This window comes from Dermacentor silvarum, chromosome 7 (assembly GCF_013339745.2).
Source record: "Dermacentor silvarum isolate Dsil-2018 chromosome 7, BIME_Dsil_1.4, whole genome shotgun sequence".
Taxonomy (NCBI): Eukaryota; Metazoa; Arthropoda; class Arachnida; order Ixodida; family Ixodidae; genus Dermacentor; species Dermacentor silvarum.
In genome coordinates, this window is record NC_051160.1 from 126,039,034 (window position 1) to 126,158,780 (window position 119,747).

At 48.6% G+C, this 119,747-nt stretch overlaps 2 protein-coding genes across 2 annotated transcripts; both read left to right on the forward strand.

The window, feature by feature from the left end:
* Positions 1-41,652: 41,652 nt before the first annotated feature.
* Positions 41,653-76,365, forward strand: LOC119459151 (BTB/POZ domain-containing protein 6-like). Its single transcript, XM_049671184.1, has 4 exons — positions 41,653-41,737; positions 54,768-54,826; positions 57,825-58,048; positions 75,664-76,365. The coding sequence occupies exons 1-4, from the start codon at positions 41,731-41,733 to the stop codon at positions 76,247-76,249; spliced, it is 876 nt and encodes a 291-aa protein (XP_049527141.1). The 5' UTR covers positions 41,653-41,730; the 3' UTR covers positions 76,250-76,365.
* Positions 76,366-83,861: 7,496 nt separating this feature from the next.
* Positions 83,862-97,206, forward strand: LOC119459152 (BTB/POZ domain-containing protein 6-like). The gene is made up of 4 exons (XM_037720981.1): positions 83,862-83,916; positions 90,249-90,298; positions 92,906-93,129; positions 96,615-97,206. The coding sequence occupies exons 1-4, from the start codon at positions 83,862-83,864 to the stop codon at positions 97,204-97,206; spliced, it is 921 nt and encodes a 306-aa protein (XP_037576909.1).
* The last annotated feature ends 22,541 nt before the right edge of the window (positions 97,207-119,747 follow it).

A 119,747-nucleotide genomic window follows, 5' to 3' on the forward strand; every position in this document is an offset into this window, starting at 1 on the left:
ATAGGAAGCAAGTACGACGAAGGAAACTGCTTATATAGTTCGGTACTGACCTTACCGACTTGAAGTGAACCACTCTTTAGCGTAGTACGATACACACGCAGAGAGTTGGAAGCGGCGACACGGCGCAGTGTTAATACCGCGGTACAGGCACCGTTCTTGAACGAAGGCTGTCGGTCGCCGGCGCTTCCATGAACGAAGTGCAACTACGGAGAGTGTATTTTTATGCTGCCAGATTTAGTAGTTACCGAAAACACAGTTTGCCTCTTATGCTAAACAGGCAACAAGTGATGGCCCTTTCGATACTGCATCGTAAGCAACAACACCGCTCGTTGCCACGCGAGCACGGCGGGCATCGGCATTTTCGCGTGCCAGTGCGGCTATAGGTGGTGGTTGTTGCCGTTTTCGATGTGCCCGGGACGTTCATGCCTTCTAGTCTCTGTGTGATCGCTTCTGATATGTGCATGAGAAGTGTTCATATATATTTTGAACATTTCCTCATTATTTCGTTTGAGCGGTGCATGGTTTCTACTGTACTTGAAGCGAACAGCGAGCGGTGGCCGTACGCGTGCCGATGTAAACAAATGCGCCGTTCCTGCGTTGCATAAATACTCTGGGCGCAGTGTCGCCCCTTCAAAGAGCTATGGCCACTGCGGTCAAGACTCAGCTATAAAAGCAATTTTTATCATTCTATTTGCGTACGTTCAGTGCAGGTCTAACACTGGCAAATGCATGAAATCTGCTGCTATATACGATACGGCTAACCTCCGCTGAGCGGAATCGACCACAGCTTAAACTTGATGTGGGCGGCTGGCGAGTGCTCACGTTCGTGCATTTCAACTTCCGAAGCATGTTTGGACTCATATTCGGTACGAATAAATTGAATAACAGGAATACAAGCGTAGGCGGTGTGTCAATTGCGTTACGGTGCGATGTATTCGTTCAGAGGCACATCGCACGGTGACTGGTTTTGTCGGCGTAGCTGCACGAAATCCCGTCATCATATTTCGACGACTTGCGGTTGTAAGTCGCACCAGAGTCATTGCCGGCCTAGGCATCCTCTCCAACAAGCGGCCACTCGCACAAAACGAAAATTACGACTGACAAATGCACAAACCCATTTCAGCTCGCTTCTTGCAGCGTCCCTCTGCGTCCCGCGGGGCCCCGACGCTGTTCATATTGTTTCTCGCGGAGCCCGATAAGGTGGTGCCACAGCGCGATGCAAAGGGCCGATTGCTATCGCAATAAAAAGAAAAAGCTATTGCGCGGCGTTGCGCACGCGCACAAAAGAAAAATAAAAAACGCGCCGTTCCCAGGCGAAAGCAAAATTTAAAAAAAGAAATTAAAAAAAAAAAACTCAAAAAAAATTAAAAAAAAAAAGCGGTGTGTCCGACAAAATGGGGGGGATCGGGCGAGCCAGACTAGTCGGTTTAAAGTAATAATGAAAAAAAGCTGCTATCGAGAGGAGGGGTCGCGCGGCTGCTGTTGCTGTTGTCATGACGACGTAACCAACCATGTTCGCCGCCATTTTCATAAGGTATCGCCCGTCTGTAAGGGCCGTAACTGAAGGGCGCCTTGAAGCTAGCGTCGAAAAGAGCGGCTTCATTAACTCGACCAATAATAGCCGCGTTTACATGAACGCGACAGCAGCGCATCGCATTTCCAAGCGCACTTGGGAAAGGCGATGCGACGCCGTTTACATGTAGTGCATTAACTGTACCAAGAAGGTAGCGCCACGTGCGTGAGTCGATTTCTATTTGCGCCCAAGCCCAGTGCTCGACCGCTGGCGCCGCCATGCACCGCTCGCGCGTACCATGTTTCTAGCCGCCGCCGTTGGAACGCAGAACACGCTGGGATGGTGGTGACTAGGCCCGACTGTGGCTGCTGCTAAGGGATCGATGCCATTCCTAAATAAACGCATCACTGTTTTTATGATCTCACTATCATAATCTCACTATCTTTGATAATCTCACTATCAGGGAGGGAGCAGTCTACCTGACTGGAGCAGTATCTTTTTATTTGGGGTGTTGCTACGCTGCGCTCCGCAACACCCCAACGACCGCCGCTTCGCGTTGGCGCCCGGCACCGGGTTCAACCGACCGCGCTGCGAAACAGAGAGGAAAAAAAAAAAAGAAAAGCGTGATACAAAGAAAATGAAATAATGTTCCTAGCCAAAGCGGAATTCGAACCCGCGTACGCCTGGTCCCGAGGCGAGCGTCGTAACCACAAGGGTTTTTTTTTTTTTTTTGAGCCACGCAAGCACGCTGCATTCCTTGGCGAACTTCTTCCTTAGAGGCACACATAAGCGTAAGGTCGTCGGCATAGGCGAGGACTTTCAGAGAGGAATCTGCATAACTGAAGCCTGTTATGTCGCCGTCGTTCAGAATTGTTCGGCACAGAGGTTCCAAGTACAGAGCGAAAAGAACTGGTGACGTGGGACATCCTTGCCTCACGGACCTGTTGAGCTGTATTGTTGGTGTTGTTTGGCCGTTGATCACTAGTCGCGTCGATACTTGTCGGTAGCAGATACTTATGTATTTAAGAAGGCGGTCCCCAATGTCGCAGGCCTTAAGCAAGGTGAAGAGAAAGTCATGTGCTACTCTGTCAAAAGCCTTGCTCAGATCAACTTGCAAAACCGCTACCCTGGATCCATCCACGGAAGTGGCTTCGCACATTATTCGCATGACATGCAGATTATCACTGATGCGACGTCCTTTGATACCGTATGATTGATGGTTCGGTTTTACACATTGGCAAGGCGACTGTCACTCAAGGCTTGATCGGCTTTACGTGTCTAGCAACCTCTCATTGTACAACGTGCGTTACAAGGTGAAGCCTGTAGCATTCTCAGATTATGCATTTGTCACAGCCATATTCGAAGAAAAGGAAAGAACAACAAGGACGCGCAAGGAATGGCAGTTGTGGAAGCTGAATGACAGTTTGCTGGATGACAAAGAGATATGCGACAGCATTAGGAATCTAATCAAGAAAAAAACGAATGGAGGACACGTAGATGCCATATTGTGGGAAGACTTAAAAGAATAATGTAAGATGTTTCTACTTACAAAAGGTCAGGAAAAAGCAGCTCTCAAGGAGAGCGAAAAGCTGAGCTTGATGCGAACTCTGGAAAATCTAATCGAAGCCGAAAACGGTCACCCGGGAATCTTCACAGAAGATATCAGAGAGTGCAAAGGGCAGCTGCTATCTATCCTGGAGAAGGAGTACAAAGGTGCTATGATCTGGTCTAGGATGGAATCGCAGCTAAGAGATGAGGAACCGCTAAAAATATTCAAGACGAAAGAAAGACAGCGGGGCAGGAAAAACAGAATAGAAGCACTACAAAGCGGCGACAGCATTCTCACATCACAAAACGACATCGAGGCGGCTTTTACTGAAGCATACAAGGACCTCTTCGAATATGGAAGTAACGCGTGGGACCGTGAACTATTGCACAAATATGCCTCAACGTTAAATTGCAGAAATGACGAGACAAAACAGCAAACGGATGAGTGCATATCAGAGAGTGAAATAGAATGGGCCATTCGTACGTTAAAACCAAGGAAATCGCCGGGAGTTGATGGTCTCAGCACTGATTTTTACAATAAGTTTTCATCGGAATTAGTGCCAATACTACGAGAAGTGTACGATGATATTGCGAAACGAGGATTGCTGCACCATCTATGCGACGAGGTCTTACTGTCTTACTGCCGAAGAAGCAAAGACAAGTGCCGACAGTGAGCGATTTCCGCCCCATTAGTCTTTTAACGACCGATTACAAAATTCTAGCTAAAATTATAGCAAGACGTCTTGACTTTGCCCTCGGACATGTCATCGAGAGCGTCTTAACCACTAGGCCATACAGCCACAAGCTTGCATTCGTGCAAACTATATGATTGCGTTCAAGCGCCCTCGGCGAAAGAAACCACCTAGAAACATGGTACGCGCGAGCGGCGCATGGCGGCGCCAGCGGTCGAGCACTGGGCTTGGGCGCAAATAGAAACACGCAACCCGGAGCTGCGCGAAGTTTGCAAAATCGAACGCCGGGACAGCGCTGGTCGCGAGAGAAATGTAAACATGCTACCAGCATGGCAGCGATAGGCGCGGGCGGCGCGCGCGCGGCGTAGTCGGCCCATGTCTGCGTTGCCACCTTGGAAATATATAGGCTCCGTACAGTCAACAGGCGGAGCTGCTGCGCAGCAGCGGTGGCGCGATGCTCAGCGTCGCATGTGGCGGGCGGCGCGAAACTGGGAAGGGGGGAAGACAGCGAGATTTCGGAACTACGTATACACGCCTCCGAAAGCCGCACGTATATCCGCGATCCGCCTTCTTTTTTTTTGTGCGTGTGTGTACGTGAAAATACAAGCGTGGCCCTTTGTGATCTCACAAATAGTTTTTGCGGGGTTCAGGCCTATTAAAGGAATAGACGATTACTTTCACGGTGCAGCGTTAACCAGCGGAGACAAGCTCTACGCTGCTTTGCATGTTGCTTGTGTGAAAGAAGTGGACGGCGTGGACGTTCACGCGAAGTGCCGTTCGCAACAGGGAAAGCAAGTATACGACGTCATCCTTCACGTGAGTAAAGCTTACTGTTATACTAAAATTGAAGTCACTAAACTGGCACCCTGAAAACGTTGTAGTTGACCGATTTTTAATCGACGCCTCACTGTTGGCAATGCATGCCTCATTTCGCTCCGGCGCGTTGTACGCCGCGGCCTATCATTTGATGCCCCTGTCATACTCTTACTTTAGATTGTCATACAGCTCGATCTGGACCGCGTGCAGCTACACGCTCACTCGTAGGCTGTCGTCAGCACAGTCATGTCGAGTGAGCTAAACGATTCGGATTGTTGGATCGTGTGGCAGTGACCATGCTATCCTCGTTGACTCGTTTGGGACCCAGTCGGAGCCACCTGCTGCGCTGATAAACGAGATTTATTAAGTAGGCGATCTTAATTTACATGACGCGAATGTTCGTTTTTCATCATGTACAATGATCGAGGCTCATTAGGCCCCTTTCACAAGATACGATTTCGCTTGCGAATTCCTTTCCTTGCATACGCACTTTGCTTTTACAATGATACATCGCAAATGTATATCACAAGAAAAATCGCACCATGTGAAACCGCGCCTCTCAAGCGCCAGCGGCCAAAACGAGGATCGTCGAATTAGTGCTCGCCAGCACAAAATAGGCTTCCTTGGCATAAATTATTGCTCATCGCACATGCCAGTGCTATGCTGATCATACCGAATGCTAAGACAACGGCAAGCAGTCGTCAAATCAGCAAAGTCGTGACAAATTTCTTTTAAATATTCAGTAGCTGGCCATGGCCGCTGGCGTCGCACAACGAGCTGTGAAACGCGCATGTGTAGCACGCTTTACAGAACGAAACCTTCTCACAAATATCAAAGGAGCTGACTTACTTTACTCTCCTCACAGCTGCGATCCATTTCTTTCGCCGTTCAATCTCATAAGACTTGCCAGGAAACCTGTACAACTTTATCCCGGGCTGGCCTTCGTGGTTGTGAGTTGTGACAGCCCTTTACGCAGCAGTATGGGCGTCTTGCGCTGGAGTTTGAGGTATAGTAGCGGCGCCTGGTGGCGGCGAAAAACGACATCTGGGTAGTACCAGCTTGGATATAGTATTGAGCCCTGGCTGTGGCGAAGCACGTTTCTAGCACGCGTTTTGCGTCGATTCGCACTTTTTTCCGCCCTGTTTCGAGTGCGAAAAGGCTCGTCACTTCTCACGGACCATGGCGACCAGGCTGCGAGCTGGCCGCAGCCTATAGGCTCCGTACAGTGAACAGGCGGCGCTGCTGCGCAGCAGCGGTGGCGCGATGCTCAGCGTCGCATGTGGCGGGCGGCGCGAACCTGGGAAGGTGGGAAGACAGCGAGATTTCGGAACTACGTATACACGCCTCCGAAAGCCGCTCGTATATCCGCGATCCGCTTTCTTTTTTTGTGCGTGTGTGTACGTGAAAGTACAAGCGTGGCCCTCTGTGATGGCACAAATAGTTTTTGCGGGTTTCAGGCCTATTAAAGGAATAGACGATTACTTTCACGGTGCAGCGTTAACCAGCGGAAACAAGCTCTACGCTGCTTCGCATGTTGCTTGTGTGAAAGACGGCGTGGACGTTCACGCGAAGTGCCATTCGCAACAGGGAAAGCAAGTATACGACGTCATCCTTCACGTGAATAAAGCTTACTGTTATACTAAAATTGAAGTCACTAAACTGGCACCCTGAAAACGTGACACCCTGAAACCGATTTTTAATCGACGCCTCACTGTTGGCAATGCATGCCTCATTTCGCTCCGGTGCGTTGTACGCCGCGGCCTATCATTTGATGCCCCTGTCACACTGTTACTTTAGAGTGTCATACAGCTCGATCTGGACCGCGTGCAGCTACACGCTCACTCGTAGGCTGTCGTCAGCACAGTCATGTCGAGTGAGCTAAACGATTCGGATTGTTGGATCGTGTGGCAGTGACCATGCTATCCTCGTTGACTCGTTTGGGACCCAGTCGGAGCCACTTGCTGCGCTGATAAACGAGATTTATTAAGTAGGCGATCTTAATTTACATGACGCGAATGTTCGTTTTTCAACATGTACAATGATCGAGGCTCATTAGGCCCCTTTCACGAGATACGATATCGCATGCGAATTCCTTTCCTTGCATACGCGCTTTGCTTTTACAATGATACATCGCAAATGTATATCACAAGAAAAATCGCACCATGTGAAACCGCGCCTCTCAAGCGCCAGCGGCCGAAACGAGGATCGTCGAGTTAGTGCTCGCCAGCTCAAAATAGGCTTCCTTGGCATAAAATATTGCTCATCGCACATGCCAGTGCTATGCTGATCATACCGAATGCTAAGACAACGGCAAGCAGTCGTCAAATCAGCAAAGTCGTGACAAATTTCTTTTAAATGTTCAGCAGCTGGCCATGGCCGCTGGCGTCGCACAACGAGCTGTGAAACGCACATGTGTAGCACGCTTTACAGAACAAAACCTTGTCACAAATATCAAAGAAGCTGACTTACTATACTCTCCTCACAGCTGCGACCCATTTCTTTAGCCGTTCGATCTCATAAGATTTGCCAGGAAACCTGTACAACTTTATCACCGGCTGGCCTTCGTGGTTGTGACAGCCCTTTACGCAGCAGTATCACCTGTTCCACTTGCCTTTTTTTTTTCACCTCCGACGCTTGCCGATGAAGCGCATGCCATTGCACCGTCGCAAGACGTATAAAAAAATAAGGAGGCTGGTGAACAAAGCAAAACGGCTTCAACCGTGGCCGAGACTAAATGTAGCGCGCGGGAAAGAACACTCATCGAGCCGGCCGAGCTGCGGCGCCCACACTGTTGCGTCGCTGCGCCAGATGACGCCAGAGCAGCCGCAAACTCGACTCTACGGAGCCTATAGTTTTACGAAAACGGACTCTCCGTGTGCCGTGGGACGTAATGCTGGAAGCAGAAGACATCGGCGACGCCGATCCGGAGAGTCCTAGCTCAGCCTCGAAAAAGCGTCACCGTCGTTACTGCTGCGTCGTGGGCTGCCATGAACAAGAAGGCCTGAATCCCAACATCAGATTCTACACCGTTTTCCTTCAAGGCCTCACGCTCCGGAGCGTCGGGCGCGCTGGATAACTGCAGTTCGTCGCGCTGGGTAAGCGAAATGGAGGACCGAAATAGCAGCAGGCATGGCTGGTGATTCACGATTCGAGACCCGGCCACAGCGACAATTAACACTTCGACTGGTGCAAAGTGGTGAAGTGACCAGGTGTGTGCAAATGACCACAAATGGTCGGGCTGATTCGGTGACAATTCACTACGCCACTACGAGAAGCACAGGTTAGAGAGTTGAATGTGCTCATCCTTGACCTCAAGCCAGCACGTTGAGGCAGGGCAGCAAGGTAGTATTGATTACAGCACATCGATGTTCGAGCGCTGTCATTAAAAGCTACATCAAGCGAGCAGTGCACGAGCGCGCGCTGCAGCGCGATTCGTACGTACGTACGTTACTGCGAGCTTATATATGCATTGCATCAGTTATTTATCAATTGCTAGACAGATGGCCGCTACTACAGCGCAGACATAAGCTACTTGTCTAGCGGCATGCCGTCAACAAAGATTGCAGGAGACCCGCCGTTTCGCGGCATGTCGAAAGACCTTTGCCGTCGCGGCGCGTACCGTCGTGCGCTCGAGCGGTTCCGTACACATGTCTGCTTATCGCTGCTGTGAATTCATTTATAGAAAGCATTTCTTCGCGTTTGTGCGCCTGAATCTAGCAGCGTGAAAACCTTACCTGAAGTTCAACTTCGCACGTGCGTGACTCGCTTCACTTGCTATTGACACTGCGCTAAAACTTCGCCGCTTATTTCTTGAACGGCGTACAGGTATTCGGCGTTGCATAATTTCTTGCCTTTACGCAGCATGCCACCCATGGAAAAATCTTCGGCGCCCGATATTCGCTGCAAGCCGTGGTACAACACAACCGAAAGTGGCGGGTCCATATTGTAAACGTGCTTCCCGAAGCAGACGACCGAGCTTGGTACTACCCGGTTTCGGATTGAGGGCGCTTTTTAGCACCATTTTTGCAGCGCCCCCTAGGCAACGCAAGAGCCCCATCGCCGGTTCCACTTGCCTTTTTTTTTTCACCTCCGACGCTTGCCGATGAAGCGCATGCCATTGCACCGTCGCAAGACGTATACAAAAATAATAATGAGGAGGCTGGTGAACAAAGCAAAACGGCTTCAACCGTGGCCGAGACGAAATGTAGCGCTCGGGAAAGAATACTCATCGAGCCGGCCGAGCTGCGGCGCCCACTTCCCAACACTGTTGCGTCGCTGCGCCAGATGGCGCCAGAGCAGCAGCAAACTCGACTGTACGGAGCCTATAGTTGCATGCATTCAGGACGATCACTTTTGCGAGATTTCGTGCGACTCGGCACAGGATGCGCACTGTGCAGCTCACTTAGCACAGCGCAACAAACGGCGTCCGACGCGTCCGATTCCAAGACGTCAAATCGCACCTAAGTGATCGCTCGCTCGAGGATACCTGCTCGTATAGCGATCACGTCGGCCACCGGCGACATTTGATATCATTTGACAAGACACGAAAAAGCAAGATATCGGGTACGTCTTATATGCATAAAATTTCGTACATGCTTGGATTCCATTTCAGAAAGTTTGTTTCGCCTGATGGTGCTCCTCTTAAATCTGCTCCTATGCTGAAGGAGCTGGGGCTGCGGCTGGCCGCGTGAAAATGCACGCCGCCTGTAACCCGCGAAAAGCTTCACACGAAAAATAGTATTGGCCGATCATGAGAGCAATAATAAAGCTAATGTACGTGTGGTCATTACTCATCTCAACCAGTGTATTCCTTTAACATAACGGCCTATATAGTTAGAACGCATCGGTTTCGAGCTGCCACCCGAGATACGACAGAAAGATGGAGCGAAGACGGGTTAGCTGCGATGCCTACGCTAACTGCAGAAAAAAAAAAGACATATCGAGCAATGCGAAAAGGGATGCCACCAGAAAATTACATGAACCGAAAAGGCACCGCAATGTGCGAGAATGAGCGTCGATCCAGTGCGCGGAACACGATGAAGATACCATGGCAAGCATGATCGAGAGCGCAGCGCGCTGTTCACCTCCGAGAAGCATTCACGGGACACAAACAAAAGAAAGCTTTAAATGGTTCGCCGCCGCTCGTATACGGCACCGCCTCGAAGGGCGGAACGGTGCGTTAGAATCCTAGTAAGATAACCCTATAAGTAATGCAATCAGCGATCCACGCACAGCGCCGACATCGGGAATCGCTCCGACAAGTACGCGAGTCCAAAAGCACGCCGGCCGGGGGCGGCGCGCGCGAGCCTTTGGCGCAAGCTGAGCGAGGTAAAACTCATCAAGCGCCCGCGTTGCAATCCGTCAAGTCCCCACAAAGATGGCGGCGAGCGCTCATCGCCTCTTTTTGTCGTCTGCTAGCCAGAGAACTTCCAGACAGCTGCGAGAAGTAGGGTTGCCAGATGGCCTCCACAAAAAATAGCCAAATGATCCCAAAATGTAGCCCAAAGATAGCCAGACCCTAAATTTTTGTGACCCAAAAGTAGCCAAAAACATAGCCAGAAATTTGATGATGTTCTGCAGGTGTCTTATAGATGGTGCAGATGGTTCACCGCGTATTTCTGGCTCAAAATTACTTCCGCCGCATGCAACCAGCCTAACAGTGACCTCAAGATCTGCGTAAAGAATTCTAGTGAGAGCTGCCACTCAGACGTGGATTTGGGCACCGCTTATTTTTACGAGCCGAATGATTTCGTTACCGATTGATTCATGACGCTATGAGTATTTACTGAGCCACGTTGTGAGCTAACTTTAGTGCACGCCTCTCTTACTCGAGGCATTTTTTTATAAATGTCGGGCAAAATACTGCCAGCTCCAGCCTCTAGGATCACCTGCGGCTCGTCACGATCGAATGCCCAAGAGGTGGCCCGAGCTCAATGCATTTTAGTTAAAACAGTGATGCGTTTCCTAAGCTTGATTCATAAAATAAGCATTTTATTTCTATCCCACTCTCTGTTTCTCTCTCTCTCAATTTTGTATTTTTTACTCGAAAGCAGCTTGACGCTGAGGTAGCAAATGCTGCCGCTTAGAGGCACACTGGACTCAGGAGAAAACTTGAAACCTTCTCGCATTTTCCTCGTGCGAACTGCAATTCGCCTTTGAGTGCAAATACGGAACGACCTGCTGGCACGTAGCAGCAGAGGTGAATTGAAGTTTACAGTTTCAATTGCCACCTGGATTACGGCGCTGGCAATAACCCAGGTGGTATTAGTATCGAAGCGTTGAACTGTGCAATTTTTTAAACGGGGATTCCCTGGCAAGACTCGTGCAATCTGAAAACTTGTGCGTAAGTTTCTTTGAATGCAGGCACGAATGCGTGTGTTGCCAAATTTACGAGGGGGGCTGTGTACCTTACCTTCAATGTGACTTGAAAAAAAGGAATAAATGTAATTCCACTCGGGAACACATATGCGCGCGGTGACGATGTTACCGCGTTTGAACTTTAGACGCAACCTCACAGCGACGACCACGACCACCGTAGAAATGCGCTTGTAGTCCCCATATAATTGACATCGCAATAAAAGGAAATAGCTCTTGCTCAGTTACCTGTTATTTTATCATAGACAACCGCTTTTGTTGACAATCATAAAATACTTATTTTACGAGTGGTCAGCCCGCCGGGACAGACAACAGTAAAGGAAACGAGCCTGCGCACTCGCGTTGCCCAGGGGGCGCTGCAAATATGGTGCTAAAAAGCGCCCTCAATCCGAAACTGGTTAGTACCAAGCTCGGTCGTCTGCTTCGGCAAGCACGTTTACAATATGGACCCACCACTTTCGGTTGTGTTGTACCACGGCTTGCAGCGAATATCGGGCGCCGAAGATTTTTCCATGGGTGGCATGCTGCGTAAAGGCAAGAAATTATGCAACCCGAATACGTGTACGCCGTTCAAGAAATAAGCGGCGAAGTTTTCGCGCGGTGTCAATCGCAAGTGAAGCGAGTCACGCTCCTGCGAAGTTTAACTTCAGGTATTAGGTAAGGTTTGCACGCTGCTAGATTCAGGCGCACAAACGCGAGGAAATGCTTTCTATAAATGAATTTACAGCAGCGATAAGCAGACATGTGTACGGAACTATTCGAGCGCACGATCGTACGCGCCGCGACGGCAACGGTCTTTCGACATGCCGCGAAACGGTAGGTCTCCTGTAATCTTTGGTGACTGCTTGCCGCTAGACAAGTAGTTATGCCTGCGCTGTAGTAGTGGCCATCTGTCTAGCAATTGATAAATAACTGATGCAATGCATATAAGCTCGCACTAACGTACGTACGTGCGAATCGCGCTGCCGCGCGCTCGTGCACTGCTCGCTTGATGTAGCCTTTAATGACAGCGCTCGAACATCGATGTGCTGTAATAAATACTACCTTGCTGTGCTGCCTCAACGTGCTGGCTTGAGGTCAAGGATGAGCACATTCAACTCTCTAACCTGTGCTGCTCGTAGTGGGGTCACCGAATCAGCCCGACCATTTGTGGTCATTTGCACACACTTGGTCACTTAACCACTTCGCACCGGTCGAATTGTTAATTGTCGCTGTGGCCGGGTCTCGGATCGTGAATCACCAGCCATGCCTGCTGCTATGTCGGTCTTCCATTTCGCTTACCCAGCGCGACGAACTGCAGATATCCAGCGCGCCCGACGCTCCGCAGCGTGAGGCCTTGAAGGAAAACGGTAGAATCTGATGTTGGGATTCAGGCCGTCTTGTTCATGGCAGCCCACGACGCAGCAATAACAACGTGACGCTTTCTCGAGGCTGAGCTAGGTCTCTCCGGATCGGCGTCGCCGATGTCTTCTGCTTCCAGCATTACGTCCCACGGCACACGGAGAGCCCGTTTTTGTGAAACTATAGGCTGCGGCCAGCTCGCAGCCTGGTCGCCATGGTCTGTGAGAAGTGACGAGCCTTTTCGCACTCGAAACAGGGCACAAAAAAGTGCGAATCGACGCAAAACGCGGGCTAGAAACGTGCTTCGCCACAGCCAGGGCTCAATACTATCCAAGCTGGTACTACCCAGATGACGTTTTTCGCCGCCACCAGGCGCCGCTACTATACCTCAAACTCCAGTGCAAGACGCCCGATCGGCTCGACCAGGCTGGCGCACCCTCCGTTACCGTCACTACGTCGCACTAACTGAAAATGGCGCACCTGCGTTCTTACATCTGGAAAAAGGAAACGCAATAAATATCCTATAGCGCATTCCATTATGCTTTCTTTAATAAAGCCGGTGGGCCGGCAATATCTGTGTGTTTCCAAAGAATAGAAGGGCAAGAGCGGACGGAACGGCAGCGGTCCTCCACGCGCAGCGTACCGTGGGTACCGATCTTGAGATAACGGCAGACGACGAGCTAGTACAAAGTACGTCCACCGCAAGTACGAAGTGCGACAGTGCCTGTGCCGAAGTTCGTGATCATGTGGGAGCCTCACGCAAGGCCTTCATGCTACCTTAAAGCATTCTCATTCTCAACTGCAATATTTTAAATCCTGAATGGCTTTATGCTTTGCACATGCAATAGTTGCCTTCGAATGCGGAATGAATTTCGGACATTTTGTAATATAGTAAGAAATTTGCCGAATTTCTTATTCGATTCCGAAACAACGCACCACCAGACGCTTTTAAAACCAAATATGCGCACAAACAACAATTTACCTTTGAAAGAGGGGTCCTTCTCCCATTCCTTCTTATATATGCACGGCTGTATTTCACCCACTTGCCGACGCTTAGTTTTGAGAACTGAACGACGTGTGAAGCGGCAGCAGGTGGCACCGAAACCAAAACGAAAAGAGAGCTTAGCCTGGAAAGACGTGTAAACACGGCAGCGATGACTTAACGTCATCCACTCAGCGCCGACATTGCCTAAAAACACGGCCTTCGCGATTGCCTACATAACTTCGTCGCATCAATGAGCTTTGGGTTTTCATAAACCGGCGTTCCCAAATTTTGCCAGTGCTGACGTCCTTAATTCTAAAATAGCCCAAATATAGCCATGTAGCCAACTCAGGAATTTCCGACGCCAAGCCGCGTAAAAAGTAGCCCAATTTGGCTATTAATAGCCCAATCTGGCAACCCTAGCGAGAACAAAATCGTCCTGGCTGGTTCTGGCAGCCCGCAGGTAGCCAGAAGCTTCCAGCCCGAGTAAAACGAACGCGCGGCGGGTAGCCAGAAGTAGAAAATTGAAGAAGCCCGGTCTGGTCCAATCAGGAACGCAGGCGCAAGATCAGACCATAAATGAGCACAACCGTGAACTGCAAACACCCGGCGCCAACCTGTCGCGTGCAGAGGGCGAGAAGGGGTGAGCGTCCCAAGAAAGAGTAGGCGCCGCTGGTACACGCACGCACGCACACACACATCTCGCCTACGTGACTTCCAACCGGCGCCTCTTCCAACGATCATGTCTCGCCGACTCGTCGGCGCCTACCTACAGCCGAGGAGTTAGCCTCCCGGCCCTTTGGCGCCCGCCGTCTGCAAAGGTCTTCGCGTACGTGATTTAGTCTCGGCGCTTTCCGCTCCCGCTAACGGTTTCGACACAAGCGAAGGGTAATATTAGCTATGGTGGAAATAAATGCACATGATGAGTAGTTTCTGTGAACAATTTTTTTTTAACTGTATCGCGATTTTGGTTGAATAATCCGATCGCATCATGGCGCGTCCTGTCATTGCATTTTTAGTGTTTTCTATTTTTTTACTCATATCAAGCTTATTGCTAGTAATAATTTCATGCTTTAATTCTGCTGGTGGTTTAGTGTCTTCTCTTCCATTGCATAAATTGATTGCAACTCCCTCCCTGCAACTATCTCCTCAGAGATCGGCAGTTTTCATGAAAAATAATAATAATCATCTAAGCGCTACCCGACTTCCGTTCGTCCGCTTGAGCGCGTTAATCCGCGCTCTTTTCGCTGGAGGAAATTAAATATTTTTTCACCCTTGGCCCGCCTAACAACGAGAACGATTCTGTGGAAGAACCATTCGCACAATAAATGCCGAGAACACGACACAACTCTATAAACTGAAAGCGACCTGGCTTCAAAACTCTTCTGACAGGCAGCAGACAGCCAACACAACGCGACAAAAGAAAAAACTCTGCTATTTTGCTGAAATGCACTAAAATCACTTGCTTCGGGCAGGTTAACAACGCTCTCTCATTGTTTCTAAAGTATTAAACAATATAAAGTACGGTGAAAACCCATGCGCAAGTAGCAGAAGTTATTATTTAATGTCTGAACTCGCCTAACTCTGGAAGAGGCTCCACGCCTCCCGAGCAAGCGCTGAAACTGGGACGGCGAGTGTCAAGTGACGAGAGGAAGCGGGGCCGCGAGGAGTTAAGGATGAGGAGATATGTCATTGTGCTTAGTTTTTTTTTCAGCCCTAAAGAAACTAGTGAATTGGAACATTTTGCAGATTTTATTTCACTTTGCTATCGCGAAGCAGTTTTGGGGAGGAAATATCACAAACATGGTGAACAGCCCAGAATACCTGTAATCTGAGAATTTACAACAGTAGACACGTTGTAATCCACTGGCTATTGGCTTTTGTGTTTGTGCTATCTTTTGAGACTATTCTTAAGGTTCTGCCAAGCGCCATTAGATATGAAAAGTAGCACTGCTAGGATCAAGTACACGGGTTCTATCCCCGGCCGTGGTGGCCACATTTCGATGGGGACCGAATGCCAGAACCCCAGGTGCTTTTAATCCGGAGTCCGCCACTGCGGCGTTCCTCTTAATCATATTGTAATTTTGGCAAGTAATACCCCGAAAATTATTATTATATTTGAGAAGTTTGCTGAATCATGTGTAATACATGCACCATAAATGGCAAAATTTTAAAATCCTTTTAAATGCCATTTTTTAAATCATTCTGGTTAATAAAGGTATAAGGCCGTGATCTCCAATTCTCCTTAAAAAGCATTCCATTATTTGATTACCTAACCGTTCTGATTTATTGAGCAGCGCAAAAACTGATTCAAATAGAAAAATATTTTAAAAATATAACCGCACCACCAAGCGATGCTGCCCTGTGTCGGTTACGAGTACTTTTACAGTGCAATTGGGCATGTTCGACAAAAATGTCGAGGAAGAAGGCTGACGGTACTGTTGCACGGGGTTACAGCCGACGAAGCTGCTCATCCGAAGTATGACTGTTCCCGACAAGTACAACTGCAGTTAAGTGTTAAGGGTCCACTTGCACTGCAACATAACTCACGACTTAATGCCAGCCATTCCAGGAACAACTCTTGCCTTCAACTTCTGGAAAGATTCAATAACTGTGTTTGGGCCATAAGTGAATGCTATGTTGCGTCACAACAGCTTTGCAGTCTCCGTCGAAGATATGTCAGTGTGCTTGAGTCCTGGGCGCCATGACGCCGCTTTCCTACACCCCGCGCCGCGGAGACCACCGTTTCGGTCGCTAGACGGGCGGTCCACCCAAGCACAGACCAAGCATTGCTGTTCCGGGCTTCCAGTGAATGTTTCCGAGACGCCAGAGGCGTTCGACTGTGATTTCGCCTGTTGCATTGGAACTGCGGTCGCTGCGTTCTGACAAGTTCGAAATATCGCTGCATCTGCCATCAAATCTGATTTCGAAATGGTGCACTCCAAAACTACCAAAGGTTAATGTTGGGGGTGTGTCGGAATGCGGTCACTATGAAGCGTATACAAGGTTCTTTATTTTAACACGCGACTCGGCATCTGGCCCCTTTATAAATGCAGCCGATTATCCCCAAGCAGCATCTCTCGTCGGCTGGACTACCAGAGGAAGAATATCCTCACTTCGATGACGCTGTCTCGGCCCCTAGGCGATAATGTGACCTGGCCGCAGCTTCCCAGAAGCGTGTTCTCGGGGTGGCAACATAGCCTCGGGCAGTTGGAATATGAGAAGCATGGTTATATGCGAACAGCTCTCACGTCTAGTAAAAAAAAATGTCACAGTTTCGCCCTAAGGGCGAAGCAAGGAGGCGCGTGTGAAACGAGGAGGCGCGTGTGAAACGGTGGTGTTGATGAGAAGCGCTTCCCGTGGGCAGCGCGTGCGAAGGGACACACCTGTAGCGCTGCACTGCCGACCCGGGCAGCATTGCATGTGTAGCGTGCATTGGAAAATGTGGCCCGACTATTACTAACTGATTGAACAAGCGTGGTGTGAGCGCGCACAAACAAACATGAATAGATCACACTGAATGACTGCAGACAACGACTGTCAAAACGCTGGCAGCAAGCGCATGTATACGCCGCAGCAGCGGGCGAAGGTACGTGCGGTCTATCGCTTCAACGGAAACTGAGCGGCGAATGCACGGCGAATAAAGGTCAGAGCTGTGTGGAGATAAGAGACGGTGCGGACGAGCGACGAGCGCGGTTGTTGGCAGCGTAGAAGTGCTCCCCCCCCTCCCCCCCCTGCTTCCTCCGGCGCTGGCTTTTCGCTTCCTTGCTTGCGCGTGGGAGATTGAGTGCGTTCGCTCTCCTAGCGCGCGTCCCCGCACGCTTCCGCCCGGGCATACGGCGGGCGGCGAAGATTTTATCTATAGGGAACCTCACGGCGACGACGACGGCGACGGCAGAAATCCGGTAGAAGGGTCCATATAATTGCTATCGCAATAAAATACACGGAAAGAGCCGTGCGTGAGCTGTTCATTATTTCAACGACAGAGGATGTTGTCTCCAGGGCGCGGAGTTTGGGAAAACGTCATGATGTCGCTCGGAGCTCCAGCTCACCGATATATCTTGGTCAGAGTCCATGAACATGTCATGTAGCACCCTCCTATACGAGTGTGTGTATGTCTGCATGTGTGCGTGAATATATATGCATACTAAGTAGTGCAAAACTTTTGGAATAGGTCGGGAGTTGAACCCCTCCTCCCTCCCCCCCCCCTCTCATGCTACGCCTACGATCACCGGCAAAGTGCTTGGTTGAGTTCCAGCGCGTGCACGTCAGCCCGAGTCGTCAAGATGGCTATTTGGTTTCGTTTCTCGTGGGGCCATAGTAATGACGAAGAGAGCAATAGTGGCGCTGCTGCAGCTGCGCGACTCAAGACCATGACCCAAATCTCGCTTTGCCGACGTTCAACGCGGGCCATTTTACTGTTTTTAATAAATACCGTTACAGCCCCAACCTCCCTCTGTCCATATCTCTCTGTCATTGACATTAGACGTGTTCATGCTTGCCGCCCATGCTCGCTAACCTCCCCTTCGGTCGGATTCAGCCAAGCGAGCGGGAAATAGAGGGAGAGATTGACTGTCCGTATACTTAGTCAACCACTTAACGCCGAAACAAACACACACAAAAGGGAGAACAAAGCGGTATCTATCATTGCATCTTCGCTTTTTCTTTTCATGTATGTGAGCGTGCGTGTCTGTTACTCTGTGCTAACTTGGCTAGTCCCTCTTCCGCTCTGCCTGTAGGTGTACGTTTAAGATGGACGGAGGAAAAAAATGAGGAGCCATTCCACCCTCTGAAGGCGAATGACGAGCGAAGCTGTAGCAAATCACACGGTTTTAAGCGTCTTCACTCAGTGGAAGTTATGGCAATAATTGCCGGTCATGATTTGGATATGTCTGCCATCAGCGCTCCAGCCCATACATATTCCCAGGCGTATTGAAGAAAATGTCGCAGTTTCGCCCAAAGGCGAAGCCTCGATTGCGATAGCAAATTAGTAGAGAGCTATACGAAGCAAGGATAGTAGTTTATTGGGCCTTATAAACTTGTAAACATTCGCCTACTAACTAAATAGACAAGCACGGTGTCACGCGCGCACAGGTAAACATGAACACATCTCGCTCGATGACCGCGGAAACTCGCTGTCAGAACGCTGGAATGAGGAGGCGCGCATTGACCTTCGTGCCGCCTCTCGCTTCAAAGCGAACTAAACGTCGAAAACACAGCGCATACGAAGTTACCGGCTCGTTCACGTCGCAAATCGCTTTGAAGAGGAGGCCCGCGCTAGAGTGACCTAGAATATCTCTACCCGCGCGGGTGCGCACTTTTTCCACGTCGGAGATCGCTTTCGAGATACGTAGCCCACGCGACCGCCGCCGGACTAAGACGACCCGACCCCCCCTCCAGCCTGGCACGCGACAGAAGCAGCGCGCTTCCATCCCCGCCTTTTCCGTCGCGCGCGCGAGATTGAGCAGCAAGCGTCGGCTGACTAGGGTTGCCAGATTGGGCTATTAATAGCCAAATTGGGCTACTTTTTACTCGGCTTGGCGTCGAAAATTCTGAGTTGGCTACATAGCTATATTTGGGCTATTTTTGAATTAAGGACGTCAGCACTGACAAAATTTGGGAACGCTGGTTTATGAAACCCCAAAGCTCATTGATGCGACAAAGTTATGTAGGCAATCGCGAAGGCCGTGTTTTAGGCAATGTCGGCGCTGAGTGGATGAGTTAAGTTTACACGTCTTTCCAGGCTAAGCTCTCTTTTTGTTTTGGTTTCGGTGCCACCTGCTGCCGCTTCACACGTGGTTCAGTAAGAAAACCGTTCTCAAAACTAAGCATGGGCAAGTGGGTGAAATACAGCAGTGCATATATAAGAAGGAATGGGAGAAGCACCTCTCTTTCAAAGGTAAATTGTACTTTGTGCGCATATTTGGTTTTAAAAGCGTCTGGTGGTGCGTTGTTTCGGAATCGAGTAAGAAACTCGGCAAATTTCTTACTTTATTACAAAATGTCCGAAATACATTCCGCATTCGAAGGCAACTATTGCATCTGCAAAGCATAAAGCCATTCAGGATTTAAAGTATTGCAGTTGAGAATGAGAATGTTTTAAGGTAGCATGAAGGCCTTGCGTGAGGCTCCCACATGATCACGAACTTCGGCACAGGCACTGACGCACTTCGTACTTGCGGTGGACGTACTTTGTACTAGCTCGTCGTCTGCCGTTATCTCAAGATCGGTACCCAGGCCACGTTGCGCGTGGAGGACCGCTGCCGTTCCGTCCCCTCTTGCCCTTCTAGTCTTCGGAAACACACAGATATTGCCGGCCCATGCACCGGCTTTATTAAAGGAAGGATAATCGAATGCGCTATAGGATATTTATTGCGTTTCCTTTTTGCAGAAGTAAGAACGCAGGTGCGCCATTTTCAGTTAGTGCGACGTAGTGACGGTAACGGAGGGTGCACCAGCCTGGTCGAGCCGAGTGTGTTCATGAGTAACGGGTTATCAGAGCACGCGGGCTCGTTTCCTTTACTGTTGTCTGTCCCGGCGGGCTGACCACCCGTAAAATAAGTATTTTATGGTTGTCAACAAAGTGGTTGTCTATGATAAAATAACAGGTAACTGAGCAAGAGGTATTTCCTTTTATTGCGATAGCAATTATATGGGGACTACAAGAGCATTTCTACGGTGGTCATGGTCGTCGCTGTGAGGTTGCGTCTAAAGTTCAAACACGATAACATCCTCACCGCGCGCGTATGTGTTCCCGAGTGGAATTACATTTATTTATTTTTTTCAAGTCACACTGAAGGTAAGGTACACAGCCCCCCTCGGAAATTTGGCAACACACGCATTCGTGCCTGCATTCAAAGAAACTAACGCACATGTTTTTAGATTGCACGAGTCTTGCCAGGGAATCCCTGTTTAAAAATTGCACAGTTCAACGCTTCGATACTAATACCACCTGGGTTATTGCCAGCGCCGTAATCCAGGTGGCAATTGAAACTGTAAACTTTAATTCACCTCTGCTACTACGTACCAGTAGGTCGTTCCGTTTTTGCACTCAAAGGCGAATTGCAGTTACAACTGTCCCTTCTTCGCACGAGGAAAATGCGAGAAGGTTTCAAGTTTTCTCCTGAGTCCAGTGTGCCTCTAAGCGGCAGCATTTGCTAACTCAGCGTCAAGCTGCTTTCGAGTAAAAAATACAAAATTGAGAGAGAAAGAGAGAGAGTGGGATAGAAATAACATGCTTATTTTATGAATCAAGCTTAGGAAAGGCACCACTATTTTAACTAAAATGCATTGAGCTCAGGCCGCCTCTTGGGCACTCGATCGTGACCAGCCGAAGGTGATCCTAGAGGCTGGAGCTGGCAGTATTTTGCCCGACACTTATAAAAAAAATGCCTCGAGTAGGGGTATTCGCCCAAATCCCCGAATAACTCGCCGGATTATAAATAAAGTTATCATTCATTCATTCGAGTAAGAGAGGCGTGAACTAAAGTTAGCTCACAACGTGGCTCAGTAAATACTGATAGCGTCATGAATCAATCGGAAACGAAATCCTTCGGCTCGTAAAAATAAGCGGTGTCCAAATCTACGTCTGAGTGGCAGCTCTCACTAGAATTCTTTACGCAGATCTTGAGGCCACTGTTGTGCTGGTTGCATGCGGCGGAAGTAATTTTGAGCCGGAAATACGCGGTGAACCATATGCTCCATCTATAAGACACCTGCAGAACAGCATCAAACTTCTGGCTATGTTTTTGGCTACTTTTGGGTCACAAAATTTAGGGTCTGGCTATCTTTGGGCTACATTTTGGGATCATTTGGCTATTTTTTGTTGAGGCCATCTGGCAACCCTACGGCTGACCCTCGCAAGCTTTCATCGCACACACAGCGTACCGCCGGCACGCGGCGACGATGTTACCGTGTTTGGACTTTACACGGAACCTCACAACAAAGTCCACAACCACGGCAGAAGTGCGCTTGGAGTTTCCATATAATTGCTATCGCAATATAATATATCCGCTCATTTCACTATACATTGTCTAACTCATGCCTAAACATTGGATTATTACGACCTTAGTGAGTGGTTTATATCTTGGTGTGCACAATGTGCTAGCGCGGTAAGTCATCACCGCGAGTGAGCTTGTACACACAACGTGCTTCAATTTTGTAGCGTTAGCTACACTGGCCTAGCCAAGCCCGTTTCGGGCGGCACATCAAGAGCCGTGCTGCGCATGCGCAAGGATCACTGATGTCACACGGCTTGCGCACCGGAGCCGGCACCTCTCGCGCACTCCGCCGCCGCGGCGCGCGACTCACCGCCGCCGGTCTGCGCATTCCAGAGGAGTGACGTCGTAGCCGTGGTAGACGCACTGGCGCCGGCGCGCGCTCGCTGTGCAGTCGCCGTCTGACACTGCGCTGGAGCCGCTGCGCTTCTGACTGGCGTTTGCCAGTGTGGTATAACCATGGAGAAAGAGAGCGCAAATGCTGCTCAACAGCGCAGAAGAACGGAGAAGCTTGACTCATCGGATCCCGAAGTAGTTGCCTGGCAATTAGCGGTTGAGCGTAGGAGGAATGAACAGAAGGCTAAACGTGCTGCGGAGACACTGGAGCAAAGGGACGAACGTCTAGCAAAGCGGCGTCGCCAAGAGGCTGAGCGACGTGCCCGACCACCCCTGCAGCAACAACAAAACGCCGTCGATGACGTAAAGGCTCGCCGATCGACTGAATATACTGTGAAACTCAGCGAAAGCGCCAGTGCGACTCGGACCTTCAGTTGAACCTTTGCTAACGCTACGTATATCCTGGCATAGCCGAGCTAAGCCACTGCAACTATTTCCGCAAGCCTGAACCGATATCACCTCTGCTTATCGTTCAAGCACTCACCACGTTCACACTCCCACTCACAAGCACTCACTCATGTTCACACTCTCCTGCACTCACACTCACGTTCACACTCAGTCACCTCTATACACCCAGAAGCACTCATCACGTTTACACTCACAGCACTCAGTCACGTTCACACTCAGCTCCACTCACACAGCACTCAGTAACCTTCACACTCATCTCCACTCACACTCACAGGCACTCACCACGTTCACACTCACTTTCACTCACAATCACTGGCACTCACTCGCACTCACCTCCACTCACACTCACTAGCACTCACCTGCACTCACAGTCACTGGCACTCACTCGCACTCACACTCACTGGCACTCACTTCCACTCACACTCATTGGCACTCACTCGCACTCACCTGCACTCATACTCGCACTCACCTGCACTCACACTCACTGGCACTCACTCGCACTCATCTCCACTCACACTCACTGGCACTCACTCGCACTCACCTGCACTCACACTCACTGGCACTCACTCGCACTCACTTCCACTCACACTCATTGGCACTCACCTGCACTCACTTCCACTCACACTCACTGGCACTCACTCACACTCGCACTCACCTGCACTCACACTCACTGGCACTCATCTCCACTCACACTCACTGGCACTCACTCGCACTCACCTGCACTCACACTCACTGGCACTCACTTCCACTCACACTCATTGGCACTCACTCGCACTCACCTGCACTCACACTCACTGGCACTCACTCGCACTCATTCCACTCACACTCACTGGCACTCACTCGCACTCACCTGCACTCACACTCACTGGCACTCACTCGCACTCATCTCCACTCACACTCACTGGCACTCACTCGCACTCACCTGCACTCACACTCACTGGCACTCACTCGCACTCATTCCACTCACACTCACTGGCACTCACTCGCACTCACCTGCACTCACACTCACTGGCACTCACTCGCACTCACCTGCACTCACACTCACTGGCACTCACTTCCACTCACACTCATTGGCACTCACTCGCACTCACCTGCACTCACACTCACTGGCACTCACTCGCACTCACCTGCACTCACACTCACTGGCACTCACTCGCACTCATTCCACTCACACTCACTGGCACTCACTCGCACTCACCTGCACTCACACTCACTGGCACTCACTCGCACTCACCTGCACTCACACTCACTGGCACTCACTTCCACTCACACTCACTGGCACTCACTCGCACTCACCTGCACTCACACTCACTGGCACTCACTCGCACTCACCTGCACTCACACTCACTGGCACTCACTTCCACTCACACTCATTGGCACTCACTCGCACTCACCTGCACTCACACTCACTGGCACTCACTCGCACTCACCTGCACTCACACTCACTGGCACTCATCTCCACTCACACTCACTGGCACTCACTCGCACTCACCTGCACTCACACTCACTGGCACTCACTTCCACTCACACTCATTGGCACTCACTCGCACTCACCTGCACTCACACTCACTGGCACTCATCTCCACTCACACTCACTGGCACTCACTCGCACTCACCTGCACTCACACTCACTGGCACTCACTCGCACTCACTTCCACTCACACTCATTGGCACTCACCTGCACTCACACTCACTCGCACTCACTTCCACTCACACTCACTGGCACTCACTCACACTCGCACTCACCTGCACTCACACTCACTGGCACACACTCGCACTCATCTCCACTCACACTCACTGGCACTCACTCGCACTCATCTCCACTCACACTCATTGGCACTCACTCGCACTCACCTGCACTCACACTCACTGGCACTCACTCGCACTCACCTGCACTCACACTCACTGGCACTCACTCGCACTCATCTCCACTCACACTCACTGGCACTCACTCGCACTCACTTCCACTCACACTCATTGGCACTCACTCGCACTCACCTGCACTCACACTCACTGGCACTCACCTGCACTCGCACTCACTCGCACTCATCTCCACTCACACTCACTGGCACTCACTGGCACTCACCTGCACTCACACTCACTGGCACTCACTCGCACTCATCTCCACTCACACTGGTTGGAGACGCTGTGCGGACGTGCTTCGCATGGGCTCCGGCCTTGCGACCGTTTTTCGGCGGAACGTGCTCTACTTTGGACTTGCTTTTGGTGCACTCATCTTCAGGAAGTTGCCCTGCACCTGCGGACACCAAAGGTCGGCAAGTTTACCCCCTTTTTAGGCGTCTTACCACGGTTTTTCCACTCAACCCCGCGGCTCCAAGATAGGCCGAGCCGACGCTATCTCTAGGCCGAGCCGACGCCGGCGACGCCGGGCTTCGGGGCCGTGCTTGGGGGTTGTGGGCCTTTGTGAGGCTGAAGATGTTGGAGTACTCGGTTGAGGGAGAGTCTATAACGCCCGAAGAGTTCGAGGCGGGAGAATGGACCTCGGTTTTGAAGGCACAAGACCGATTCAAGAAGTCTCTATACGGCGACAACGCCGAGAGTACGCCTCGCGAGACGCAGGCGGGCAGCGACGGACGCAAGGCGCTCGGAGCGGAGCAAGTCAAGCGGGGGAGAGCGCCGGTGCGGCAGAAACGACGACCGTTTCTGAAGATGCAGGCCAAGGATTTCAAGGTTGTGTGCAGACCCAAGAATTGGGACTTGAGTGTGGTGACACCGAGGGAACTCGGATCTCCAATGAGAGCGGCAGCGAAGCTGACGAGTGCGACTGCAGCGGAAGAGGACCTGGTTCGGGTCAACGAGACGAACAACACGATGACGGTGAGCACGCCGTGTATACATCGCAGTGGGGCATATGCGAGTGTAAAAACGCTTAAGCTGGGCGGTCGCGACCTTCCGGTTTCGGCGTACGTGGCGGCGATGGAGAACTCCGTGCGGGGAGTCATATACAATGCTTACGACGGATGCCCGGTGGAAGAAATTCGGGCAGGATTCCTGAAGAAGAATGAAGGCATGGAAATTCTGGATGCAAGACCTTTGGGCAAGTCGAAGGTGATTCAGATCACGTTTGGGGGGAAACGTGTTCCCTGGCAAGTCACTTACTGGAACTGTCTGTACGCTAGAGAATTAGTCGAGACCTGCTACAACTGCAGACGAGTGGGACATGAGCGGACGTTTGCTATCGTCCGCAGACTAATCTATGTCGCCGTTGCCAGAAGGACCATCCTGCACCGCCTGAAGGAGAGTCGCTGACGTGCACACCGGACTGCATTGTGTGCCATGGGGCGCACAACACGGGGAGTCGGAACTGCAAGTTTCGTCTAGCCCGCAAGCAGCCACCGGGTCGGCAGCAGAGCAGTGAAGACAAGAGCCAAGATGGCAAGGAGGAGCAGCGCTCCAGGCCCACGGAGCGGTCATCGAGCGGTGCGAGAGACGGAAACAAGAGCAGGGACCGGTCGGGTTCCTTCCCGCCACTGCCAGGAGCCGGGGCTGGCAAAGCAGGAGGACAAGGTTCCAGTCATGAAAGGAGTGCAAACAGTGCAAACGACACGACAAAAAAGGTGAGCTGGCCAAACACGGGCGCCCCGAATGAGACTGCTCGAGAGAGGGAGCTGAAAAGGCAGGTGCAGCAGCAGGGCGATACTATTAAAAAGATGGAAGCCAGAATGGCAGACATGGAACGCGCGCTTAAAGGCGGCAAAGGACAAGGGGTACTGGCACCGGTGATGCAGGCCCCACAAAAAGTGGCGCAGGCCGCGGGTTCTCGCGTGCAGGAGAGCTCAGCTATGGAAGTGGAGAATCGAGGGCCGGTCAAGAGGCCGCCGCCGGCGGATGAGGGAACTAATGCAAAGAGGGTGGCAGAGACGTCGACGGCGGACACGCCACAGCCGGCGTTTAAAGTGACTAGTCTTAAGGCGGATGTGAGTGCTCTTGTCGATAGAGTAGGGAAACTGGAGGACAGACAGGATAGGTTGGAGGCTCGGGTCGGGAAGATCGAAGCCAGACTAGACAAAATTGAGGAGCGTTTCGACGCCTTCACCAACGAATCTCGGACTTTCCAAACCCAGGTTATGGACATGTTTCGGCAGCTCCATACTTTATTGGAGGCACGACTTCCTGCCGTAGTCGGCCAAGCGCCGATGTTAGTCAACTTAGTGCCTCATCATGGCCCCTCGCCAACAAATTGAGGTTTGGCAGTGGAACTGCAGGGGCTTCCGTCGCAAGCGGGGGAACCTGCAGTTGCACATACAAAATCTGGATAGTAAACCGGACATTATAGCTTTACAAGAGGCTAGTGGCTCGGTGAAATTACCGGGATTTAAGGCATATACACCGCCAGGGATGGATCCAGGGGGTGTATCGAGCGTATTCACAGCCGTGCTAGTCCATCGCAACACCACGGCAATTCAGCATACCATAGATTGCAGCAGGGAAGACTACGTCCTGCTAGAGATTGTGCCCAAACGAAAGGATGATAAGAGTCTCTTTATACTTAATGTTTATAGTTCTCCAAAAGATAAGGGGTTCGGCTTGCCACAGCTCCTAATGAAGACCCAACGGCTAGCGGCTAGAGCTCAGCTTATAGTGGTGGGGGATTTCAATGCGCCGCATCCGGAGTGGGGTTACATCCGAGCCAGCCCAAAGGGCAATCGGCTTTGGCAGGTGGCCCAGGACCTGCGGTGGACGCTCTTGAACAACCCGCAAGATCATACGAGGATAGGCAATAGCGTGAGCATTGATACCTCTCCAGACCTCACATTTCTGAAGGGTATCCGGGCTGCAAAGTGGGTAAACACGGGACAGGCACTGGGGAGTGATCACTATATCCTGTCCACGGTGTTTAGTGCTGCGAAGCATAAAGACAAGGTAAATGGGCCTAGAGTGACGGATTGGGACAGATTTCGGAAAACCAGGGCAGACACCGCGATTGCGGAAATCGAGAACCTGGAAGCATGGGTTGAGGCGCTCAAGCAGGATGTAAAGGGTACCACGGAAGAGGTTCCGATGGAGGAGGAGGGCTATACGGCGGACTCTAGATTGTTACACATGTGGGAAGCGCACGCGAGTCTCTTGAGGAGGTGGAGGAAACAAAAACATAATGGAGTCCTCCGTAGGAGGATGGCCAAGCTAGAACGAGAAATCGAAACTTACACGTTGGACTTGCAGTGCAAGCAGTGGGGACAGATTTGTGATCGGATGAATGGTCAATTCGGATGCAAAAAGACATGGCAGTTGTTGAGGCACCTTTTAGATCCGGCGGTAACTAAGTCGGCGCAAAGGGGACAAATAGCTAGATTAGTGCATCAATATCAAGGCACGATTGCAGAATTTATGCAGGAACTCCGGGATCGTTACATAAACGGTGGGGCAGGCGGTTGCTTGCCGCACTACTCGGGAGAGGAAAATTCGGTACTAGATGAGTACTTTACGGTGGCGGAGGTGGAGTTTGCCCTGGGGCAGCTCCGTACTACGTCGGCCGCGGGTCCGGACGGGGTTACTAATAAAATGCTAAGAAACCTGGATTTCAAGTCGGTGGGAGCGCTCACCGACTTGATGAACAAGTATTGGGTGGCCGGGGAGATCCCGGCACAGTGGAAGCATGCTAGGATTATATTTATTCCTAAGCCAGGGAAGAAGCTCTGTATTGAAAATATGCGCCCCATCTCGCTCACATCCTGCGTGGGCAAATTGATGGAGCACGTGGTCCTCAACAGGCTTCAGGGGTATGCTGAGGACAAGGAGTTTCTGCCTGCAACGATGCTTGGCTTCAGGGCCAATTGGTCTACGCAGGACGTCATGATACAGCTGAAAACGGACGTGATTGATCCTGGGTACGGTACGGGCACCAAGGCTATCTTGGGGCTCGACCTAAATAAAGCTTTTGACAATGTTGCCCATGAGGCAATATTGAGGAACCTATCAGACATAGGACCAGGGGGTAGAACCTTCCGCTACATCAGATCATTTTTGGAGGGCAGGACTGCAGAGATTGTGGTCGGAGAAGTGAAATCGGATTCCTTCACGTTGGGGGCCAGAGGGACACCGCAGGGGTCAGTTCTTTCGCCGTTCCTGTTTAACCTCGCCTTAATTAAGATACCGCCGAAGCTGGAAGAGATATCGGGACTAAAACACACATTCTATGCGGACGATATTACTCTATGGGTTACCAGGGGCAGTGACGGACAACTGGAGGATACACTGCAACGAGCAGTGGATATTGTGGAAAAGCTAGCGGGGGAGGCGGGACTCACGTGCTCTCAGCCCAAGTCCGAGCTTTTTGTGGTTAGGGACAAACCACGAGGACTACATGCGAGGCACTGTGTTCCGCCACCCCCGCTAGAGGTGAAGGTGGGGGGTATGCCGGTCGCTGAGGCCCAAACGATTAGGATTCTAGGTCTGTATCTGCAGACTAACAGGAAGAATAGGGAGGCTTTGGCAAGGCTTAAAAATACGGTCAACGCCACCGTGAGACTAATCAGGAGAATCGCCAATCGCAAAAGAGGGGTGAAGGAAAAGGAATTGTGTAGGCTAGTACAGGCGTTTGTGCTCAGTAGGATAGTAGTAGACAAGAAGATGACTAAGGCGCAGGAATGCATATGGAGAAGGTTGCAGACTAGGTCTTTTCCCAATCCATACGTGTTGAGCAAAATATACCCGGAGGAGATTAAGTCGGAATGCAGATGGTGCCAGGAACTGGCAACCTATGACCACATGATATGGGAATGTAGCATATTGTCGCCACCGGTGGATATTATGCCTGATCCTTCTCTCGAGCAGTGGGAGGCCGTGTTGGCCAGCTCAGACCCGGTCGTACAGACCAGCGTCGTGGAGTGGGCCACCCAGGTCGCCGTCAACCATGGGTTGATGGCCATCTAACACGGAATCGTCCGCACATGCTTTTTGACGAAATAAAATTTTCTCCATCCATCCATCCACTCACACTCACTGGCACTCACTCGCACTCACCTCCACTCACACTCACTGGCACTCACTCGCACTCATCTCCACTCACACTCACTCGCACTCATCTCCACTCACACTCACTGGCACTCACTCGCACTCACTTCCACTCACACTCATTGGCACTCACTCGCACTCACCTGCACTCACTCACTGCACTCACCTGCACTCACACTCACTGGCACTCACTCGCACTCATCTCCACTCACACTCACTGGCACTCACTCGCACTCACTTCCACTCACACTCATTGGCACTCACTCGCACTCACCTGCACTCACACTCACTGGCACTCACCTGCACTCACACTCACTGGCACTCACTCGCACTCACCTCCACTCACACTCACTGGCACTCACTGGCACTCACCTGCACTCACACTCACTGGCACTCACTCGCACTCATCTCCACTCACACTCACTGGCACTCACTCGCACTCACCTGCACTCACACTCACTGGCACTCACTCGCACTAATCTCCACTCACACTCTTTGGCACTCACTCGCACTCACTTCCACTCACGCTCATTGGCACTCACTCGCGCTCACCTGCACTCACACTCACTGGCACTCACTCGCACTTACTTCCACTCACACTTACTGGCACTCACTCGCACTCACCTGCACTCACACTCACTGGCACTCACTCGCACTCACCTGCACTCACACTCACTGGCACTCGCACTCACCTGCACTCACACAGTGTCACCGATGTTCAAATTCTTAAAATATACGTAGTTCCATGTGACTTTTAAACGGCTCACTTTATTTCGCCCCAGCATTATCCGACACGATATTTCAATAAAAAAAACTGTCAGCCCTTCCACTGGGGTGGAGATGGAAGACCAGCGAAGCTGTACTATGGTGGGAATTATGTACTAATTATGACTATTAGGATTTTGTGCTGTGATTGATTATTTAAAGTATTAAAGAATGAGAAATATTTATGATCCGGTGAGTTTCATTTATTTAGTGACAACAGGGACAAAATGTCCTTATGGTCGCTATTGTACACCGCCATAGGGAGCACGGCAAAGGTTGTTACGTTCTAAATAAACACGTCACCAACCCCGCGAGCGTTCCGTGCGAACGCGGGCAGAACGCCGCCGCCGTGGGCAACAGTTCTGCGCGTTATTTGTGTGACCGCACACAACCGCAGTCAAAACGCTGGCGTGAGCAAACCCGCCAGCAGCAGCGAGCGAAGGTTCATGCGGTCTATCGCTTCAACGGAAACAGCGGCGAAAGCACAGCGCATACAACGGTAGGAGCCGTGTTGCAGATCGCTTTCAATATACGGTGCGCGCGACCGCCAGGCGCCGCGCAAGTACAAGTTGCTCGCAGAGCAGCAGCCGCAACCCCTCCCTCCCGCGCTGCCTTCCCGCTGTCCTCCTTTTGCGTGGGATATTGAGTCGCCAGTTCCCCTTGCGCCCAGTCGCAAGATACGCATTTGGTGCCGCTGGTAAACGTCGCCTCCCCTCCCTCCCTCACTCCCGTCCCCCCACGACCTTTCGCGCGACGGAAGAGGTCGGGTTTTCTCTCCGCCGTGCGTTCGCTCTCCATGAAAGCGCGCGTCCTTCGCGCGCTTTCACTCGCACATAGAGCATACGGCCAATGATAGTTTTAGGGGCGAAGCTCCTTAGGGTGTGGATCTGTCCCTCCTCTGTAGTATGTAGTAGTAGTAGTAGTCGTCGTCGTAGGAGTAGGTAGCCACGTCTACTTTTATGAAAAAAAAATAGCCGAAAGTTGTGTCCGTAGCGCGGAATCGAACCAGGGACCCCTCGCTTCCGAACTCGCGGCGCTAGCCACTACGCCACGAAGCGCACATGGACACACGCACCACGATGGCAATAAATACCCAACATTAACGAAAGACTGCGCGTTTCTAACGCGTTTGTGCTAGCGCGTTACGGCCCGTGTAAGCTGGTGTAAGACGCTGTGGCCTCTCCGCCTTACCCCCGTGTTCATAAACGCTCCTCGACTTGAACTTGACTTGCCACAGCCTTGGGCAGCGCGTTCGAAACGCATTGAAGGCGGTGGCAAGTCAAGTTCAAGTCGAGGAGCGCTTATGAATACGGGGTTATACTCTCTCAGCAGTCATGTGATTGCGTCGGCAAACGCGGTGCACGTTCCGGCATGTGTAAACGGCTGCGTAAGACGCTGTGGCCTCTCCCCCTTACTAGAGAGTACTGCACGTTTCTAACACGTTTGTGCTAGCGTCCCCTTAAGCGGACGATCCGATGCCCGGAGGGAATCATCATCATTCACCCCGTGGATATGCTGTGAATTTTTTTTAGATGCGAAGCATCTTATGCTCGGGGCTATGTCACTCCCTCCCTACCTCTCTCCATCCATCCAACCGCCGTGCGTCCACACCCCTACTGCGCATGCGCATCCTCCTCCCCCTCCCTCCTCTCGTTGACTCATCTCCTCTCCTCTCGGCATTCCTACGCTCCTCTCCCGATTGCGCAACGAATGGCAACACCTGCGGCTCCGCGCGCGATAATGCGAAGCAGCTTAGGTTAGAGACCAGACGCTAGACGCCCCAGAGGCACCGGCAACAGTCACCAACGCCGCGCGCGTTCGGTGCGAACGCGGGCAAAACGCCGACGGCGTCGACAACAGTTCTGCGTGTTGCTGGTGCTACTGCATGTCCAAGTTTATACAGCCGATAAAACTACCTTGAGTCGACCCGATGGCTGCTTCGCGTACTACTCAGGGTTCCCCTACGGGGAGATGGTGTAATTTTTTTCTACATCCAGACGCAACCATCGAAGACTGAGCCCTTAACAGCTTCGCTGTAAAATCAAATGTAACAGTAATCCAATGTTTGAAGTGTAACTGGAACGCGTTCCATTTGCATTAAAGGAACTTGTAACGGGAACTCGTTTCAATATTGGGAAGCTCGTACCTGTTTTTGAGGAACGTGTACAACACTGTTTCTAATTATTTGAAATTGAGTTATTTCAAAGATGGATGATTAAAGTTATTCAATAATGACGTAATTAATTAGACGCATTCAGCTCTTTATATAGCGGGGACAGCCGCTTTGTGTAATTCAAACTGGAATACCTCAGGGGAAATCAAGCCTTCATTTTAAACGATGCGTCGTTTGCACTACATAGAGTACAAAATATTATGCCTGGCTCTGCTATCGCAAACACCAGAGACCAGCGGAGCTGGGGAAAGCATAGTAATGTAGTGGCAAACCTCGCACTTAGTCCGACTTGGCTGGTCTTCTTCGCCTACGCGAACTCTCGGCTTCCCTCAATCTAAACTCGGGATGTTCTCATCTGCGACGCTTGGTTTCAGCTTCCCGAGCTCTCGCTTCAGTCTTTCGGAAGCGACGAGTGTCCAGTTCTCTGTTCGAAACCTGCCGAGCCGCCGCCAGAGGCATCGGCTGCAGTCACGGACACCGGGCGCGTTCGGCGCGAACGCGGGGTAACGCGGTCGGCGTCGGCAGCAGCTCCACGCGTCCCACTATCACATGCCTTCACTACTCCTCTTCCCCACGCATCCGCTATGCTGCGCGATGCTATTTTTATACTCTGCTTTCACTCTCACCAAGCTCTCTCTCCCCAGCTCGGCGAAGCTATCGCGCAGCTGGTGTGGGGTATGGCGTTTTGCGTTTACGCCACGAAATTTGCCGACCAACTTAGAGGTATACAGCTTCGCTGTAAAAAATACAAAAAAAATCTATCGTGTCCCAGGAAACATAGGCTATTCTATTTAAGCAAAACAGCTTAGAAGGTAAGAGGATTGGAGCAACGGCATTCTGTCAGCAGTCGTCTTCGGTAATTGAAACAAGAATACTTTTCTGCTATTCCTAATTAGCATAGTAGCAGAAATTAATTACAAAAATTAATAATTACTAGTCTAAGGGCAATGTTGAATGCCAAACTGCACTTCGCATTTGCAAACATCACAATCGTTTTGCGCCTGTTACATGTTTAGGCATTTTTCTGGCGTTTCAAAGGTTGGAGTGCGATGCATGAAATAGAGGTGAAGTGGGTGCGCGCGCGAAAGCAGTTCTGTCTAGAGGGCAGCTTCAACAACTAAAACAACTAAAGATGTAACATCAGTCCAATTTTAAAATATGCTAAGTGCCACGTAGCTTCCCAGAACGATGGTAACGTTGTTAGTCCGAATTAATCAACTTGTCAAACATTATAACTTGTTGAAAAGGGTCGATGAGAAAATTGTAGAGCAACATGGAAAACTTACGATCCAGATTTGTATTACTCAATAAGTCGTACATAAATGTGTTTTTCCAAGCATCAAAGAAACCTGCGAATACAGGAAAAATTGCTGCGCCACTGGCCGCACACGGCACTTTGTGCGTATTGGCGGGCTTTTCATCCTTGTAAAAAAGTCGTAGTTTCGCCCGAAAGGCGGAGCATCAATTGCGATAGAAAATTAGTAGACAGCCATACGAAGTAAGGATTTTAGTTTTATCGGCCCTATAAACTTGCAAACATTCGCTTACTAACGAAATTAACAAGCACGTTGTCACGCGCGCACGGGTAGACATGAATGAATGAATGAATGAATGAATGAAAAAACTTATTTCATGAGCTTTTCAGCGCATACGCCGGATGGAAGTGGTTCCCACTTCACGGGAATCCATATGCTGCTCTCGCCGCCTGGCCCCTGGTTACGAGCCAAAGCTGGTCTTCCAGGGCGGGGCTGGACAGCAAGATCTTCCATCGCTCTCTAAGGGGTAGGATGGGTAGGGGGATCATGTTGGGGTTAGGATTGGTGAGAAGTGGTGGGTGTTGTTGGCTAAATTTACATTCTGCTATCATGTGTTGGAGTGTACCTGGCTCGTGACACACGGGGCATTCTTGCCCGTACTGGCTCGGGTACATGCGGTTTAGTAATCGGGGGTGGGGAAACGACTCTGTCTGGATCTGCCTATATGTTGTCTGTTGCTCCCTCGTTAACTTGAGGTGTGGCTCGGGGAAGCTCTGTCTCCCGTTTCTGTAATATTCTACTATGTCTTTGTACGTGACCAGTGGTTGGCTCTTTGCGTTCTCCTCTTTCCTCTCCGCGGCTGCGGCTCGGTGTGATAGCGCTCGGGCCTGCTGGTGGGCAAACTCATTGCCCTCCACTGCGGAATGGGCCGGAACCCAGATTAGTTCTATCTCCTCCCCTTTCGGGGGTTCCTTGCCTTTGAGCGCCCGAAGCACCAACCGGGACACCCAGCCCGACTGGAAGCTTCTATACGCTTGTTGCCAGTCTGTGACCACTCTGGTCCTGCCTTGTATAGTGAGGGCCAGGGCAATTGCCAGCTCTTCTGCTTCGTCGACGTCGTTTGTTTTTAGCGTCGCGCACGTTAGCAGCTTTTCTTTGGTTGTCACCGTTACGGTCGCCCAGCTTTTTCCTCTGTCTTTGGAGGCGTCTGTGAAGATTACCCCCGTCTGCCCAGCCAGCAGCCTGTTGTAAGCTTTTGCTCTGGCCTCCCGTCTGCCGCTGTGGTGTGCTGGGCTCATATTCTTGGGGAGCGGTTTTACCTTGATGGCTTCTAGCCAGACGTCTGGTAGTTGTCCTCGCTCCGTCTGTCTCGTCTCCTCCCAGCCGATCTTCAGGACTCTTCTGCCGGCCTTCGTTTGACTTAGGCGATGCTTCTGGCTGGAGAGGTGGCCCTCGATCAGTTCGTCCACCGTGTTATGCAGGCCCAACCTCATGAGTTTGTCCGTGGAGGCACTCATCGGAACTCCGATGGCTTGCTTGATTGCTTTTCGGATCATCACGTCGATCTGGTTCCTTTCTACCGTGCTCAGCAGGAGATACGGTGCCACGTACGTAATTCGGGAAATCACGAAGGCCTGTATGAGCCTCAGGGTGTCGTTCTCTTTCCTTCCTCTGCGTCTCATCGCCACTCTGCGGAGCATGTGCAGTATTTGCTCCGTCGTGTGCTTTAGCTTTCTCACAGACGCCTTCGCCTTGTTGTTTGCTTGTATCAGCAGTCCCAGGATCTTGACACTGGGGCCCGGCAAAATGTCTTCTCCGTCTAGCACCACTCTAATATCTTCCTTGAGTCGTTTCGGCGCCCGTTGTCGTACTACCACCAGTTCCGACTTTTGTGGCGAGCATCTTAGGCCGCATTCCTTGGCATATTTGTCCACCACTTCCGCCGCCGTCTGTAGCGTGTCTTGCATCCATCCGTGGGATCCAGCCTTCGTCGTCCAGAGCGAGACGTCGTCGGCGTAGAGCACGTGCCCCAAGCCTTCAATCGCTTCGAGCGCCTTGGGCAGGTGCAGGAGTGCCATGTTGAACAACATGGGCGAAAGGACAGAGCCTTGAGGGGTCCCCCTACTGCCCAACTCGATAAGCGGGGATACTTCCTCCCCCACTCTGATTCTTGCTTTCCGATCTGTTAGGAAACATCGTACGTAGTTTTACGCCCGTTCTCCACAGCCAGTGCTCTGGAGGTTGGTCAGGATGCTAACGTGGGAGACGTCAAACGCTCCCTTGAGGTCAAGCGCCAATATGGCGCGTGGCGAATGCCTCGTGGCCTGTTTCATGACCTCTTCTTTGATCTGTATGAGCACGTCCTGCGTGCTCAGGTGCTTTCGGAAACCAAACATGGTGTCCGGCATTTGGTTGGTTCTGTCCAAGTGTCTCTGTACGGGTAGACATGGACACATCTCGCTCGATGATCACGGAAACTCGCTGTGAAAACGCTGGAGTCAGGAAGCGCGGCAGCAGCCGCGAGCGAATTTACCTTCGTGCTGTCTCTCGCTTCAACGCGAACTAAACGCCGAAAGCACAGCGCATACGAAGCTACCGGCACAGGGTGTACTTTATCCACATCGCAGATCGCTCTGAAGATGAGGCCCGCGCGGGTGCGCACTTTGTACACGTCGCAGATCGCTTTCAGGGTACGGCGCCCGCGCGGCCGCACTGTAAGCAACAGCCCTCCACTGGGGTAGCCCCCCTCCGCCCGCCTCACCCGGCCCCAAAAACGGCGTGCTTCCGCCCCGCCTTCATCCCACGCGCGCGCGAGATTGAGCCGGGATTATCGGCTGACCCTCAGAAGCTTTTATTCGCACATATAGCGTCCAGTGCGCGGCGACGATGTTATCGTGTTTGTACTTTATACGGAACATCACGGTGACGGCGACGGCAGTAATGCGCTTGGAGTGTCCGTTTAGTTGCTATCGCAATAAAACACTTTTATGTACCACGTATTGAGCAATACAAATCTGGATCGAAAGTTTTTCATGTTGCTGTACAATTTGTCATCGACACTTTTTCATGTAATTATAATATTTGAGAAGTTGTTTAATTAATTAAGACTACTTGTGTAATTGGGCAGTCTGTCTACGTCTTTCTGCTCATTCTTTCTATCCACCCAGGTACCTGTACTCCGGCAAGCCGAAGATGAAGAGCATCGACGACGCGCTGCACGCAAGGTTCGCGGCCAAGAAGTACCTGGTTCAGGGTCTTGTAGACGCTTGCAGCCTGTATATTAAAAATAACCTAAAGCCTGACCGGCTGTGCTCGTTCATCGACTACTACATCCAGAGCCGCGAGCCAGAAATGGATGCCATCGCGGAAACGCTCCTGACGTCATCCAATGCCCCGGCCATCCTCACCTCGAAGGAATTCAGCGCAGCCCTCGAAGGAACCGTTCGATATATCGTGGATAGGATCAGGAAGGTTTCCGAGGACAGCCTGATCAGAGCCGTGTTCGGCTGGGCCCAGGAACAGTGTGTCAAGAGCCTGCAGTCGGAGAGCCCGCTCGAAGTGAAAGCGCTTATGCGCACTTTTTTCCCCAAGTTGCGATTCTTGACCATGACAGCTGAAGAGTTTGTGGTGGGACCTGGTTCCTGGGGTTTGCTGGAAGACGCCGAAAACCTCGCGTTACTGCGCAATATCGTAAAGATGGGGTCTCAACCACTGCCCGAAGGATTTTGCGGCACCACCAACGACCGGTTCTAGTTATAAAACAAGAACGTTCGCGTCACAAGGAACGTGCAAGGACTATTGAACTCACCGTGGTCAATTTTGTTGTATGGTTAGATTTACTGACAGCGGGTAGGAACCCAGTGGCAAAAACATTGTGCAATTAAGAACTTCTGCTTTGAGAAGTGCAATGTGTATTTTAATAAACATTGCGAAATTCAGAGATTGCAGTGTCCTCTCATTCAGTATGTGTGAACATTTGGAATCGTATAGTCAGCGTGTTATAATTATCGCGGTGCTGGCAACCTGCAGCAATATTCAGATGGATCGTTAGCACGAAGCGATAAGATGAAAGGCATGTTGTACGTTGTTTTTGCTTTAACAGTCTCGAGCTAAAGGTAAAACCTAACCGCAAGTACGGTTTTATGGTATCACGGGCTGATAAGAGTCTGCCAGATTACTAGCAGTTGTATTATTTTGGTACCCCCTTTTGCTTCGGGTGCGTTGTAAAGGAAAGTAATTACATGAGAGAAACGAAGCATAATGTATATAGTACATCAGCTGATTCCTCGCACTGTCAAAATCAGTGTAAATCAAAATTAAGCGGTCTTCCCAGCTGTCTTCGGCGCAGAAAGCGACCCCTAACCGTCGTCAGGCAAAACGGCGGAGAACCGCGACACGGCGCCACGACCGGCCACAGCATCTGAACCGTCGCACGTCGCTAAGCTCTCGCGCGAGAGCACGTTCGCCTTAAAGAGGATAGCGTTGGCACCAGCGAAGTATGGGTGCGATTGTGGCCGAATGGTTAGAGCGCCGGGCTCTAGTACTGCAGAGACCGAGGTACTGTCCCACCGTCGGACACGTGCTTCTTCGTATTGCCCGCCATGTGGCGCATAGCGGCAAGGGCGTTGCGCTATACTATAAGCCCGAGGGCGCGGGTTCGAATCCCGGCTGCGACGGCCGCATTTCGATTGGGGTGAAATGCAAAAACGCTCGCGCGCCGTCCATTGGGCACACATTTAAGAACCCCAGGGTGTTAAAAGTAATCACGGAGTCCCTCACTCTGGCGTGCGCCATAATCAAATCGTTGTCGTGACACGTAAAACCCCACAATAAATATAAATTCAGGGGCTTCCATTTAATAATACGAAAAATAATAATAATATTCGTATTAATAAAGGGAAGCTTTCATTACGAACCTATACGTATTGCGCCGACAAACCATATAATTATATTTACCCGATTACAATTACAAGCCCGATTATAACGAAACCGGGTGCAGCAAATTACGCACTTTTAATAACACGCAAAACTTTGCGATATTCCTGAAAATTAAATATTTTTAAAGCGAATCGATATTGTATTATTGAACTTCCGGAGCGTACAACCTCTATCATGAAGCTACCCAGAGCGGCTTCTTCCGCGTAAGTTTTCCGATTATATTTCTCTGCTGAAGATGTTCGTCCCGTATGCCGCACGACGAACCTGTCGCGGAGCATCACATCTTGCGGCAGCATAGTTGGGTTCGCTATTGAGGCGGTCGTTTGGCTGTCAGGTGACGTCGTCGATGTTGCAACCATTGGCAGCGCTCCAAAGTTACAGTCGGCTGTCAAGCTTCTGAGTGCTGCAACATAGCTGCTGATCGACTCGTCCGGCCGTTGGTCGCGTCGTTGAAACACGCACCGGCTGTAAAGCTCGGATGGCCTGGGGTCGAAGTGCCGCCGGTGAAGTGTGACTAAATCCTTGAAGTTGACTTCTCCCGGAGTCTTCGGCATGACCAGCGCGCACACAGTCTCGAAAGTGTCGGCACCACAAAGCGTAAGGAGAAGCGCCGTGTTTCTTCGCTTCGTCGCTGACGTCGTTCGCCACGAAGTAAAAGTCGAGACGCTGGATCACGATGCCCATGATTTGGCCGAGAAAGGCTCGATGGCACCATGCATTCCTTCTGTAGCCATCGCCTTAACTTCGAAAACTTATCCGCTTCGTTACTCCTTCCTCGTCGTCAGTGTTACGTACGGGGTCTGGCCCCGTCCGTGAAAGGAATGCGCATCGGTTGGTGGCCGAAGACAGACTGAGTTTATTTTCTACAAAAGACGCAGGCGAGCGCTGCAAGTGCTCGATGGGGCAAACTCTCAACCCTCGGTCCCTAGGATTCTCGCAACTCGGCTCGGGTTGGGGTCGCTTCCTGTTTGCATCTTGTCGAACGCTTACGTTCACGGTACTCGACATAGAAAACGAGAATCAAAACAAATATTTAGGTTATTACTATTCTCCAGAAACTCGGCAGCATTAGAAAATAACAACGATGTCAGCGGACTGTAACACGCGTCGTAGCCTCACATATGGATCAGGACTTTTCGTGAGGAAATTGCCATAAAAGCTGTTTTTTCAGGCTAAAACAAGGCGACAAAGCGGGCGGTCAGACGCCGCGCAACAGTCAATTCACTGCTCTGTAAGAGAGTTCAGAAAACTTGTGCATCAATTTTGTTACACGGGTTGTTGCATCAGAACATTTAGGAAAAATTGAATGTATGTCAGTCTTTTGCAACCGGCTTGATATGACGCGACAATTACAAAATATCCGCTCGGGCTGCCATCTCGATTCCAGACACGTCACGCCGCTTACGGACCCCGAAGTGTGCGCGTACGGCCACGTGGTAGTACCGGGCTCAACCTTGGCCCTTGACATTGGGAGAGAGGCTAATCTGCGGTTCTTCGTCCATAGTGAGAGCGCGGCCAAGACTGTTGGGAGCTAAGAGAGCTGAATTCGGAGAATGCTACGTAGCGGCAGTTTCCCTACCTAGGGAACTAGGGAAAGGAGAGGCTATTTAAGCGCATGTTTTGGGCCCTGCTGATTAGTCTAGAAGCTGAACCCATGCGCTGCTGAGAAGCCATCGGGGGGCGAGTGCCGTCCAGTATCGCCTGGGCCGCCTGGCCACGTCGGAACTCCGAGGAACTTGTTGACGTACGAGACGTCAAACCAGCGTCTGCAACGAAGTTCACGGTAGTTCGCCTCAAGTTAGCTCAACCTGCTTGAGAGAAGACGTCCAATCTAGACTCCCGGGAAACCCAGCCCAGCAATTCGCATCCACCTCGACAAGATCGGCCACCAGCATTCTTCGGGAAAGCTTTGTGCGTCGACTTCATGGTTTATGGACTTGCTGCTGCTGCTCGGCCACGCGTATGACATCGTTTGTTTCTTTTTGTTTTCATTGGAACTTTGCTTTAGTCAATAACTGTTAAGTGTATTCTTGTGTATGTGATCCTCGCACTGTTTCATTTTTAGATGTACTGTTAATCGCTCGTATTAATTTGTCCTTATCATTGTGTATATTAGGCTCAGGTGTGTTAGTCTGTCTTGTGTCTTTTTTATTATTGTATTTTATTAATCTGTGTGTATTTATCAGCCGATAAATATCTTGTTTTTTTGTTTACTCCCGACTCTGACTCTTTTCACTGTGCTCGCTTGCGTACGAAACGACCAACCAGCTTGTCTACCCCGTCGATTGACTTCGCGCCGACGACGAATCGGGGACAGCTGTGACAATGTGCCCTCCTTGAAAAACTGATGGTAACAACCTGCGGCCACCATGCGAAGCACGTGAACAATGAAGCCTGAATGGAAAGCTTGAAGTTAATTAGTAGTGCCTTTAATTTACTGCATGGGAACGGTTGAGGCATACGAGGTTTTAATGCATGCCATAAGTTGTGGCGTGAATTGAGAGCTTAGAAAAGTGAACCTGATCTGTACCATCTTTTGCAACATGGCAAGGGTTGAGACATACGAACGATTAGTGCGTTCTACGAATTATGGTTCTATTCTCTTCGTTTTTATTACGGTCATTTGAAGCGGCACAAGTTGAAGTGGACCATGGTTTCATAAAATACTTTTACCATAAATGTATAAGCTAGGGATTTTTCCGCCAAATTGAGGGATAACTTAGGCACAGCAGGCTGGTATCACTGCTTTCAAGGCACAGTTGGCGCTGTTTGGTCTGGCATTGTTGTTTCGCGCCAAACAGGGCAACGGTTGTACGACCTCTGCTTGTGAGACGCAATGCTGGTACGTAACCAAATAGTCGCTCTTCTGCGACTATAGGTTGGCCACATAATGCGATGACCAGATAATTATGAATGCCTCGAATCATAACGCCATCCGTCCTCCTGCGATCTGCAATGAATATCTACAGTTATTATAGTTATACTGTTTTATATAGACACAATTGGTGTGGAGCGGTACTTCTGATAGCGGCGCGAACAGCTTGCACCACAAACGTAAACCGCTGTTGCTGCCTCCGTCGGCGCGCGTCCATCAAGAACTGCAGCAGCGTACGTGGCAACGGTACCATGTTCACAAAGCGCGCCAAATGCGATAGCGAATGCGACGTAACGCTCGTCAGATGGCGCATTGGTGTTCCGGAGTTTACCGGAGTCGCCTAAAATCGTCGTTGAGCTACGTTGGGAATAGCGCCGCGCCAGGGCGCGCTCGAGTGCGTAGCTTTGGACTTCGGAGAGCGGTAACTTAGCGTACATCCTCCCTCTGTCCCTTTCTTTCCACTGCACTCTTCTTTTCTTCCTTCTTGAAAGACCAACCAATCACCATCGCCTCTCTCCGGCCGCTGCGAGACGGCGTCGCTGCGATAGGCGACGCTCATGCGGGGAAGGTTCCCGTTTCGTAGAATGCTCGTTTTAGTTTTCAGGTGCCGCCATAGCGAGTGGTTCTGCACGCCGACGCCAGTTCGTGTTACGTCTGCTGCTCCTCGCAAATCGCCGAAGATGTCATGTGAGTATTGTGCTGCCGATTCACACTTTACGCGTACCTTGATCATCTGGAACAGCGCGAAACGAGTGGAGTTAGCTGAAACACTCTAACATAGTTAGATTGGAACCGTTGTTCCAGGGAGAAAATGGATGCCTTCGAAGATATTGTCGCCGTGGCGTAACCACGAGGTGCGCTCCTCGCGTGTCGTAAGGTACGCTACTCGTCGAATCGGTTGCTGTGGGCCTCTTCGATTTTCCACTTCTGGCTACCCGCGGGTTGCCAGAGCGCCTTCGTTTTTCTTGGGTTTCTCCGCCCGCCGCACGACGCACTTGCGCCGCGCGTTCGTTTTATTCGACCTGGACGGTTCTGGCTACCCACGGGCTGCCAGAACCATGCAGTCAGGACGAGCTTGGTCTGACGAGCTTTGTCTGGCTGCTCTCTAGAACTTCTCTGACTAGCAGACGACAAAAAGAGGCGATGAGCGCTCGCCGCCTTCTTTGTGGGGACTTGACGGATTGCAACGCGTGCCCTTGAGGACTATTAGTACCTCGCTTAGCCAACGGGCTTGCGCCGAATGCTAGCGCGCGCCGCACCGGCTGACGTGGTTTTGGACTTCAGTCTTAGTGAGCGCTTGCGTACTCGTCGGCGCGGTGCGTGAATCGCTGATTGCATTTCTTCTAGCGTTGTCTTACTAGGGTGTTATAGCGCACTGTTCCGCCTTGCGAGGCGGTGCCATGCGAGCGGCGGCGAACCATTTGAAGGTTTCTTTTGTGTGTGTGCGTTTGTGTGTCCCGTGAAGGCTTCTTTCCGGCCGTGAAGCACGCCCTGCGCTCTCGATCATGCATGTTCATCGTGTTCCGCGCAAGTTGTCCGTGAAGTTGTAGACGGCGACGCTCATTCCCACAAATTGCGGTGCCTTTTCGTTTCATCTTTCTCTGGCGCTATCCCTTTTCACATCGCTCGCGTAATGCGGTGATATCCTTTTTTCAGCAGTTAGCCCATGTTCGCTCCGTCTCTCCGTCGTATGCTTGGGTGGCAGCTCGAAAGCGATGCGTTCTAACTATATGAAGACCGTTGATGTTAAACGAATGCACTGGTTAAGATGAGTAATGACCACACGAACATTAGCTTAAATACTCTCATGATCGACGAAAACTATTTTTCGTGTGAAGCTTTGGCTGCTCACAGGGGGCGTGCATTTTCATGCGCCAGCCGCAACCCAAGCTCCTTCAGCATATCAGCCGAAGCAAACTTTCTGAAATGAAAGTCAAGCATGTCGCAACGAAATTTTATGCAGAAGACGTACCCGATATCCTGCTTTTTCGTGTCTTGTCAAATGATTTCAAATGTCGCCGGTGGCCGACGTGATCGCTGCGAGCAGGCATCCTCGAGCGATCGCTTCCGCTATCAGTTGCGCACGATTTCGCGTTTGGAATCGGACGCGTCGCACACCGTTTGTTGCGCTGTGCAAAGTGAGGTGCCCAGTGCGCGTCCTGTGCCGAGTCGCGCGAAATCTCGCAAAAGTGATCGTATTCCCGAATGAAACTACACATTTTCAACCTGGCATCGCAGAAATGGGCGGACTACTAACATGCTGCTAGCATGTTTACAGCTATCCCGCGGCCAGCGCTGTCCAGGCGTTCGATTTTTCAAATTTCGGCCAGCTTCGGGTTGTCTTGGGATCCCAGCCCACGTGACTTCCTATCAGGACCGGAACTAGCTGGCTGCCGTCAGGCGGCCGGTGGGCTGCCAGAACTCCGAGAATCAAAGATGCCCGCTGGCTGACATGTTACAGCTCATGATCGGAAGGCCACGTTGCTGCGATGAATATCCGGTTGTGAGTGTTAACCTGGGCGTGTGTGGGGAAGATAATTAAGTAACAAAAGAAAATTTCAGGTTCGCGATGCAGCCATAGCTGTTGCTGTCATTGAGAAGCGCTAGTGAAGTTGGCAGAGGAAACGGTGGTGAGATTTGATATGAGATGTCTAGCGAACGAATTGCAGGAGGCTGGTGTCAGCTGGATCCTACAGCTCGTGCGGTGTGAGCCGATGGCATTCCACGCGTTGCCCGCTCATTGTCGAATGTGAGCCCTATTCCGCATCTTTACGGGCGCCGTCGATTCTTTTCACTTCTCCCGTAGTCGGGGATTTCCTCCTCCCGTTTTCGATACCATTTTACCTCCACTAGAGTGGAGGTCGAGACCCGTATATTCACTTGATACTCATTGGAGCGGGAATAATTCCCCTCACGTATCTCCGCACGAGCGCCTTGTTTTTCTTTCACAACTCTTCTGCAAGGATGGTTTGCGCCCTCCTCGCATGTGAGATACGAGGAGAGGGGTACTGAAATGCGGCACGTCGAACTACACCACGTCGCCAACCATTCGTTCCAGGCAGGCCCCGCCATTCCTATTTGATTCCCTAGACCTGTGTTCGCTACCGCGGAAGGAGTTCGTCCAGCTACGAGACCCGTCGGGCATCCATACTCCTCTGCTATGCAGCTTGGGTTGCCCACGCGTGATGCTTGGGCGCATGCTGTTGGTTGTAGGCATGGAAGAACTGTTGCGAACAAACGGAATCATAGGCCGCCCAACTCGGTCATGGGTATGCTCACTCATACTCAAACTCACTTCATAAACATGACTGATAGCGCCGTAATCTCCGAGTAGACATGAGTAAGAGTGCCAGTGTTTGAGTGTGTGCGGACGCGAGTGTGCGTGTCGGTGAGTGTGAGTATGTGAGTATTCACGGGAGTACTGGCCGGTGTGAGTGGACACGTGTATGGATGTGAGCGGGTGTCGGTGAGAATGAGTTGACGTATAAAGCTTATAAACGTGGCTAACATAGTCTGTGTAAATGTTAGTTAGAACGTGTGTTCCTGTAAGTGTGAGTCTGTGTGAGTGTGAACCTGAGAGTACCACGCAGTGAGTGACTGGACGCATAAGCAGGTGCTAGTAGAGCAAGTAGGAACGGAAGTTACTCTGAGCAGTGAGTAGGCGTGAGTATTAGTGTAAATACGTACTCGTAAGCGTAAATGGCCTCTAGTACGAACGAGTGAGTGCGAGCGAATGTGAGTGCCCTTGAGTACCTACAAATGAGACTGAACATGACTGGGAACCAATGGCGGTGTGTGTGTGTGTGTGTGTGTGTGTGTGTGTGTGTGTGTGTGTGTGTGTGTGCGTGCGTGCGTGCGTGCGTGCGTGCGTATGTGTGTGAGTACCCTTGACCATAGGTCGGCACACTCACTCATGAGTACATTTACCCACTCATTTCAAAGGCTGGAGTAGAGTGTGAGGGAGTAACGAAGGGCGTGAGTGGACCTCAGTATCAACGTGAATGCGTATCTGTTGGTGATAATGAGTATAAACGGTAGTGGATACAGTACGTGTGAGTGGACGTGAATATGAACGTTACTGAATACGTTTGCATTAGCGTGTGTTGATGTATGAACCTGAGTGACCATAGTCGAGTTTGAGTAGATGTGAGGGTAAACGTGATTGAGTACGTCTTGGTGCGTGTGGACGTGTGTATGAACGGTAGTGATTACCTTTGTATGAGTTTGAGTATATACTCTTTTCGCGGAGCAGTTTGCTCTAGAGGAACGAGATGGCGCTTTCGGCGACGCACCGCAAGTTGCCTCAGCGAAAGTTACGCCGCGTGGCAACCCAAGCAGTCGAAAAAAAAACCCAATAACATTACTGCTTCTGTCTTTCGATGAGCTGTCGGAAATGCAACTGGGTGTTCGCTAACGATCTGTGCTCCATCGATGCTGCAAAACGTGGAACGGTAGAGGGAAGACGTGTGCAGTAGTCGGCTCCAAAAATAGTGACTGGCATGGTAAGGAATGGAATGAATCTGTGTGCCCAAGTTCACGGACCGCCGCTGCACAAGGACTGGACTGCCGTGTTGTCGGCCCTTCGCGATGCACGATATTTCTTCAGGATAAAGAACAAAACAAAAAATCACTCATCCGCGTGCGCTGTATCACTAACCTCCAAATAAAGGACTTCAACATCGGAACGTCGGCAAGAGTGTACCACTCGTTACACAGTGACGAAGTCCTAGTAAGTTTCTCGCATGCAATATACACACGTCCACCCCAAGTCGCACGCAAACTTACGTCCACTCAATCGCCAACGTGTAAGGAATAAGTGAATGGGCGTACTCTTGAATCGATGCTGCTAAGCATGAGTGACTGGGAATGCACACGAATATTCAAAGGTGGACGTTTCGTGACGGCCCACTGACAGAGTATGCGAGCGACTAGCGATAATACGTGTTTGCTACAGACTATTACAAGGTGCAGAACATAAACGTTCCATGTCGGGGGAAGAGGTAAATAAAGCTTCAATGGCTAAAGGCTATGGTAATGGCTATGGCATGGTAATGGTAATGGGTATGGCAATGGCTATGGTAAATAAAGCTTCAAATAAAGCTTTAAATGGCTCAGAGCTTGGCGCAATAATGGGTAAAGGAGGGTAATGATGGGCAGATAGAACAGACACTCCGAAGCGCGATTGAAACAGTCGAACAATACCTAGAGGGAACCGGAAAAATCATAATTATTATTGTACAGGCCGACTCGCAGGGGCCGTAAACCAAAGAGCTACAGGGGGCAGACAATCTAGAAACGGACATAGAATTGAAGACTGCCGATGATAAACCCATATCTAAGGTTGATAAAATCAGTTTTGGGACCGCTCATTGAAGCAAAAGGCAACAATGGAGAAACCATTAGGAAGCTGGAAGGGACGTACAGTATCTCAAGTTATGAGGTTGATCAAAAGGATAGCCAATAGACACAGTGGAATGAAGGAAGGAAACATGATCAGACTGGTACAGGCGTTCGTTATCAGCAGGATCGTATACGTCGTACCCTACCTTAGATTGTACGCTGCAGAAAAATTTAAATTAGAATGCCTCATTAGGAAAGTTTATAAAAAAAGCCGTAGGACTACCAATCAGCACTAGTACCGACAGGCTATTAGAATTAGGCCTGCACAACACAATAGACGAGCTCATAGAGGCGCAGCGGATAGTGCAGTACGAACGCCTTTCCAAGACCAACACAGGAAGAGACATACTAAAAAGACTAGTTATTGGGTACCATACTCAACACGGAACCAAAGTGGACATCCCGAATGGTGTCAGGGATACGATAACCGTTCCCCCATTACCAAAGAACATGCATCCCGTGTACCATAAAGGCAGAAGAGAAAGCAGAGCAGTGGTCATACGAAAGAAATTTGGGAATAGTAAAGACGCAGTATTTGTAGACGCTGCTAGATACAAACACAGGCGCGGCTTTACAGCCGTAGTAATTGATCACGAAAAGAAGTGCAAAACATGCGTTACGCCAAGCACAGTAAGCATCGAGACTGCGAGATCGCTATTGCGCTAGCACTATCACAGACGGAAGCGGACGTAATAGTCAGTGACTCTCAGGCGGCAGTACAAAATTTCGCTAATGGCCGAATTTCTCCTGAAGCGCTACGAATCCTAATGGCTGGTACCGAAAGTCAAGAAAAGAATCTTTATTTAATATGGACACCCGCTCACACCTCCACCTCGCCAGGAGACAGCAATAATAATAAGACGGCGCATGACGTGGCTTGAGGGCTTACGGACCGAGTCACGGCCGATAATAGGGCCGGAACCTTAGCGTCTCCCGAGAACGAGGATGGAGAGGAGTGGGAATGGAAGGATCGTATGACAAGATTTAATGACATCACACAACACTACAAATTGCAAAGGTGCATTTTCGCACCACCTCATCAAAAGCTCAGCAAAAATCAGTCTTTCGAATGGCGGCAATTACAGACCAGAACTTATGCGAACCCGGCGATCTCACACCTCATTTACCCAGACATGTGCAAGACAGAGAAATGCAAAAACTGTAGTTCTAGAGCCAATCTGGAACATATGCTATGGGAATGTCGAGGCATAACAAACAATAATGGGCATGCAGCTTCTCGCGATCGCCTCTGCGTGCGCTGGGAGACTGTGTTGCGCAGCTCTGCCCTTGACGATCAACTTTGGGCTGTCCAGCGGGCCGAGGAAGCCGCCAGGGCTCAAGAGCTCCTGGCCGTCACCTAGGTGGGACCATTTGCCCGTCCCACAAACTCGCAGAGCCTTTAAATAAAGTTCTTTGACTGACTGACTTGGCGCAATAATTACACAAGTCAACACAGCACGGGTAACAATTCTCTTGCATTCGCTGTAAATGCCACGTGAGCTCAAATAAATTCAGTACGCCTTAGTCGAAACCGAGCATGCTCATTCTTTGTATATTTATATTCTTGTGTTGTACGTGCCAAAACGGCGATATGATAATGAGGCACGCCGTAGTGGGGGACTCCGGATTAATTTTGACCCACTGGGTGCACGTTCTTCAACGTGCACCCAATGCACCGTACACGCGTTTTTGCATTTAACCCACGTCGAAATGCCGCAGCCGCGGCCGGGATTTGGTCTCGCGTCCTTGGGCTTAGCAGCGCAACACCGAAGTCACTGCTTCACCCCGGAGAGTATGCGCATTGTTTACAGCGTATTTTAGATTGTAGACGTAATTATCAGTAATTATAAAATAACAGTTATCTTGCGTATACCTAACTTGAATAGACAACTTATTTACGCAGTTTTTTTAGATAGTAATCCATGGTGTCTGTTTTTCCCAGCGTGAAAGAAGCCCGCGAACACACGCAATATTGCTGCGCGGGACTGGCCGCTCGAGGCACTTTGCGTGTATTCTCGAGATTCTTTCACGGTCGGAAAAAAACTTTTATGTAGCACGTATTAAGCAACAGAAAGCTGTATCTGGAGTTCTCATGTTCTACAATTTTATCATTGACACTTTTCATCTAAATATAATATTTGAGAAGTTGATTAATTAATTAAGACTACTTATGTCATTACGTGGAATGCAAAAAGTAGCCGTTTCGCCCGAAAGGCGAAGCATCAACTTGGACACTTTCGCTTACTAACACAACAGGCATGGTATCAGCGCGCACAAGCACATATGAATAGATCCAGGGGCGTAGCCAGAAATTTTTTTCGGGGGGGGGGGGGGGGTTCATCGGCCCGACCGGGGGGGGGGGGGGAGGCAAGCGTCTTCTTTCCACTACGTGACGTGATCGATAATCAGTATCGGTAGTTTAAGCCCACTCTATGCATGTATATCAAAGACATGGGACCCCCCCCCTCCCCCCCCCCCCCCCTCGCGTGTGTGTGTGGCACTGTGTGCTTGTGAAGAAATTAAGTAAAAAGTAATGTAAGCTCACTAAAATACAGTAAGTACGACAGGTACAGTGGACGTTTGGAGCAACCGTCTCTCATCGCGCCACTGAATGGACCAGTCTTCGAAAACGCATCATTGAGACGACCCGCCCAATCGGAGAAGACATCATTAATTGTTAATCTCCGTTAAGCGTAGATGGTGTCGTCCTCGTCGGGGCGAAGTGCGTTTCACAGGTCAAGGACGGCTATACATGTGAAAATGCACGTGTTACCAGGCTATACCTACTCCCATAGCAATAGCTTGTTCGCTGCGTCTTTGCGCTAGAAAACTTAAATACGCGCAAAAACGAGTAATGCTTTTTTTTTTTTTACGAAGCTTTCGTCGCCTTGCATTTCCTGCGGCAAGTGCATGGGCCGCTGTGTCTTCCGCTGTGTGCGAGCGTGCAGCCGTCATTTGCCTTTACGTCAACAGATTCAGAATTGTACAGAATATTTCACCGCACTGCATAGTTATGGCATGTGTACGCATCTTAAGTAGTGCGTGCGAGTCATTTCTGCTTCACTTAGGCCGGTGCAAACAGGAAGTGGCCTTGTACCTCACAGAATCTCGACTGATTGGTGTACTAGTGATGCAGGAATGAACTCCGGTCTTGTTCAGTGCATAGTGCACATAATCAATTTCTCAGGACGCGTGAACTCCGACGAGAACTGTCAGCGCCTGCAACAACAGTTTACTTACGCTGTACTGCGCACAGCAGTAATCCATGCTTGTCGGCTGTCTGTTTCGTGCATTCTGTTGCGAGTCGGTGGAATTTCACTGCTGGCATCAACCCTTTCGTGTGTACATTGCTGGTTTGGGATTCCACAACACAACAGCAACTACCAGCCTTTCGTAATTGCTGGTTTGGGATTCAGCAACACAACAGTAGCTACCAGCCTTCCGTAGGGGCGCAATCGCAAACGAGAGACGTTTTGCGCTGCAGACTATGGCTACGTTGACATTTGGGAAGCGGCAAGCGGGTGGAGAGGCCAAAGCGGCCGGAAAATCTTTTCCGCGCATGTCCAAGTTCACATTTGTTTTGCTACCACCGCGGCCGCGCTGCCGCTTTCGTCCACATCCATCTAGTCTGCGTACGTTTGTCGGCGTGGTGGCGCTCATTATCGCATTATTTCGAGCGGTATGTTCATTCACTGACCCACCCGTCATCAAAAGTGATCATCTTGCGCAATTTCGCGTGTCATCTGCGACCTTCGGTAAGTTCCTCGTTGGCGTTCTGTAATTCTCACACGGGCGCGGTAGCGCTGTGTCACAGGTTGCTGCCTATAGGCGTGATTATATTTCTTTAATAGCTTTTATTTACAAGTTGTAATAACATTTCATCATTTCGTATTATTTTCGGCGCCTCCAGGAGACGAAAGCGGCAACGGGAACACCAAAGCTAAAACCCGGGCTGGCCCTTGTGTTGAGGCTCGCCGAAGCCTGCGCGTCCTACGTGAGACCTACGCTCCCAATCTATCGTCGCGACGAGAAAAGCACCCTGCGACTTCTGCAACATACCGTGCACGTGCGAGGAGAATTATGGAGCGCCAACGAGGAATCTGCCTAACTATTGTCTTCCATGGAAGTGGAAGAAGAAATGGCTTTTATACTTCTACCTACTTGTTTTCTAGAAATCGACAATGAATAAACGGAAGACAAGAAAACCTCGGAAACGGCACTGGTGGGTTCGCCTGGCTTTGCAAAAGTGTAAGAAGTTGGGTCACGCCAAGGCTTCGTTGCCGCAACTCCTGTCGCGCGACGTTGAATACTATCGCGAGTATTGCTGACAGTACGTTTGAGTGCCACTCTTGTCGTAGAGGAAGGGGTGGTTCTTGATCGCGTCGATCAGCATTACAGCCTACACTTTTGGTGCCATGTTCAATGTTACGACAGGAAGTTTATATGCTAGTGTAGCTTCCGGTCGAGCAGAACGACTTTCCGCCGCGTTTCCGCTTCGCCATGGCGAAAAAATCGGTCCGAGACCAATTTGGCTCGCCGCCTGTTTTTCTGCCTGCTTTGCCGCCTAGGCGGGCGGATTTTTGCAAGATTTTGCCGCTTCCGACAGCTTCGAGACCAAGTTCCTACGCGAACGCGGCCTAACCGGCACCTGAAGGGAAGCGGCGGAAATGTATACCGGAAATTTCGACCACCTGGGGTCTTTAACGTGCACCTAAATCTAAGTAAACGGCCTCGAGCATTTTCGCCTTCATCTAAAATGCGGCTGCCGCATTTGTTGCTTCATTTGTTGCGCATTTGTTGCGGATTTGTTGTTTCAGAATGCGGACGCCACATTCGCGCCCAAAACCTCACAGAGTGTCAAGGCCTTGACAAACACCGTGACAGTTTTTTTCCATATGCAGACATGATTCGCTGTAAATTACCAACCCAAACGGAAGCGCCCAGGAATGAAAGTGTGAAAGTAGCACCGGTTTCTTGAAATATGTCAGCGCGAAGCGACGAGAAAAAAGGGTGGGTTAGTGGGGGGGGGGTGAAAAAAATTTCGGGGGAGGTTTGAACCCCCCCAACCCCCCTGGCTACGCCACTGAATAGATCACACTCGATGACCGCACACAACCGCTGTCAAAACGCTGGAGTGAGCAAGCGCGCCAGCAGCAGGAAGCGAAGGCTCGTGCGGTCTGTCACTTCAACGGAACCTGAGCGGTGAAAGCACAGCGCACACAAAGGTAGGAGCCGTGTTGCGGATCGGTTTCACGATACGGTGCGCGCGACCGCCCGCACCCGCGCAAAGTACACGTACGCGGTTTCTCGCAGAGCAGAAGCCGCACCCCCTCCGTCCTGCGCTGCCTGCCCGCTTTCCTCCTTTCGCCTACGAGATTCCAGTTCCCCTTGCGCCCGGTTGCAAGATACGCGTTTAGTACCGCGGCTAAACATCGCCCAAGGTCGATCCGATAGGTCGCGAAGCTTCGGGCGAAAAGCGGTTCAGAACGAATTGTCACCGACATCAGCAAGGGTGGTTATGGGAGCAGCGATTGAAGCGCCACTATGTTTGGAGGGAACAAACGTTGGGAAAGAAAAAAGCGTTTTTTTTTAAATTAAAGCGGGAGACATTATATTCATTCAACGAAAATAAAATTTCTAATCAATTTTATATACGGATGGCGAGAAAAGAACAACTCTATTTTACTTGATCAGTATCTATAAATACCTTTTTTTCAGCGCCCACTGATAGCGGCGGGCGTTGACGCTGCTATGTCACTTGCAATGCAATGCAGCTCTTGAAGTGTGCAGAAAGGCGCGCTCGCAAAGTTCACCTGTTACAATACGCCCCCCTCACATGTCGTGTTGGTTTGCTTGTCGACGTTTGTCTGAATGTAGTGACGCGGGTAGTTTCATTGTTTCTTAACCTGTTTAGTCAATTGTAGTGAGTGGCGACCGCCAGATAATTGTTTACTTTAGTTGTTTTCGTGCGACAGCGCTGGCCGGCGGGCATGGCGTCCGACGAAAGGACGAGCACAATACGCCCAAAGCGTTCGTGGGCCTCCAAAGAAAGTGTATTCTGTGCAGGGATGCGATTTCGACACCCGTACGGCTGACCTTTTCCTGCATCGCTTTCCGCGGTGAAAGCTTGACACGCCCACCAAGTCAATGGCGGGGCATATAAATATACAGCTGTAATGGCAGGCATCGGAAAATAAATTTCGTGCCTTATCGAACCGAATGACGTCAGCACTGTTTTTAACGGATATGACGTCACATTATTTCTTCCGCCGGAAGTGTTTCCTCCTCACACAGATGGCGCTAAGCCCCATGAACCCCCGATGAACCGCCATGTTTTGAACGTATGGGCTTCTATGGAAGCTTCGCTACCATTTATATTTACCTTGCATCGCCTCCCCTCCCTCTCTTCCATCCCCCCCACGCCCTTTCGCATAAATGAAGACGTCGCGTTTGCTCCGCCGTGCGTTCGCTCTCCGTGAAAGCACACGTCCCTCGCGCGCTTTCACTACAGCATACGGCCGCGGCGACAATTTTATCGCCCTTGGACTTAATACGGAACCTCACGGCGACGACGACGTCGACGGTAGAAATCCATTTTGAGTGACCATATAATTGCTATGACAGTAAAAATAATCTGAGTAGCTCCAAGAGACGGCAAATAACATTACTGTGGTTCTGTCCAGCTACATCGCATTTGCATATTTTAAATCTTGGTGCATGTTAGTTGGGACGCCCTGTATATAAAATGCCCTGTACATATACGTATACCTCATTGTTACGACTAAAACGGCAAAGGGTATTAAGTGCTTCCCACGAGGCGGCCTCCTTCATCAGCGCCCGCCCAGTCGTTGATGCAGCCCTGGCGCCGAATGTTGACGGGTCAGCAAAGAAGCCTCCCTCAAGGTGACAACGACCACCTGATTCTGTATAAGAAGCGAAATTCTACGCTGGAATGATGAGCGGCAACTCAGCCAGCTGTGGAAGAAGACGATGACGACGAACGTGGGACCACGAGCGCGTGCCGAGCACGAGCACAACCCGTGGGGCGCCAAAGAGCCAGTTGCGGAAAAAGACGACGGCGCTGGAGCCAATGCTGATAGCGATAGTTTGCTGTACACGGGTGATTTCGCCTAGCGATATACGATTCCGCCTAGACATAAAGCTTTGCTTATAAAAAAACGAGAACGTCAAGTTGCCGTTCTGCGTATTGAATTTCACTTCTCGTCTTTCTTCGTAATGGGGAGGCCGCGTATAGTCCGGACTCCCGAGGAGCAACGCGCCAACGAAGAGCGACGACAGGAACAGAGACGAGAATGCAATCGTCGCCGGTGGGCGACAAACACCACCAATGAAGATCGTGCACAAAACGCCAAGCGCATGCGGGACGCCATGCAAGATGACCAACGTTGCAAGGCGCACAGCACGGTGATTTCTGCGCCACTTATGTGTCGGGTGGATGACCAACTTCGCTGGTCATCCGACTTCACAGGGTGGAATGGCTCATGATTTCATTCTTTCGCTCCTAACCCTGGACGTACTACCCATACTGTGTCGGGAGGATTCCTGGCCTAAACGCTACCCTGAGCCGCAACAATATATACACCTATATACATACTACCTTTAATGCTTCGTATATATATATATATATATATATATATATATATATATATATATAGGTAAATGAACTAAAGTCTGAGTACATGTTGAATGATTGTGTGATTGTGTCGGAAACTTTTATCACAGTCGAATAGCGCACAGGTCGGCAAAATGAACGGAAATCGCTTAGACTGACTCAAAAATATTTTTCTTTTGCTTTGTGCTCGCTGATACTGAGACTGTGACACATGGGTCGGTCTGAGTCTGAATGAGTCGAGCCATAAAGTAGCTTACTGACCAATGTAATCACGTGACTGCAGAAGTAATTGTATGACACGGGAAAAAAAAGCAGTGTACTGCAATACTCTAAACAAGGGAACTCACTCAGTAAAAATGGTTTTAGGCAATAACAAGGTCATTATACACATGAGGTTTATTGAGTGAGCACAAACAATTGTATTTCTGTGTTTTCTGTCTTTTGGAGCAAGATTTAAAAAAATGCTATGCAGATTAGTGTCCGTATGTGCGCGCTTTGGCTTCGCTATTTCATTTTCGTACATTTTTTAATTCTTTCTCGACATTCACCGCAGCTATTGTGTCACCTTGCTGCCTTCTTTTTATCTTACAGTAGATATCTTACAGTACATATAATGGAACGCCGTCTTCCCGCTAATTCCTGCACGCGGCATGTGCTGTAATGTGGTTTTCTTTTGATTTCCAGACTGCAATAGCTGTCGCGCCAGACTTCCAGAGGCGAAGGATTTGGAAATCCAACATGCCGTGAGTTCCACCATGCTAAAGACTGTCTGCCTTCATTGTTTTTGTGACTTTGTTTTTAGCAAATAACGCTTACGATCCTTAGGCTTTTAAAAACATTGTTGGCTGATATTAAGGCGGACGCAAACTGATCCTGTAACTGCAGTGGATCTTCAGGTTGGACTATGCAGTGTCTCGCGAACTCAGTGGAGCGCAGCGAATAGCACGTGTCAGCGAATCAGTGAAGAACTGGCTGCATGTTTGATGGGCCGAGAGGTCGGCTCTTCCACTGTGCTCCACTGAGCCATCTGTGAAGGCTTTACTCACTATGCGTCGCTCAGAGGGTGATCAGCGGCGGGAAATGGAACGCTTCTTCTGAGTGCATGTTCCGGTCGGCTGATGCTACCCATAGCTTTCGCTTCAACTGTTGGGAGTCAGCCTTTGAACACGTGCCGTTGCCTCTGATTGCGTGCCTCCTGTTCTCTTCTCGATAGCATACGACGCGCAGAGTCAAAACAGAAGTGCCTTGCTTTTCGCTTTCTCGGATAATTATTCTTCTGTGACACAGTGCTTTCGACAGAGAAAACGAAGTGTTAGTGATGGTCGATGATGCATATATGACGTTTGGGTGAGAATGAATACTAAATCACGGCACGTAAGCATTCATTGATGAAGATATGCCAGATTGCACGTTGCTTTTACGTTCTCGCAACAGCCGTTAACTCATACTGCTTCAGTACTTCAGTCGATCGAGAATGTTAGTCGCTATGATTCAGGTGCTTTATATAAAATTCGCGCTTAATCGATGCACTTAACTCGTCGGCAACGCATATTTACACATTCAGAGGGGTGCTCTCGTTCTATCACGAGACTGTACGCAGTCACCGATTGCGCCCAGGAAGCAATTCTTTGTGCCCGCAATCGGTGACTGCGCCCAGTTAGCAAGCAACAGTACCGCGACAACAACGAAGTGCCTAGCAAATTATGGCAATTGTGGAGTTAAAGTGACACAATTACAGATGACGTAAGGAATGCTCAGTAACCCTCATAAAGCACGACGAAGGCTCGTGAAAAAGCTGGAAGCGTAGCGCTGAAGACATACTTGGATATGGGTGTCGTAGTAACATAAAAAGTCGCAGTTCCAACCGAAAGGGGAAGTATCGATTGCGATAGCAAACTAGTAGACAGCTATACGAAGTAAGAATATTTGTTTTATCGGCCGTAGAAACTTGGACACATTCGCTTACTAACTGAATTAACAAGCGTGGTGTCAGCGCGCACAAGCAAACATGAAGAGATCACACTCAATGACCGCAGACAACCACTGTCAAAACGCTGGCAGCAAGCGCAGCCGCAGCAGCGAGCGAAGGTTCGTGCGGTCTATCACTTCAACGGAAACTGAGCGACGAATGCACAGCGCATACAAAGGTCAGAGCCGTGTGGAGATCGCTTTTAAGAGACGGTGCGGGCGACCGTTGCAGCCGGGCAAAGTACAAGTGCAGTTGTTGGCAGAGTAGAAGCTGCCCCCCTCCCTCCCACGCTGCCTTCCCGCTTTCCTCCTTTCGCGCTGGAGATTAAGTGGCCCGTACCCCTCGCCGCCGGTTGCAAGATACGCATTTGGTGCCGCAGCACAGCGTCGCCCCGCGTCCCTCCCTCCCATACCCCCATGGCCTTTCGCGCGATGGAAGTCGCCTTTGCTTGCCGCCGTGTGTTCGCTCTCCGTGATAGCGCGCGTCCCCCGCGCGCTTTCACTCGCGCATACGGTGCGCGGCGACGATTTGATTGCCCTTGGACATTATACGGAACCTCACGGCGACGCCGACGGCAGAAATCCGCTTGAAGTGTTCATATAATTGCTATCGCAATAAAAGCACGGTTTTACGCGCGCACAGGTAAACATGAACACATGTCGCGCGATGACCGCGGAAACTCACTGTCAAAACGCGGCAGTCAGGAAGCACGGCTCTTTAAATCGCAGATCTCTGAAGATGAGGCCCGCGGGCGCGCACTTTATCAACTTAGTAGATCTCTGTGAAGATACGGCGCCGTGCGGCCGCGCCCTAAGCAGCAGCCGCCGCAGTAGAACCCCCCCCCCCCCTCGCGTGCCTGACGCGCCACAGAAGACTGCGCGCTATCGCCCTTTCTCCCTCGCCCGCGCGAGATTGCGCCGCGATTGTCGGCTGACCCTCGCAATCTTTCACTCGCACATACAGCGTACGGCGCGAGGCGACGATGGTATCGTGTGGAACATTACGGCTAGGGAGACAACATTACGGCCCTAGCCGGTAGAAATGCGCTTTGCGTGTCAATTATATGTTACTCTTTGCGTAACAATATAATTGTACGTAGTACGAAAAATGTTAGACCTAACGTTAAGCGAGGAAGAGAGCGGTGTGAATGAGGGAGCAAACGGGCGATAGCCGATATTCTAATTGACATTAAGATAAAAAATGGAGCTGGGCAGGCCATGTATTGCGTAGGTTGGATGGACCATTAGAGTTACAGAATGGGTACCAAGACAAGGAAAGCGCAGTCGAGGACGGCAGAAAACTAGGTGGGGTGATGAAATGAGGAAATTTGCAGGCGCAAGTCTGAATCAGCTAGCGCAAGACAGGGGTAATTGGATATCGCAGAGAGAGGCCTTCGTCCGGCTGTGGACATAAATTTAGGCTGGTGATGATATCTTGGCCACTGCAGTTGCAGTGCACCCACCCCTGCAGTCTCTGACTCGAAGAGCAGTTTCTAGAAGGCTAGTGACATACCATCAGCTGCGAAAAAATAAACGACTTGCGCGTGTGTCATGCAAGTAACAACTGGGTTTAACGCGGTACATTGCATTCATTTCATGCAAGGCTGATCACGTCAGCAAATGACTGAACGAGCACGATTTCTCGAAGCGAGTGAAATACGACGATAGATACCTCCCATTCAGACAAGCCACTTATTCTGCGATCTGTGCTTTGTTGAACCCATTGCAAAATGTTGCTAACTCTCACACCTCCCAACTTCATTGCGAACGCAGTTCAGCATCGAGAATTTTCTGGACAGCGGTGAGTTCACAGATTTCGAGTTCCGGGTGAAGCTGGAGGACCATCCTGACATCCCCGAGCGGAGATTTCGTGTGCACAAGCTGTTCCTTGCCATGAGGAACGAGGTGTTCCATGCGATGTTCTTCGGAGATCTGGCTGAGAAATGCGAGGTGATCATCACGGATGTGCACCCAAACGGCTTCGACTTGCTGCTCAGGTGAGGTGACTGACCTATTGGGTTTGCTCAGCTACACGTTCAGTATGCGGTTGCATCGGCCTCATTTTGCTGGAGCAGGAAACTTAAAGGGGGAATGCTTTCTCGCAAGAATTTTGTTTCAGTGTGCTATAATAACACGTGTACGAGTGGTTATACAATATCCTCCCTTTAAGCCGCTGCGTTCCCTCAACATTTACATCGTGCAGCCATCGCTATATCCTGCCTCCTTTAAGCGGTGCTGTGTTTTTCAACTTCCGGTTGATAAGAGCCGAGTGCGTTACCGCGTCATTTCCTATGCAGTTTTTATCGTTAAGCCTGGACTACATCATAGTGTAACATCAAAGAGGAAACAGGCCAACCTAGACGCACTAAGGGTAAAAGCAGACCAATTCAGGCTGGTGCTTGCAAACAAATATGCTGTTTTAGAACAGGAAGATGAAGACAACATAGAGGTAATGAATGAAACCGTGACTAGGCTGATCTCAGAAGCAGCAATTGAGGTGGGAGGAAAGGAACCTAGGCAACCAGAAGGAAAGCTCACCCAAGTAATAAAGGACCTAATAAAGAAGGGGCAAAATATGAAAGCGTTAAACTCAAGAGATTAGATAGAATTCACCGAACTGTTGAAACTGATGAACACGAAGAGAGTAAGGGATATTCGAAATTATAACGTGGAAAAGATTGAGGAAGCAGCATGAAATCAGTGAGAAGAAAACTTTGCATAAGACAAGGCAAGATGTATCCACTGAAAGATAAGCAGGCTAATATCATGAGCAGTTTCGATGACATAGTAAACGCAGCGGAATAATTGTATACTGACCTGTACAGTGCCTAAAACAGCCAAGCTACTTTCATTCGAAGTAGTGATGAACAGGATACATAGGCTCCTTCTATAACTAGCAATGAAGTTAGAAGGGCCTGAAAAGACATGACCAGGGGAAAAGCTGCTGGAGAAGATGGAATAACAGTCGATTTATTCAAAGATGGAGGAGATATCATGCTTGAAAAGCTTGCGGCCCTTTATAAGCAATGCCTGACGACTTCAAGTGTACCAGAAAGCTGGAAGAACGCCAACATTATACTCACCCATAAGAAGGGAGACGTTAAAGAATTGAAGAATAATAGACTCATTAGCCTGCTTTCAGTATTGTATAAAGTATTCACCAAGATGACTTCCAATAGAGTCAGGGAAACACTTGACTTCAGCCAACCAAGAGAACAGGCTGGCTTCAGGAAGGGATATTCTATGATGGATCATATCCATGTCATAAATCAGGTAATAGGGAAATCTGCGGAGTACAATCAGCTTCTCTATATGGCTTTCATAGATTATGAAAAAAAAACATTTGATTCAGTAGAGATAGCAGCAGTCATAGAGGCATCCCTACTAAAAAATCCTATTTAAATTCAAACAGGGTTATACAGGTTTAAACGGGTTTTAACAGGGACCTGTTTGGCAACAAACAGGTGTAAACAGGACCCATTTACACACAAACGGGTCTGAACGGGGTCCTGTTTGGCTTGCAAATAGGTTTAAACAGGACCCCCCACGCACAAATCGGTCTAAACAGGGGCCCCGTTTAGCGAACAAACTGGTTCATACCGGGCACTGGCACCAAACAGGGGCCTATTTGGCCCACAGACAGGTTTAAACAGGAATCTCCGACACAGAAATGGGTCTAAACAGGGGACCCGTTTGGTAGTTAAACCAGTTAAACTGGCTCATACTGGTCCCACTGGCACCAAAAAGGTCTACACAGGGGCCTACTCGGCACAAAAACTGGTTAGAACGGGACCTTTGTAGTTGTCGTACTGGATGAAGTCATACCATGCAATTTAATGCTTGAACAGATTTACGGTAAAATTCGATTTGAAATTGGCACACACACGCGAGCGCTCTGCATCACCCCAACGACAGCCGCTTCGCGTCGGCGCCCGGCACCAGGGCACAAGCGACGGCGCCGTCAGAGAGGGGAAAAAAAGAAAATGGTAATATCAATAAAAAAATTAGCCGAAACGGGATTCGAACCCGCGTACCCTAGATCTCAAGGCAAATGTCGTGACCACTAGGCCACACAGCCCAGTGGTAATGTACACAAAAAAAAACCGAAACAAACTGTGTCGATGACACCACTCCAAATGTATCATTGATAGTGCGCAGAAAAGCCTTGGAACATTCGCAAACCAAACACAGCCGCAAATCAAGCCGATTTCCCGGTCCTGACAGATCGATACGTCTGCTCCGCAGATTGCTGTCCTCGCTGTTGAAAGGAACATGGCTGGAACACGCCGTATAAGACGCATAATATCGAAATACTGCCACAGAACACCCATACAAACTACCACATACAACGCCGTCACGATACATGCGGTCACCAAAGGGCCGAAAGTGGGCGAAAGCACCAAAGCATGGTCGCTTTCGGTGCACCCAGGAGGCGCTGCCACTGCCCCAGGGGCATGACCGGTAAAATTGCAGATATTATTTTCCCATCTTCTGCTGTTGCTCCCTGTTGCTGTGCGTGCGCGCTGCATTGAGGCAGGTCGATGTGGATGTTTAGCCGTGTGTACGCTTTGCCGAGAGAGAATGTCGTGCCCTGTGTGTGCTTTGATGATCACTTAGCCCCTGGGACCGCATAACGTAGCTCGCAGTATCTTTCGTGTGGTTCGCCGATGTCGATTATCGTACCTATGGCCCGCTCGCGCTTTCTTTGTTCCCGGCTCATGGAAAAGCCTCTGATAATATCGCATCGGATCACAGTGCACGGAAGAATTTGTTGAGGTATTACGTGCTGTAGTTCATCCGCAATTCAACAGTGTTTATGTCGGAAGGATCGTCGTGCAGTCGACGCCGGGACCTGACATGAAGGAGCGTTTGCCGACTACGCCTAGAAAGGTAAGTCCGGCGCATGTGCGCAGTTTTGTAGTCAGTGGTTCGTGAAGTGTGAATTGTTATACGGATCACGAGATGATATTAAAGCGACCACAATGATAAATGTGTTTTTTCGAATGTTTGTTGTTCATGTCGCAGTGCACATTTAGCGAACAGTTTCACGAAAAATCTCCTGAAACTTATTGGACGTTGCCAGGAGCGTTATCATGTATTTGCTTTCTGCTATAACGTATACTAGCCCCGGTGATTGTTTGACCTGAATGGTAAAGAAAGAATTCAACCAGGAAAGTTATTGCTAGTGTACATAATTTCTGTATAGGTATTTCTAGAAGTACAGCCTTCCGCATTTGTAACTATATTGCGCGAGCGTCGATCATGGGTCATTTTAGCGCCTTCGACGGCGATACTTAGCGAGACCGACAAAAGTAAGCAGACGCGCATAAAGAACTCTCCAGCCCAAGCGTCATCTGCTAAGCTGCTCTTCTCAGGTCGACGCACGCCCATTTCATAGTATGCTGGTGCGATATAGTTAACAATGCGGGAGGCTGTACGTCAGCTAACGGCTGCGCGAGATGGTACTAGATTGTTGTGTCTGACGCATGGCCAGATTTTAGCTTGTATGCGAATTCTCCTACATATAGTGTCGCCAGACAGGCTGTATTTCTTGTGTTGGGTGTCCTGTGTGTTTGCGTGTGTTTGTAAATGTTTGATTATTTCACAGAAACTGGAGATTACAACAGCAGTGTTTTTTTTCATCGAATTTTTTTTTCTGCTGAAAAATAGGGCGTTTGTTCTTGTAATTTCCAGTGCATTGTCCTTCGAGACAATGCTTTGTTCCACCGCATAAAGAAATTCGATTTTGCAACACTTCATGTGCTAAGGAATTTTCTTCGTAGTACAATTCACATTTCACTTACTACAGATGTGCGTTTGTGTGAAGCTTTTGATAGTAGATTTATGTTTGCTGCAGTTTCATTTCATGTTAAATAACCGCCCGTGATGTAACAATCAGATGTTTGCACAACCAGATGCAGCTTCGGGTAGTTGGTTGTATGAGACTTTTCAGAATGTAACATGATCTTGTTAACTCGCAAGCTTGCAGTTTCAGCAGGGATTACAGTAAATTGAACATTTATTATTGTTTAGGGATGTCAAGATTTCGTGAACCAGAGGCATCTCTACACCGCATAAGAACCTAAGACATTTCTGCAGCCGGAACAGCACGGCAAAGCATCTGATCTGCATGCTGTGACAAGGTGTGTACAAAACGGTCCCTGCCACTTACACAAGCTGTAGGTTTTGTTGGTATAATTCATACCTGTCAACTCTCCTGAATTTTTCGTGAAGATCTCTAACAAGTATACCAGAGGTGGCACTTGCTTTAGGCCAGTTTGTTCAGATAAATTCCTTAAACAGGCTAAATCGGCACCAGCAAGAACACTGAAAATGCGCTCTGTGATATAAAACAGTGTTGTCAGCTCTGGTGTTTCAAGTTCGCTGCTGCTTTGTGTGCCATATCTCAAGTTAAATAGTGGTTAATTATGTGTGTATCAATGCAACAGTGTGGGTGCTGAGAGGAAGCTTTAAAAAAACGTGTGCCATCTCGCCAATAAAATATTTTTGTCTGCAGAATTTTTACAAAATATAAACTTCACAGGTTGCCATGTATGACATAATGTACCGCACTGTTGCTATGAATATGCCATATTCATAATTTGCAGTTTCGGTCTACTTGAATCGCATATTTTGAATCTGGCCTACCTTCAGTTTAATCAATTCATTTAAGTAGTCTCTGAGTTACATGTAATTGGAGGCTATTGTAGAAATGCATGATGTGCTCCCTACTGACTGCAATGTGGCAATTTTTTTAGGGACCATCTTGTGAGGCACACATATCCTTTCATGTCTTGCTATGATTTGCCCAACAAAAGCAGCAGGGCTTTGGTTACCTTTGTTATTACGCATTCTTGTAGACTTCCGTTTCTCTCTCTTCTAACATACGTGCATGTGCAAATTCTGTGTTCCTAATTATATTTCCGTAAGTTGTCCTAATTGTGTATTACCTTTTAAAAAAATTGGGGGGGAGCGGGGTTATTGATTCCCATAATACTAGAGAGAACGGGACCTCAGAACAAAAGGCCACAAAAGGTGGCTTAAAGTGTTCGAAGCTCAGTATCTAACATTCTGTCTCCTAAAGCACTATCAGTATGAAACTGTTTCTAATTGCTTTGTTTTTATAAGCTAGCTGCCTGATTTGCAGCCACATTGTGAGAGAGTATGTTTTTTTCTTCTTTTGTTTGAGTTCTTTTGTTGAATGTTCTTTTTAGTTCAGAAATTTTTTCCTACCACCTCACGCGATACTCCCAGTGGAGCCTATGAGGTATGTTTATAAATAAATAAGTAAATTCCTGAGGCATGCAACAAATCATGCAAATCAGTCCCTAAAAAGTCATAACGAGGATCTATTATTTTCAGCAGCTACCTCAGTCATACTTGCTCACTGGCACACTGACAAAAACCATTGCAGCATTAAAGCACTACTCTAAACATTTCCCTTTCAACATTTTTAACTCTCATATGCTGTCTTCTCCAAATCGTGTTGAGTGCATCTGGAATGTTTCGGCAATTGTTACCTCAACCATTATGCAAAGCAATAATGCAAAGGTTCAGCTTGTTGACTGTTGCTTATTCATATCTAGCCTGATCTGTGGAGTTGACTGTATGCTTTCTTTTTTTTGCATACCTGCCATGGTTGCTTAGTGGCTATGGCGTTGAGCTTCTAAGCACGAGGTCTCGGGATGAAATCGTGGCCATGGTGGCTGCCTTTCCAAGGGGGTGAAATGCGAAAGCACCTATGTACTTGGATTTAGGCGCACGTTAAAAAATCCGAGGTGGTCCAAATTATTCCGGAGTCCCTCACTACGGCGTGCTTCATGATCAGACTGTGGTTCTGGCATGTAAAACCCCATAATCTAATTTAATTTTTTACACAAAACTAAGGTGACTTTTAATGATGCCACCTTTTTCAGATTACTGCATAACCACATGTTTGTCGAAATAATTGAACAAATGTCATCAGTCTTCTGTAAAAGCGAACTTGTGTTGTACAGCAGCTCAAATAAGCCATTTTCAGTGCAATAGCAGGCTTAGGATGTTGCCAGAAAATTGTGTCGCATAAGGATGTGCTGCATCGGAAGGCACGTTTGTTGCTCATTGTAGCATTATTTCGTCTCTATGTTCCTTTCAATAGTATTCACTGTGCACACATACTAAAGAGATAAGGAACAGGCAGATGGAGCATCCACAGTGCACACATACCAAGGAAGTCACGGTCAGACAGAGAGCAATAGAGGACAGCACGCTTTCACTCTCTGTCTGTCACTTATATTCCTCACATGTGTTCATTGTGAGCACCACCAAAATGAACAGTTACCGACTTGCCCAAGCTTCAACTCTTGTGCTTGGTGTTTTTTGTCTACAAAATGCTCATAAGCAAGTCATAGTGGTGGTGATTTTCGCATGTATGGAAAAGGCTTATTCAATTCCAGAACAGCTTCATTTGTTCTAGGCATAGTAATGAAGTTGCCAGTGTTTATTTTAAAGGCTGAATTGGATAGGAAACCATTGTGGTATTCCTAATGGCACCCTTCTGCATTAAGTTTGTGCAGTTGCTTGAAGCTTGTACTATGTTGATGAAAATAGGGTTGAAGCTATAGAAGCATGTTTGTCAAAATGTAGTGAATGCTTCCCGGTAGAAATCCGGAGTTATGCTTCTTGGGACACTTATTGGTTAGCCTTAATGGGTAATGCGATTAGCCTTATCGATGCTATAATGTTGCAGGGTCTGCAGGATGGCCAGCGTTACAAAAACATTAACATCATTGTGAGAATACATGTTCTGCAATAATATTAGGATTGCCCCCCCCCCCCAAGTGACAACGCTTGCTTACACTATACCTGGGATAAACCAGGTTTAATTTACTCAGCCAGACAGCCATCCGTGCATGAGGGGGAGGGGGGGGGCAGCAAAAAGGGGCTTTTGAGTAATCTTCTTCAAGTAGATGGCTCATACATCAGATCTTTCTTACTGTGCATGCTATGTTGCTCAAAGTCAACTTAGCTATGGGTACAATGTCTGCATTTTATTATTGTTTATGCCTAATGAAGGTTGCTTTGTTCACAGTGTCACTTTCTATATTGTTTCTCTTATGGCACTAAGCTCACTTGTTTTAATGCTGCTATAGGTATGGCTGGGCCTGGAGATGAAGTGTAAGCAGACCATGCTATGCTGTGGATTGGTGCCAATCTTCACATCCGAGTTGTTCCCACGACAGTCAAGCACCACTGTAATTTGCTTCATTGGCAAGGTAATATAATATGGTGAGCTTGCACCTCAATATTGGTATTGAAAAATATGTTAAGTAAAAGACACAAGAGTTGGCCTTTATGACAGATACCACTCATGTTCCTTTTTTAAAGAGCTCTTTTAGCACTGTTCTTTATGGGCACCTTTTCAGAGGATGCTTATACTCCTTTATTGCAAACTGCCGTGGAGCTAGTTTATGTGTTAAACTAGCACTCTTTCACCAAGAAAAAGTCCAGTTTTTACTCAAACAGTGATGTGGTGCAAAGGATGAAAGGGGTGGAATAGATCAACCTGAATGCATGTTGTTGACACAAATACAAAAAGGGCGCATGGCATGGCTAGTACAATTTGTTTTACAGTGATAATAAGCAGTCTCAATGTCTAATAATTTTATTGATGGAGAGCTAACACACTGGTTCCCCATCATTTTAATAAGGAAAGCTTCACATATCTCTGAAGCACTCTGGTCCTTATATTTTGCCACAATCAAGTGGTTTTTAAATATGGGTGTACTTGCACTGAGAGCAGTGCACTACTAATGCCAACTGACCCACACATCAAGTTTGCATGGTCACGCAGCCTGTCATTTATACATTTGGCTTGTTTTGTGCAAAGGTCTGAACTTCAACACTGCAGGATACTTCAAGATATCCTGGCAAGAGTAACCTGCACTGTGGAACATGCGTTCAGTCAGCTCCTTTTGAAGTAAAAGAAAAGGTCCACGTATGTAGCTGCCATGGCGTAACCCTGGAATCTCTGTTTCTGCTCCGCAACTTGAGCTTTTTTTTTCAGTGACCACAATTTCATTATTATGAAACGGAATGCATTAACAGGTTCAAACTCAGGGTAATGTTTTATCTGCATGACTTTGTGGAGAAAAACTGATGAAAGGTGGCGCAATGCGACTATTGAACCTGTCCAGGGGACAGGGATGTCAAGAAGTTTTAAATCTATTTGCATAGGCTAACAATCGCAAGGCAAACTGCTGCATTGTGTGAAAAAGTACCATGCACTTCTTACTTCAAGGAATAGTGCCAATCTTTTTCAGCTGTAGTTAGCACCATGTATGTACACTGCATGTATAATTTGAGTTAAATGTAAGGAAGGTATTGCAGAATAGGCCATTTAAAAGTAATGGCCATAATTTTGGCATTAGTAGATCTTTGCTCAGACCATCTGACAATTTCTTGAAAGTATGAATTTTTGTTTATGTAGCTGCTGTCAGCATATTCTATATTAGCATTTGGTCTTATGCATATACTGTTTGCTCTAAAAAAATTAAATTCTTGAGTTTCACATGCTAAAATCACGATATGATTATGAGGCATGCTGTAGTAGGGGACTCCGGATTATCCCTTGAACCCTTGTTAACTCAAACTCTGACATCTCCACATATCAGTTAAGTCAAAAATTTTTTCGTGGCTCAGTATCGGCTTTATGTATATTTGACCTCTTATCTAGCAATGCTTCTGTGCTGTGCTCCGGATATCTCGAAATCTTGACTGCAACACTGTAGGGGAAATGTTATCACCCAAAGGTTTCCATACGTTGTACGCAGCTGCGATATCTCCAAAAGTTGCAAGATCGCAAGCTTGTAGCAAATTTTGCTTCATTCTACGCCACTCTTGTCATCCATTGTTCACGGCCGGCAGAGATCTCATTGGTAATCTGGGCAGAATTTTTCTCTGACCCCTGACAAATTGCAATGAGCATGATAAGGTACTGCCTCCTGCTTTTTAACTATATTACATGAGAACACTATAATATGGTTGTGCATCATCCTGAACGGGACATCTCATTAGACGACTCTTGCACAGGATAGTGCTTGGTGCACCTGAGAGTACTTCTACATGTCTCGCTGATTATTGCGCATTATAGGTGCTAAAATGATGCGTGATGGACGCTCGCACGATATGGCTAAAAATGCGGGAGGCTGTACACCTGAGCACCACAACATGCATGCTCATGTGTATGCATAGATTTATCAGCTTGCTTATTTCCTGTGCTCTGTGTTTCTGTGTGGATCTGTGCGCTAGGCCGTACTGCGTCCTGCACCGAATGTTTGGTATGTTATTGGTATTTTCTTCATTAATAAGTTCAGGGCCACGATCTTGTAGCAATGCATTGTCTGATGCCATTTCTGATCGTGCTGTATCTGTAGCAATGCATTGCTACAGATACAGCACCAGGCCATGATCTTGTAGCAATGCATTGCTACAAGATCATGGCCCCGAACTTGTTAATGAAGAAAATACCAATAACATACCAAACATTCGGCGCAGCCCGTGGCATGGCCTAGCACGCAGGTCCACACAGAAACACAGAGCATGGGAAATAAGCAAGCTGACAACTATATGCATACACATGAACATGCATGTTTTGGAGGCCAGGTGTACAGCCTCCCCCCTTTCTAGCTATATCGCGCGAGCGTCCATCGCGCGTCATTTTAGTGCCTTTAAGGGACAATAATCAGAGAGACAGGAAGAAGTACTCAGGTGCACCAAGCACCCTCCTGTGCAAGAGTCGTCTAAGGTGATGTTCCCTTCAGGATGACGCACGACCATATTATAGTGTTCTTGTGCAATATAGTTAAAAAGCAGGAGGCGGTACCTTCTCATGCTCATTGCACTTTGTCAGGGGTCAGAGGAACACTCTGTCTGGATTACCAATGAGATCATGGCGTAGAATGAAGCAGAATTTACTACAAACACCATTATAAAATGTTCCATCAAGCCAGCAACCAACTAGCCCATCTAAGTCTCTTAATTATCAATATGGGATAAACCAGCCAAACACGGTGGATGCTAAATCCACTATTCCACTACGGTATTTACTTTGCTGCTAGAACGGTAGCTTCCGAGTAATTTATTAGCTTGACGTGTCCATGCTGCTTTTTAAATGTGCATTTTATGCTTGTACTACTTCTGTTGCTTCAATACTATTGTTAATCGAATAAGTTGTCTTTTTGATTATAACACTTGTTTCAGTGGCCCGCTGCTAATTGTGACAGTTTATTCTACCGCAGTAATGCATGTTCCTTAGAATCGTAGCCAAATTGCCTGAAACCAGTTACCTTTGAATGAGATTTGTTAGTATCTCCTATGTTCTGAATGCTTACCCATTCTTATCTGTGTGAACATAACTGCTTTTGCCTTTGTGTGAACCTGTTGCTTAAGTGAAAAGAATTTGTTGGCTTCTCTTTACTTTTTCAGGTGCCCTGCAAGCTCTCACCAAAGCAACACATTCCACTGGTTTTCTGTCAGAGTACCATTAGGATTTCGAATAAACTATGCTTGTCAGATGTGCGACATGCCCCGTCTTAAAATTGGAGCGCTTCAGTATTAATGTTTGAATGGGTGTACATAAAAACATACGTAAAGTATACTTATGTCTTTCTTTTACAAGTCCTCTTCACCCGACGTTTTTCCAACTTAAAATTACGCTTTGCTGTACATTTGTTTTATGCACAAACCATGACAGCAACACAACACTGCAGTGAGATGAGTACAAATGATAAAGCATGCAGTACACCTGCAAGAATTACATTTGCATACTTGTAGTACATATGAAAATGAGCTACCGATCTTTTTCAGGTTGCATACTCTTATTGGTCATACATGTCAAGCGCACTCATAGGCCACACAAAAATCGGTCAAGGCTGATCTAAAATCCATAAGTGCACCAAATAGATTTAAAGAGTGACTTATGTTAAGTGACATCGGACCAGTCTAACAGAACCTCGCCCAAATAGGGAAATAAATAGGTTCGAACCGGGGTAAACAGGACTGGGTTAAATAGGACAGGACTGAACAGGGCCAAACGGAAGTGGACTAAACGGGGACAAACTGGTCTGGGCTAAACGGGTTCAAACGGGGACAAACAGGTCTGGACTAAATAGGTTCAAACGGGGTCCCGTTCCATAATCCTATTTGATGAAACCCGTTTGAAATCAAATAGGATTTTTTAGTAGGGATTGCATAATCAAGGAGTGCAGGAAGCATACGTGGATATCTTGTCAAATAACTACAAGGATTGCACAGCAACCTTGGTTCTCCACAAGAAAAGCAGAAAGATGCCTATCAAGAAAGGGCAAAGAGACACAATCTCTCCAATGCTATTCACTGCATGCTTCTCTTAGACTGGGAAGGCTTAGGAGTTAGCATGAACGGCGAATATCTACGCTACCTTCGGTTTGCAGATGACGTTTTCCTATTCAGCAACAATGGGGACGAATTACAGCAAATGATTAAGGACCTTAATCGAGAAAGTGTAAGAATTGGGTTGAAGATGAATATGCAGAAGACAAAGATAATGTTCAATAGCCTGGCAAGGGAACAAGAATTCAGGATCGCCAGTCAGCCTCTAGAGTCTGTAAAGGAGTACGTTTATCTAGGTCAATTACTCACAGGGGACCCTGATCACGAGAAAAATTTACAGAAGAATAAAATTGGGTTGGAGCGCATACGGCAGGCATTACCAAATCCTGACTGGGAGCTTACGACTGTCGTTGAAAAGAAAAGTGTACAATCATTGCATTCTACCGGTGCTAACATATGGGGCAGAAACTTGGAAGTTAACAAAGAAGCTCGAGAACAAGTTAAGGACCGCAACAAAGAGCGATGGAACGAAAAATCTTAGGACTAACGTTAAGAGACAGGAAGAGAGCGGTGTGGATCAGAGAACAAACGGGGATAGCCGATATTCTAGTTGACATTAAGCGGAAGAAATGGAGCTGGGAGGCCATGTAATGCGTAGGATGGACAACCGGTGGTCCATTAGAGTTACAGAATGGATACCAAGAGAAAGGAAGCGCAGTCGAGGACGGCAGAAAAGTAGTTGGTGTGATGAAATTAGGAAATTGGCAGGTTCAAGTTGGAATGAGCTAGCGCTAGACAGGGGTAATTGAAGATCACAGGGAGAGGCCTTCGTCTTGCAGTGGACATATATATAGGCTGATGATGATGATGACACCATAGTGTACTAGGAAATAAGGTAGTGTGTTCAGGGAGCACTCACGGCTGAAGTACTTGATGCTGAAAGCCAGGAGATGGCGCTCCGAGCCGGGCATGGGTTGTTGCATCATGCACCGCTTCCGATGCGGCGCTTTGCATACATCGCGCTTATGAATCTGTTTTTAATCGCTAACACGTCAATGCTAACACGTCCCTGCTTCGATGGCATCCTGGCAGAGCCAGGATCCGTTAGAGAGTTTCTTGGAAATGCACAGAGAAGAACTGTGGAATGCGCATGCAATTCTTACAATTACGTGTCATGCATGAAAAAATGTATCAATGAAAAACCTACTCCTTGGTATGCACATATAACTCAAACAATACATGAATCTTATGTTGAGAGACTGGCTACTTCATTTCTAAAAATCGCAGGATCAAGAATGTACTACATATAGCAAACGCAAATAATTATAATATATTATTTACCTAGTGACTCAATATTAATGTAATATGAGTAATGCAAACCAACAGTACAATTATTTTTAATGAAATATTTAATAATAGTAAGTTCGAATCAGTGTTGCACGGAACGGCGTTCCTGGAACTAGTTTTTTGGGAGGAACGGAGGGACGCCACCGTTCCATTAAGAATCCGTGGAACTGTAACGGTATCTGGTTAGGTTTACGATGGAACTGCAGAGGGAACGGCGTTCCTTCTGTAAACGTTCCACGGCATTGAACAGACGCACGCATGTACGCAGCACATCATGTAGGGCGGATGGGCGACCGCGTGAGCCGCAAAGAACTACCGCTTACCTGTCACATGACTATGGTGCATTTTTTCCCCTTAGTTCTCCGCTATATTTTTTATGACTGGACTTCAAGATTCTCACCTGACCCTCCCTCCTATAGACCATAAACATAAGGACAGAGTTGGCTGCGGTGACCAAACCAGCCAGCGCAGATGTTTTCACCTTGTCCGCGCCCGAAGATTTCTTCTCGTTCGGGCACCCAACCCTTCCAGCCGAGGAACAGGATGAGCTGTCGCGGTACCTGCTGGTACCAGTTGACTATCCATTGTCACCGATGAAGAACTTGGAGGGACTGAACCACTGAACCAACTTTTCCTCAAGTGCAGCTCGGCAGTGACATCAAACGCTTCGGTGGATCGGCTCTTCAACATTGCCAACGAAGTGCTGAAGAAGAAACGGGTTCGTCTGTCGGACACCAACGTCGAGATGCAACTCTTGCTGAGTTCAAACAAGGGACTTTACTAAGTTGCGATAATGTATAGTCGACATTTCTCTTCCGCTCATGCTGCAATATTGAATCAGCATTCATTAAACTCCTTGTATTGTTCCTTTCGATGTGGTTTCTTGTGCAAGAAATTTAATTATTTTGACGCATGTGAGTAACTTTCTATTTGCACATCTGAAGCGCAATATCCTGACTGCACATGTCAGGATATTGCGCTTCATATCCTGACTGCAAGGTGCCATAATGTTGCACCTGTAACAGACGAGCACCAAAGTTGTGCCTGGGGTATGTTCGGTGCTCACAAATTGGTCTAGGAGCGTTCCTTTGGATTCTTTTTATCTCCAGCCAATCTCCTGTCACCGATGTTCAAATTCTTAAAGTATACGTAGTTCCATGTGACTTTTAAACTGCTCACTTTATTTCGCCTCAGCAGTATCCGACACGATATTTCAATAAAAAAAAACTGTCAGCCCTTCCACAGGGGTGGAGATGGAAGACCAGCGAAGCTGTACTATGGTGGGAATTATGTACTTCTAATTATGACTATTAAAATTTTATGGTGTAATTGATTATTTGAAGTATTAAAGAATGAGAAATATTTATGATCCGGTGGTTTTCATTTATTTAGTGACGACAGGGACAATGGCCTTATGGTCGCTACTGTACACCGCCATAGGGAGTAGGGCAAAGGTTGGCACATTCTAAATAAACACGTCACCAACCCCGCGCGCGTTCGGTGCGAACGCGGGCAAAACGCCGCCGCCGTGGACAACAGTTCTGCGTGTTATTTGTGTGACCGCACACAACCGCTGTCAAAACGCTGGCGTGAGCGAACCCGCCAGCAGCGGCGAGCGGTCGATCATGCGGTCTATTGCTTCAACGGAAACAGCGGCGAAAGCACAGCGCATACAACGGTAGGAGCCGTGTTGCAGATCGCTTTCAATATACGGTGCGCGCGACCGCCCGGCGCCGCACAAGTACAAGTTGCTCGCAGAGCAGCAGCCGCAACACCTCCCTCCCGCGCTGCCTTCCAGCTGTCCTCCTTTCGCGTGGGAGATTGAGTCGCCAGTTCCCCTTGTGACCGGTCGCAAGATACGCATTTGGTGCCGCTGGTAAACGTCGCCTCCCCTCCCTCACTCCCGTCCCCCCACGACCTTTCGCGCGATGGAAGAGGTCGCGTTTTCTCTCCGCCGTGCGTTCGCTCTCCATGAAAGCGCGCGTCCTTCGCGCGCTTTCGCTCGCACATACAGCATACGGCCAATGATAGTTTTTTAGATGCGAAGCATCTTATGCTCGGGGCTATGTCACTCCCTCCCTACCTCCCTCCATCCACCCATCCAACCGCTGTGCGTCCACACCCCTACTGCGCATGCGCATCCTCCTCGCCCTCCTCTCCTTGTCTCCTCTCCTCTCGGCATTCCTCCTCTCCTCTCCGGATTGCGCAACGAATGGCAACACCTGCGGCTCCGCGCGCGATAATGCGAAGCAGCTTAGGTTAGAGACGAGACGCTAGACGCCCCAGAGGCACCGGCAACAGTCACCAGCGCCGCGCGCATTCGGTGCGAACGCGGGCAAAACGCCGACGGCGTCGACAACAGTCCTGCGCGTTGCTGGTGCTGCTGCATGTCCAAGTTTATACAGCTGATAAAACTACTTTGAGTCGACCCCATGGCTGCTTCGCATACTACTCAGGGTTCCCCTACGGGAAGATGGTGTAATTTTTTTCTACATCCGGACGCAACCATCGAAGATTGAGCCCTTAACAGCTTCGCTGTAAAATCAAATGTAACGGTAATGTAACGGCACGTTCCAATGCTTGAAGTGTAACTGGAACGCGTTCCATTTGCATTAAAGGAACTTGTAACGGGAACTCGTTTCAATATTGGGAAGCTCGTACCTGTTTTTGAGGAACGTGTACAACAGTGTTTCTAATTATTTAAAGTTATTCAATAATGACGTAATTAATTAAACGCATTCAGCTCTTTATATAGCGGGGACAACCGCTTTGTGTAATTCAAACTGGAATACCTCAGGGCAAATCAAGCCTTCATTTTAAACGATGCGTCGTTTGCACTACATAGACTACAAAACATTATGCCTGGCTCTGCTATCGCAAACAACAGAGACCAGCGGAGCAGGGGAAAGCATAGTAATGTAGTGGCAAACCTCGCACTTAGTCCAACTTTGGCTGGTCTTCTTCGCCTACGCGAACTCTCGGCTTCCCTCAATCTAAACTCGGGATGTTCTCATCTGCGACGCTTGGTTTCAGCTTCCCGAGCTCTCGCTTCAGTCTTTCGGAAGCGACGAGTGCCCAGTTCTCTGGTCGAAACCTGCCGAGCCGCCGCCAGAGGCATCGGCTGCAGTCACGGACACCGGGCGTGTTTGGCGCGAACGCGGGCTTAACGCGGTCGGCGTCGGCAGCAGCTCCACGCGTCCCACTATCACATGCCTTCACTCCTCCTCTTCCCCACGCATCCGCTATGCTGCGCGATGCTATTTTTATACTCTGCTTTCACTCTCACCAAGCTCTCTCTCCCCAGCTCGGTGAAGCTATCGCGCAGCTGGTGTGGGGTATGGCGTTTTGCGTTTACGCCACGAAATTTGCCGACCAACGAGAGGTATACAGCTTCGCTGTAAGAAATACAAAAAAAAAAAATCTTGCGTGTCCCAGGAAACATAGACTATTCTATTTAAGCAAAACAGCTTAGAAGGTAAGAGGATTGGAGCAACGGCATTCTGTCAGCAGTCGTCTTCGGTAATTAACAGGAATACTTTTCTGCTATTCCTAATTACCATAGTTGCAGAAATGAATTACAAAAATTAAGAATTACTAGTCTAAATGCAAGGTTGAATGCCAAACTGCACTTCGCATTTGCAAACATCACAATCGTTTTGCGCCTGTGACATGTTTAGGCATTTTTTTGGCGTTTCAAAGGTTGGAGTGCGATGCATGAAATAGAGGTGAAGTGGGTGCGCGCGCGAAAGCAGTTCTGTCTAGAGGGCGGCTTCAACAACTAAAACAACTAAAGACGTACCATCAGTCCAATTTTAAAATATGCAAGTGCCACGTAGCTTCCCAAAACGATGGTAACGTTGTTAGTCCGAATTAATCAACTTGGCAAACATAACTTATTGAAAAGGGTCGATGAGAAAATTGTAGAACAACATGGAAACTTTGCGATCCAGTTTTGTATTACTAAATAAGTCGTACATAAATGTGTTTTTCCAAGCATCAAAGAAACCTGCAAACACAGGAAAAACTGCTGCGCCACTGGCCGCACGCGCCACTTTGTGCGTTTTGGCGGGCTTCTCATCCTTGTGAAAAAGTCGTAGTTTCGCCCGAAAGTCGAAGCATCAATTGCGATAGCAGATTAGTAGACAGCCATACGAAGTAAGGATTTTAGTTTTATCGGCCGTGTAATCTTGCAAACATTCGCTTACTAACGAAATTAACAGGCACGTGGTCACGCGCACACGGGTAGACATGGACACATCTCGCTCGATGACAACGGAAACTCGCTGTCAAAACGCTGGAGTGAGGAAGCGCGGCGGCAGCCGTGAGCGAATTTACCTTCGTGCTGTCTCTCGCTTCAATGCGAACTAAACGCCGAAAGCGCAGCGCATGCGAAGCTACCGGCACAGGGCGTACTGTGTCCACATCGCAGATCGCTTTCAGGGTACGGCGCCCGCGCGGCCGCACTGTAAGCAACAGCCCTCCACTGGGGTAGCCCCGCCCCCCCCCCCCCTCCGCCCGCTTCGCCCGTCACAGAAAACGGCGTGCTTCCGCCCCGCCTTCATCCCGCGCGCGCGCGAGATTTAGCCGGGACTATCGGCTGACCCTAAGAAGCTTTCCTTTGCACGTAGAGCGTCCATGCGCGGCGACGATGTTATCGTGTTTGGACTTTCTACGGAACATCACGGCGACGGAAGTAATGCGCTTGAAGTGTCCGTTTATTGATATCGCAATACACTTTTATGTACCACGTATTGAGCAATACAAATCTGGGCGGAAGTTTTTCATGTTGCTGTAAAATTTCTCATCGACACTTCATGTAATTATAATATTTGAGAAGTTTCTTAATTAATTCAGACTACTTGTGTGATTGGGCAGTCTGTCTACATCTTTCTGCTCGTTCTTTCCATCCACCCAGGTACCTGTACTCCGGCAAGCCGAAGATGAAGAGCATCGACGACGCGCTGCACGCAAGGTTCGCGGCCAAGAAGTACCTGGTTCAGGGTCTTGTAGACGCTTGCAGCCTGTATATTGCGAAAAACCTAAAGCCTGACCGGCTGTGCTCGTTCATCGACTACTACATGCAGAGCCGCGAGCCAGAAATGGATGCCATCGCGGAAACGCTCCTGACGTCATCCAATGCCCCGGCCATCCTCACCTCGAAGGAATTTAACGCCGCCCTCGAAGGAACCGTTCGATATATCGTGGATAGGATCAGGAAGGTGTCTGAGGACAGCGTGACCAGAGCCGTCTTCGGCTGGGCCCAGGAACAGTGTGTCAAGAGCCTGCAGTCGGAGAGCCCGCTCGAAGTGAAGGCGCTTATGCGCACTTTTTTCCCCAAGTTGCGATTCTTGACCATGACAGCTGAAGAGTTTGTGGTGGGACCTGGTTCCTGGGGTTTGCTGGAAGACGCCGAGAACCTCGCGTTACTGCGCAATATCGTAAAGATGGGATCTCAACCACTGCCCGAAGGATTTTGCGGCACCACCAACGACCGGTTCTAGTTATAAAACAAGAACGTTCGCGTCACAAGGAACGTGCAAGGGCGGTTGAACTCACCGTGGTCAATTTTGTATGGTTAGATTTAGTGACAGTGGGTAGGAACCCAGTGGCAAAAACATTGTGCAATTAAGAACTTTTGCCTTGAGAAGTGCAATGTGTATTTTAATAAACATTGCGAAATTCCGAGATTGCAGTGTCCTCTCATTCAGTATGTGTGAACATTTGGAATCGTATAGTCAGCGTGTTATAATTATCGCGGTGCTGGCAACCTGCAGCAATATTCAGATGGATCGTTAGCACGAAGCGATAAGATGAAAGGCATGTTGTACGTTGTTTTTGCTTTAACATTCTCGAGCAAAAGGTATAACCTAACCGCAAGCACGGTTTTATGGTATCACGGGCTGATAAGAGTCTGCCAGATTACTAGCAGTTGTATTATTTTTGGTACCCCCTTTTGCTTCGGGTGCGTTGTAAAGGAAAGTAATTACATGAGAGAAACGAAGCATAATGTATATGGTACATATATTGTCGCGATGCACAAAGCTCAGGAGCTTTATTATACAAGCACCGCGGCGTACTCGGGAGAAGGAACCAGAGAGGCGCCAACAACAAGAACCTCTTCTTCTTCTCTAGATGCCTTCCGGAATCTCGAGCAGCCCGGTCGTCGTCTTTGTCGGCGCCAGGGTGCACTTGAGCACGAATACCGACGCGGCATTACCCTCCCTCCAGAGCGAGCATCGTCCCGATGCTGATCAGATCGTGGCGGAAAGACTCGTAGTTGATAGCTTGGCGGTGTCCACTTCACTCTGAATGATAAGACTTCATGCGCACTACGTGCACTACCTCAGGCACATGTTGACGGCGTTTCGAGCAGCAGGAACCATCACCAACCACCTCGTAGGTCACGTCGCTAATACGGCGTAGAACCTTGTATGGTCCGAAGAACCGGCGTAGAAGTTACTCCGAGAGCCCTCGGCGTCGGACGGGAGACCAAATCCAGACTCTTTCCCCAGGCGTATAAGCGGCAAATTGGTGGCGGAGATTGTAGCGTCGTGCGTTGCGTTCTTGCTGACTAGTTATCCTGACGCGGGCGAGCTGTCGTGCTTCCTCGGCGCGTTCAGTGAAATCTGCGGCATCTGCATCTGAACCATTGCAGTCATGAGGCAGCATAGCGTCAAGCATTGTAGTGACTTCTCGACCATAGACCAGAGCGAACGGCGTCATTTTCGTTGTTTCTTGGCGTGCCGTATTGTATGCGAATGTGACGTATGGTAAGATTGTGTCCCAGTTCTTGTGCTCCACGTCGACATACATGCAAAGCATGTCTGCGATGGTCTTGTTGAGGCGCTCGGTAAGCCCATTTGTTTGTGGATGATAGGCCGTCATCTTCCTATGGGCTGTGCCACTCAGCGTGAGCACAATTCGCAGACGCTCAGCTGTGAATGCGGCTCCTTTGTCGGTTATGATGATCGCTGGAGCACCGTGTCTGAGGAAAATGTTCTCGATAAAGAATCGTGCTGCTTCAGCTGCAGTGCCGCTCGGAATTGCCTTGGTTTCCGCATATCGGGTTAGATAGTCCGTCGCGACTATGACCCATCTGTTGCCGCTGTCAGATAGTGGAAAGGGGCCCAGGAGGTCTATGCCAATTTGAGCAAACAGCGTTTTCGGTAGTGGAACGGGGTGCAATAGCCCAGCGGGTTTAGTCGGTGGTGCTTTGCGTCGCTGCCACTCAAGGCATGTTCTCACGTAGTGCTTCACCTCTTCTGCGAGCCTAGGCCAGTAGTAGTTTTGTTTGATTCGTGCTAGTGTTCGCGTGTAACCAAGGTGGCCCGAGGTGGCTTCGTCGTGGCAGGCTTGCAAGATGTCGCGGCGGAGAACTTCGGGAACTACTAGCAGATGGCTCTTCCCTGTTGGAGAGAAGTTCTTGCTATAGAGAACGCCATCGGGCAAACAGAATGAAGGTAGACTCCGGGAAAATAATCTTGACACCTTCGTAGCTCGCCCTTCCAAGAACTCGATCAAGGTGTTGAGCTCTCGGTCGGCTTGCTGTTGCCGAGAGATGGCGGCCGCATCAACAATCCCTAAAAAGCCTGCGCATTCATCCGCATCTGCGCTCGGTGATTCAATAGGTGATCTGGAGAGGCAGTCGGCATCGAGGCGCTGTCTTCCCGATTTGTACACCACTGTCATATCGTACTCTTGAAGCCGTAAGCTCCAGCGTGCCAAACGTCCGTACGGGTCTTACATATTGGTCAGCCAGCAAAGCGAATGATGGTCGCTTACTACTTGAAAGGCGCGGCCGTATAAATACGGGCGAAACTTTGTGACTGCCCATACGACGGCCAGACATTCCTTCTCCGTGGTTGAGTAATTGGACTCGGCACGTGACAATGTTCGACTTGCATAAGCAACTACTCTCTCGGCACCGTCTTGCCACTGAACAAGGACAGCTGCAAGGCCCACGTTGCTGGCATCGGTGTGGATAGCCGTTGACACATCCTCGTCAAAGTGAGCGAGTACTGGCGGAGTTTGTAGAGGCGGCCGTAATTCGTTGAACGCCACTTCTTGCTCCTCGCCCCATACAAACGCAACGTCGTCTCTTGTGAGGCGGGTGAGTGGAGAGGCGAGATGTGCAAAATTGGCAATAAATCGTCGGTAATAAGCGCAGAGACCCATGAAGCGTCTGACCACCTTCTTATCCGTAGGCCGAGGGAACTTTGCGACTGCTGCAGTTTTATCGGGGTCAATATGTTACAAATCAGCTGATTCCTCGCACTGTCAAAATCAGTGTAAATCAAAATTAAGCTGTCTTCCCAGCTGTCTTCGGCGCAGAAAGCGACCCCTAACCGTCGTCAGGCAAAACGGCGGAGAACCGCGCCACGGCGCCACGACCGGCCACAGCATCTGAACAGTCGCACGTCGCAAAGCTCTCGCGCAAGAGTACGTGTGGCGGTCGTCCCAAATGTGCTCACACACACTGTGGTCCTGCCCTCCTTAAAACCCCAGAATTAATATAACTTCTGGCGTTTCCCTTTAATAATACGAAGTATAATAATATTCTTTTTAATATCAAAGGGAAGCTTTCCTTATGAACCTATATGTATTGCGCCGACAAACCATATAATTACAATTACCCGATTACAATTACGAGCCCGATTATAACCAAACCGGGTGCAGCAAATTACGCACTTTTAATAACACGCAAAGTTATCGATATTCCTGAAAATTAAATATTTTTAAACCGAATCGATATTGCACACATTGAACTTCCGGAGCGTACAACCTCTATCATGAAGCCACCCACAGCGGCTTCTTACGCGTAATATTTATTTATATTATATTATATTTTATTATATATTATATTTCAGCGCTGTAAACTGGGAGGGTGCTATTCGACGCCTAAGTTAAGGTCCTTCGTTTACCAGTTTTACGAGCTTTTTTATTTTTTCGTCTTCGGGGAGATAAAAATTGGTATTAAGTAGGAAAACCAGGGACACATCGAAGGTCGTGTTCTCTCGCAGCCCCAAGTTCCGGATTTTCCTAGCGACATGCAGAGGATTAGCTCAAGCAATAGACTCCCTTTGGGCGCAAACGTTTTATTTAAACAAGCGGAATCGCTCACACAATCATGTAATGGCAAAGATAGCTGCTCGCAAGTCATGTGACGAACTAGTCTCTAGAAATCCTCGTTGTGAGGTATTATTACATCTGAAAAATAAAGAACTACATGAAACGCTGGCTTAACCATCCCCTTTTCGTATTGTTCATTGAAAATTTTTAACAAATGAAAACAAAAAGCAAATAGTCGTGCATGCTTCGTAGGAGAAGTGATGCTTTTCCTTAAAAACCCTTGTTGACGCACTTTCTCATGTGCATTGGCAGCGTTTGTGGGTCCATCCTATAAGAGTCAGCCCTTTAGTCCTTGTTAGTTGTCCTGTTTTACTTGTTACCAGTAAATGTTCTTGCAACAAAATTAATGGAATAGTAACTAGAAGAATCAGCCACTCGATCATCTTTGATATAAGTTAACGTAGTTGGGTAAACATCTTAAGCGGCATGCGGGAAATACGGTGAAGTGCGCCATTGTTGTATTCATGTAAACGCGGCTACTAAAAAGCAACAAGGTTTCCTTCAATTAAGGCCGGCAGGCGCATAATTTATTGTATTATTATATGTTCCGGTTGTCGCTTGTCTTATGCGAAAACGAGCCGTATATGGAATTTATATATGGCAACTAATAATACGATATAGCTCGACCATTTGGTCAAAAAATGTTGGCAGCGTTCATTAGTTTTCTACCCCCCCCCCCCCCCCGAATTTACCGTTATTTACGAAAACTTCCGCGAAAAACCTTCGTTAACCCGATTTTCATAAATTTTGTTCGGGTTGGAAAAATCGGGAGTTATCGCGTTTTACCCGAAAACACAGAACCATACGCATAGCCTGATAAATACCTATATACTGTATCGAGTTGAGGCGTTATTTACATGTTCGTTTAGGAGAATTGTGTCGCCATATGTGTTTCAGGCCCTTTGCGCAGAACTTTCTTCTATGGTATGCGAGTTCTAAATAGGGACTAAATGCTTATGAAAGCTTGTGGAACCCGAGTTCCCATGTATCAATTGATATATCGAACTATTGTCAACGCTCTAACTACTTTGTTGTAGCAATGTTTGTTTGTAGTACTCCAGTTTAACCTATCCCTAGAAATCTTTTGTTAGTACTAGCGTTTACCTTTATTTACCCCGCCCCGCTGCTCGTTATCTTGGTCTAATGAATAATACTTGTTGCATAATCATGTCTTAATATCACCCTTTACGTTTTTTAAAAATTTTTAAGCCACGCTTTTTTGCCTATTCCATCGACATTCGCGCTGCAGCTGCTGCTCGCTGCAGTCTTGCACAATTAAGCGATGACGGACATAGCAAATAAATACGTTAGAAACGGCAAATCAACACCTGACATAGGGAGAATTGGGGCGGACCGATCAGCTGGTAGCGGAAATAGTGCAAATAAACGCCGTGCTTTTACCCTTTTCGCAGCGATCCCGTGGGCGCTGCCATGTTTGATCACGTGGTGACGCATTGATTGCTTGCCTCAGTGGTCTCCGTTGCCTCCGGGTTTAAAATGGATGTACTTGACGCCCGGTGCGGCTCAGGAAACCTCTGTTTCGGCAGATATCTTAGGCACTGACTAGGTGAACGACAGGAAGCTTCAGAGGACAAGAAAAGCGCTTCCGGAGCTCATTAAGCTTTGTCCAAACGGCGCGAGCAGCGTATTTGGTGCTTGTTCTAATACCGAGGCTTAAAATGTGTTCAAAGCTATCCAAACTTTCTGCGTATGAATTGAATCAGGCTCAGTGTGTTTTGATCGTGGTTCTTTATTTTGCAAATACTTTGAAGCAGCGGCTTGTGACGTTTCTGACTCAGTGAAGTTCGTCGGTGCGGTCACTAGCTGATTACTTTTTGGCTAATCGCTCGTGGGCGTGCTCAGTTGCGGTAGATCTTGCTGCACACCAGGCTTGGAACGTACACGTTCAGTCCTTTGTAATAGCTTGTAGCAAAGACGTATTATCGCTATAATAACTCTCTTACTGCTGTGGACCGTCACGAAACAATCAGATTTGGTCATTTGTGTGCGGTCGGTGCAGTCGCGGTCACCCATGCTTTGGCGCATTGGTTCAACTGTGCGCCCATTTACATATTCCTAATACGTTGGCGATAGAGTGTGCGTAAGTTTGCGTGCGAGTCGGGGTAGATGGGTAGATAACGTGCGCGAAACTTACTATGTCAGGAAACGGCGCTACTGCTTTTGTCATTGTTTAACGAGCGGTACTGACCCTCGGTGAAGTTCCGGGGTTGAAGTCTTCTCTTTGGAGGTTCGCGATACAACGCTGGGGCATGAGTGAAATTTGTTTTTTTTTTATCCACGAGGAAAGTCGTGCATCGAGAAGGGCCGAAAACACAGGCTGTCCGTATGTAGCAGCGGTCCTTGAACTTGGTCACACATATTCATTCCCTTCCTATCTAAAATACCTGTTAGTATTTTTGCAGCCAACTGCTGTACACGTCTTCAATCTATCGCTCTACATTCTGCAGCATGAATGGAGCACAGTGCGTGAGCGACAAGCCAGTTGCATTTCCGACAGCTGATCGCACAAAAACAGGGCGGAAGCGGTAATGGTTTCGTACTCGTGCTCCATCGTTGAGGCAACGTACGGCGCCCCGCCAAAAGCGCCATCTCGTTTCGTGAGAACAAACTGCTCCGCGAAAAGGGTCAGTAGTGCGAAATAAGGCGGCCCGATTTGCCAGGTACCGGACATAGCACTAACTAACAGCGGATACAGTGTGAAACAAGGCGGCCCGCGGCGGGAAGTGATGCACGTGAGCGCGGACGTGAGCTCCAACACGGACACAACGTCGCGTTCGTGCCTTCGTCATCATTTCGTCATCGTCTTTGCGTCATCATCTTAACATCGTCGCGGCCGTTCTATCGTTGTCATGCGTGTCATGTGCATCATGATCAGGCGCAAAAGACAGAGAGAGATAGAAAGCGAAGAGAGGAAAGGCAGGGAGGTCATCGGGCGCAAAAAGTTTATGTTGATCGGGGCGGCTCCCAGTGGAAATATCCATCTGGGTCTCTACTTGCAAATTAAGGTTAAACAGCAACGGCGTTCTTCACAAACACCGATGAAAGCTTCACGTAAACCGATCGCCACGGCGCGTGGGATCTGCAAATTATTTTTTTTGTGTATCACTGCACCCTTTACAAACTGTAATCACAGTGATTTATTATTTGGTTGTTATTATCAATATTGTACAAGCGAGCCACTTTTTCAGCGTGTACCTTCCCTGTATAATACCACCCCATCAAGGCCTTCCGGGATGATCACGCAACTGTATCTCAGATGCTAGAGGTTACCACATCAGCAGCTGGCGTTTTTAACCTGCTTTATCCAACCTGGCGTTAATATTCTCTTGGCCCGCACAAAATTTCTAATAGATTTTTTAACGCCATGTGGCGCAATTATCCCCTTTCTTACAAAAGATATACGCCTTATCGTAAGAAACGGCGGTGACCCCTGCAGACTGGTTGTGCGGGAAACTGATACCTGTCCATAAAAGCGGAAACAAACAGCTGATGGAGGCGTACAGACCGATATCGTTAACAAGAACATGGTGCACGCTGATGAGGCACATCATAAATAAGGCCCTCCTGAATAATTTAGAAGCTAACAGGTTAATCTACCCAAACCAACACGGTCTCCGAAAGGGGCTTTCGACCACGATGCAGCATTTAGAAATCATCCGTGACTTTGCTACAAGTAATAATCCTCTACTACAGACAGATGCAATCTTTATGAAATTTTCTAATGCATTTCATCGCGTCCTACTCGCGTTACTCGTAGAAAAACCTAAATTATTTGGTGTTAATTGGAAAATTGTTCCTTGGATTGCGTATCTTTCTATTCGATCGCAGTCTGATAGATTTAATAAGGCTGAATCGGACTACGTCAAAGAGTTCTTTGGCGTTCCGCAGGGATCTGTGCTCGGACCAACACTAGTTTGTGTCTAAGTTAATGACATTTATTCTTGCATGAAACCAGGAGTAACAATGAGGATGTATGCAGACGATTGTGTAACCTACAACCCAGCTACGGGCCTGCCCAGTGAGTACCAGCGAGCATTAGTGCTATCTCTAGTGTCGAAAAACGCACAGAACGCTAGGTGGTGCTCCGAGGATGTTTTGCACTATTCCGCATTCACCGCCAAAAATGCGACGGGTGTGAGGAAGGGGGGGGGGGGGGGTGCAGAGGGGGTGACGCGCCGAGCAGCCGCACCGAGAGCCGCAAAAGCCCGATCGACGACACGACTGTCTACAGAAACAAGCGCCGTGCCGCCTGCGTTATCTCGGAGACATCGACCGTCGACGGGACGCCACTTCGTTCTCCGAAAAAAGGCACGTCAACAGAGACCGCACTGGTGGCATCGGAAGCATGGAGCTTCAATACGTTCAGCAGCAGCTGATTTCAGTAACCGGCGTCAAACCGTTTCCCAACTCCGCTTCTTGCTCTCTCTTCTCTAAGCCCCTCTCCTGTACCGCCTCGCCTCACCGTCTTCTATCGCCGCGCTCATCTTTTCTTGACTGTTGAAAGACGACGCGATCACCATCGCTTCGCCTCGCCCGCGTCGCTGTGACGCCATGCTGTGATCCTTTCGAGGGAAATAGTTTCACTTTCCCCAAAACACTCCTCGTCGTTTTCAGGTGCCGCCGCAGTGACAGATTCTCCACGCCAACAGCCAGTTCTCGCTCCGTGTGCGGCTCCCCAAATGTCTTCGAAGATGTGGCGTGAGTATTGTGCTGCCGATTGACACTTCTCACGTGGTTCAATCGTCTTGAACGGCGCGAATGCAGTGGACTTATCTGAGACCCCCCCCCCCCCCCAACGCCTTCCCGCCCGCTGCGGTAGCCCCGTGACTGTGGCTTCGCGCTGCTGACGACACGGGGTCGGATCTTGGTTGCGGCGGTCACCTTTCGACGGTTGCGGAATGCGAAAATGTTCGTGTACGAGCGTATACCCGCGCATTGAGCGCACGTTAAAAACTCCAGGTGGTCGAAAATAATCCGGAGTCCTCCACTACGAAGTGCCTCATTATCAAATCGGGGTCCCGGTGCGTTAAACCACACAATTTAATTTTTAACTTGGATACCATGGCGTAATATTGAGATGCGCTACTAGCCGGGTCCACTACCTTGGTCGCCGTGAACAAAACTATTCGCTGAAAGTGCCGACTGTAAGAGTCGCTTGGACTTTCGATCAGTTGTTGGCTATAGGCTGTAGCTTATGACCGCAGATTTTCAGGGCTGTATACGACGCGTTGCATACTACGTGCGACGGAGAAATGTGTTTTATTAAAAAGGAAAAGCCGAAGAAATTCTTAAGCTTGTGCGGTGTGCATGAGGCGATGGCCTGCAACGCCTCTGCCCTTGATTGGCGCAATTGAGCTTCCCATGGACGCTCCTTGGATTCCACCATGTTCGTCTCACCCTCTCAACGATTCGTCTCCGTCCCAAGTCTGGATCTCTTCCTTTCGTAGTCGGGATACGCCCCTTCATTCGTTGCCTTTTGCACACCGGCCTTAGCAACCTCGCCCGTCTCCAATGAGCCGGAAAACTGCGGCTTGTTCTTCTGCCATCACTGATAAATAGATTAATTGCGCCACTCGGATATCGTTATGCTACTACAGCATATAGGGACAACACGTCAAGAGAGCTATGGCCGCTGAAGGCCCGTTTCAGGGCGCTAACCCCACCTCCCCCTTCTCCTTCGCCCAACGCGCACCTAATGGAAAACTCTGCGCACACCTACGGCTGTATTTTAGTTCTTCGCGTCGTAGAGGGTTCACAGCAGAAAAGTTATGCGCTCTCACCAGTTCCTGAGTTCCAGTAAAATTAATTTGTTAGAATAAAATAACGACTGCGCGTTATTTCTTCCCAAATTGCTTAACGACTGCTTTCTGCGATAAGGTGAAGCCGCCGGCGCGAAATCTTAATATGACTTTGCGTTGCTTCCTTAAGGAATAAATGCTTGATTGTCACACGGAATTGTGACTGCCCAGTTCTGTATGCCGTCGGTTATTTCTTAGTGAGCCCGCTAATGCTCAGATGACAATGCGTCGTAAGTTGTTTAGAGATACGTTTAATAACGGCTTGTAAGATCAGAAATTATGGTTGGATACACTGCCGGATACAGTACCCGGGGCTAACTGCATCCTTGGGGCCCTAATGATGACGATGATGATGATGACGAATGGTTTAAGACGCTGAATTTTTCGAAGCCCACATGTTACGTTCGCTGATTAATGTTAAATAATACCTCACCTTCGTGAGTTCGGGAAACTACTTTCTTGGCGTATTATTTAACGCCAGAAAACTACATTCTTCCGTATTATTTAACGGTTATTATCTGACGTACACGTCCATCTGACGATTCTGTGGCGTCTGCAAGTTATTATTCTGCTCGTTGTTACTGTTAAGACATTGTAATCGTAAGCTTTACTTGTTGCTTAAACAATATGGAATTTCTTTTCATGATAAAGGTATACCTTACGGTGTTTTGGTGCCATGCTCGGAGATATGTTTCGCCGAAACGCCGTGTACCGAATGAGCCGGAGCCGAGCTTGTGGCTTTCGCCGAAACGAACGCGATGGCTGTCAAGAAGTTGCCTCGGCCGTCGGTTTTCAATGACAACGTGGGCAGCAAGCACGCTCAGCAACTTTTTTCCCCCCAAATGGCCGACCGGGGCCCCTGAACGTTTGTGGCCCGGGGCCGCAGCCCCCATAGCCTGCCTGCGCTGGTTGGATAACCTTAATCCGGCGCTCGTTGGATAAAGTATGAACTAAACGCTAAGCCATGCAGCCTTCCATAACATCAACTACGCAAAAGTGAATAGTGAGAACCCGACTTAAACTGTAGAAGGCATACCCTGGTTATGTGTCTCCCGATAAACTGAAGTTCGTCCACTTGCACTTGCGGACTTTGCGATGACTGATACAGGCGCATTCAGACATTGCACAGTAACGCAAGCAGGCGCGAAATAAAAGTAGAGAATGCGTAAACTTATTCTACAGAGAAATGTACACACACACGCATCGATAATTCGCGGGCTGCGAGGTGACAAAGACATTTAAAAATGGGGAGGGGACTCTTTACTGCGAGAAATTGTGCCCGTGAAAGAAACGTAAAACTCAAGCAGCAATGGCGATGCGAACAACTCGGTTGTTATTCGTAGGACCATACAAATTGTTTCAGAAGTGCATCGACGAGGACTAGTTGATGTGGCATTATACTGTGTCATTTATAGTTGCGCCTCAAAGGTGGGCATGCAAAGGGACACTGTCACACGTCAGTACGAAATAAACATGGACCTTACGTTTCGTGTTTACGTGCCAGGGTCTATGTTATGTCACATAAACAGCGCGTTCGTAAGCAACAATGCCGTACAGCCAGGCGCGGGGCCCTCTTGCTCCGGCAAACGCAAATGGTGTTTCTGTGGGCACAAATCACTCTGCGTGCAGCGGTGATCTGGAACTATGCAGGGCTGACACCATGGATACCATAAAGAGTGGTGATATAAAAAAAAATCATGAACCTTTCACTGTATGAAGGTGGATGACCAGCGAAGCTGTTTAGCACATCACACAGACGTGACACAGAATTTTAATTAAAGGTACGAACATATTTATTGTCCTGATCGGTGGTCATCGTGACGATAGGTATGCACACACATTCGCGTATCACCTCTGTTATTAAATGCGTCCGTCGCGTACGACAATGAATGGCTCATACATAGAGTTTCTCACTATATTACCTAGAGGGAGAACTGGCGCTGCTGCGCTGTGGTATCCATGGGAATGCCGGTATATTGTGACTTCGGATTGGCATCGTTCTTGGAGAGCCGGAACGCCTTGAAGACGCGCCTGGCTAGCACCGTTCCGTCTGTCACAATGATTCATTTCCTGCTAAAACAGTACGTAAAAAACTGCTTTAGCTTTATTATTACACAAAAACATGTTTTGTTTAATTTGGAGGATTTACTATTGGATGCACAATTAATTATATAAAACGTAAAAAGTATCAGCTGGCCGCTACAGTTGGAGGGTAGACGACAAGATTATCGCTCGCTTTGGAAGAACTTGTCGTCTGTTCTTGCTTTTCTTCGCTTGATTCGGCATTGTAGGTGAGTAAACTTTATTGAGAGATGTAATATGGGTGAATGAAAGCCTTTTATGTAGATTTTACTTTAAGAACGCATTATTTGTGTAGCCATATCCACGTTTTAGACGAACCCTCGTTCAACACCAGCCAACACAAGCCTCGCAGACACATATCCCGTCATTCCCAAGAGGGCACGGCGCCCTTTAAGAAACTCGCATAGACGGTGGCGCCAGTTTCCCCTCTAATTGTTTTAGTGAGAAACTCTATGGGCTTATACCCCCTTAAGCAATGGCTCATACCCCGTAAAAAAGAAAAAAAAAATAAGAAAAGGAAAATAACGCGGCCTCCTCATTACGACAACAGAAGGGAAGTGAAATACTACTTTGGAATGATGAGCGGAAGTTGTGGAAGAAGACGACGCTCGAGCCATTGCTGATGATAGTTTTTGTTGACGGACACAAAAAATGCACAGAACCCTAGCCATAAACAGCTTCGCAGTAAAAAAAAATCTATGTCGCTTTTTCTGCATTGTTGAATAAATGCCGACCCGACTTCGTAACGAAGGTAACGTGCCAGGTATGGTGCCAGAATTCATCGAACGCACCGCAAATAAGTCATTGTATTGTCTTTACGTGACCCGTTGAGAAGGCGTGCCAGAAACAGCGCAGCTTCGTTGCCTAGTTTGCGTTGAGAAGAGCATGTCACTACATAACGAGAACTAAAGTGCTCATGTATCGTCACTAACCACTGCGTGGGTTGCGCGTACAAATGCCTATCCGTACTTAACGGAATAAGAAGGCAGTGTTCACGTAGCATTACAAACCACTGACGCACCTGACAGTCATCCTGGCGCAACTGCAACACCTTCCTGCAGGGATCGCATACCCTGTCGCCGGGAGCAATTTTTTGGCTATTGTTTCCAGTTTCATTCTGCACTTCGCATTTGACACGGTGTAATCTGAATTGGCCCTCTGCTGCCGCTTCTTTCGAAACACCGCGTGCCTTCTCACCTTCTCTTCCCCTCTTATCCTGACTTTGGACAGGACGATCATGGCGCACGGGTGACCACTGCATCACTGGCGCGTCAGCGATGTCACGTGACTACAGCGCCCCAATATTTGGGACGTTTGAGCTCTGGTCAAGCGCCCGCAGCTGCGTAACGTTGGACGCGTGTTTAGTTAGTCTCGTTACAACATATCACTCATGGTTTGTGCAAAACCAAAAAAAAAGACCCGATAATGTTTTTTGTGTGTGGCAGCTCGCCTTCAATTCAGAAAGTCCTCGATGTGGATTTATTCTGAAAAGGAGGATAGGGACACCGCTGAGTAGTCACAACAGCTTGCGCTCATAGACAATACAGCTATACAATGCAGCAGATATTTGGCCCGGATACTTCGTTTCAACATAAGGGCACTAAAAGACTTTTGAGCACGTTAGGTGAAATGTCGGTTTGCAGATGGCACACACAACTGCGGAGCGCCAGGAAGCAGTCACTGAATCGCATAAATAAAAGTGCAAAAATCAATGCTTCGAATGACGCGACTGCAATAAATGCCGTTTTTTAATTGTGCCTTTATTTGAATACTTCATTGGACACTTATAACAATGGACGTCGACTTTCTTTTATTTTCGATAAAATTTGTGATGATAATCTTCTAATGAGGCGAATAAGTTTTCTGGGTCTCTTTGAGTTCATCTTAACGGAAGTGCATATCACGTTTGATTTGGCAATGCACCAAAAAGCTGTTGTTGCTTCTGCTAAAGAAAGCCACAGAAATGCCGATTTTCAGCATACAATAAACATTTATTTCCCATTCAGTGAAATTGAAAAGAATAATTCAGTGAAATTCAGTTGTATTGAAATTCGTTATGTAGAGCTTTAATTCTACCTGGTTTTTGTGGAGAGCTGCGGATGTGTAAAGTTTGTGCTTCAACTTGTTCGGAATTGTCTGTCTTCAGCCGTCTTTGTAAAAAAAAAAAAAAAAAACGTGAGACCATGAATCACTACACTACTTCCTACAGTAGCTAGGAATTAAGTTTTATCGCCTAAACGCAGCAAATTTCATGAAAACCAGTGCAGTGGTTTTGTAATGGGAGCATTTCCTAATTTCACGGGTATTTGAACAAGGAAATCGAAGTTAGCCCCAATGAACACCTCTCTCTTAAGAATTAAAAAAAAGAGAGTGGGAGTGTAGTCTTAAGTATGACTATAAATCTGGCAATCTGCCGCGGATAAGCGGAACTGTCGCGTTCTTTTTCCTTTTTTTTTTCCTTTTTTTGCAGATTGCCACAACTGCTTCTCAAGATTGCCGAAGCGTGAAGTCCGCCATCGCGTGAGTTCTGTACCTCCCGCATCCACATCCCACTTTTGCCTGTTTTCTGGCTGTGCATGGTTAGTGTGGGACTCTTACTTGAGAGGACTAAGAGGACGTTTAATGTTGTTGCGAATGCATGCCTGCCAACTCTCCCGAATTCTAATTAAAGCATTTGAATTTGGACTCATTTTACTATTTTACGAATGATGTGTCACGTCTTCCGAAAAATAAATTAAGCTCGCAAATAAAGCACGCTCGTCGTTTTCGGCGTATTCCTCTGGAAGCCTTCTGATTATGAAGGAACGAAAGAGAAGCATTTGCTCCGAGCAGGTTTATGCAGATGTGTTCCGGAAGCAGGTGGTGTCGCGGCAACAGTAAAGTCGCTGTATCCCTGAAAATTCGTGTAAACAAATTATGCGGATCTCCCGCACTGCGGGAATAGATGTAAGCGAAGCGTTCTGTGCTGTTCGCGTTGATTGACGACAATTTGAGTTGACGTCTACGGCGAATGTTTAAGTTCATCGGCATTTAGGGCAATGCTATAGTGGTGAGTTGACTTTAAACATTACTTGCGTGCGCCGCTTTCATTTGTCTACGTAGTACACAGAACACACGGCGAGGCAGGTTTGCTTGAGCCGTCGTTGGGCGTCATTTTTGACAACCTGCGAGAATGTTATCACTGTCAATTGCCTCACACGGTGCAACGCGTCGTGGCAGAAGCGTGAAACTTTAAATAAATTATAGGGTTTTACGTGCCGAGCCCATATTCTGATAATGACGCACGCAGCATCAGTGGGGGACTTTTAATTTTGACCATCTCGGATTCCTTAACCGTGGACCTACGTCTGAGTGCACGCATGTTTTTGCGTTGCGGCCCCGTCCAAATGCGACTGAAGTGGTCGGGAGCGAACCCGCGACCTCGAGCAACGCAATAACCACAAAGCTACCGCAGCGGGGACAGAAGGTACTACGGGTACATGACGTCATGACCCACCGCGGTGGCTTAGCGGCTGCGGTGTTGTGCTGCCAAGCACGAGGTCGCGGCATCAAATTCCGGCCGCGGCGGTCGCATTTCGATGGCGGCGAAATGCAAAAACGCCCGTGTCCCGTGCATTGGGGAAACGTTAAAGATTCCCTGGTGGTCAAAATTAATCCGGAGTAACCCCCCCCCCCCCCATCCCCGCCCCTACGGCGTGCCTCGTAGTCACATCGTGGTGTTGCACGTAAAACCCCCAATTAAATTACATTTCCGTGTGTATTGGATGGGCGGCCGCTTCCGTAGTGGGTTCTAGATACTGCGGTGCTTTAATGCTGCTTTGCGTCTGCACGCCCTGCGTCTCTTTCCCGCTTAACAAATGTGCATGGTGTTTATATTTCAGAAATAGCAGAAACGTACCGCAGCGTAGCTTGAATTTAAATGTATCCTGTTTTTCGGCAACTGCTGCCGCTGTTTAGTAGTAGCGTTTCATTGCCTTCTCACTTCGCCTTTTCCCTCTCCCGGCCTCACCCCATGTACGTGAGCTGCGAGCGAGGAGTGACAATACTGTTATTCACTCGGGACTGCGTCAAGTCTACCTATTCTCTATCTCCTCTCCCCACCTCCTCTCTACTGTTGTGTCTTCCTGCCCTCTGGACTGTGGCGTGTCAGTTGCAAAGGTGAGCGCTGCAGTTCCTGGAATGCTTTTGCGGTGGGTTGCGGATAATTACAGCTGTCTAGAGGGTATTGTGGCCACCTCCAGGGAGCTATAGAAGGTCTTGTGGCGACGCAGTGGAAAGGCCCAAACGCGCTTCTAGCGTCGCCTTTCCTCTCTGCCGTTCTCCTGCCATGTATATGCACGCCCATGTATAGCAGCACCAGCAGCAATGGATCAGTCGAAGGAAGAGCAAAAGAAAGCATCGCTCTAAAAATTACTTTCTCGATCTCTACCACCCTTCCGGTGTCTTCTCGTAGTTTTGCGAACTACAACGTTCCCAGGTAGGCATGTATGTATACAGGCTGTCCCACCACGTAACTCGTGCCAAAATTTTAAAGTTAGCGAATGCCGCGCATCTGGACAGAACCCAGGTAATCTTGTTTGACGTCACTTGGAGCAAGTCAGACAATTTTTTCTAGTCCGGCCAATTACATAATTAGTTATGAATTGATTAGCTTAAAGAGCGCTTAAATACACGTACATTGCCCACATGAAGAATTTAGACCCTTTCGTTTTTTGTTCACTCGCGGAAGTTTATATTTTGAGACGATTAAAACGCTCATTCAAATTCACAAACGCACGAACGTGTCATATGACTTGACATTGGCTTGTATTGACACTTATTCGGACAGCATACGGAAGCATATATGCGTGTAAAGTTTATTTTCTTTTATATGCTCCACCCGTCTTTCTTGAAAGGCTGTTTTCGCTCGTCACCAGAGTTAGGACCGTCATGCATGCCTAACTTCTTCATGTTTACATTGAGATTGTACAATGCAGTGAGGTTGTATAAACGAGCGCCCCGTGTGTTGGTGACTGTGTTGCGGTTGCCAGCGCGTGTCATGGCCAGAAACAATAGACACCTGTATTACTCAAGACTACGGCAGAAGCATTAAAATCGCCTTTCTTCGCAACGTTTTGCTGCACCTAGGTTAACATCGAGGCCTTCCTGGACAACCAGGAGCTCACTGACTTCGAGTTCGTGGTGAAGTACGAGGAGGGCCCTGACGTAATGGAGCGGCGGTTCCGTGTACACAAAACGTTCGTGGCCATGCGAAGCGAGATGTTCCGGGCCATGTTCTTCAGAATCTGCCCACTCACAGACCAGATGATCATCACCGACGTACACCCAGATGGCTTTGAGACTCTGCTCAGGTGAGAGCTGTTGCAGTGTTCAGTTCCAGGTTTACCGCGTCGGGAAAATCACGCATATAGTAAAAAAAAAAAAAAAAATGTTACATTGATGATTCACTGTTTCGCACGCTAGGAGGCTGTGTTGCTTTTGGCCGATCGGGTCTCTGATTCTACATTGTGTGGAATTCTTGAGATGCTTATGCTGAGGACGCGGAATTTACGAGGAAGGGGATTTTAGGTGCTGTTTCGCTGCTACAGACTATAGAGGCCGGCTTTGTCGGTCAGTGGGCCATTTGACGCTTTCGCATCAAACGTGTGTGATGACACTTTAACCCCCGTATTCAGAAATGTGCCTTAACTTCAATACCATGCTGGACTTGATCTAGAAGACTCGTGACGCGAACACGCCGAAGGAAACGCAACGAGCTTCACGCAACAAACGCGAGGCTGTATCTAGATCAAGTCAAGCATCGGCTTCAAGTTAGGGCGCATTTCCGAATAGGGGAGTAAATATTGAACATGAATGCTACTTGATACTTATCAACTCTTTGTTTCAATCGACAGACAGCGAGTAACCGTTGCTTGAAAACGAACTCTTTCTTCCCCGTATTGCTCACGATTATGTAACCAAGAGCCTTATATTCCGATGACCAATTTTACTCTCTTTTCTTAGCGCCGTTCGTCATGGGCTTGGACGTCCTCAAGTGTTTGGCTGGAATCGGCCGCTCTCCGCGAAGCCTGATAAAAAGAATGAGTAATTAAATATAGAGCTTCAGAATATACGGGTTCGTGGAATGGTTTCCCGAAGTACTAGCGCAGCCAGCGACAGCCACTTCGTAGGCGGGGAGGTCGAAGCCGTTCGCACGAAACACCTAGTAGCGAATCTAGTGCTTAGTTTCCCTGCGGCCAGGTGTACAATCGCTCTGAAATTGACGAATCTGAGGATATATGAGCTAAATCGCGAGGTTTGAAGTAACGGACATTGTAGTAATTGCCTTCAGTTTTGCGTAAGACTAAGGATAAAAAACTTCAGTTGAAGCAAAGGGCCGGCAAACCTTTCAGTGAGACTTTGGGCTCCCGGCTGCTGCATGTAAAAAAATAAAACCTTGGAGTGCGCTTAAGCTTGGCCTTTAAGAGTGGAACGCGATAGCGTTATTGGACGCCGTTGATGCCGACACCGTATTTTCTGCAACATAGGGCCCGATTTCTAAAGGCTCGGTTTTTAACATTCGCTTCAACGTTGCATAGAATCAAAGTGCAGCGAAACACAATCAGAATTGGAGGACGAATTGCAATCCGACGCTATCACGTCTGTAGGTTGTGGTAAAGTTGTATTTTACAATTTTTCTGACGGACTTTACTTTGAGAAATTCTATTTTTGTTCACTAATGCCTTGAGCCACGCGGAGGGCCTGTGTGGTCGGGGTGGTTCGGGATGGTGTGGTTCGGCATGATTATTCCCGCCAGACGCCAATGCTTAACACAGAGGCCGAAGCCGACGCCGGGTTTTCTGCGACACGGGGCCCTTAACGCTGTCGCGTTAATATTGCAATACAACTTTCACGACATTACTACCTATTGAATAAAGCTCCTTCAGCGATATAGTCAGTGGCTGGTCAAGAAATCAGCGGGACTATTCGTCATGTCCTAGTACAACTTTTTGGCGGTGGCCGCACACAAACACACAGGGCAAGATGTTGGCGATGAGGTACTTTGTACAGGAAATTAGAGAGATCCACTTCATAAAGTGACACTTAAACGTCGACATTGTACGTAAACTAGCTTTTCGTCTTCAAATTTGGCGAGTTTGGCGGCTAGCGCGTATGATGCGTGATGGCGGCGTGCTCATTGTTGTGCAGCCGCCTCTGCACCTCAAGTTTTGTGCCGGTGGCATCTGTTAGTCGAAATATTTTTTGTGCCTGGAGGGACGATGACCACGTGTCTTGGAGCATCTTCCACATTCTTGGCCTATCATATTTTGCAGATTTAAGACTGATTACGCGAGAACCCTGACCGACGAGTGCAAAATTACTTCTCGAGAGGGACAAACGAATGGGGCTTCGCAGCGCATAAGGATGGTGCTTACAGGACGGAACGACAACCAATATAAACAAATGATCATAAAATAGTTGAGAAACCTAGTCGTAATTTTCACTATCAAAAAAAGGGGTGTCTGGAGATATTTTCCACGCTGACGCAACAGGCTTAAAACGTCATCGCACATAAAGTTATAGACTTTCGAAGGCTCTTTGAATATACTTTTGTTAAATTTATTTACTAGAACGCAACTTGCATTTTCGTGTAACTAAGTAGTGGACAGCATAGAGCTCACAGGCAAGTTAGACAGATGATAACAAGACTAGTAAGATAGCGTTTACTTGCAGGAAAAGAGACCTTACCTTTCTTTAGCTATAGGTATCGCCTCAATGTTGCCAATGGACCCGCCATGAATAAACCTGCTGGCCGTAACCTACAGTACTCTATTGTTGAGGTATTTTCTTGTCAGGCGTACGTCTCGTCTATTCTTCTCTGTGTATGTATTTCCCTTATCATCGATCTTCTAGCAACTGTATGCAGTGCAGTCCACCGTTAAAGAATACAACAAACCACCAATAAAGTCATGTAAACGAAACTTCTGTTGTGCCTTTATAGGAAAAGAAAGGCTGATATAATCGATCGCACATACATTTGCACATAAAACGTATGTTGTGTTCCTTTAAGTGATATCTCACCTATGTCGAAAGATAATATGCAGAGCGCGTTTCCGTTAAAGCTAGACGCTGCCGTGTATCTTAGAAATCGGGCCATTAGCATGGCCTGTCTACCTTAGTTGATTTCGCTGTCTCGCAAAAAATCCGGTGTGGTAATCCCGAATCACAACCACGCACGCCCTCCGCGTGGCGCAAAGGCGTTACTGAACTAACGCAATTTATCGAAGTAAGATGCGTCAGGAAATTCGTAAAATATGACTTACAAACAATTTGCATACATGATAGCGTCGGATTGTAATTTGAATATGCGAGAAAACATAATTCTGCGCGGAAACTCACACACAAACCCCCGTTTTGTTTGCGATGACTCATTGCTCTGCCCTGCACTGCCGCCGGGATCGGCCCACCACGGCTTTCTGTCGACGTGACGCCACGAAGAAATCCCGGAATCCTAGCTATGGACAGCTGCGCTCTAAAAAGAAATGGAGCTGGGCAAGCCATGTAATGCGTAGGGCAGATAACCGGTGGACCAATAGAGTTACAGAATGGAAGCCAAGAGAAGGGAATCACAGCCAAGGATGGCATAAAGTTAGCTGGGGGGATGACATGAGGTAATTTGCAAGCTCAAGTTGGAATCAGCTAGCGCAAGGCAAGTGTTCGACTCTTAATGGCAAGGCTTAAGCGTCCTCCATGCTTAATTTTTTAATGACATTGGAACTGGTTCAGTGCAGACCATTTAGTCTCATAGCCAGTCGGGATGGGCACATTTGGAGCTGGTCCTTTTTTTCCCACGCAGGTTTCTGTACTCTGCTAGGGTGAAGGCGAAGTGCTTCGAAGACGCACTACGAGCCCGGGTTGCCGCCAAGAAGTACTGCGTGCAGCAGCTTGACGAAGCCTGCAGCGCCTTAATTCGAATGAATCTGAAAGCCGTCCGGCTGTGCTCGTTCATCGACTTGTGCATGCGCATCCACTATCCCTACCTGGATGAAGCTGCGGAGACGCTCTTGAAATCATCCAACGCTCCCGCCGTCCTCGTCTCCAAGGGATTCAACACGGCACTCGAGGAAACCGTGCGCTACATCGTGGAAGAAATCAGAGAGGTTCACGAAGAAGAAGTGGCTCATGCCGTTTTCGGCTGGGCTCAGGAGCAGTGCGAGCGGAGCGCGCAGACCGACAGACCGCTCGAATTGAACACGCTGATGCGTTCCTTCTTTCCGAAGCTGCGATTCCTGACCATGACTGCGCAGGCATTTCTGAAGGGCCCTGGTTCTTGGGACCTTCTGGACGACGCCGAGGTCATCGCGGTGCTGCGAAACATTGTCAGATGCGGATGGTGCCCGCTGCCTGCAGGATTCTGTGACGTCACCCATAACCGCTTCACTCTGTGACAGAAGCTTCAGTGAATTCAGTCTTCTCGTTGAAGGCCAGTGGTATGCCTAGTTGTACAGTTGCATAAAGCTATTTTTTGTGTGTGAACATATGGAACTGTTCGTGAGTGAAACAAGAAAAGGGTATGTGCCATGTTAGGTTATATATAAGGTGCGTGGCCAAGCTGCCGGAGACTGACCGCTTCCTGAACACGAACTGTTCTGTGCAGCGGCATTTGCTTTCTGGAAGCAGCAAGGCGTAGCTGTGTACTTGTTCAGTAAGTCCAAAACACTATGTGCTATAATTGGTTGAAACGCATCATCGTCTTTGATGTGCGAATGGGAGTCACCTGCCATTATAATAATGACAAGGGTTGGTAATCTTACTATGCAAAATATAACGTTACCTTCTTAAAGATGGAGGTGAATTCTTCATGGTGATGCAAGTCTGTTGAAAGTTTTTAAACATGTTCAGTTTCTATAGCACATTTTTTTATATATGTTTGGTCAAAGACCAGTAAATGGTCCTGTTCTAGGGACGCATATCATCATTATTTGTCAATAAAAGGGCTGTTGACACCTCTTCGTACGCGACAGTTCTGTAACGCTTATGTCTGGTGCTTTCAACCTCGCCACAAATGGTTCTGTACTCGAGAGGTTCTTACAAGTAGGAACACTGGCATTACAGGCTGCGCAGGTGAGTGAACTCTTCACTGCCTGCACACAGAGATGCCTTAGCGTTGCGGAAACATTTGTGTTCTGAACCTAAAATATACTACATTGGTCGGTTATTGTTACGTTCTAGGTGGGGTCGAAGAAACATGGAATTTCGAAACTATGAGTCTCAAATACAAAGTATCTCGCTGCTGAGTGACTTTGTGCCCAGAAGAACAAGTAACGCTTGAAGTGCAACGATGGCGGCGAGCACACTCGTCGGTTGTCGAAATCAGCTCACGTGTTCAGGACAGTCGGCTATTGATGCATGCATTACCGTACATCCCAGTATAATCACTCGTGCTCGCTCACACTGGAGAATGTACAATAGGCCATATTTCTAGCAATATCACGCGAGCGCCAGCCTTTCTGTCGGTCAGCTCTTTATAACGGCGACAAGTGGCGAGATCGGGGACAATTCGCGGAAGGGGTCAATGCACATTCGAGCTACGAGCGTCATCGGATACGCTATTTACTTCTGGAAGACACACGCCCTGCCAGATTTATCTGCTGGGTCTTGTTTAGAAAAAAAAAATGTCGCAGTTGCGCCCGAAAGGCAAAGCATCAATTGCGATAGCAAATTAGTAGAGAGCTATTCGGAGTAGGGATAGGAGTTTTATCGGCTGCATAAACTTGGACACATTCGCTTACTAACTGAATTAACATACGTGGTGTCAGCGCGCGCAAGCAAACATGAATAGATCACACTGAATGACTGCAGACAACGACTGTCAAAACGGCAGCAAGCGCAGCCACCGCAGCGGGCGAAGGTTCGTGCGGTCTATCGCTTCAGCGGAAACTGAGCGGCGAATGCACAGCGCACACAAAGGTCAGAGCCGTGTGGAGATAACAGACGGTGCGGGCGACCGCCACCCGGGCAAAGTGCAGAGGAGTTGTGCAGAGAAGTTGTTGGCACAGAAAAAGCTGCCCCCCCCCCCCCCTTCCCTCCCGCGCTGCCTTCCCGCTTTCTTGCTTTCGCGTGGGATATTGAGTGGCCAGTTCCCCTTGCGCCCGGTTTGCAAGATAAGCATTTGGTGAAGCAGCACAGCGTCGCCCCACCTCCCTCCTTCCCTCCCATACCCCCACGGTCTTTCGCGCGACGGTCGCGTTTGCTTTCCGCCGTGCCTTCGCTCTCCGTGACGCGCGTCCCCCGCGCGCTTTCACTGGCGTATACGGCGCGCGGCGACGATTTTATCGGCCTTGGACTTTATATGGAACCTCACGGTGACGGCCACGCTGACGGCAGAAATCCGGTTGAAGTGTCCATATAATTGATATCGCAATAAAATAACTGTGAGGCCGAACAAGCGAACGGAGTAAGACGTGGCATCTAGGATCAGCTTCCTTTTATTGTACTACTGAAACTGCACATGCGCCTGTAAAAAATGACATCGAATTGTTTCATTCGAATTTCAGCGGAATTCTTCGCAACAAGAAACTGAAAGCTGATTGTAATAAGCAATGACAGCTCTGTAGCACGCGTGCACGGATAAACATGAACACATGTCGCTGGATGACCGCGGAAACTCGCTGACATAGCGCTGGAGTAAGGAGGCGCGACCGCAGCAGCGAGCGAATTGACCTTCGTGCCGTCTGTCGCTTCAACGCGAACTAAACGTCGAAAACGGCGCATACGAAGCTACCGGCACTCGGCGAACTTTGTCGACATCACAGATCGCTTTGAAAAGAGGCCTGCGAGGGTGCGCACTTTTTCCACGTCGCAGATCGCCATCAAGATAGGGCGCGGGCGCCGCCGGAGTAACTCCCCCTCCCCGTGCCTCTCGCGCGACAAGGAAGCGCCCTTTCGCCCCGTCTTTCACGCCCGCGCGCGTCACATTGAGCCGCAATCATCGGCTGACCCACCCAAGCTTTCACTCGCGCATACAACGTACGGCGCGCGGCGACAATGTTACTGTGTTTGGACGTAATACGGAACCTCACGGCGACGTCCACGACCACAGCAGAAATGCGCTTGGAGTGTCCATATAATTCTTGTCGCAACAAAAATAAATTATGGGGTTTTACGTGCCAAAACCACGATCTGATTATGAGGTACCGTGTTTGGACGTTATACGGAACCTCACAGCGACGTCCACGACCACTGCAGTAATGAGCTTGGAGTGTCCATTTAATTGTTGTCGCAATAAAAATAAATTATGGGGTTTTTGGGTGCCAAAACCGCGACATGATTATGGGGCAAGCCGTAGTGCGCGGCTCCGGAATAATTTTGACCACCTGGGGTTCTTCAACGTACACCTTAATCGAAGTGCACGGGTGTCTTCGCATTTCGCCCCCGTCGAAATGCGGCCGCCCTGGCCGGGATTTGATCCCGCGACCTCGTGCTTAGCAGACCAACCGTTTATGCGGCAAGCTAGGCCGTATCAAACGAGTGCAGCATTCGCCGTGGTTATAAAGGCAAAGTGCACGCTGTAAGTTACATGACATGAGTGTATACATGTGTACAAGGTAACGTCACATGCTTGATGCACGAACGTTTATGACAACGCAGCTGTACCTATACGTGAAGGTGTGTCCACTTATTTATGCAATACTTATATTATTAGCTTATCAGTCGCCGAACTTGTCATTCGGTAAAAGGAAAAAGTTATCAGTTACCCAAATTTTGTGCCGAAAGGGGCATTTTGTCGCATGGTGCTTCATCGAAACTGCAGTCGGGTGAAAATCTTAATATTTCATTATGCTTCCCGTGCTCTGAAGAAAACTCACGGTGAAACAATGCGATAAATTCAAAATCGTAATGCTCAACGGATGTCTACGCGGTCAAAGACGCGTTCTCGGCTCTGGGATCATAATTGTGAGCGCAGGCCAACACGTTTGTGCGTACGTGCGAGCCCCGACCTATAGTCTCCCCTATAATGAATTGATTAAGATGAGCTTACCAGATTCGCAGTCATTTTAAGACGCAAGTGCGGAGGCACTAAAAAACGAATGAAGGGACCCTCTAGCGTTTATTGCTCTCTCACGCTCGTTATGTCGCAATCGTTGGAACAAAATTAACTGGGACGTAGGATTGAACGAGATCTAGTTTAATCCTGTGTATAAGATGTAGGCTGTAGAGAACGACATGCCCAGCAGCCGCTCCGAGTGCCGCAAAGCTCGAGAAACGACACAACTTGTCGAAGAACATCGAGCATCGTGTCACCTCCGCCATCTCTCAGAGATCGACTCCTTTCCGGACACCGCATCGCACTCTCAAAATAAACAGAGACCGCGCAGGCTGCAGCCGACGCTGCAGGGAGCGTCGGTTGATGCGATGGCGTCGCAGATTACCGGAGGGTTCAAAGGGTACAATCCATTCAACGGCAGCTGCCTCGTATCGCGGCATTTGAGCAGCCTCGAGCGGCACGGGAAGAGAGTGATACTTGCTGCGCTATCTTTCTGTCTGGTAATTAACGTCAGCATTGCTCTCTCCCACAGCGCCCCTTTCTAAAAGCCGATTTCCCTCACCATGGCAAAGACGAAGACGCACCTTCACTCTGCTTCTGACTGTGGATTCTCTCTTTCGTACCTCTCTGCGTTCCCCCTCAATATTTTTTCTTCCGCGAGGCTCAAACGCTCACTCTGGCCGTTTCTGCGCCTCGTCATATCTAGTAAGGTATTCTGTGGATTCACCGCGACGACGAAAAGTTGCGCTTTCGTCACTACAACTGTCACCCGTTTCAAGCCCCGCCATACTGAGCGAATCTCCACGCCGACGCCAGTTGTTCTTTCGAGCGCTGTTCCGTGGAAGTCATCAAAGATGTCCCGTGAGTATTTGTGCTACCGGTTGAGACTCGGCATGTACCGTCATCGTTTTTAACCCCGCTAAGCGCGTAGAATTAACTACGATCCAAATAGCTTCCCTCCATTGTTTCGGATTTATAGAGGTCGGATGCCGTGATTGGGATTCGCTAGTATCGCTACTCGGTGTGTCTGCGCCTGTGGCCACCGCGTACCGAAGTGAGTTGAATAGATTGACTTTTGAGTGTCGGTATGGCTGTCGAACTGGTTGCTGGCTAGCAGGTCTCAGCCTATGGCGGTAAGTTCTGACGGCGGCGTATGGTGCGGGGTATTAATTGCGCGTTGCATACTTCGCACCACGGCTATAAGTGTGTTGCCTCATTGCTGCGATGAATTTTCTCTTCGAGTAGTGTTACCGTGCGCGCAGCCAAGAGAAAGAATACGAACCGAGAAGAAGATATTGTGGTCACGAGGGAGACCTTTGCTCCGCTCTGAAATGCGGCTTAGTGAGGCCGACGGCCTTGTTAAACGCGGACAAAGTTGGCGGTGGTAAGAGGGATCCGCTTCGGGGGAGGATAAACGTATTCGAACCTCTCACACTGTGCCTTACAGTCATTGGAAATCTTTCTTAAACTATGGTTCTGCCTAGGCAGGAACGAAATGGAGATAGCACCAGTAGCGCACCCAGGATCTCTGCCAGGGGGGGGTTGACAGTTTGCCAATACCACCTAAAGAGCACTAATTTCGAATTCTTCACGGGAAATTGTCAAAAGAATGCGCTTTTTGCGAGTGTGCAGACGATTGCGCGTTTTACATCTTAGTTGCAGCACTCAAATGCGTAAGAAAAGGGGTTAAACAAAAGGGGGGGGGGGGGATAAGTCGTCTTCAGGGGGGGGGGGGTTACAACCCCCGAATCTCCCCCCCCCCCCCCCCCCCGTCGGTGCGCCACTGGATAGCACGGGTCGTTTTCATTGGGGACATTTATTTAATATGAAGAGAAATAAGTCACAGGGTAGGAAAAATGATATCTAGATAAATATTCACTCATTATATTATTATCCTGGCTCACAAAGATGAAATAAAGGACGGAATTGGTGGCTTTATCTCGCGAAATGGACAGTGATGGTTTGGGCTTGGATGCGTGCTCCCGCCGGGGTGCTCAGTGTTCATGACGTTGTCTATTACGTAAGACGTTGTCTATGAAGTAAGAATGTAGCATTGCGGTGCTAAGCACGATGTATCGGGGTCGGTTCCCGAACGCGCGCGGCCAATGGGGGCTGAGTGTACGGATTGAATTGCAAGAGCCTGGATTTAACGGGTATGGATAACTGAGCTTGATTTTTTGTAATGTCAGACAAACAGCTGTACGTGAATTGTGAACCTTCTCGTACGTGAATTGTCAATCTTCTCGGCTGCACTGTTGGGTTGCTGTGGGCCTGCCGTCCGAGTTCGTGCTCCGGGCTTCGCCCTCCTCCTCGGGCTGCGCGTTCGGGTCAAAGTGCGTTGCGGCGCGGGGCAAAAGGACGGTGTTCTCTAGTCTCTTCCCCCGCTGCTTCGTTTAGTATACCACAGTACTCGACCTCTAGACCTAAATCGCGGAGGTGTCTTACACTCCATATATTTCCGGAGGGTTTCGAGCGCGTTGTGATCTTGGCAACTCGACTCGCGAAGACGTCGCTGGTGTTGTTGGTTTCGGGTCCTGCGCTTCGCTGCAGGTTTCCTGTTTCGGCGCGACTGTTTACAAAGGAGGCTCGCTTGCTTCAGGTTTCTGTATGATCGCTGATGCTTCGTTATTTTCTTTTTGCGAACTTTGCTTTTTCGGTTCTTGATTCTTGCCGTTTCGACTTCTGCTAGGCCGCAGCTGTTCCATGTGGCGCTTCCATATGCTCTTGTCTCCGAGGTTTGCCTCGCAGGTTCTGTTTCCAAGTATGCGGCCCACAGTGTCGTTAGTCCACTTTTCGTTGGTTCTGTAGTTCTCTCATTCAGACTGAGTCACCTTCATACCTACGAAATTTGGACATTGGCCCATGCTTCCGTCTGTCTAACTTCCCCGCAATGCACCAGCGTAACTCAATGGCCTTTTAAGAAAATGATATTTCAATAGGCCGCCCGCATTTCAAGGACCTTAAGCCAGCAACGTCGAGAGTTTATGCCGTTCTAATTAAGTGCGCATTTACGACACTTTCGCAGGACCTTCTCGCAGCGTTGAAATTAAATTATGAGGTTTTACGTGCCAAAACCACGATCTGAGAATGAGGCACGCCGTATTGGGGGACTCTGGAAATTTGGACCACCTTGCAGCGTTACAGCAGTGTTTTATTCCTGACCAAAACACTCATTTAACGCAGCTGAGACGTTACGACTAAGTGCCGTAAATACGTTAATAAAAGGGCGTACTCCCTCGACGTTTCTTACTGAAAGTTGTTGAAACTAGAGCGGCCTTCTGAATATATATATATATATATATATATATATATATATATATATATATATATATATATATTTGAAAATGCCGGCCATTGAGTTCAGCTGGTGTACTGCGTTCAATTTCGACATATATCCGAAGGGGCAATGTTGGGAATCCCTTGACATGCGTAAGCACGACACTATTTAAAGGAATTTGCGGGGCATCGTCCTTCCCAGTCCCGCACAGCGTTTTGCACTGTGGGTCGTAGGAATATCGTGCGGAATTCCTCCACCAGTCATAAGTTTAGCGGGAACGTAGCCGACTTTAACGTGACCTGTTGTTCTGTAGCTGAGCTTAAACTTATAAATGCGTCGTCCATAGTCGTTCCTGCTCTCAGGCTTGCGTTGATTGATCTGTTGAATGTGCTGACAGCGTTATCAGCTGCGCCTTTTGTCGCTGGATTATGTGGGGGTGGAAAAAGGTTGGTTTCTCAACTTCATTTCTTTGCATAAGGTTGCGAAACTCGCTATAGGTGAACTAGCAGCCGTTGTCGCTCACGACTCTCTCCGGAAGCAAGTATTATAAAAAAAGTTTGCGGAATATTTTGACAGTTGTGATGATGCTTTGATGACTTCTGGATTACTTCCGATCATTCGGAGTACGTATCGATCAGCAACGGAAATGGTGCTCCATGGAATGCTGCCGCGAAATTAGCGTGAACACGTTGTCATCTCCTTTTTAGAATATTTTCAGGGATGAATCTGCACCTTATGATCTTCGTTTTTCTCCTCTTGGCATGGGCGACAAGGTTTAGTCAATTCTTCGATGTAGGCATCTAGTTTCGGCCACCGTACATAATATCCGGTTATCATCCTTTCATTTTGGTCGTATTGATGGAGTTCATCCAATAATCTTCCCGTGTAGTTATCAAGAATTATCACTCTCGTTCCCCACGATACACAACCAAACTCAACGTTGAGATCTGCTTTTTGCCTGAAGTATGTCTTGAGGTATGCAGAGTAAAATGGGGCGCTCCGGCCATCCTTTTATATTTAGCAGTAACACCTTCGACATGGTCTCGGAGCCAATTTGAGAGCTTTAGATGTACTGAATCAATTGCTGGAGTGTGCGTGGTTTAAACTGATACGCAAGTGGGTTTATTCCTCATCTAAGATACACAGTTGCACGTGCATTGCCAATCTTCTCGGTTGCACCGGCGGACAACTACGGTTGCTGGGGGTGCAAGTTGCCGCACTTCCCAGGGCCGGCCTCCTCCGCTCCAGTCCTCGAGGTGCGTGCGTATGAAAGTGCTTTCCAGCGCAGGCCACACTGGGGGTGTTCTGGTGTCTGTTTGTGCGTTAAATATGCCACAGGGGCGAAATGCAAAATCACCCGTGTACTTTGATTTGGGTGCCCGTTAAGGAACCCCAAGTCACCAAAATTATTCCGGAAATTAAAATCATAATGTGGTTCGATTTCGTTTAGGAACCCAAGAATTTAGTTTAAATTGGTTGCGCTAGCACTTCATTGCCGTAGTCAACCTACGGGACAAATGTATGAACGCCGTCGATTCCTTAGCGTTCGTGCCGCCTTCTGGAGGTCACTACTCTTCCTGTACTTATGGGGTTTGCTTCACCTCGCAGTCGAGACCCGTCTCTTTTCACTTGAACCACCGTGGTTGCTCAGTGGCTGTGGTGTGGGGCTGCTAAGCACGAGGTCGCGGGATCGAATCCCGGCCACGGCGGCAGCATTTCGGTGGGGGCGAAATGCGAAAACACCCGTGTACTTAGATTTAGGTGCATGTTAAAGAACCTCAGGTGGTCCAAATTATTCCGGAGTCCCCCCACTACGGCGTGCCTTATAATCATATCGTGGTTTTGGCACGGAAAACCCCATAATTTAATCAATCATTTTTTTTCACTTGGCACCCTTCGGTCGCCGGCCTAATCCCTCTCCCCCATCTCCAACCGAACGACGAATTAACGCGTCGTTCTGCCGTCGCAATCTCGGCTGCATAGGTGGATTGCCCCCCCACTGGGGCCTCGCTTTGTCTGCTCAGAGGAAACGGGAACCACAAAATCAGGCGTACTGTACTTCACGTCGTCGCGATCCGCTCGTTCCTTGCCAGACTGTTACGTGTTTTAACGCGACAGCGTTAAGGCCCCCGTGTTGTATTAAGTCCGGTGTCGGCGTCCGGTGTCAGTCTCTCGTGAGCAAAAATTTCCGCATATGTTTAGGTATACAGGGTGTTCTAAATTAAAGCTTTACAGAATTTTTAAAAATCGCCTGTGGCAGTTGGCGTAATTCTTATCGTTGAGCTGGGTTATTCGAACATGCGGAAATTAGTAGCACGAGGAATCAAAACACGTATTCAACACATTAAACAAAATTCATTAATTAACTTCTTAGTTAAAACGTTACGACACATATTGAGTTTACGAATTGAAGCCGGTGAGCTTGTCAGGCGTATCAACTTGGAATGAATTTCCAGTATGAGACCAGTTTTGAGATATGCGCCATCAAACTCACCGTAAAAATGCACTGTTGTTCAATGCACTCGCCGTAAAATGATGCTGGTTTATACATTGAAGCACAAAAGTAGCTGGAACGCCCTTGAATTTCGTCCCACACCTTAGGAAATATCTCGAAAATGGTGTCATCCTGGAAATTCATTTCAAGTGGATGCGCCTTCAAGTGGACACAGAGGCTATATTCGCAAATAGCAATATGTGTCATAATATATTTAACAAAGTTCACTAGTCAATTTTTATTAACTAGTTGAATATGTGTTTTAATTTCTCGTACTACTAATGTCCGCCTCTTGGAATAACCCAGTTCAAAAATAAGAATTATGCTACCTCCCACAGGCGATTTTTTTAAAATTCTGTAAAGCTTAATTTTGAACACTCGCTATGTTGCTATATCACATGCGGTATATGCGAGTTTATTGCCACACCATGCAAGCACTAAAGTAGCTCATACTTTGTCTTGCATTCTTGACAAAGTTCTTGAGAATGACAGTCCACAAAGAAATGTCATGAAACAAACCACCGACAGCGCATGCCTTTTTTACAGAAAAAAATGTTATCACTTGCAATTACGATTATTTCTCTCAGATATCGAATTCGTTGCAGTCCCCAATTACTGTCCCACGAAAGTAATGGAGCAATTTTATAAAAACGTAATCTATTACCTTTGGGTTACATTTATTCCTACTTGTATTAGCATTGCAGAAGTACACTAAATGGAACGAGCTGGCCTGGATAATTCAGCGCGTGCCCTGCAGCCCTTCACAAGTTGTTTATCTTGACAGTTTCATTTGCTTTTCGAAATTTTCGTTGGTCATCTTCCCTCTTTTTATCTTGAACACATCTTCAGCGACAGAGAAAACTCGCGCCTTGTACACGCTGTAGAGAAAGGCTCTCTTGTGACGTCAGTACGAAAGCCGTGCGCAAGAAAAATTTATGGTTACTCATTGTATCGATGCTTGCGTCCGGGTCCTCTGTAACGCTCAGCGCTTTATTGTAGCTGGGTCTCGGAAAAGCCCCTTCCTCCCGGAAGGAGCAATGAGAAGCTGAAAGAAAAAAAGTTGCCGCAGTTTCACCTGAAAGGCGAAGCATCAATTGCGATAGCAAATTTGTAGAGAGCTATACGGAGTAATGATAGTAGCTTGATGAGCTGTATAAACTTGGACGTGCAGCAGCACCGGCAACACGCAGATCTGATGTCGACGCCGTCGGCGTTTTGCCCGCGTTCGCACAAAATGCGTGCGGCTTCGGTGACTGTTGCCGGAGCCTCTGATATAAATAGGCACTTGGTGCCGCAGCTAAACGTCGCCTCCCTTCCCCCCCCCCCCCCCCCCCCCCCCCGCACGTCCTTTCAGGCGTCAGAAGAAGGCTCGTTTGCTCTACATATAGGTGATTGTAAAGGAGGAAAGAGACGCCTACTTATGCAGCCCTTAAGGGAGCACGGCGCAGAACGCGCGTTTGTTTTCCGCCGTGCGTTCACTCCCCGTGAAAGCGCGCGTCCCTCGCGCCCTTTCACTCGCACATACAGCGTTCGGCGGCGCGCGGCGACGATTTCATCTCCATTGACGTCATACGGAACCTCACGGCGACGGCGACGCCGACGGCAGAAATCTGCTTTTGAGTGTCCATATAATTGCTATCGCAATAAAACTCTTAGGTGATTTTCAGGCATCAACGTCCCAATCTCTACCTCTGCGGAACCATTGGCGCGCCGGTTAAATTCGTCAGCCCAGATCCGGTGGAGTGTTATGATGAGAATATAAATACAAGGCGCCCGGGTCTGCGTTTCAGTAAATATTTGAAGAAAAAAAAAACAGCGCTAAAGAGACGAGGACGAAAACAAAACAGGTACAACAGACAGGCGCTAACTTCGAACTAAAATTTTATTTGAAGAAACAAGTGTTATATACATGAAAATGAATTGCACCACCGTGACGTCATGAACTCTCTATCACCCGCCGGGGTGGCTCAGTCAGCTAAGGCGTTGCGCTGCTAAGCACGAGATCGCGGGATCGAATCCCGGCCCAGGCGGCCGCATTTCGATGGAGGCGAAATGCAAAAACACCCGTGTGCTTGCGTTGTAGTGCACCTTAAAGAACCCCAGGTGTTCAAAATTAATCCGGAGCCCTCCACTACGGCGTGCCTCATAATCAGAACTGGTTTTGGCACGTAAAACCCCAGAAAGAAGAAGAAGAATGAACTCTTTATCGCATCAAAAAGGCAATCTCTTTGTCGGCAAGCGCCACTGACGGGCAGCTAATGCACGTGCCCTCGACCCTCAGAATGTAAAAAGCTTCTAATATCTCCCTTTCGAGTCTATCTCCGGAACGTGCCAGAAACAAGGTGTCAAAGATTCGAACTGCAATTGTGAGGTTTACAATATTGAGCCAAATGACCTCCCGTAAATATTTGTTTTTTTTTCGGACCTTGAATCGCAGGAAACGTCGTTTTCAGTGCTACAAATTTTACGCTGCAGTATATGCTAAAGCTTACGTTACTTGTGGCGACGAATAGATGTCTTAGACCGCAGAAAAGCGGTGATTTTCTCGCATTAATTGAACAGAAACGGAAATGAAGTGTAGCACCCAAAAGCGCGAAAGTTTAGACAAATTTACCAGTAGATCTTCTTGCGACAAGCCGTTTGGTGAAATATATATATATATATATATATATATATATATATATATATATAACCAGTACTCGAAGCCATCACCAAGACAGGCTGTGTGTCCACACTGCAAACCACGACAGCACCTTTGGGAAGCAAAATCGGCTCATTTGTGACGTTGAGTACTGCGAGAAGGGCCGTGCTGTTGATGAATCGCACGAGACTCGACGCTAGTGCAATTCCTTTGGACAGGCAACGGGCTGATGGGGCGACTAGAACATCGCCATTGTCAATTACGTCGGAAGCAATCACAAGAAGTTGCTCGTGGCCAGGTTGCACCACACAATCGGCTACGGTTCGCAGACGGTGGCGGGACTGAGGCCCCTCGTCGGTGTCATCGGTCTCGCGCATGTGGACAAGGCGTTGTCGGCAAGCGATGAAAGCGGCAGCGGCAGAAAGAAAGTCCCAACCAAGAAGGAGCACATAAGCGCAGGAAGCCAGCACTGCGAACGGAATATGGTGGCGGATCCCATCAATAAAAACTCGAACGGTACACTGTGCCGATGGCCGTATCGTAAGGTTATTCCCGCTACGTAAAGGAGTGCCATGGTAAGGTGTAGTGACCTTGCGTAGACGAGAGCACAAATCGGCATGAATAATAGAAACAGCGGATCCCGTATCAACTAATGCTCGAACAGGCACACCTTCAGCCTACACTAATAATTGGCCGGGCTCTCAGGAGGTGGTGTTTGTCCGAGCGATGCAGCTTTCCCTGGTAGTCGTTGTGGATGACTGGCTGGAGAGGCGATGTTGAGCGTCGGAGAGGGGAAGGCGAGCGGCGGCGTCCGGGACGGTAGTTTCGAGGAGCGTCGGGTGGAGCGGGTGGGGAGAAGGAACGTGTTGAAGGGCGGCGCTGGTATTGGCTCGGAAAGGACACCAGATCCCTCTCGTAATTAAGCATCGTAGCCGCGGCGTTCGTCCTGCTGGCGCTTTCGACAAAACCGCGAGATGTGGCCTCGAATGTCACAGTAATAACAAATTGGGCGGGAGGAGCGCCAGGGGGCGTAAAATGCAGGTACAGGTGCACGGGGCGTAAAGGCTGCTACGTCATTCTGAGGAACCGGAAGAGCACGTTGAGCCACGAAAGGTTTCATGGCAGCAACTTGGGCGTACGTGGCTGGCGGATTTGGTGGCGTCGGAGGGTCAGGGCGCACAGCGTAAACCACAGCTCGTCTTTGATGATGTCTCGTAGCCCAGTGGACGTAGAGTGAGCTTGAGGAACAGCAGAGTACGACAGTCCTTGTGCTTGAAGGTCTTCGCGGATCAGAGCCCGAATCAACGTGCGCAAATCGGCATCCGAAGAAGGTTGCGTGTCGCAGACGTCTGGCTGTAACCGGATGGCTTGTAGTGTATCCAGATGCTGGCAGGTCGGGATGACATCGTCCACGGTGGTGGGGTTTTTAACTGCCAGTGCGTTAAACGCAACGTGCCCAATGCCTTTTAAAATGTGTCGAACACGATCGGGCTCGCTCACTTGCCGCGTCGACACGGCGGCAAAGGGAAAGGACGTCTTCAATATACGAAGGGTACGTCTCCCCTGGTTGTTGCATGCGCGCATCGAGCTGCCGCTTTGACACATAAGAACGTATGGATGGTGTTCCGAAAATCTTCCGAACATGGTGCTGGAAGGTGGTCCAATCGGGCAAGGCGCTCTCATGGTAAAAGAACCTCGTCTTCGCGACATGGGACAGGTAGAAGGCGACGTGGCGAAGTTCTTGAGTGTCGTCCCAGTGGTTGTACCCACTCACTCGGTCATAGTTCTCCAGCCAGTCCTCGACGTCGTCGCGCGGTAGACCAGAGAATATAGTGGGGTCACGCTGCGGGGCGGTAACGGTCCATGTGGAGGCGGCTGGTTGGGGGGCAGAGGGGGTGATGCCGGAGACTCCGGGTTGCGGTACTTGGGTCATGGCAGTGGACAGGCGGAGCAAACGGCGATCCGAACGAAGCTCCAGTGGAACTCGATGTCGTAGAGGTCTAGGGGATCGAAAGCAGGCTCCACCACTTTGTAAGGCAGCAGTACAGCTGTTGTCTGGACGCCTTTATTCGGCTGAGCCACGCGCTGAACGAAGACGACGCGCACAGTGATGATGCTTATGTACAGGTGACGAAGATGAAGGATGAATATTGTGCTCACAATATATATATATATATATATATATATATATATGGCGGCACATTTGGGGTCCAGCTGTAGAGATTCGAGCAAGGAGGCCGCCGTTGGAGGGAGAGAGTTGAGGTAACTGGAGGAATTGGGAGACGATAGGCAAACTTCAACGCTTAAGCGCACAAAGAAACAAGCGGTGACAGCTCAGTTGCTATTAGCCTCGTCCGCGACAGATGGCGGCGCTGCGAACGGCGCTCCGGTGACGTCAGAAGGGGGACCCGCCTTTGTCATCTGCTACGCTCCGTCAAGAACACGGTGGAAGAATATTTAGGTGTTGACACTGCGCGCGAGCGAGCGTCCAGATTATGTTCGGCCGCGCGCGGGCGCACCGAGTAGCTCTGCTGCGAGCAGATAGAGGGCGCCGCGGCCAGCGGTCCCAGCTTAGCGGCGCCGGCGGCTTGGCATTCCTCTGCCTCCGCTAAATTTTCGTTCATAGTGGAGTGAGTAAATCTCAAAGCGCGAAAAAAAAATCGTTATTTCACATTAAAATGATAAGTGTACCAGGCTTCGCTAACATGAATGTTCCTTGTGCAGGGCGTGGATGACGTGAACACGGATCAATCGGGCAGCACTCAAAGCCCACTCAAGTTACGGTCGCGCGAACAATTTCTTTCGTCCGGTCTAGCCGTTCCTCCAAGCATAAAAATAAAATAAAAGCGTTAGCCCACCTGCTACCCCTCGATCAGAAGAAAATAGTGACTGCACCAGAAAATGTATTTCATGCTTATCGATGCTTCCATTCACACTCAGAAAACCGTTCAATCATCGTTGTGCGAATTAAATGTGGCCGCGATATAAATTAAGAAGTGAAACGGCGCAAGCTTGCGATATGCAATGCACTAGAGCAAAGTAGCTGTTCATGGCTAGAAATTAAGATGAGAATGCACATCAGCTTTGTAAAAACTCTTTTAAATGGGAATTTATTAGGCGGGAGGAAGGGCAGGCGTCTATCTTGAATTAGAGCATCACTACCACAGTTTACTGATGAAACACCCCCCCTGAGCAAATGCCTTTTTTTATTTCAATTCCACTTAACATAGAGCGTGCATATTATTCATTGGGCTTTCGTGCATTGAGGACTGAGTGGCTCTTGCAAGATCTAAAAAAAAAGAGGTGACTTTCTTTTTTCTTAAATTGCATATGAGAATGTGCCAATGTAAGCGTGTTTGACAATGCATGCTACAGCCTGTCCACAAATACACTTACACCCACCACACAATAATCCCATAGACCTTCTTTTTTTTTGCATAGACACAATACGAAAAAACTTGTGCATGAAGCAGCTCGATAATTTTAGTAGGTGATAACCATCCCAGAACCTTGCGGTCTCATACACTCCCACAATGGAAAAATGTATAAAAACATGCAAGCGTGTAATATACACCGCACGCGCATTGTAGAAAAAAATCAGTATCCAGGATGGAACAAATTTGAAAATGAGGCACACATCTGCACACAAAACAGCAGTATTTTACAGGGTGCACAAACATTTCAAAATATGCAAATGTCACGTAGCTGGACAGAACCATAGTAATGTTGTTGCCGTCCTTTGGAGATACTCAGTTATTTTTTTACATTCCGCCTAATTAGATAATTAGCCTTATTTATTGATCAACTTCTCAATTATTATAATTGGATTAAGAGTGTCAATGAAAAAATTGTAGAGCAACATGAAAGACTCCCGATACAGCTTTCTATTGCTCAATACGTGCTACGCAGAAGTGTTTTTCCGAGCATGAAAGAAGCTCACGAATACACGCAAAGTGCCTCGAGCGGCCAGTCGCGCGGCAATATTGCTGTATTCGCGGGTTTCGTTCACGCTCGGAAAACACTTTTATGTATCAAGTATTGAGCAACAGAAAGTTATATTGGGAGTTTTCCATGCTGCTCTACAATTCTCTCGTTCACACTTTTTATCTAATTATAGCATTAAAAAGTTGATTAATCAATTATGAAAATAATTATGCAATTAAGCGGAATAAAAAAAAATTATCTGAGTATCTCCAAGCGACGGCAGACAACATTACCTTGTTTCTGTCCAGCTACGTGACATTTACACATTTTCAAATGTTGGTGGATGATAGTGAACCACCCAGTATATATCTTGTACATGCAGCAAAATTTGCACAAATTACTGTAGCACACACGAGGTTCTCTCTTCCATAGTGGCTTTCGAGGTTTATTTGACCGTGTGAGGTTCTTTGGACAGTTTGTAAATAAGGTGGGAATCCTTTTATCGAGCGCTCCGCGTAATATGCCATCGATATAGTATCCTCTGAAAAATGGCTGGTGCAGACATGGTCGGTAGGCGTTAGAGTTCGGTCTGCCCTCAGATTTGCACGGCGCCACTGCTCTAGACGACCGCTGTCGGACGGCGCTTTGAATAAAGGCACACGCTCCGCACAAGTCAGGTATCCAGAATTGCAGTTCGGAACGAAGCACTTTCTAGCCATTTCAAACGCCCCTCAGAAGGCCGCTGCCACCTTCGTCGATGGCCCGTGGCGACAATACCGAAGCACAAGCTCATGAAACGATCGCGAACAAAAATCGTGCCTTCAAAACAGCGCAACCGCACATGTAAGCAGGAAGACGAAGCATCGGCAGCACGCGCCTTGCCGCCGAGGCTGGGACCGCATACCGCAGCGCCCTCTACGACGGCGCCGAACCAGCTGCAACCAAGCCGAACATAATCTGGACGCGAGCGAGCGGCGCTTTCGCGCGCGTTGGGGGGAGAGTGTCAGCACCTCTCCTTATTCTTACACCGTGGTCAAGAATAACTTCATTTGCACGTTTTTTTTTTCTTTTGCGCTCTGACTGCGTGCTACGTAGCATGGCGCTCTCCCATTACTGTCCGCACTTTTTTCTAGTTTTAGTTCTGTAAATGACTGCATTAGGAAGACAACAAAAGTTGTATATTTAATTTGTCTTCTATATCAGCGCCCCATGTGTTAGACCAGTGGCTATGCGTTGCGTTGCTAAGCTCGACGTCGCTCATTCGACCCCGGCCGCCGCAACCGCATTTGGCGAAATGCGACATCGCTCGTGTTTACTCTAATTTAGGTGCGCGTGGTGCATTTAGGTGCATCAGATAGTCAGAATGAATCCGGCGTCTTCCGCTACGGCGTGTCTCGTAATCATAGGGTTGTTTTGGCTCGTAAAATTCCAGAATTGTCGTATTTTTAATTAAAAAAAACATTCATATCATCACTGTCGTCGCGTGCAGAGAAACTATTTCGTGACTCGGTCATAAAACATCCCGCCCAGCGAGTAAATGAGAGTCTACGCAGCTTTGGAAATGAAGCTTAATCGGCGGGCTCATTCGGAAAATTTCGCGTTGACGAAGTGACATTATAGGCGAATGCAAAGTTTAAATTCCGCTCATAGTTTTAGTCATCTGGTGTTGCATATATAAAGCTTTTTTCAGACCAAAAAAAATCCAATTTGTGCAATCAGAAGCGGTTTATCTAGAACATTAGTTGCACTACGCTCTATCATGATTCGCAATCGTCAAGCATACTTTACGCTACTTTCTTGCAAGTAAATCTCATTACCACTTGCTAATGCAAAAATATTGTTAGCATGGAAATTATTTCTGTTCAGCGCACTTTCAGACTACAGGAGACCACTCGGCAGACATCACTTTATCAGGGTTGGAATAAAAAATATTGTTATAAAAAAGAAAACGCAGGAACGAGTGTGAACATTTTATTGCGGCTTCCTTTGCCCCCCCCCCCCCCCAAAAAAAAAAAAACAAAAAAAACAGGTGGCCAAAAATAATAATACGCTGTCCGCCACTATGGTGTCTCAAATAGAGCTTTCTAGTGTTTCCTTGGACGTTAAACGCCACAATTCGATCTTTAGGTCCACAGAGATCCCAGAAAAAAGTTTCTACGGTTTTATTTGTTGCTCGGGTCGCTCCTGAGTAAGGAGGGTTACATTGAGTTGTCAAAGATACCGCAGAAAAACGCACATAAATTATACTATATGCGAAAACAACTTGGAAGGAATACACGAGGTAAATAAAATGTCCAAGTAATAGAAAAACATAAAAACGCTTAACACCAAATAAGCTTTCAAGCTGGAAACATGATGTGGGAGAAATACTAGCAGAAAAATTTCCTTGAGTCGTTAGCTTGGTGATACAGTTAAAGCTCAATCTAACGAAAGCCAATTTTACGAAGTTCCCGATCTAAAGAAGAGGCTACCATTCCCCGGCAGAGGTACCCATAGGGTTCAATGGTCTCATCAATTTGAAATGACAAAACGAATGGCTACCAAAGCCGATTTGACGAAGTTTTTCGTGAGATAAATGAGTTAAAGAAGCGGTGATTTCTTTCTAATTTCCATCGACACAGACGGGCTTTTCTTCGAGCGTGCGTTCTAACTATTTTAAACACCTACGCGCCCTAGTCAAGGTCCTTGCGACAGCGGCGCGTCTTTGCATGTCAGCAGCCTGTCATAGCTTCACGTGACCGTCTATTTGGCCTGCATCGCACAAGCAATTCGGGCCGCCCTCGCTGACTATTCACACGCGCAGGTGTGGGTTGGCGGCAAATACAATGCCGCGGTAGATTTTGGGTATCGCTACGTTATAATTCTAGCTTTAGAAGGCCCTAAAACCCTTTCTCGATTTTACGAATTTCCCAATTTAACGAAATAATTCGAGCGTGGTCATCACTTCGTTAAATCGAGTTTCAACTGTGTGAGGCCTACCGTGCAGTGTAAAAATAACGCGAAGTAGATGTCAGACCACATCTGCTTACTTTCTATAGGAAGACATGGCAATCGCACCTAAATAAACCCCTAATTAAAAAAAAAACGTTGGCAGCTTGCACCAGTGGCGCAAGGCTGGAGTAAACAGCGGAGCTCGTGATCGACCAAGCTTCTTCCATGTTTTACTAGGAAATGCTAAGTGCTGCTAGGCTCAGTGTTCTGAATCGGCTCACCGCCGACGCGCAGAGTCTCGCTTGGCCGCGCGACGCGCTTCAAAATGAGCAGCTTCTTCTTCGGGTGTCCGGATCTTCTTTGGTCGTGCCTTGTCAAGGCTACATGTACTCGCCAATGGTCAACAAGAGTTCTGCCACTGTCGCGGCGGCTCCGAGCTTTATCTCCCCGGTACCGTCACGACCAAGCTGCGTCCCCCCCCCCCCCCCCCACACACACACACACACTTGCCGGGTCGTGGCTGGTCGAAACTTACGGAGCGGCCGCCAGAGGCGCCTGCTGCAGTCACGGACACCGCGCGCGTTCGGCGCAAACGCGGCGAAACGTGGACGGCGTCGGCAGCAGCTCTGATTTTCTGCGACATGAGGCCCTTAACGATATTGCATTAAAACATATATAATATGAACTTTCTATAGCGCTGAGAATATGCGGTGGTGTCACTATACACTTTTTCTTTCAGGCTGCCCTACCTGCAGAGTGCAACTACACGGGCCCGAAATCAATCCGGTGAGGTCTACTGTTCCGTACACTACATCCTACACTTGACTGTTCTGCGGCTGCGCACGAATAGTGTCACTTACATGGCTGTGCGGCATACCAGGGACATCCTGAAGGCACGATTTCTAACGTCAGGGTTATCGCGATTGTGGAGGTCGTTGTGAAGGCGACTGCGGCCACATTTATTAAAAGGGCCCTGAACCACGTTTTATGGAAGTGGAGAAAGTTATTTGAACTGAAAATAGGCTATTTCAGAAATACTTTGTCGCAAAAAGTACATCAATACCTTCAGCAGAAGTGGAGTTATGGCTAGTCAAACACGGCCTCCGCTGTGCTCCTGTTCCTTCTCCAATGCCTTGCACTGCGAAGGCTACGACGGAGTGGGCCGTGGCCACAGCGCTCCGCCTTCTATATGTCACCGTGGAGCGCAGTTCAAAGTTCATTTTGGATGTTAACGTAGACGCCACGACTTCCGATTTTGGTGCCTACGACGTGCTAAACGTAAGCCAAACGCGGTTGTCTTCGGCGAGCTGCAGTGCGCTTAGCCAGTGGACTCGTTGCGGCACCCAGCGGCGGCCGCGGTATCTACGCTACGTAGCCGACTGCAGCCACCAATAGCAGCTGCGTATGGGAATGCGCTTTATTACGAAAGAAAGCGTCCATAAAAGAAAGAGAAACATTACTTATGTTCAATAGAGAGCGTTTGAGACAAGGTGACTTTGCGCTCTTGCGAGCTCCACGCACCGTGTACAACAGTACTTGGCTGAAATGTTCACAGCAGCGTAGGCTACCTGCGGATTACGTTATTTCGCCAAGCTCGAGGCGTGGTTCAGGGCCCCTTTAAACAGTGCAGATCCTATAATGCGTGGAGCGGTAACGCCTGCGACCAGCCCTGGTGGTGGTCGGGAATCCACACTCTGATGATGATCATTCCTTGGATAATGGCACAAACGGAATGTGGTGGATAGACCACCAAGTGGTTGGTAGTATGATAAACGAACAAAAACGAAATGAATCGCATATGGGGACGAAACCGATAATAAATAAAACTTCCTTCTCTGCTCACGGCGCTCCGTTTTCGACGGCGGGAGATCGCGTGCTTTCTGAACAACGATGCAAAGACCGCAATGCGGTTTCAAGAAGTTTGTCGACGCCGACAGGTTTTTTTCGTGGCGGCAACCTCAAGAAAGGAGAGCGTCTGCTTCCACACGTGTATGGCGTTGAACAAATTTTGGGCGGTGATGTGACAGTGAAAGCCAAGTGCGTGTCGCAGGGGTCCGACAACATCGTATACGACATCCAGTTAAAGGTACACACAGAATTCAGTAATTTAGTCACTTTTATTTCTCTATGATGCAGTCACAAAGGGGTCATGCATGCTTGCAAACATGTGCAGAGACGGTGACGAATGCGGTTGGTTTCGTTGGTCGTTGGGCGCGCACACACGGCTGCTCTCATTTTGGCTCCCAGGGAGTGGCATCAGCACTGTGAGCACAGACAGAAACACGAATTAGGCACGAATAAGCCAACAAAATAATTAACGATGTAAGTACTACATATGCGCATGCCTTATATCCTGCTGTATAAATATTTAATGTATATCATGCCTTATTCAATGCAGATGTTAGAGTCATGGCAACTCATTGCATTAGTGAGCAAGGTATCTTTTCACTGCTCATGAGAAATCGCTCGTACAGACTGCTCCGCGAAATGAACCCAGATCACGGTAACCAGCCATTACCTTGGGGACCAGCAGCACGAGCGTAAGAATTAGCGATGCATGCCTCATCAAAGCAAATCTACTTTCTCGTCCGGTGAATGCCCCGCCGTAGCTAAAGTACGCTCACACCGATGGGCGGCTACTACACGAAACGTAAGATTCTTGGCAGGAAGAGTGAAGCGGGAAGAATGTGCTTCGATATTATGAACCTACAAAGCAGGGCCAAACAACAAACATAACGCGCATGTCTCCGGCAGCTGCTTTCCAATCTGCCGCTTACCGACGCACGCGATTACCGCAGCTTGCATTAAATACGGATTGCCACCACACAAAAGACAAGTAGCGCGCGGCCCCTTTTGTTGCCTGCACAACTAGCAATTTAAGTTGCAGCGTTTGTAAAAGGGTTATAAATCTCTTGAGCTCGTCCTTACCGATCGCGAGTGAACGAACAGTACAATCAATTAAATTCGGCGGTTTTACTTGCCAAAACCAAGATATCATTATGAGGCACGCTGTAATGGAGGGTCCCAGGAATAATTTTGACTACCAGGGCTTCTTAAGCGTGCACAAAAACCAAAGTACACGGTAACAAGTGTATTCTTGCATTTCGCCCCCATCGAAATGCGGCCGCCGTGGCCGGGAATCGAGTTCGCGTCGTCGAGCTTAGCGGCGCAACACGTATGCATTTACCGCTAAGCTAACACCGGCGTATGTTATTGCACGATTGAATTACGCGACACGTCTCAAACAAAGGGCTATGTGCTAAATAGAGGCATATTACTATTGCGTTTTTATCGAGCGGCCGTGATACTGCACGCGAATGCGCAAGTACGTGACTAACTTGACTCGGGCACTGCAGTTATCCACGGTTGTCGTCTGTCCTTCGCGTACCATCTGCCCGGAATGCTGTAGAACTTCACGGGCGGCTTTCGACCTTTCAAGGCTGTTGTGGCAATCAACAACACAGCAGTATTGCGTGCCACCTTTCCTGGTTGATGAGGTCGCGCTCGCCGTCGCGAAAACAACGCGCACGAGCGCTTGCGCCGTAGAGAACACGGGCGCACCATAGGGCGCACGCTGGCCCAGCGACGACCTTCGACACTTCCATCCTTCCGCCAGGGAAGCATTCGGCCCTGGTGCCGCGCTGGCAAACCTTAGGTTGCCTCGTCTATGAGAGC

What these genes read in the sequence shown, in the direction of transcription:
- LOC119459151 (XM_049671184.1), top strand. An exon ending in ATTTGGAAATCCAACATGCC is followed by an intron (nt 54,827 to 57,824) that starts GTGAGTTCCACC and finishes TTGCGAACGCAG; the next exon opens with TTCAGCATCGAGAATTTTCT. An exon ending in GGCTTCGACTTGCTGCTCAG is followed by an intron (nt 58,049 to 75,663) that starts GTGAGGTGACTG and finishes CCATCCACCCAG; the next exon opens with GTACCTGTACTCCGGCAAGC.
- LOC119459152 (XM_037720981.1), top strand. Translation starts at nt 83,862, where the DNA reads ATGAGGATGTATGCAGACGATTGTGTAACCTACAACCCAGCTACGGGC. An exon ending in CCCAGCTACGGGCCTGCCCA is followed by an intron (nt 83,917 to 90,248) that starts GTGAGTACCAGC and finishes CTTTTTTTGCAG; the next exon opens with ATTGCCACAACTGCTTCTCA. An exon ending in GGCTTTGAGACTCTGCTCAG is followed by an intron (nt 93,130 to 96,614) that starts GTGAGAGCTGTT and finishes TTTCCCACGCAG; the next exon opens with GTTTCTGTACTCTGCTAGGG.